Source organism: Calypte anna, chromosome 21 (genome assembly GCF_003957555.1).
Source record: "Calypte anna isolate BGI_N300 chromosome 21, bCalAnn1_v1.p, whole genome shotgun sequence".
Lineage (NCBI taxonomy): Eukaryota > Metazoa > Chordata > Aves > Apodiformes > Trochilidae > Calypte > Calypte anna.
This window is the reverse complement of record NC_044266.1, coordinates 7,434,234-7,560,803: the sequence shown is the minus strand read 5'-3', so window position 1 is coordinate 7,560,803 and position 126,570 is coordinate 7,434,234. Positions and strand designations below refer to the sequence as shown.

At 47.2% G+C, this 126,570-nt stretch overlaps 1 protein-coding gene and 1 long non-coding RNA gene across 4 annotated transcripts; one reads left to right on the top strand and one right to left on the bottom strand.

Annotated features, from left to right (window-relative positions):
• Window positions 1–6,049: 6,049 nt before the first annotated feature.
• On the bottom strand, window positions 6,050–79,284 carry KAZN (kazrin, periplakin interacting protein). 3 transcript variants are annotated; one of them, XM_030463806.1, is made up of 9 exons: window positions 79,176–79,284; window positions 78,450–78,627; window positions 17,006–17,197; window positions 10,281–10,417; window positions 9,425–9,595; window positions 8,588–8,777; window positions 7,833–7,963; window positions 7,470–7,520; window positions 6,050–6,863 (listed from the first exon to the last, which is right to left on the bottom strand). In XM_030463806.1, exons 1-9 carry the CDS (start codon window positions 79,239–79,241, stop codon window positions 6,696–6,698), a joined length of 1,284 nt encoding a protein of 427 aa, XP_030319666.1. In that variant the 5' UTR covers window positions 79,242–79,284; the 3' UTR covers window positions 6,050–6,695. The 3 variants fall into 3 exon arrangements, with proteins under 3 accessions (XP_030319666.1, XP_030319667.1, XP_030319668.1); XM_030463807.1 differs by lacking the exons at window positions 78,450–78,627; window positions 79,176–79,284 and adding an exon at window positions 22,710–22,881 and having other exon boundaries at window positions 6,485–6,863; XM_030463808.1 differs by lacking the exons at window positions 7,470–7,520; window positions 78,450–78,627; window positions 79,176–79,284 and adding an exon at window positions 22,710–22,881 and having other exon boundaries at window positions 6,485–6,863.
• Window positions 23,192–28,874, top strand: LOC115599507. Its single transcript, XR_003988479.1, has 4 exons — window positions 23,192–23,354; window positions 23,828–24,283; window positions 27,916–28,104; window positions 28,661–28,874. It is a non-coding gene; the product is annotated as an uncharacterized LOC115599507 (long non-coding RNA).
• Window positions 79,285–126,570: the final 47,286 nt, after the last annotated feature.

The window sequence follows — 126,570 nt, the reverse complement described above, 5'->3', positions numbered from 1 at the left end:
ATTCTATTCCAGGGTTTCTGTGAGGATCCATGATGTGACTGAACATTCTTTCCATGCAGTTTAAGTACAATAATGACAGAGTTTGGCACACAGGGGGAACACCTGGACAGAAGGCACCAGCACAGGCTGCAGATGGGTTTGAGAAAACCCCAGCTCAATTAATGCCATGTCTGGTGTCACCTCTCCCCATGTACCACCCCAGTAGCAACTGGGATTTGCATTTTTCCAGCCTGTCGCACACCTTAATACCAAACACCACCAAGGACCCAAATTCAGCAGGAGATGACACTCAAGGGGGGGTTTTCCCACCCAGGAGTGAAAAAGCAGCACTGCTACACTTGCTGGACCAGACACTGCAGTTTTTCCTGTCCTTTAAGTCCTGCAAGTCCTTGCAAAGGCAAAAAGCCACCATGAACACAACTTGTCCTATTCCCTGGTGTGAGTCAGTGTGCCACAGCCTTGCCTTGGGGCCAGCAGTGCTTAGGATGCTGGGTGGAAACCCCTCCCCTTTTCCTGCAGCTCTCCCCTACCAGCACAGCTTCACTCCAAGCCAATGGTTTCTTCCACTGACTCACCTGCCCTGGCTCCTCCTCCTGGTGCAAGGCACTCACCTGTGATACCTTCCTTTTCCAATCAAAGGCCAATGTGCTATAAAAAAAAAAAAAAAAAAAAATTCAAGATATTTGCTTATGGGTGTTTTGTTTCGCTTTGTCTGGTTTATTTTGCATTTCCAGGCTTGGCCACCCATGCAAGGAAAACACCCCTGCAGCACCTTTCTGTATCAAACCTGGCAGCTCAGCTAGAATTGTTTTCTCTGCAGGTCAGCTGCCAGAAAGCTGAGGGGGGGATAAAATACCACATCACACAGTGACTGTCACTGATCCTGCCCTGGGAGAGCCCAGCCAAGCAAAGCCACCCCCCCTGCCCTGGGGACCATCAGCACAGAGGGGACATTCACACAGCAGATCCTCGTGTTTCCCCTCTGCAAAACTCAGCCAGAAATGTCCTTTTCCACGTGTTTTCATCTCGGTTGAAGAGATCTCCTTCCCCTTTCCCCTTGTGGTGCTCACTCAGAGCCTTAAATGAAGGAGGGGGAGCAGAGGGGGCAGCTTCATTGCACTCCTTGAAGGGCAGAGCCTGGTGAGTGCAGCACCCATCTCCTTTGCTTTGCACTTTGCTGTAGGCTGATGCCCCAAAACAGCCCTTTTGGGGTCTCATTTCCCACCCCAGCACAGGTATTTATCAAATCCTCCCCTTGCAAACATTCACTGCCCACCCCAGGAGGGCTGGTACCTCTCCAGTGTGTTTATCCAGCCAAATATAAGACTTGAAAGTCTTACCAAGTTAGATAAAGACTTTCCTTGTACAGGAACACCAAGGAGGAAAGAGGAGCCTCACTGAGAGCCATCAGCAGGCAAGAAAAGGGCCTTTCAGCAGGACACTGGATGCTTTGGTACTTGCAGAAGTGCCAGGGACTCGGGTTACCCTGTTTTGAGGGCAGAAATTGATCCCTGGCAGTTCTCCCCTGGTTTTGTTTTTTTCTTCTTCTATTTCTGCTGAAAGGAAGGTGCTGTAAAATCCTCGCTGCAAAGCCCAGCCCAGAGCACAGCCACATCCCAAGATTCCTCCAAACCTTTCCAACAGCTCCAGGTGAGCCACAGCTCCTGGATCCCCACATCTGGATGACTTCTCCTAAAACAAAAACAAAAAGAGAAGCCAAATCTATTTGAGACAGGTCATCAAGCCATCAGGTTGCATATGAATATTAATACAAAGAGTTATTTTCCACAGTCAATTAGCAATTGAAATATAACAAATCTAGGACTGAGAAGGATGCTCAGGTTTCCAACAACAGCCCAGGAGAACAAAACTGGGGGTCCCATTTACCCATCCCTCTCTGTCTGCATTAATTAACCCACATAGCACTAATTAAGCATTGGCACACTAACGTGAAGTGAGGGTGGGTGCAGAGTCCCAGCTTTGCCCCTGGGATGAAAGTCCATCCCAGCCTGCCCTGGGATGGGCTCCCTACCCATCTGAGAGCTTCACTCTCAGATCCCAGTTCCCAGCCCACAGGCACTGGTCTGTACTGGTAGCTTGCTTCTCTGTGCCTCAATTTCCATAGTCTGATTTAGAGAGGGCTGCAGGCTGGGAACCTGCCATGCAAGTGGAAAAAAACAAGGAAAAGCAGCAACCCAGGAGGCACTTTTGCATATTCCTGCTTGGCACAACCCTGGGTGGGAGGTAGGACCTGCCAGCATCTCCTGAGTGGGGCAAGGAGTCAGCACTGCCCTTCACACCAGGGCTGGGGACTAGGTGTCACCAGGGGCTGCTGGGACAGGAGGTGGTGGAGAGGCTGGCAGCAGCTCCAGTCCAACCAGTCCAACCACCATGCCAGGTCACCGTCTGCCACACACGTCTGTGACCTGGAAAACAGAACAAGAAAACCTGCTCTATTAATAATTAGTAACAAGTGACCTGCAGCTGGGTATTAAGGAACAATTTCTTCCTGGAAAGGGTTGTCAGGCCCTGGCACAGGCTGCCCAGGGAGTGGTGGAGTCCCCATCATCCCTGGAGGGGTTTCAAAGCCCTGGAGATGTGGGAATGAGGGACAGGGGGCGGTGGTGGCCTTGGCAGTGCTGGGGGAATGGTTGGATCTGATGACCTTAAAGGTCTTTTCCAACCAAAACAACTCCACGGTTCTGCAGTTCTCTGATTCCTGATAGCACACACCAGCTCCCAGCCCCATCCAACCTGGCCTGAGACACCGCCAGGGACGGGGCAGCCACAGCTCCTCTGGGCAGCCTGGCCCAGGGGCTCAGCACCCTGACAACCAGGAGCTGTCATTTCTTTTCCTTGGTCTGAAGTTCTCACCCTCCTGACTCCATTCACAGCAGCGCTGTGGGTGCCAAGGGCACAGACACAGAGTGTCAAACCTGCAGTGAACACATCCGGGCTGGGGCTCAAAACCACCTCGTGCTAAAGTTCTGGGGCTGTTTCTGTACCCCCCAGGCACGGATCAGCTTTCATTTTCCAGCCGGGAACACTGCGGGGGCTTCGCTGACTTTGTCCATCAAAGGTCATACGAGCTTTTGGCTACACGGCTGCAGGAAGCCAGAGTGGGGACAAAGGTGACCAGGACAGCTGTGACATTGGCTGGGATGCCCGGGATTGCTGCAGCATCCCCACGGCAGCGGGTGCCGGGCTTGGCTGCGGCTCAGGGAGTGCTCACACGATGGCAGCATCGCAGAGGGGACACGGCAGCCCTGCAGCACAGCCAGCATCACCACAACTGGGGTCCTGCCCTCACTGCTGGGGAAATGCAGGTTGGGGTGGGGATAAAGCTACCTAGTAGAGACCATTCAGCCCAGGACATCACCGCCTGGGACCACTCTTCAGCCCAGGACACCAGTTCTGGAGCACAGAGAAGCAGCCTCCTCCACTCTGTCTCTGGAGCAGAGGACATCATCTAGTTGTCCCTTCCCAGGGACAGGGACATGGTCTCCATGACACAGGCATCCATGGGGACATCCCACACTGGGATGGGTGCTGCACCCACAGCCCGACCCTGTTCCACTTCAGTGCAATGTTTAACTCCCATTCATTCTGAATTACAGCTTCAGGTGACAGAGCTGGGGAACCAGCTGGCTTCTAGTGAAGTTTTCACGCTCAAATTCTCCTCATTTCAGCCTGCTTTGCCTCTTACCTTCTGCAGCTGCTCACAACCCCAGGGGGATGTTTCTGGTTAAAAAAAAAATCAAAAAGCAAAAACCAAAAACAGACACACACAAAAAACCAACCCAAGTACATCTCTTAATTTACATCCTCGTCATGGCTTAGAAGAACCACAGAATCTCAGGTCTGGTCTGAAATGTTGGGGTTTTTTGGTTGCTTTTTTTCCTGGTTGATTTGTGTGATTGTGGCAGATCTTTTCCTTGCAGGACACCAGACCCCCACGCCCCCTTCCTGGCCACACTATCAAACCATCACCCCTGGATCCTGCCAGGATCTGCAGCCCTCACCTCCAGCACCGTGTCCTCTGCTTGGCTCCAGCCTGTGACCTCAGCCACCAGCACCATCAGGCCCTGCTGGAAGTGCTGGCACAATCCTGCAAGTGACAAACACCATCTGACAATTCGGAATTATATTTTACCCATCCATAAATTATTAATATATCCACCCCTGAATTAATAAAAATATTTTTCCATCTGTAAATTAATCATAATAATCTGTCCTCCCTCAAATTCATAAGAATACATTTCCATTTGTAAATTCATAATAATTTATCCACCCATAAATTCATAATAATAATATATCCACCCATAAATTCATAATAATGTCTTCATCAGGAAGTTATTACCAGTGATCTCTCCACTAGCAAGTGGTAGCCCATGCAAACTTCTTGTTTCTCTGTCCCAACTGTTTTTTCTTGGCATTACACCTTCCATATCCGAGGGGGGCTTCTGGCTGTTGCCCCCCATTCCCAAAATTTCACTCACCTTCAATCCTTTTTTTCCCATTTTGTAGGGATGCACTGACAGCCCCAGCCTCCCACCAGCAGCACCGTGTCAGGGTGCAGGTCCTCATGGCCATGGGCAGGAGCTGGTCCAGGGATGCTGCCTCCTCCTGCATCCCCCCCCAGGGACCCCCAGTATCCCCCAAGCACATATCCAGCTTCTGCCTGGTGCCACCACTGGGCATAAGCTCTGGATCTCCATCAGGCAAGTGATTAAATAACATGGAGTTCATCCATACTTTAAAATAAGCTTTATTTAGATCTTTTATAATTTTATATTTGCATCCATGCCTTCAAGGATTCTCCCCCACCCAGACGGGGGAAAAGTTAAATCTAGTGTTACCCATCATTCATATGCTATTTATCCAAGTTCTCTTTTAAATAAATCATCCTCTTAGTAATTTTTAGAATTATTTCCTAATTTACAAAAAAGCTGAAATGCAAAGGAAACTACTGGATAACAAGGAGATTGCTCATCTGGTCTGGTGGTTTAAATTATAAAAACTCAAGAACAACAAAAAAATACCCCCCCCCCCCCCCAAAATAAAACAACAGAACATATAAAAATGCTTCTCTGCAGACAAAAATGCCACGGGGCAAACCCTGCCTGGCCATCCCAGGTCTCTGCCTGGGGTGGGGGTCCCTCTGCTTGCCCCCCCAATGGCTTCTCCCCATCATCCCGGGCATAGGGATCCCCAGCAGTGGCTCTGTCAGGTGATTTAAAACCAAAAATAAAAACAACTCCTTTTTCAAGAAGGGCGTAATTATTGGAACAGAGCTTAGAAAACAAAACAAAACACTATTAGAGCATCATTAAATAAATCTTAATACATTTTTTTGTTTAAGAGCTTAAAATTATATCATAAGCAGTAAAGCATAAGGTACTTATCTTGGCATAAGCAGAGCACAGGGTGGGTTAGTGGAGAGGGGAAGCAGCCACCATGCTGGGGGGGGGGGGTTGGATTTTGGGGCATTTCCAAGGGATTTGGAAGCACAAGCTCTGCTTGAGCTTAAAAACCACCCTGGCAGCAGAAAAACCTCCCTGGTGGGGACTCGTACCGATTGCCCCAACCTCCCCCACATGCCCCTGATGGCCATTACATTAAAAAAAAAATTAAAAAAGCAGGCAAAGCTCCCCACCCCCTGGTCTGATTTCCCAGGAATGATTCGGCTTCCAACCCCCCCGTGGAAGGAGGGCTGGAACTACATGATCTTAAAGGTCCCTTCCAACCCTGAAAATTCATTGAAAATGTTATGATTGAAGTTTTTCTTTTCCAAGATGTTAAGTGCTCCTGGGGCATCTGTGGACGAGGGAACCCAGGGCAGAGAGGGGTCCACAACTCCAGCTTCTTCCCTTCCTCCCCACCCCCCCTCACCCTCCGGGCAGCAGCTTCCCAGGATAATACAGTACAAACACATCCTTCCTCCTCCCCATCCCAACCAACTTGGAAAAATAGAAAAAAAAAAACAACAACAAACCAACCCCCCCCCCCAAAAAAAAAAAAAACCCAACCCAACAACCCCTTCTGCAATAATTTAGTTAGAATAGCTCCTCTGGGTTTGTGCAAATAAATTAAAACAACTAAAAAGGAACGTTAAAACACTTCTTTCCAGACTGGCAGGCGTTCCAGCCAGCCCGTGTTGCCTCCACAGGGCTTGGCCAGGAAGACATCACGGTGAAGGAGATATTTCTTTTTTTTTTCTTTTTTTTTTTTCTTTTTTGTGTGTGTGTGTGTGTGTGTTTTCTCTCTAAGGTCCCTCAGCTGGGCAGGTCCTTCATCCCCAGGTGAGGACATCCCCCGGAGAAGAGCGCGGTTTCGGACAAGAGACGTCACGAGCACAAAGTGCACAATATTTCTGGTATTTACATAGACACAGCAGTCCTTCAAGTTTCAAGTTTCATCAAAAAACAAAAAACAAACAAAAAAAACTAAAAAAAAAAAACACCCAACAACAACAAAAAAAGAGGATATAAGTACAAAAAGAACAACAACAAAACAACCAACCCAAACTGACCAACTGAAGCAACAACGAAGGAGTTATCAGTGTGGAACAACACAAAAAAAAAAAAAAAACCAAAAAAACTGAAGTTACAACATTGCTGCAACGCTCCCAAGACAAGAGGTGACACGTCCACGGAGGGGGGTATGTACAGGGGGGTGGTGAGGCCAGGGGGGAGTCACCAGTCCGCATCCTCCTCGATGTAGTAGTCGGGGGCCGTCCCGTCGAAGAGGCCGGGGTCGAGGGACTTACGCTGCTTCCCCCGGGCAAACACCCTGGAGATGGAGCCAAAGCCCATCTTTTCTTTCTTCTTTTTCCGTTTTTGGTCTTCCAGGTCCTCTAGAGACTGTGGGGAGAAGATACGGGGTTGGCCAATGAGCTTTTCAGTCAGCCACCACCCCTCCATCCCACCCTGATCAAGCCCAGGATCCAGGACCCAAAAAATACTCAGGTCCAGCTCCAAAGCAACATTAAAAGTCCTGGACCAGAAACCCCAAGTATTCCTGAAATAACTGGGGTGAAATTTCCCAGGAATTTGGGCCCCTTTCTCCACACTTCTGGGATTTTGGTTGCTTAATTCAACTGGTTATTTCTGAGATTTTGGCTTTTTAAGCCAGCTAGTTCAGGGTTTTTCAGCTCCAGGGATGTTATGGATGCTTGGAGCAAGGTCCTAGCTCACAGACTGACCATTTTAGGGTCAAACACAGAAAATAACATGATGGAGGACTTACAAAAATCAACACTCTGATGGGCCCTAAGCACAGGAATCCCACTACCTGGATTTTGGGGCAAACTCCAGAAACCTCAGCCAGCCCAGGCTTAGAATTCAGGGTGGCTTCTGCTCTTCCATTAAAAAACCTAAACAAATCAGTGTCTCTGAGCTCTCTAAATCAGTCTCCAGCACAGGAGTTGCTCCCCAATGAGGTTTTTTTAATGGATTTTTGTGCCCTACCTGTACAATTGGATTGTGCAAGTTCTTCTGTACTGGACCAGGACTGTCCCCCTGCAGCAAAACAAGAAGGATCCAATGGAATCAGCCCCAACACAGCCTGGGACACCCCCCAACCTCAGTAGCTAAAAAGCAGCTTATTCTGGCAGCCAGATGGCTAAGGATCAAACCCCACAGGAAAGCAGCCCCATAGCTCAGCACACCACCTGCACCCCACCTGTGAGCAGCATCATTTTGGGAAGCAGAGGATCCTAAGCATCCTCTGAGCCCATGTGTGTGTCTGTATGCGTGTGTGTGTCTGTGTGTGTGTGTCCCAGGTGAAACTCAGCTGAGAGCAGGGACCCCTCCCCATGCCTGGTGCCTTACATTGCAGAGGGAGTGTGTTCTGTGGCGGGGGGAGTTGATGTCACTCGGCGTGGAGGATCGGTCGCCCTCAGCCGCCGAAGCATCGGAGATGATGGACGGCTGCCGGGAGTGGCAAGGACTCACTCTGACCCCTGGAAGGCAGCAGAAGACACACACACACCATGGAGTTAACACCATGCCAGTAAACCCCAACCCCAAGGCAAAGCATCCAAAATGAAAAAAAAAAAAAGAAAAAAAGAAATCTCATTTTTGGGGTGTTGCTTTTTCCCGCTCTCTGAAGGATCAGAGCAGCTCCCAAAATGGGTTTGGCTGCCCGCATGGATCTGTGTTATGGAATCATAGAATAATTTGGGTTGGAGAGGACCTCTAAACATCATCAAGCCCAACCCCCCTGCAGTCAGCAGGGACACCCTCAACTAGATCAGGGTGCTCAGAACCTCCTTGAGCCTCACCTTGAATATCTCCAGGGATGAGGCTTCCACCATGCCCCTGGGCAACCTGTGCCATTGTTCCACCACCCTCATGGTACAGAGCTTTTCCCTAACATCTCTAATTTAAACCCATGGCCCCTCACCCTGTCACTCCAGGCCCTTGCTAACAGTCCCTCTCCACCCTTCCTGAAGCCTCTCTAGATAGCAGAGGGGACATCTGCTGGGGCATCTGCTCCCAGCCCAGCCCCCGGGCTCAGCATTTTGGACGCAGTCCATCCCGTAGTCCCTCCCCAGCTCCTGGCAGGATTGGTGCTGGGGGCTCACCTTGCCTGTCAGCCGCGTGCTGGGGGTGGGAGTGGTAGAGGGTCTGCTGGCTCTGCCGGATGGCGGCGGTCAGCGGGAGGTCAGCCTGCATCACCCACTCCTGGTTGCCGTTCAGCACCGTCTCGCCTGGCATGGCCAAGGAATGGCGCTTGGGGACGTCCTTGGTCAGCGTGGCAAGGGACTGCTTGGCCTGGGGAAGGGATGGTAGGATCATCCTGGTTGGAAGGGACCTTCCTCAAGGTCACTGAGTCCAACCCTCAGTCCTACACCACCTTAACCACTAACATCATCTCCTGAAGCCCCTCATCCACCCATTGTTTGAATACGCAATACCCGTTGTTTGATGGTGACTCCACCACATCCCTGGGCAGCCTGCTCCAACACTTCACCACTCTTTCAGTGAAGAAATCTTTCCTAAAACCTAATCCAAACCTCCCCTGGAGCAACCTGAACCCATCTCCTCTTGTCCTATCACAAGCGACGTCAAGGTGGTGATGGCTGGGGAGAAAAACTGTATTAACCATATCAACATCTCCTGGAGCAGCAGCACTAAACTGCACCATATTTGGTAAATAAATCCCTTTGTAAATAAATCCCCAAACTGTGCTGCTCCCTGCAATAGGGATGTTTAGCTCCTTTCTAGTGATGCATTTTGCTTCTGCCAGCACTGCAGTAGTGCAACCAATGCAGCAAACACTTCACAAGAAACATTTAAGTTCAGCAAGAAACATTTAACTTCAGAAAAAATATTTAAGTTCTGCAAAGTTGGGTTGTTTCAAGCCCTCAAGCTGCTGAGCCCAGCACCTCGAGCTGTGCCTGCTGCCTTGTGGAGCTCACCATGGCCAGCTCAGCCTCCAGCTCCTTCATGCGGTTGTCCTTCAGGTCGAGCTGGGAGCGGAGGGAGCTGGCGTGGTCGGTGGCCTCCTTGGCTTGTCGTCTCAGCTCCCACTTCTCCCTCTCCAGGAGGTCCTTCTCCTTGGCCAGGGCTTTCACCGCATCCTCGCTCTCCTGTGGGGACATGAGGTGGTCAGCAAGATGGAGAAACCTGATGTACTACTACAAATCCTTCTCCCATGACACCTTCAGGGCCACATGACTGCTGCACCTTTGGGTGTCACGAGAGCCTGTGACTGCAGGGGGAGAAGCAGGGAGCTGCAAGACACAGCCAGTCCCCCCAAAAGTTATGCTTACCATGTAGCTGGCTAAAATGACATCAAATTTCCTAAATCTCGCTTGATGGCCTGATTTCCTCTCACAGAATCCCAGACTGGTTTGGATTGAAAGGGACTTTGAAGATCATCCAGTGTCACCCCTGCCACATTCAAGGACACCTCCCACCAGCCCAGGGGGCTCCAAGCCCCATCCAACCTCCAACACTGCCAGGGATGGGGCAACCACAGCTTCTCTGGGAAACCTGGGACAGGGGCTCAGCACTCTCACCCCAAACAATTTCTTCCCAATGCCCAACCTCAATCTCCCCTCTCCCAGTTCCAAGCCATTTCCCCTCATCCCATCCCTCCAGGCCCTTCTCCAAAGCCCATTTATTCACCGCCAACCTGCTGTGCTCCAGCAGAGCAGCATCTGCCCCCTTACAAGAGGTCAGCTGGAGATGTGGGGATTTTTTTGTCCCCAATTCTTTTTGTGCCAATCCCACTCCAGGAGAGGGGGATTCCCACTGTGTTCCCACACTCACTTTCCTGTGCTGCTCGTAGTTGCGGATGAAGTCGCGGAGCTGCTCCTCGCGGCTCTCCAGTGTGGCGTAGAGCTGCTGCATCTGGCTCACCAGGTCGGTCTTCTCCACCTTCAGCCGCTTGCGGTCGGCTTTCATGGCTGTGGGAGAGAGCAGGGGCTTGAGGACAAGGGACACAGCAGCTCCTTTGCCTTCACTGCCATTGTTTCTTTCCAAGGGAAAAGGCAACAAAATGCTGAGCCCAGGGGCTGGGAGCAGATGCCCCCTCTGCTATCTAGAGAGGCTTCAGGAAGGGTGGAGAGAGACTGTTAGCAAGGGCCTGGAGTGACAGGATGAGGGGCAATGGGTTTAAATCAGAGAAGAGGAGATTTACATTGGATGTTAGGAAAAAGCTCTGTACCATGAGGGTTGCCCAGGGGCGTGGTGGAAGCCTCATCCCTGGAGATATTCAAGGTGAGGCTGAAGGAGGCTCTGAGCACTCTGATCTGGTTGAGGGTGGCCCTGCTGACTGCAGGGGGCTTGGGCTTGATGACGTTTAGAGGTCCTTTCCAATTTATTATTTCCAAGTTATTCTATGAGTCCCTCCATTCCTGCACCTAGCAGCCCCCCAGAGCACCCATCACATCCCTGCAATGGCTCCGCATCATCTCCCAGTACCATGGAGCAGCTCAAACCCTAGAAAAGGAGGTTCAGGAACAAAACCGTGGCTGCAGGCTCAGGGCCCAGGGCAGGAAAACCTGTTGCTCCCTTGCCAGGATAAATAAACCACAATTGGTATATTTTTAGCAGCCAGGCAGATTCCTGCTGCGCTCCCATGAGCCAGGACATGTCTCCCTGAGTGTTCCCTTCCAGCTCAATGATGCTCTGGGGGGACAAGACGACAAAGTGGGAGGCTGGGGGGGGACCGAGGGCACCAGGGGATGGGATGGGGAAGGTTCACAAGTCCCAAGAGAAAACCAAGAGCTTTGGGTCTTCCCTCTCCCCTGCACCATCAAGAAATGCTTGTGGACCACCAAGGGGTGCTGGCCCACCACAGACAGGGACAGCTTCCTGTAAATCCAGTAAAACCAGGGACATTTACAGGAACACCACACTGGCTAAGTGATTCCAGTAATTTCTGCACCTTAAGTGCTTTGCCCAGCCTTGACAGCGCTGCAGAAATGCCTTCCAGCTCCCTGCTCTGTATACATCCCACCAAAACAACACCCAGTTGAGGACTTAACTGTACAAATATTAGTTTCCATGACAGGAAAGACTTCAAATACTTTTCCACCCTGAGGAAATGCTGTTCCAGAAGGACTGGGATGGCCTGAAACACTCTCTGCCCTGCAGCACTCCCTGCACTTGCAGGAACCTTGCAAGTCACCCCTATATAGGCCAAAAAATCCTAACCCCCCCCAAACCAACCCAAAAAATCCACCCCGAAGCTACCAAGAGCTGTCTGTATTACCAAAGCTGCTGGAAGATGACAGCACTGTGATGAGTGGGACCCATCCCCACACACAGCTCCCACCCATTTCTATGAGATTAGAGAAATCCACAATGATTTTGGCATTTCCTGCCCCTGAGGTAAAGCAAAACCCACAAAAACATCAATCCAGCTGAGGAATGCCACAACAATTTACCTTGTCCCATGACAGGGAGCCCTTGTGACTCCTCCTTGCCCACTTCAATGAATGTGACCCCTCCTGGGACTTCTCAGCCCCTTCCACCACCATGACTTGCCTTATTTATTTTTTTTCCCCCTAGCTTGGGAAATTACTACAGAAACTCTAAAAATAATCACAGCCAGACCATGTCTTACATTTTTAAAAAGCCCTTTTCCTGTTGCCTCCCCCCTGCCCAGCCACATGAACTAAAAACTTGCTGAAAAAAGAAGCCCAAATGATGAGAGTCAACAGAGCTGGGGTTGGAGCTGGAGAGGTTGGGAACTGAAGTTACTGACTGGAGCTTGAAGACAGGAGAAGAGAGGAGAAGTTTGGGCTCTAGAGCGGGAGTTTCAGCCCTTGGAACCCTTCCCAGGCAGGCTCAATCTCAACCTTATCCCTGTAGGATAACACATTAACGTAAACCCCTCTGTGTTCAAGCCTTTGAACACTTTCTGACATATTTATATACATATAAATATATAATTTCCTTGAGAATGCTGAGAGGCTCTTCTAGAAGTTTTAGCCACATCCACACTCTCTCATGCTGGAGACAACTGAAGGTTACTAATGAATTTAATTAAATAGGAGGTCTCCTGTAGCAGCCAACCTGCTTTAATCAATGGCACCACTCGGGGTCCTCCCAGATTTAGGGAAAACATTTCATCTCTTGCCAAAAAAAAAAACCAAAAAACAAAAAAATGCTCACAAGTATTACTAGGAGAAGAGCTCTTACCATTTCCCAACACTGAATATTTCCCAATATTCATGCCAGCCAATCCTGCAAGAAGCTGAAGGACTTAGGGCACTGCAAGAGCAGGTTTTGTCCCACTGCCCCAACAATTTACCATTTGCTTCAGTTCATATTCAAGAGATTTCCTGCAATTAACACACTTGTGTCCCCCTCCTCTCCATTACCACCACTCTCCCTCTCCAAACCTGATGAGCTCCAAAGATTTATCAGTGTCTGGAGAACTTCATTCCAAACCCAATTAATTGGAAATTAATCGAAAGAGGCAGGAGAAAAAGTTATGCAAAAGTGAGCAATGGGAGCTGCCAGAGCTCCTGGAGCAGGCACTGCTGGCTGCACGGCCCAAATGAGCCCTGCTAATTACTCAGCTGGGGAATATGAGCCATTGCCATCTCTGGTGTGATGGCAGGAGGAGCCAAGGAGGGATCAAGCAAGTTTTCACTGCTCATGAGGTCAACCATTGAGGAGAAATGGCTTTTTGCTTTATTCCCATGATGCAGGGCTGGGTTTCTGTAGCCCAGCCATCCAGGAATATTGAAATAGAGTCAGTGGGCTCTGGCAAAACCCCCCACCTGGTTATAAACCCAAAACAAGAAATCCTAAGCTCATTCCACGAGTGTGAAGTGTTTCTTGTGCAGCTCCTTTGCATGATTAATTTATCCCTCCCACCCAAAACTCACAGCAAAAATAGAGGGGGAACCCATCAGCTCCCGCCCTGGGCTCTGTACCAGCCAGTGATGGGAAAGCCTGGTGGGGAACAGCAATGTGAACCCCCCTCAGCTCTCCTCATCACCTCCCACGTTCCTCTCTTTCCTGTCACTTGAGCTTCCACCTCCTGCCACCTGATCCGTGCCCTGAGCATCGCTCCTTCAGGAGAAGGATGGCAGAGGCAGAGCTGTAATGGGACCTCTGAGTCCTCTCACAGCCCAAACAATTAAAAATGTCCCCTCAGCACCTTCTGTTTCCAGCTTCACCCACCAAGCTGACATCTCATGCACCAGCCTCAGACCACTGAAGGTGTCACCACCAAGGTGCTACCAGCCCATGGCCCAGGTCTGGCCCTGATGAGCCAGGTGTGAATCAGCTGCCCCATGCTAACACCAGACACCTTCCCAGTAGGATGAGGCTGCTACAAATACCATCTCCCCCCCTCCAAAAGTCACACTAGCAAATTAAGGGAAAATAAGGCGGTGGTGGTCACACCACCTAACCCAGGTTTGCTCAGAGGGAATACAGGTAATTAGTTTGATAGCCTTGGTAATGTGATACTCGATGGAAAACAACCATGTTTGGACCACAGAAACAGCATCCCTGCTCCAGGGACAAAGCAGCAGAGCCCAAACACAAGCCAGGGAGACAGCAGTGGATGCAGCCCACCTCTGAAATGCCACTCCCTTCAATTTCCAGGACTTCTCTCAGCCTGTGCAATGTGGATTTTCATGCCATGAATACATTCCAAGCTGAGTTGATCCCTTCCCGAATCATATACTTCTTTTCTAACTTGGGGAAAGGCTTCCTCAGGGAGCAACACTCAAGCCCTGTGCAAGAGGAAGGAGGAAGGTGTGAACCCTTCCTGTCCCATCAACACTGACTTAACTTCTCCTTTTCCTCCATTGCAACCATGAAATTCAGCTGCTGTCATCATGACTAAGCCAGAAATTGGGTCAGCCCCACGCAGGGCTGCAGCACCGCTCCTCACTTTGTCATCCAGCAGGCGCGCGGGCGCTCGTCCCCATCTGCAGAGATTTTACCACTGGAGGTGTCAGGCAGAGCCTCCACTCACGCCTGGGCTTGCAGAGGTTGGGCACAGGCAGGAAATTCGGGTGCAGAGCTGAATTTCAGGAAATCATTAGAGGTATTCGCCTTGGGGAGAATTTACCTGGAAACACCCTGCAACAAGGCCATGGCCCTTCCAAATCAGCCTCCCCCATGGCCAGGACAAAGTGACCAATGCCCATGGCTGTGAGGCTAAGGTGGGTCCTCAAAGGAGCACTGAGGGGTTTCTGTACTGTTTCCTCCTGTGTCCCCTTAATGGAGAGGGCTTCCTTGGGAAGGTCCATGGCTGGGACATCCATCTGCTAGGACACCACAGAATCACAGAAAGTTAGAGATTGGAAGGGACCTCAAAAGATCACTGAGCCCAAACCCCTGCCAGAGCAGAGTCACCTGCAGCAGTCACACAGGAACAGATCCTGTGGGTTCTGAATGTCTCCAGGGAAAGAGACTCCACAACCTCCCTGGGCAGCCTGGGCCAGGGCTCTGCCACCCTCACAGTGAAAAAATTCTTCCTTATATTTATACAGAACCACTCCATATATATTTATACTCCAGCTTATAACCCTTGTCCTACTGTTAGTCAACCCTGAGAAAAGATATCCATCTGCTGGGACATCCATGCACCCATTCCCTTGTCACCTAGGCCCTTGCTGCAGCAAGGCTTCTGCCACCCCAAAAACTTCCCCAGGCTCACAGCTCTAAGCTCTGCATTTAGGAGGGAGGAGACCAAGCTCCAACCTATCTGAGGAGCAGGTATGAAGTCAGCTGATGCCTTCCTGAGCATTAGGGAAAGCCATCCTGAGATCTCCACCTTGGCACTCAGAAAGGAAACAGAAACCAGGTTTGCTCTGTGTAATTATCCCACTGGCAAGCTCCAGCCTCTTGGATTTCCTTTCCAGAAATGGAATTTCTGCCATTAGCAGCATCCAGGAGCCAGATCCAGCATGGTATGTTCTTCCAAATTACCCAAACATTTTCCAGTATTGCATTGAGGGAAGAAGCATGGATTTTAAAAGGCTTCTTGTGATGTGTCCTTCCAAGAGCAAGCTGAGATTCCCTCTTCTCAGCCATCACACCTTCAGAGGAGCCCTGGAAAACCAATCCCAGCAGCTCAGAGAGTGGCCAATAAAAGCTCAATAAAACCCAACAATGTATTCCTTAAATACTCTCAATTCTCAAGCCAAACTCACTTCTTCTCTATACTGTCCTCCATAGAATTGTGTATGACCTCACTGCAGCTTCCAAGATTACTTCTTATCCTTTTTTTTTTTTTTGCAAATAATCTTAAAATAGTTCAGCTCTTCTGTAATTTGCACTTAGCAGCACTTCTCGTCTGCAACAGAGCAAATATTCTCTAATTAAGTTTCTTTTTTTTTTCTTCTCTAATTAGGGTTTTATAAGCCCAAAGCATTTCCTGCTGCCAGAGGCTGCACTGGTGACATCGAGAGGGTAGGAGGGGTAAGATTTTGAGGATATTTTGGCTGCTACTAATTTATAGCAATGCTTAGAGAGGGCTAAAAATACAATTTTCTGAAATCCCCTCCCCAAATACAGACTCAGCCCAGTTCCCTGCCATCTCAGTATCCTGGACTGGGGGAGATGCAGTAGGGCTGGGGCTCTCATCCCCCCCACCCCTTGTCACCATGCAGCCTCTGAGCCTGAAAACTTTTGACAGCCCCTGTTAGTAATCCCCAAACACGAGCTGACAAGTGGAAGTTATCCTCGGTATGGTGGGGATTTGAGATGATATTCAGAGCCATGGCACTGCCAGGATTTGATTCACGAGAGCTTTCCCCTGCTTGGGATCATCCCCGGGCTCTGGCTACCAAACCATCCTGGACTTACTGCCAGTTTGTTTTTGGGGAGGAGAAGCTGCAATGTCTTGTTTCACAGAATCACAGAATTGTTCTAGTTGGAAAAGACCTTGGAGATCATTGAACCCAATCATTAGCCCAGCACGTCCAAGGCCACCACTGAATCATGTCCCTCAGGACCACATCTGCCACAGCTTCTCTGGGCAACCTGGGCCAGGGTATCACCACCCTCACAGCAAAGAATTTCTCCATCTCCCCTCTTGCAGCTGAAAACTCTTACAGGACCTTAAAGCCCAGTGCCACCCCTGCCACGTTCAGGGACACCTCCCACCAGCCCAGGGTGCTCCCAGTCCCATCCAACCTTCAACACTGCCAGGGATGGGGCAGCCACAGCTTCTCTGGGAAACCTGGGACAGGGGCTCAGCACCCTCACCCCAAACAATTTCTGCCCCATCTCCAACCTCAATCTCCCCTCTCTCTCCCACTTCCAAGCCATTCCCCCTCATCCCATCCCTCCAGGCCCTTGTCCCAAGTCCCTCCCCAGCTTTCCTGGAGCCCCTTCAGGCACTGGAAGGTGCTCTAAGGTCTCCCCATTGCAGCCTTCTCTTCTCCAGCCTCAACACCCCCAACTCTCTCAGCCTGGCTCCAGAGCAGAGCTGCCCCTGCCTTTCATCACTTAACTTCTTTAAAGTTTCAGGTCCTGCAGAGAGGTGGAGGTTGAGAAGAACATGCAGCCCTTACCCTGCAGAGCCTCCTTGGCCCGTGCCAGCTCCTGCTCCTTCTGTGCCAGCTGCACCTTCAGCTCGGTGGCCGAGAGGACCTCTGGTGACTTGCTGCCATGTGTCTCCTCCAGGTCTTTGGTCAGCATTTCCTTCATTTGCCGGAGCAGGTGAACCTCCTCCTGCAGCTGGGCCACCTCCTCCCTCAGCAGGGCTGGAGGAAGAGGAGACACAATGTGAGGAAGTGAGGGATGGATCCTGGCACAGCTGGGAGCTCCAACCCCTGGGCAAATGTTGCTGTAGTGACACCTTCACCATCACCATCACCACCACCCCCAGCTTGCAAAACTGTTTTGCACAGCTCAGAATCTGCAAGGGTTCTTGCAGCACCCTGGGAACAGAGGTGGAGGAGGGATGTGATGGGGAGGGCCCTCTACTAGGGATTGGGTTTGGGTCTGTTTGTATTAAAAGAATTTAAAATAAATATTAATATCCAATAAGAATGATAACCCAAGAACCAGGTCCTCATCCGGAGCACGCAGGAACAGGGTGATGGTAGGGCTGGTGTCCACCCTGCCCCATCTGAGACACCCCAGCCCTGCCTCCAGCCATCCCCACATTCAGTTCCCAACAAAACTCAACACAACCACGGCGAGAGCAGCAAGAGCAATACAACACTTCTACCAGCATCCCCAAATCTTGAATTTTTCAGATAAATGCCCAGCGACCATTTTGCCCCTCAAAGCAGCTGCATGGCAGGAGCAACCTTGCACATCCCAGCAGGTGCCCTCTGCACTGGGGGAAGCTCCAGTGACCCCTGCTTAAGGTAATAAATTGCTTTTCTTTTATTTCCGCATTATACCCATTGCTCTTGCCTCCTTTCACTATCCCCTCCCTGCAAAACACCTTCCAGGCCATGCATCACTGCTGCAATCCTCTCCATGAGCCAGACATCCCCATTTAAATGCCCCACACAAGGGTGCAAACACACTTTTACCCCTGCTTTGAGGATAGGCAGAGAAAACCTGTTCATCAGCCAAAGGGCTTCTTGATTTTCTGAGCTTGCACCATGCCCCTGGGACATGGGGAGAAAGAAAATAAAGGCCTCAGCATGCCCCTTGCAGTTACCTCCAAAATAAAACAAAATAAAAATTAAATTAACTGACCCCTCTCCAAGCTATTGTGGGTGGGTCCTTTCCCCACTGCCACCAAGCATCAGGAGCCTGCTGGGCACTGGATAAGCACGAAATGCAGGTTTTTTCCATTTATTTTTGGTATTTTCATCCCTGTGTGCAGGGCAAGGAGGGAGGTGATGCCAGCAGAGGGACGGGGAGCAGCGGCTGCACCCAGCCTGGCCAGCAGCTGCACCAGGAAGGCATTAAATCTGCTTTGCATACTTGAAATGCTTCCCATCCAAAAAAAAAAAGCTGGCAAGGCCTCCTTCTGTAAATTATTTAGCAATAAAGTCACTAACGAGGAACAGTCAAGCTCCAGGCTGGGGATTTCACTGCAGTCCAAAAAGTTTGCATGAAATTCAGGCAGAAAGCAAGAAGTGGGAAGTGGCCAAGGCCAAAGGCACCTTTCCCAGGGGCTGCAGAAATGCTGCAGAAATTCCCCTCCAGCCCCTGGGAAAGTGGGGGAAGATGTCAGGGGCTCATAGGCACCATAATATTTACTGTGCCAAATCCACCCTGGCCAAGAAAGCCCCACACAGCACCAATGGGTGCTGTTAATGACCCATTTTTTGCCCCCTGATAATTCATTTTCACCTTTCATGACAAGCTGTGATACAACAGGGCTATGCTCTGGCAAATCATTAACCTGTGGAAGAGGCAGGAGGCTGGGCAGCTTGTGTGAGAACCACTGATCCTGCTGGATTTCTGCAAACTGCAGCATTTTGGTGGGAACTCAAGAAAATCCCAGGCACACCCCTGGGGAGGAGAAATGAGCCCAAGGAAGGGCAGCCTGGGGGGAATTCCGTAGCAGAACATCCCAGAGTAGTCCTTTGGCATGGCCCAAAAATCAGATTTGCAGCTGCTTCTTCCAAAGCTCCGTTCTATAAAGTGCTGATTCCCTGAAACTGCATCATGCCCCTCCGGTCCCAGTCAGAAAGGGTGAGAAAACTCCAAAGTTTCTTGGTGCATTCCTTCCCCAAAGCATGCAGCAAAGCAACATAATCTCCATCTTAGTCCTCATCTCCCCATGCAGGGAGAAACCTGACAGATTAAAAGCCATGATCTACAGAAAGCTCCAGGTGCAATCTGGAAAGGAACACACAGCACCATGCTTCCCATGCACCAACTGCTGGCTGGATGGAGAAACTGAATTATTGAGCTCAGGACCAGCCAGATACCCAGATTCTTGCCAGATTCTTGCTTTCCTATATATAATTTAAGATACACACACACAAATTAGTGTGCTTTGCAAAAATACATTTATTTTTGCAGTATGTGTATATTTATTTTTGCACTATGTATCTATTTTGCAATCTATACGTTGCAAAACACAACCTCTTTAAAAAAAAATAAAAATAATAAAAATATATATAAATAACAAGCCACAATTGATGCAGCCAAGATTTGGGGGAAACACCCTCCACTTCTGCTAGACTCTAGAACCAGAAAACACAGATGTGCTGTGGTCCTTGCTCTCTTCCTGACTCCCTCCCAGGGCTCCCACTGATGTCTTTGCTTAAGAAACCAGAAATGGGCTTCAAGGTAAATCAAAAGCCTCCAGACTCTTCCCAGCAAGTTTTTAAAGGATTTTCTGGGAAAGAAGCTGGCATTTCAGGGAAGTGATGGAGATGACAGCATCTCCTGCTTCTGAGAAATTACTTCATGGGCAAATTCTTGTGTTGCATCAAGGTTTTCAACAGGATTTGCTATGGGAAATCACCTCCCAGATTCAACAGCACTTCCACAGCAGTTTTGTCCATTTTCATTTTTCCCTCCTCTTTTTAATTTTTTTTTTTTTCTGGGGGGTGGGCTTCTAATTCCTGACCACCCCAGGGGAAGGAGCCATTGCTCCACACGGATGAGCCTCATCACCTGCTGGTTCAAACCAGCCCCTCCCCAACCCACTGCAAGTGGGCAGCGGTGAAAGAAATATAATTTAAACATTTCCCAGACTAATCAACGCAAGCTACCATTCACACCACAATAATTGCCTCTTAATTATATTTCAGTTAATAGAATTAAGCTTCCATGACACTGCTGGATCCCGTATCCTTTATGCTTTAACTGTTGATTGGTGTTAACAGACAACGTAAAGAAGATTTTGTTGGAGTTTTTTAATAGTGTTGAACACCTCCAGACAGCATTTGGGGCTGAAGTTTGAGCTCTGGTTCCTAAAAATTCCTCGCTGGAACTCCTCTTGGGAGCAGCTCCACTGGCCAGGCTGCTTCTCCTGGCCTTGGAGCAGGCATCCACTTAAAATCCTTTTTTTTTCCCCATGTAACTCAGCTGACACCACTGCTGTACATGTGTTCCTCTCTTCAGAGGATCCACATTAAAAATAAATGCACAGCATAAACAACAAGGTTTACATTGGTGGAATTATTACCTTGGCTGAAAGATGCTTTTTGTTCCACTTTTGCAAGTTTACTGGCAAGATGGTTTGTGCTTTGTCAAGGTTTTTTTTTTTAATCCAGATTGTGAGCAGCAAAAGGGCCAGAAGATACAAGTGTGCCCAGGGTGTCAGCAGCAGCATTAGCAACAGCAGTGGCAGAAAGAAGTCTCCCTTCTGGACCAAGAACTTCAGATCCACGGTGGATCACCCTGAGGGGGGATTTCATAGGCCCTGCACAGTGATGCAAATGGGGAGGAAAAAAAGGGGGCAAAAAAAAAAGGGGGCAAAATGAGAAAATGCAAAATCTTGGTGCTGAGACCCTGGGCCATCAAGAGCATGGAGCAATGCTTCGTCCCTCCTCCTCCTCCTACCTGCACAGTTTTGGCCCAGAAAAACAAAGTAATAATAATAAAAAAAATATATATATATATAAAATCCCAGATACAAATGTACATACACAGATTCACAGAATGTGTTTGGTTGGAAGAGACCTTCCAGATCATCCAGTCCAACCTTTGACCAACACTGTCCTGGGATGGGAAACAGAAGGGTCATTAAGATAATGAACACTATTACATTATTAAAATAAAATAATGATTCAAGCCTTTAGGATGACTTGAGCCAGTATTTTATAGCACATCTCATCACCTTTCATCTTTAAGCACCTTTCCAGCTTGGCACCCAGGTCTCTCACAGAAAAGTTCACCCAAGCACTCACCCTAAGTACCTGCACCACTTGTACATGTCTGCAAGGAGTAATTTATAGGGAAAACACAAGTTCCCAGGTGACAACCTGGGTCAGAGCAGGAAGACCAACCACAGCCACCCCCACGGGTGCAAGCAGCCAGTCCCTCTGCAAAACACAGGTCACACTCAAGAAAGCATTTGGTGACCCCAAAACACACATGGGTTTGCAAAAAAACCCAGTTACTGCTGCTGCTGGGGATCTGCTGGTGCAAAGCCAACACGTCCATCCTCTCCCTTCAACACCTGGACACCCTGATGGACTCACAGCAGCTCAAAACCAAACCCCATGCAGCATCATCTCCTTGTGGGGATGAATACCAGGGTCTGTAATTTGTCCATCACACCCTCAGCCCAGTCCCAGCGCTGCACATCCCACCTGCATGCCTGGGCACAGCATCATCAGGATGCTCAGCCATGTGCTGCAGAGCCTCCGGGGCTAATAAAGTGAATTTTGGCTTCGTACATCCAACTTGGGACTTCTAAAGAAGGAAGTTCGAGATTTCATCACTTGCCACTGCCGTGATGTTGCAAGCCAGAGGACCAGCTGTCACATCTGGTTGCGAGCAGGGACACTTGGTGGCAGGTTCAGGTTACAGCTTTCAGCCCCGGAGCACAAATCCCTGCAAACACCATTTCTGAGCATTTCCCGAGTCAAGGCACCAGCTCAGCCCCAACAATTCCATAGGGTCACAGCCCCAGGATGGGATCCCCCGCTGCACACCCTGCCCGTGAACCATTACCCAGTGCCTGCAGCCCTCCTGGTCATGGCCACGGGGCAGGACACGCAGGGACCTCCCGCCTGCAGAGTTACCCCCGTGTCCTCCTAGCCCCCACCCTCCCCAAAAAACCATATTCCCAGCCAGCTGAAGTCTGCACGCTGACGGGTGTCTCACGGCAGACGTAAAGAAATAAAACCTGATAGAAACCTCCTGCGTGCCGGTGGGGGGCAGGCAGAGTGGGGGGAAGGCAGAGGGCTTCAGGAGGCTGCCCGAGGCTTTCAAAAGCTCCCAGGGTTTAAAAGCGGCCACCAGTGGGGCTGCGACCTCCGCAGCAGCCCCCGCAACCGGCTGCCGAGCTCCAACTTCTTCTCGGAGGGACAAAATGGACTACGGGGTGTAAAGAGCCGCCCGCCTTCCCTCCCTCCCCACCGCCTTGGGGGACCCGGAGCCCCTCGGCCCTGCCCTCAACTTTCCCTCCCGGTGTGGAGGGGAGAGCACAGCAACCCCCGGGCTGGGCTCGGCCAGCGCAGGGGCAGCTCGCCAGCCCTCCTTTCCTTTCTCCCAGGAGGAAGCGAGCTCCAGCGGCAGAAAGCCAGGGGAAGGAACAGACGCCGGGCTGCCTCCCACCACCTCCCACGCCGAGGGCCGCCGGGACCCCCTCCCGAGCTTAGAGTCACCCCCACCCCCGGTTACCTGCGTGGGCTAAGCAGGGGCAGAGCCGCCTGGCCCCGGCACCGTCCCCCGTCGCCCCTCGCCCTTCCTTGGGCGAGGAACAATAGGCCGGGCGCGAAGCGAAGCCCGGCGGGCAGCGGCACGGCGCCGGCTTCAGCTCCTCCTGCTCCGACTTCATGGCGGGGGTCGGGGGGCTGCGCGGTTCTGCCCCCCCCCCTCCCCAGGCTCCTCCCCGACGGGGCGCGGAAGTCCGGCGAGCGCTACCTGTGCCGGGAATGTGACCTCCGGCCGGCGGTGGGTGAGCTGCTCCTGCTCGGTGTGACGAGCAGAGGAGTGGCTGACGCTAAGACAAGGTGAACGGGCCGGGTCGGACCGGGCCGGGCCGGACTTGGGGCCCGCAACAGGCGGACGCTTCTTCGTCCCGGAGAGCAAAAGGCCGGGCAGGAACCCGCAGCGGAAATGCTTCCCGGCTCCCCGGCCACCGCTCCGGCCACCACCCGCCCACCCACCCGGGAGCGGGGAACAGCGGCCAGGACCCTGCCTGGGACCGCCGGGTCACGGTTCTGCCCGCACACCCAGCCATCGGAGGGGAAACTGAGGCACAAACGAGCTATTGCACCGCAAGGCAGCCCCGTTCCCAGCAAACGGCTGTTCTTGGCAAGAGGAGTAAGCGCCATTCACTTAATTTCCTATATATTTATTTATTTATCTACTTTTGTTATTTATTTTATCCAGGCAGGTTGCAGCATCCCAGACCCCTCCCCACAAACAGCCAGGACTGGTCCCAACAGCGAGGAAGGGCAGGGAGGTGGAGCCCAAGGATGGGGTGAGCAGGGATGCAGCCAAACCCAGCGAGAAAGTAGGGGCCACTGGCTATTTGCTAATAAAAACTGCAGAAATGTACACCACAGAACATAAGCGCTCTAAATCCCACTTTTTTGGGGTTCTTTGGGTGTTGCTTTTTTAGCTCCCCATGCTACAGGCTACACCACTACCTACCTTGGTCCACCCACTGCCACAGCAGACCCAGTTTTTAAGATTTATTTTCTCCCCTAAAGAGATGAAGATCAATCTGGGACTGAAAAAAAAAAAAAAACCTAATAAAAATATAATAATCACCAGACTCTGCTTTCCAACAGCACCAGGCATGCAAAGCCTCCACCAGCCACTGAACCCAGTTACCCACCCAACAGCAGCAGCAGCTCTGGCATGGGGAAACTGAGGCACGCCCAGCATGCTGCAGCTTTGAAGCCTTCAGGAAGCAGGTGACAGTGCGTGACTGTGAGCTGCCCCTGGCTAGGGAGAGATTCAGTCAGATGAACTGGGTCAATAAGCCAGGTCCTCCCTGCCCCACTGCTTCCTCACCAGAGCCTTGGGAATGGACTTGGGTTTGGTTTGCAGTGAGCCGTGGTTCTCATTGCTCCAAACCCCAGTGTGTGCCAGGGCTGCCAAGACCCACTCTGAAATGCTTCTTGACCATAGGGATGTCCCAGAACCACAGAGTGGTGTGGATTGTGGAGTGTTACCCTGAAGGCACAGGCAACCTGCAGGGATTGCTGAAAAACCTAAGCCCCAGGAGCAGGATCTCTGAGAAGGTCAGTGATGTCCCTCTGGACAGGAGCTGGTGGCCCTTGCAGAGCTACATTTGACTTGAAGAACACATCTGTCCATGAAAACCACACACACAACAACTGGAACAGACAAACCAGGAGACCCTGCACAAGGTCTTCAGTGCCAAAATGCCACCAACTTCCTGGAAAACTTGCTAAAACATTTCCCCACATGCCCATGGAAACCCCCTTCCCAACAAGAACAAAAAATAGAACACAAGAGAGCAGACGTTTGGAAACAGCTGATTTCTTCTTTTTTTTTTTTTTCCCTTTGTGTTTTTTTTTTTCCAGGAAATTTTTTCTCAAAAAATGACAGAGTTTTGTCAAACATTTCAGTCGTGACAAATTGGCTTTGTCACTGAAGTGAGCTGGGAATTTCGGGAAGCCTCCGTCTGCTCTCACCAAGTTAACAACTTGATGGCAAGGAGGCTGCAAAACGTTCCCTGTGAGGAGAAGGATTAATTGCCAGAGATCTGGCTCCAAAACCAGAGGTGGTAAAGAGTCATTTTCATTCAGGAACTTGGCACCTCCTCCTCCTCCTCCAGCGCTGCCGGAGTATTTTAAGCTCCCAAAAATTGCACGTGCATCACTGAGAGGTTTTTTTTGCATTGATTAACTGAAGTCTCACAGAAAAATCCTCTGGGTTTTTTTGGTTTTTTTTTTCCTGATGTCCCTACCCAGGCCATACTTTCACTTTCCCCTTTTTTAAAATAGCAACACAAAACCTGTTTGCAATGTAACGAGCCAAAAAAGGAACAAGTAAAGGGCTAACTGTGCCAGTTCCCATGCTCCTGGTTGCAGTCTTGCTTGGTACAGTCTCCCAAGCTCATCACAATTACTTCTGTTGTGTTTTTTAATTTTTTTTTAATTTTATCATCAGAATTATGGTTGTTATCACAGGCGTTTTATGCCTAACAACTTCTGGCTTCCTTGTTTTCATTCAAATGCTAAAAGGCTGTAATGAGACAAAGATAACGGCCCACAAAAAGAGATGATACAGATCAGAACAGGGGGAATTTGGTTTAAAAAAAAACAAAAGAAAACAAACAGAAATTATCCCTTGTAATTAGCATTCAGAGACAATAACTGGGGGAAACCAGGATCTACTCTGGGGAGGTTTGTTTCCCCTGGCACCCAAGCCAATACAGCCCTGCTCCATCCTGGGTGATGAGCAGTTAGAAGGGAGTGAATCCCCAAAATCTACATTTCTGAGCTTCTTGCCAATTTATAGTCACATCTCTCCTGGGCCATGCACCCAAAACCTGCCCTGCACCCTTCAGAGGGGACAGGATGAGGCTGACCACCCTGCTTAGGCATCGACTAGTGAAACGTGGGCTCTCTGAGGGCTTTCAAGCCCTCAACCCCACCAGAATCAATATTTTCCTTTTTAAAATAAAGCTTGGGGGGAAAAGCCTGTCTCATATAGATTCAGTGTTATTCTGGGTTTTATATTATTGATTGAACCTCATCCTATGTCATGCTGCAGTGAATATATTACCATATATGATGACAAAGAAATTACACAACTGCAAATACCTCAGCAAGCCCTAATTAGCAACATGTCATTAAGTTGCTATACACTGAGGTTGTGCCTGTGCCACCAGCCACATTATGGTGAAGGAGGAGAATAAGAAATCAAAGTAAGAACAAAAAGAAATCACTGAAAAAAATCAAAATAATAATAAAGCAAAATAGTAATAAAGGCAAATAATAATAATACAGCAAAGTAATAATAAAGCTAAATAATAACAAATCAAAATTATAACAAAAAATGCTAGTAAATAAAAATAAAAAGAAAGCAGAATTATAATAAATCAAACAGCAACAAAACCTGCAATGGAGCAGAGCTAGGTGTCAGGTCTCCAAGTTTTGCAGTCATGTGCTTGTTGGGTTTGGCAGCACAGCCACACAGACTGCAAGGCCACCAAGGGCCATTGTGTCCCCTGGGCCAGCCCACCCCAAACAGGAATGGACTGCATGCACAGAAATCATAAGAGGGGAAAAAGAAAAAAGAAAAATAATAAAAAAGGGATCCTACTTGGATGGATTAATCACTGCATCCTCAGTGCATGATTTTTATGGGGCTGAAGGCAGGGAACTCACCTCCAAACTGGGACACTATCTTTACCAACCAGATGTTACTGTCTTTTCTAATGATTTTTTGGAATCTGCTTTTCAGCTTCTCAAGAGTTTCAAATAAGCAATTCTAATGATTCCTCTTCATTAACCACTCCAGCAATAAACACATCTGTACACAAAGTAGGTAATCCAGCACAAAACCATCTTTCCATGACCCCTTCTGCCAGCCAGGCTGCTGCCCCCGACTCTGCTGCACTGATCAGTGTCAGCAGAACTCTTCCAGACCCCATTTCTGACCCCTTCCAGACCCCATTTCTGACCCCTTCCAGCCAGCTGCTGGCTGGGCACCAGGCATGGGACCAGTCTGTACACAGAGGGAAGGTGAGCAGAGACCTTCCCATGTCCCCACTCATGTCCCCACCTGCACCTCCAGCAGCCACAGAGCCAGATGAAACAAATATTTGACCCATGAACGTTTTGGGGGGCACCAGGAGGGGTAAGATAGAGCTTTGGGAGTGGACTTCATGCACTGATGGAGCTGGAACTTGGGCAGCACTTGGCCACTGGTGAAGCTGGCAAAGCACAAGCCCCACCTTAGTACCTCCAGCCACTCAGCTGGGACCACGAAGAGCAACAGTGTTTGTGCATGCAAATTAGAATCAAAATTATACTACTGGACCATTTTTGGTTGCTTGAAGGAATTGCAAAAAATTAAAAAAAAAAAAAATAAAAAAAGAAGGGATAAAGCCTGGCTGAAATCACTGGGCTTTGCAATGCAGGTTAGGAAAGCTCCAGAGGGCTGCATGGATCAATGACCTGATGTGCTTGGATGCATCCTGTTCCCCTCCCCATCCTCTGGATGTATCAACAGAATATTTATAAATCAATTGAAAGCAATTAATCAGCTTGAGGAAGATAAGGGATAATGAAGAAAAGAGATTAGCTAGCATTGCACAAACAGAACTCCTCCGGGGAGGAACTGCTGTGGCTGGAAGCCTCCTCTGCAAAGCCTATTAGCTCCACTTAAAAAAGAAATTTAAAAGAGGCAACCTGAATAATTAAAAGGAAGAGTTAATGGTTCATGCTAACAGCTTCTAAAAACCTGTTTGTTAACCAAGGCAGCCCCATCCACACAAGGACCTGCAGAAAAAACATCCCCTGGTGCCATGGAGGGATGGATGCTCAGCCAGGATGCCCCCATCTCCCCCAGCACATTGAACCAAAGGCCACAGCTGGAGCCAGGGCAGGCACCAAGAGCTGCACAGGGCAGGGGCTGCTGTCCTGCTGGGTTCATTTGAGTGCCCAACCCTCATGGCTGAGTTAGAAACAATAATGGAGACATGACTCCAGGGATAAACAGCCCCATCTCACCCATCCCACGTATCCCATGGTCACCTTCCAATCACTAACCTGCTCCTCATCAACACAGCCAGCACTAAATACACTGGCCTGTCACTTGCCCACTGAAAAATGAACCAGAGTCCTATCTTCTGGATGCTTTTGTAAGGATTTTTCCATCCTAACTGTTCTATATCAAGGTGTGGGGAGCCTCATGACAAGCCCAGCAGCTGTGTTGTTGCCACCAGTCACACATTTCAGACCCCCAGAAGATGCCAATGCCTCTGCAGGACCAGCAACACCACCACAGTGCTGCCAAGGATGCCTAGGAGAAGCCTTCCCAAATTTATGACTTGAAATCCCTCCTCCAGCAGAGAGATGACACCCAGGTGAGTACATTGATAAAAAGGAGCTCAGGCAGAGCCATCATTTCAGAAGACTGGAGGCAGCATTTCTGCACAATATTTGCCTTTTTCTGCTTAACAGTCAACAAAATTGCCAGGTCAGGGCTGGAGCCCATGTGTTTTGCAGAGGAGGAGAGAAAGCATCTCCCCACCTTACTTCAAGGAAAAACCCCAGATTACTTAGGAACAGCCCTTATCTGCAGGTTGGGGGGGGAATGCTGAATAATTCTACTGAGAACAATATATAATAGACAAAAATAACTGCAGTGCAGCAAGGAGATGGCTGGCACGGTGCAGGGCAGCACTGAGCAGCTTCCTCCCTGCTAAAGCAGACAATTCTGATGGGACTCAGAGCCCCACTGCCAAAAGCTTTTGTCCTTTCTAAATATATATAAAACAACCAAAACCAAACCCCAAACCTGAAGTGTCTTTCCAAGTGCCTGAGCAGCAAGGGAGACATATTTAATTTATATACCAGTTTTTGAACTTGCAAACTATGTTTTTTAAAACTTACTTTGCTTCCTTTGTCCTTCCCTATCAGGAGGTGTTGGGTGAAAAAAATCTTAACACCTGAAGGTTTTCAACCTCTCACAGGACACCAGAACTGTACCACCAGAGGAAACAGCATGGCATACCTGGTTGCAATGAAATGAAATGAATACAGCTCTGCCCCATAAAATTGACCAAACAGAACCCAAAATGGTACCAGGAGGCTGAGAATTGGGAGCCAAGCACCGACCACTACCAAAAATGTGGTTTTTTTTCTGAAATACCTGCAGTAATACTCAACAGGAGTGTTGTCAGAGGCAGAAAAAAAAGCCATTTAAAGCTTGGAGGGCTGCACTTGCTGCCTGCCTGGAATTAAATAACACACTAGGCTGCAAAGTTCATAAAAGTGACAGCCTTTTATTAATCACAGCTCACGCTGCAGCCTGTGGAGCCGGCAGGCAGCTGCTCCCACATGGGTATCAACTCCTTGAGCCAGAAGCAAGGAAAGCAAATATAGAAAAAAAATTAAAATGCACCAAAGCCCAAAAAGGAGCTGCAGAAGAAGATGTATGTCAAAGCTCAAGCCCAGGTTCTGGCAGCATCAGGTTGGAATCCAGGGCTGGATCCCCATGGGAGAAGCTCAGCATCACTTCTGGCCGAGAGAAGCTGGGTGTTCAAGGGAGCAACAGCAGCCAGCAGGGCAGAGAAAAAAAACAACTTATCTGTTTGGATTCCAACAAGATAAAGCAAGAGAGTGATGCTTTCTGGAGGAAGCCACGCTCTGAAATGTTTTATCTGGAGAGGCAGAAAACCTGGGGAGGTCAAGCATGGCAATTCCTCTGGCAACAAAGCATGAGGTGAGCACAAGCTCCAAAAAACCATGATGTGTGCACCCACTCCTGGTGGACCCAAACACAGCAGCAGGGCAGGAAAAAGGCAGCTGAAGGCTTGGTTTGGTTTTAAAATTGCACTGAATGTCTCTCAGAGCCCCCAGGGAGGCACAGAGTGCCTCAGTTCAGGTTGTGGATGGGACAAACCCTCAATGCCCTTTGCTGTTTTCAGAGGTTCTGCTGCCCTTGCATGGGATGGAGAATTGTCAACAGGGTAGACACAAATCCAGCATTTTCCTGAGCTGGATGGGATCCTGGTGATTTTTACAGCCAGTCTATGAGTAAAAAGAAAAGCTGCTTTCCAGCTTCTTGGGTTTTCTGAGCTTGCTGGATAGAAGGAGTTTATGCAGGGAATAATGAGGAAAATACAGGAGAGATTAACATGCAGCAAGGCATGCAGCAAGAAGAGCTGCCAATTTTCACCCCTTCATCACAAGTCTCCCATTAATTATTTGGTTTAGATTCTTTTTGGTTTTTCCCCCTCCCAAACTTCAGTTATTTAACTCCAATGGAACTCCTGAAAATCTTAGCTTTCAGCTGATAAATACAAGTTCCCCACCACCCTCCCCAGTACAGAAAGGACTGCTGCATTTTCCCCCGTGTTCTGCACAAGCTAAGGAGGCACAGCAAATAAAAGGAACCTTTCTCCCTTCCAAATACACTTCATAACCCCAGTCCTGATTTTCAAACAGCTAGACTCAGAAAATGAAAACAGTAATAAGTGATCCTAGGAGACAGGTACCTCAGAAGCAATTGTATTAACTCAAAACCTAAATGTGATCAAGGCGAATAATTCCTGTCTGAGTTTTCAATGCATTGCTGAGAAGATGAAGTTTCCTGCTATTTATTCAAATCAAAGCTTTGATCTCATTCACCTTTTCTATGCTGCCCTCGCAGGACCCCTCCTGAGCTGTGCCCGACATCAGGCACTGCCCCAGGAAAAATATTGTTGTACTGAAAAGATCAGGCCAATAATAACTAAAATACCCAAAGCAATTTGAGGGTTTGGAGGGGAAAAATAAGCCAGGAAGGAGCCCATGTGATGCATCTTGCTTGGTGCAAGCAACAGCACATGAGAAAAGGATACCCAGCTAGGATACTGGTTTAAGGTTTAAAATGGGAAAAATTAAAGAATTAACTGGTCAGGGATGCACCAGCTACCCACCACTCTGTGCAAAATGACTCAAAATTGTTCAAAGTCATTTTATTTTCCTTAGCAAGATGGGGAGGGTTTTAATATTTCAGCTGTTCTGTGCCTTCTGTGTGCTGGGACAGGACGCCAGCCAAGTCCCTCTCTCTGGGGGCTGCCTGAGAGACCAAAGCAAAAATACCTAAAAATCAGGCTGAGTAAAAGGGTCTCCAGCCAACAGCTCAGTATGTCTGGATATGAAAGTCTCAGGCAATGCTTCAAATCCCCAACCAAGAGGCACTAGGGGAGGCACAGCACGGCCCCAGCCTTGGCCAATTGAGCCATGTTTGTCAGCTGCTCTTTTCACCCATTTGCCCCTAGTGATGCTGCAAAAAGGATAAAAGAAAAAAAAAAAATCTAATTTTTTTTTTTTTTTTAAATTTAAATTCACCCTCACAGTCCCTGCAGGATTACAAATATTTGATGCAATTGGAAAAGAAAACAAAACTGTCCCGAAATGACAACTGAGAGGGAAACAATCTGGGAAGTTTTAACCTTCAAAATCTGTCTCTTAATTCTGGTTGTGAATTCTGCAGGCGAGGGAGGAGAAATAACACAACCCAAGTGGTGTCTGCTGCTGCCTTACAAAAGCCACTCTAGACAGGATTTTGAGAGTAACAATAACTCTGGAGTTAATTCTATTAAAATCCACAGTGCAAAGACAACTGGTAATCACAGCTGGTTCCTGGGACAGGAATCAAATCGTGCAACACACAGGTATTCAGTGCTGCTCCCTGCTATCCATTTCCTTTAATTGAAAAGAAAAGAAAAAAAAAAGCAGAGTGAACAAGGAAACTCAAACCTCTTCAGTAACCCAGCCTGCCTGCTTGCATCCAATTCGTTCAGCAAGCCAAAAGGAAACTGCTGGCAAACTCTGCACTGAGTTTGAAAAGATTTTTAAAAAAGAGAAATAAACAAAAAGAAAAATATTTGGAAAGAAAATAATTTCCTCTGGGCTGCTGACCCCGAATCTATCTGCCTGGAAGAGCAGCAGCACAGCATGTCCTGGAGCAAAGCACAGACCCAGCTCATCCCCAGGGCCGGGGAGCAGTGATGGCAGGTGAAGAACAGCCCCAGAGCATCCCTGGCAAGAAACAGCTTGTGAACACCAGAATATTTCCTTCTGTAAGTCTTGGACCTGCAGCACTGTCCCAAAAGCAAATGCTTTGGACACCTGATGCTCCAAACTTGCACCTGTTATGTACCCCCAAGCTGCTGCACCCAGAAATCAGGCTCTGCAGGTTTGGCAGGGGTGACAGGGAGGGAACCATTTAAAGGGGAAGCAGCAGAAAATGCAGCCCACTGGTATATCCAGGTTGGGTTTGTTTTTGTTTTTTTTTTTTTTGCCTAAACCAACATGGGGGTCACATACCAAAGCTTGAATTTTATACTACAGTAATCCTATAAACCCCAGAGTTTCCTGCTGTCTTTCCAAACCACTTGCCAAAAAATCCTCCTGAAAGGATCGCTGGGGGTTACACAGGGATTATATGTTTTAGTGAGCACAGTTATAATCCCTCCGATAAAGATGGAGCTGATCCAAAGCAGAGAGGGCCATTGGCTCAAACCCTAATTTGCAAATAAAAATTTAAAAAAGAGATAGCAGCAGGGTTTGCTCAGCCTCCTGCCTTAATCTCCAACCAAGCCGTGGGCACGAGAGGATACTGATTTGATCCAGGCTCTGGCCAGGGAAAGGGAAGCAGGGCTCCTGGGCAGGCAGTATATTCAGGCACTGGCAGCCTAAACACTGCAAAGGAAATTAAAATACAGCACAGAAATGCCCAGAGGACCTGCAGGCTGGACTTCTGGGAGCAGACACCTGGAATTTGGGTGTCTTGTGATGATAGCTTCTTATATTGGAGAGAAGCACTATAAGCTGTGGCAGCCCACCTGCAGTGCTAAAATGTTGGGAATTCATTTTCTTGGAAATAAACTCCCCATGGAGGAGGCTGTGGTCCCCAAGGAGGGCTGGAAACACAGTCTGCCCTCTTCAGAGATCCCTGAGAGCTGAGTTCAGCTTTTCAGCATCACCATCAGCATCTCCAGAGATAAGGAGTCCATAAGGAACTCCTCCCCCCCCTGCCTCCACAGCTATAAATAGGGCAGGATGCTATCTGTGATGCTTTTACTTATTTCAGTTAAGTTGCCCTTGGAATTGCAGCTGCAACTTATTCTGCTGCTGGAAAATGATTAGCAATTAATAAAAGGTTTTCTAAAAATATGTTTTTATTCTTAGATGAGGGGTCACAAATAAAGCTACCCTGAGCAATTTGTTTCCTTACTCCTGGTTGAGGAAGGGCCAGCACCATCCAAGCACTCCTCAGCTTTCAGAGAGATGGTGAGCAGGTGCAGGAGACCAGGGTCTGCCCCCCCAGCTCTTCCTGGAAATTGCCTCTATTTGAGAGCAGGTTCTCTCTGCTCTCCTTTGCCATCCTTGTTTGGGCTGAACCCATACCCACTAGCCCAGATCTAACTGGATTAAGCTCCCAAACCACTTTTGTGATGCCACCAAGCAGCAGGTCCTCCAGGAGCAGCAGGGGCACTCAGGGTGCAAGCACAGACCCAATTTCTACCCATGCTACAGATCCTGGGCATTTACCTGTGCTGCCACAGACCTGCTGGAGTCCAGAGCATCTCACCAAGATTCAGCAAATCAGCAAGGGTTTGGCTGGCTGCCAAAGCCCTCCTGCAGCACAGCAGCATTCATTACCACCCCCCTTTGCAGCTCCAACATTCTCACACGGAGGAGAGGACATTCCCTCCCAGGAAATTAGCGGTTAAATACATTCTTGGCAACCGTGTTGCCATTAGCAAAACACATCTGTATTTCTGCCTCGCTCATTTGTTTGCCAAGCCCGTTTGAAAGGAACATTTCATCCGCGGGGAGATAAAACCCACGCAGGCTTCGCCTCCTGACACCAAGGGAGCAGGCACTGATTGCTCCTCCAGGTAAGAGGTTTTGGGTTTTTTTCCTGCAGAAGGGACCACCTCGAGAGACCTCACCTGAATACAAACCCATCTCTGAAAGGTGGCCTGACCAGCTGAACACAAGGATAGGGGGATGAGGAGGTGGGCACCCCGGCCTCTCTCCTGACCCAGGATAAAACACCGTGGGAATAAGGAGGGGGAAAAGTGGAAGCTGCAGCATGAAAAAAAAAAAACCACCACAACTCAAGCAGTTTCATTTTTTCTAGGATATCATTTTAAATGACAAAACTCCCTTAAACACTCAACAAAAAAGGGCATTTGATAGAATTCCAAAGTAATTTTTTTTGCCCTTAGTGACCTTGCACATCAAAAGTCACTTCATTGCTGTAAAGCAGATGGAGGTAGGGCTTCTTTGCTTTCCCACTCCAGCCAGCAGAGCAATGGCTAGGACAGTGCAGACCCCTGCCCCCACTCTGCTCTGAGCTGGGTCTGTAGCAGCCAAAAATCCAAGATGTATCCTGCCCCACCAGCAAATGTTGCCTGAACGCTATGGGAAATGATTCTTCAAGGGAAGGAGTCAGCCAGAATGCAATGATAGCACCCCTCACCCAGCCTCACATGCTTAAAAAGCCTCTTTTTTTCTGTTGCTTTGGGTTGGTTTTTTGGGGTTTTTTTCCAAGGATTTGACTTTTTCCCCCACCTTCCTGGCTGTTACTCTGCTGGGACAGCCACGGGCAGTACATGCTCCCATGCAAAACCCACCCCAGGAGCAAGGAGAAACTGCAGCTCCAGGGGCTGCCGGGAGTCCCAGCAAGGGGAAAACCACCCCCAGGCCATGCACACACCCCCAACACAAGCTCTTTCACCCCCTTTTTTCCAGAGAAACCCCCTGCAGCCCCTTCCCCAGGCTGGGGGGTGGGGGGCCTGGCAGGAACCTCAGACCGCAGCTGGGAAGCTCCCCAGTCTCACCAGCAATTCCCACACCCATCCAGTCCCACCTTTCATTTCCAGCTCAACCTCTCCCTTCTTTACTCCTTTTCCAAGTTCAGTTGAAGCCCTTACCCTATCTACAATTATTTCTGGCACTGCTTGTTGCTTCGTTCCCCCTCTGCATTCAGGCAATTCTGCTTTTCCAACTTATCCCAAGAATTGCTTGGGATGAGATTATTTCCCCCCCCCCTGAAACAAAAAAAAAGAGCTCCCCTCCAGACAAAAAGCACAAGAAAGGGAAATGTTATAGGGGACTGAGAATAAATGAAAAAAAAACCCCCACACTATGCTGAGGGTGGCAAGAGGGGAAAAAACCCACACATTATTTAACACTCAGAACGTGTCTGCCCCTCTGGATGCTCTTTGAACATCACAGGGCGATGTGGGAAGGGAGCAAAGGGCTCAAAATATTCCTCACACTCATCCCGGGGCTAATCTGGGGAGCAGGGAGGATTCCCCACTGGCAGCCCTGGTGTGGGGAGGGCTGGGATCCCTCCCTTCAGGGTTCATTTTCAGCAGCTATTTAAGAGCTTAGAGGGATTTTCAAAAACACCTAAACTGGTTAGGTGCCTAAATCCCACTGGAAGTCCCTTTGAAGACCTTCCTAATTCCCAGCAGGGGCTTCCCAGTGTTCATTAGATACTTAAATACCTCCAGGCACACATCTTAATCCCATGGCTGGGAAGATCTGACCACCACACGCCACAGCTGCCAGTTCCATCATATGGGAATCCCATTTTGGGGCAGAACAAGCCAGCACCCACTTCTGCCTGCTTTTCCCTGCACAGTCAGGGAACTCAGCACAGCAAAGGGCTGGTTTTTGTTGGGTTTTTTTTGTCTTTTCCACCCTCTATCACTGTGTAGCACCCTGATGAGGGAAGATCACTATCTACAAAGTCTCTTTGAAATGGCGTGCCACAACAAGGAATGTATTGGTTATTTCCTTCTGCTTCGATCCAGGCTCGCCCACCCTGGTCCCGTGTGGGAGAAACTTTAAACAAGGGGCTGAGAAAGGGCTGCATCAGCTGCAAGGGCAGAGGTGCTGCAATCCCACCATCCTCCTGCAATTCACCATCTCCTCAATGGTGGGGTGATTTCTACCTTGCTGAGGTTGCAGGGACAGGGGAGGCAGCGCAAGGTGTGTTCTGGGGGGCCAAGACACTCCAGCTCACTTTCCCCCCACCCTTGAGCCAATTTAATGCTCCTCTCCAGTAACTCAGGGAAAGAATGTGCCCAGCCATGTTGGGTTCCTCTTGTGGCAACATGCACTTTAATTGTGTGTATGATTTCTGTTGCATGCTGCTCTATCCAGGGGAAAATAAAAGGAATGGGCTCCATCTCTGTCTCCACAGCAAATCAGGAATGAAACCAGGGCTGCAGCACTGGGAACACAAAGAATCAGCTTTTAAAGGGCAGCTCCTCTTGCAAGCATCACGGGATGTTTGAAGTTAGCAGGCAGCAAACTCCAATTTTAATAACTACGAGGATTTATAGAGGAGATTCTCCCTTTTCCTCTGCTGAAAGGAAGGAGGGATGTGTAGCATTAACACAGCACCCCAGGGGGACCCATTCCCCTTCCACTGTAGGTACAAACACAGCAAAACCAACCCCCCAGACATCTCAATGCTCAGGGAGGATGCCTTGGATCTCCTCCACCCCTGTCCAGCTATAATATTTTGATCAATAAAGTTCATTCACATCCACAGGTAGATGACAGCTCTTGCTGTTTGCTTCTCCATCCTTTCAGCTGGGGAAGTGACACAATAAACCTGGGGGGAAACTGAGCCCCATGGTAAACAACACAGACACGTGGGAATTATCTGCTGGGTGAGGAATTATTGACCTGGCTGTCAGCACCAGAGCAGGAACCTGAATGGGGTTGTGACTGATTCACACACAGACACACAAAAAAGCTAAATTCATGGGATACTTTTAGTCCCCTCATTAATTTGAGGGTGCTGAGCCCCTGGCTCAGGTTTCCCAGAGAAGCTGTGGCTGCCCCATCCCTGGCAGTGTTGAAGGTTGGATGGGGCTGGGAGCACCCTGGGCTGGTGGGAGGTGTCCCTGGATGAACTTTAAGGTCCCTTCAAACTCAAACCACCCCAGGATTCTATGAATTTAGCCACCTCTAATTCCACCATAAACCAGGGGATTTTTTTTTTCTTCAAAAAAGCAAAATCAGCACTAATCACACTGTCAGGGTGTCAGCTCCCACTTGCTGCCAACAAATTAGGCCAGTTTTGCCTCTGCAGTTGCTCATTTGGCCACTAACCTGCAGAGCAATTACAGATAATTAAAACATGGCTCTGCAGTCATTTCCATTCAAATCACTGCCGCAAGGGCTGGTTTCTGGTGTGCCCACCTCCTGCTGCTCTGAGCTCAGCTAGAAGATGAAGGGGAGAAATTTAACTGGGTGTAAATCAAAGGCATTTACACCCATCCTCTTTGGCAGAGAGGTGGTTTACTTCCAGTGGGAGAGGTGACCAATACAACCCCTCCATGTCCTGCAGGCCAATGTCTTCCGAAGAAGACACCAGAGCTCCAACTCCTCCACCACTCCTAAATGAGGCCTTTTGGCCCCATCCCTGGAGTGATGGGAAGGAATCCCCACTGGCAGTCCTGATGTCCCCAGATTTGTGTTTTGTCTGTCCCAACAAGACTGCTGTCACAGCACTACCATGCACAAGGGCCACTTGGCTTTGCACAGGTGATAAACTCACTGCTTTTGCTGTGAGAAGACCTCATGCAAGGCCACTAATTGCAAAAACACCATCAAACATCACCTGTGGAGGTGTCAGCAGAAGATGTTTGGGGATGCTCTGACTGGCTCCCCCATCCAGGGCTTTGCTGTCATCTCAGCATCCTTTGTGTTGGGAAAGGTGAAATAAATAAAGTCCCTTCCCACACTTCGGCTGCTTAGCAGGGATCCCTGGCATGTGCAAGCCTTGCCGTTTCCAAATTAAATCTAAATCATTAAATACCTGTAATATACTTTGAAGTCAAAAAAAGGGTTATTGCAGCAAAAACAGGGAGATGGAAAGTCCTTCATGGTGGTGAAGAATTAATCCAGACTCCAGGGCTGGAGGCAGGGGGGTGCTACAGCATTGTCCCCCAGTACCAAACACCAAAGCAATCCCTTCCAGGAGGGGAGATAAAGAATTTATTCCTCTGCCAGCAATAAATCAAAGGGCACTGTTCAGCTGATGGGAATTGATTTTCTCCCTTCCTTTGCACTTAGAGCAAAGCGGACCCGTGGCGAGAGCCTCCTGGTGTGACAGAGCCAGACTGATGGCGGGGAGGGGACAAGGAGGGACACAGAGGGGACATCCAGCACAAGGCACCAGCTTCTCCCCTGCATCTCTCAGGTGTGCCCCCATAGGGAGATTGAGCAGAGCTTCCCCTCAAAGCAGAGGGCACTTGGAGTGGGCACTGAATGAGATCTGATCAGAAGTAAAACAAGAGGAATAAATCTCCATTAGTACAAGGGGAGCAAATGCCACAAGGGGTGAGTTCCACGTTGGAAAGGGCTGAGGTGGGGAACAAACCCTGCTGCACCCTCCTGCCCTCAAAAAATTACAATTAACCCAGCAAAACAAGGAAGAGCCTGCTGCTGTTCCAGCTCAAGCATAGATCCAGCACTAATCCACTGTTAATTAAAGAGATTTTCACTACAGACTACCTCAAACCCAAACCCCTTTTTGCTTTTTCCATGTGCACAGAATGAAAGAAGGGGAGAGAAAAAAAAAAAAAGTTGTCTGTAAAGCTGACCATCCAGAGACCAATCTCAAACTCTTTAGTAAGAGCCACTGAAATACAACAATTTCCCCCCCCCCCTTCTGCAGTGAAGCATCATACGGGTGCAGGACAGGGGAACAACTCTGGATTGATTTTGTTTCACTCTAAACCCCACCAGCAGCCTAAGGCAGCCCTACAGTCAGGCAGAGCACTGGTTGAACAGGTTATAAACCTCCACTCTTTGCTGACTATTTACTTTCATTGCAGCACCTGAAATGTTTAATGAGAAATAAATTGATAAAATGTGCATTACCACAGAGGAACTGGGAGCTGCTCACTCCTGAGCCATAGAATTCAAACACACATTTTGGAAATTCAGAGAGAAAAATGTCCCCATGATGCACTTAGGTTGGTATTCAGCTGGGATTGGTACTTGAAGTGCCAGCTGGGTGGTGAAAGTCCCCTGCAATGTGACTGTGTGAGATAAGATACTGGTGCTGGGACCAACTTCAGGCAGCACCTGAAGTGGCTTTGCATCTGCAGACCTACAGGAAAAGCTGGGAGGAGGAAATCAGATACCCCAAACCAAGGGGTTTATCACCTTTTTCACCCCTTTTCATTCATTCTTTGGTTAAAGTAAAGGGAATTTTGCAACTAAAAAGCATCCAGGCTTCCTCTGAGCTGGAGGGGTTGTGGAAGTGCCTTTCCTCTGAATACAGCCCAGAGCTGCCAAACCCAGAGTTAAAGAGTTTGCAAATAATGGCTGGCACATTCCTCTAACGTTTGACTGGGTTTGGGGTTGGTTGTTTTTTCATTCTTGCTTTATTTTCCAAGCAAGCAAGGACCAGCTCACTCCATCTCAGCAGCTCTGGCACTTTGCAGGACACAATTTCCTCACCAGGATTTCCAAGAAACATGCTCAGCCCTTGACCTGAGACACAGAGGTCACTGCAAGATGCTTCCAACATTTTTATTCTGGAGTCCACGCTGTGTCCCACCCCCCAGCAGTGTCTGTCTGGTTCTTAGCTAATACTGTATTTTATTGTTACTGGAGAGGATGTAAGGGCTGTGGGGGAAGGTGGTATCTCAGGGCACAGAATAAACCAGATTGTCATGTCTGGAAAAGGCACACAACAGACAGAAACTGGTGGGTTTAGAGCCTTGAAAAAGTTTACTTCTCCAACTGCTGCAGCTTCTTATGAATGGAGAAATGGCTCAGCCACAGCAAGAGCCAGCAGCAGGGAAATAATAATAAAAAAAACAGACCTAAAACCTCACTCTCTCTCCCCAAAGTACCCTGCCTTAGTCTTTAATAACTCATTATGGTATTAGGAAGCAAAGGCTCACAGGATTATGGTGTTTAATGATATTATAATGGATGTGAGCCAGCCTTCCAGCACACTTTTTGTATTCCTGCCTTGTTCTGACCTGGCCTTGGACCTGGGCTTTGTGTCCCAGGGCACTCTCAAAGACAAACACCCCTTGCCCCCCAGCAGTAAACACCCATGTGGTTACTAAAATGGATGCTTGGGTAATTAGATAGACCTAGATTAAAATACATATAAATAGATCTCTCTCACTAAGACAGGTAGGAGGGAATCTCAGACCATCATGTTCTCTGGCTGCCAAGTAGATTACAAAATCCTTCAGCAGCACAATAAACAGCTTAGAGCAAACAAGAGGCTTAGTGTGCCAGTGCTTTGTATTTTGTGGCTGGGGCTGACCATCACTGAGGCCACCCAGCCCTTCTCCACAGTCCCCTCCTGCACAGCCCAGAGACCTGCTCTGGTTTCAGTCCTTTGAATTAACCAGCACTGAGCACAGCTTCTATTTTGCTTTCTTTTGCTTCAGTTCTGCTCTACTGTAAGGACCTGGGCAGAGTTTCTTCCAGTACAGGTGGAAGCAGAAAGGGGAAAGCTTCAGGATGGGATGCTCCTCTGCTGGGTGATAACACTGCAGAGCTGTCCTCAGCTTCTAAAATGAGCCTGAAGCACTCCCAGGTGTTACCCTTGTCTCTTGGTCCCCTTATTAAAAAGGAAACTAAATACTCAGCAGGAAAAAGCTGAGTACATCCACAAAGCTGTTGAGTGCACAAGAGGGCAAAACAAAAGCAAACGTGTTCTCCTGCACCTTTCCTCACAGCTGCAAGAGAGTTTTCATGCCAACAGAATTCAAACTGAGAGCAAAGGCATCATTTTCATGTGAAGATGAGCTCTGGTTTGGGTGGTTTGGTTTGTTTCAAGGAAGTAGATGCATTTTCCCAATTCCTCTTTGATTTCAGAACTTCCTTTCTCTCGGGAGCAGCCACATCCTACCTGCTGAACCCAGCATGGCCCTGGGCTGGGCTCCTCCTCCAAAGGCAGGAGGGGTGACTGCTGCCTCCTCCAGTTCTTCCCACCCCATTGCCAGCAGCTCCTTCTGATTTCATGGGATAGGAATCCTGCATGAGACTCAAAGATTAAAACTTCTCTCCCATAACGTGGTATCCCTAAGGAATGCCAGCAGCTTGGCTGCCTTTCCCAGGAGTGTGTCAGGAGCACAGTCTATCCACCATACTGCCACGTAAAACTTAATTTTGGAAATTCCAGACCACAATCCTGCATAAAAGAGAAGGGGATATTGCAGTATGAATGAGAGGAGGTAATACTTTTTTCTCCAGCATTTTCACACCATCTCTCTCCCAGCCATGTTACTGAATTAGCAGTGCCCAGCTTCATCAAGGCTGACCGTGTCTAAACAGGATTTGGGGTCTCTAAGGGCTGCTGTGGCATATCATGTTTAAAGAGAGATGTTAAAGACATCAGGACCATAAGGGATGTGTCAGTGCACTGAGAAACAAGCTCCCTTGCTGTCACCCTCTTCTTTTGAGACAAAATTACGCAGGTTTATAAAACACACAAGAACTGGATTACCCTGCTCTCTTGCCAAGTGATCAGATCAGCTTCCTAAAATCTATCAAAAAATCTTACACTTCCCTCTCGTGAACTCTTGCCACAAAACTATTTTCTAGCTGGGAACCAAGCAAAGCCTCAGTGACCAAAGCCTGAGCTTCCATGGCCAACACCAACACCTAACCAAGAGAATGGGATGGAGGAGAAGGAACCAACTCCACACAACTGTTCATGCAGATAATTTCCATGCTGCAGGACTTACATGCAAACCAGACCTTGACTGCATCAGCTTCCTCACAGACAGAAGTATTTGTCCACCAGAAAAGTTAAAAAAAAACAAACCCAAAACAAAAAACACTTTTGTGGGATACAGGCAGATTAAGAACAAGTCCAGGAGGTAGGAACTGAGAAATCTACATCACAGAAATCCCCCGTAAGAGGAGGGGTCTGGCCCTGCTTCCACATCTCATCACCTTCCCCAGACACCAGCTGCAAAGCCAACCAAACACATTGCTGAGACACATGTGCTTCTTGTGAGCCCCCTCCCCAGCCAGCAAGAAATATTTCAGGCTTAAACAAGGCTGCAAGTTGCCTGTAGACCCCCTCGGCTCCCCCGCATGGTGTTTACACACTGTAATGGTCCTCCCCTCTGCTTCAAGCCTCCTTACACAGAAAAGCCTCCAGTGAAAGCAGTGGGAGACTCTTAATTGCCTCCACTCCAATCAATACAAACAGTGCTTGGCAATGCCAACTGCCACAGCAAAGGCTGACTTCCCAACAGCAGAATTTCCACTTTTTTTCCTATCATTTCCACTGCAAAAGAAAGCTCAAAAGAAACCAGAGGCAGGAGGTACCTGAGTGATTGCTCCTAGGATAAATACACCAAACCCTTGTACATCTCTGCTACAATTTTCCTCCAACCTTGAGTATAGGTCTGCACCTATGGTCATGGGCCACCAGCAACTGCTCTTCTAAAGACCTGAGAAGGTCTCTACACATGCCCAGCTCTCCTCTTCAGCTGCCTTTTTGGCTGCAAGTGTTTTGATTCAATGCCACCTGCAAAACATCTGAAGTCAGCCTTGGTGGGAGGCAGCTGGGATTTCTAGAGATGCCAAGGGAATCTGAGGTCCCAGATCTTCTGGGTTCTTGGGATGTTTCAGAGTCAGCCTTAAGCCTGCTTAACTCAAGAGAAGAGCCTCCCTTCACATTACAAAATCCTCCTTCAAACCCTGAGAAAACACAGTGATACCAGAAACCTAACTGCAAAGGTCAGGGTTAACCAGTTCTGGGCGATGCTGCTGGTTTTTATCTGAAGTGAGTACTAACTGGTCTTTAAGAATGTGTTAATTAACAGGTTTTCACCGAGCTTATTAAACGGTTGTCCCAGCTTCTTTCATAGATGAGTCCTTAGCCCTGCAAGTTTCTGAAGGTTTCCCACTCAGTAAATTGCAGCTTCTCCTCTGCCACCAGCCAGCCTGTTATCCTCACTCAGCTCTCCCGGTGTAATTCCTGAGGTCATTTTCACAGGTAGTTTGGCACGGCTGTCATCGCTCCCTACTTCAATACACCCTCATTCCCAAGTGCCACACACATGCCTTTCTCATCTAGTCCCAAGAACAGCCCAGAGGACCATGGGTGGGGTTTTCTGAGGTATCACAGGATGATGTGCAAGGCACCAGCACTGCGTGCCCGGGCTGGGCACCAGCAAGCCCAGAGGATGGCTCCTCTCCAAACAACCCCATGCTCTTTGGGATGAGCTGCCAGATGCCAACTTCACAGGGAGAGATGGGAGAGGAGCAGGAGCAAACAAGGCGATTCTGGCCAGCACAGCAGCAGTGTATTAGAACTGCAACAGACCAATGTATGCATTTAAAAAAAAACCCAACAAATTTTATATGGGGTGGGAGGCCAACCTTCATGAGCCTGGTGGCTCCACGCCAAAATCGTCACATCAGCAAAGCCACAGGATGAACCATGAGGCTCAGAGAGCCTGGGGGAGGGAGCTGCTTCACCAGCAGTCACTGCACAGAGCCCCTGGGTGACCCCCTGTGTGTTCCAAGCAAGTGTTTTTCTCTGGGTGGTGATGCTGCAGGATAACCATGAACTTTGGCAAGCCAGAACTCTGCCTGGGACCTCATTCTCCACCACTCCTCCTACCTGTGGATTCATTAACTGCTTTGTGGTTTTCCTTCCAAACCAAGACTCAGCAAGCACTGGAGGAGGATATGGACTTCAGCCCGAGCAAAGTGCATCAAAGTCTTTCATTACTTCATGGCACTTCTTTTCCTTAGTCCTCTCCATTGGTACATGGCTGTAGTATGAAGTTTGTCAGTGTTAACCATGTGGTTCCCCTCCAGAGACCCATTGACTCAACAGGGCTGCTAATGGGACGGGTGAGAAACTGATCTAGGGTGCAGCAACACATCAAAAGGGAAATGGAAAGAAAGCAACAGCTCAGCCCTGCAGTAACAGGCACGTTGGCTGGCCAGGGCATGAACAGCAAGACCAAGGTATTAATAAAGAATGTGGGGAACTGTGCCAGGGTCATCTCTACAAACCAAATCCCAGAAGAGAAAATAAACCCACTTGTGAATAGTAATGGTTGATTTAAACTAGGACCTGAAGTTTAAAATGCTTCCTTACAATACAATTCTTCAGGTTATGAATGCATTCGTCCTCTGCTTCCCATAAATCTGGTCTTTCTTTTTAAACTCCTTATGATATTGTGGAGAAATTACTCCAATTTCATAGATTGCTTAAGGCCATAATCAATAAAACCTGTTAGATTCCCATACTTTAGAAAGAGCTGATGAAGAGAAGATGCCATAAGCTGAGAGGAGGTGGACTGCAGAAGAGCCTTGCCAACACCAAGGAGGTTACACAGCCCACTAAGCCCCAACTCACTTGAAAAGCAATTTCCAGATGAGAAAAACCACATGTCCATATTTAGCTTGGAAATTGCCTCTCTTTATGAACTTGAGAATGGAGAGAAAGGCAAAAGGAGCTGAGATCCAAACCAGCAGACCATGGGTCCTCCTGAATGTCCCTCCATTGCTAAATGGGTCCTGCCTGTTTTGGCAGGGAGAAAGTGGAGATCCCTCAGCCCTGCAGAGAAGCCCAAGACACCAAGTCAGCAAACACCTTTTTTGGCAAGAAACTGGACCAAATTCAAAGCCAAGCACAGGTGCTGTTAAAAGTCACACCCATCAGTGCCAGCCCCTGAGATACATAAACCAACCCAGCCCCTGCACAACGTGTTCATGCCTTCAGTCCTGGAATTTTTGTGAAGGAAAAAGCTCATAAACCTACCCCAGTGATCTACATCACTGCTCTTCCTTCCCCATCAAACCCACCAAGAACATCTGGAGGGTGTAGGTTGCTAAAATAAGAGTGGACCTGGAGGGGATGGGACACCAACAAAACCATCTTTATGTTTTACCCTGGGTGAGTTTTTTCAGGAGAGAAACCAAGAGCCATTCTTGGCCGTCTGTGACTCTAAATGCTGGTGAGAGGGCTGCCAGATGGGTTCAGATTTATCACTTGTGTTTCCTAACTCACACATCTGTTTTCTGTAAGTAGCTGTCCAAGTCAATGCATCTCCCCTTTCCTCACCAACCGCCCACGGAGCTTTTCAAGGACAAATCATGGTCGCTTTTGGTGTTTATCTGCTTAGTGATCTCCACTATATCATCTTAATCTCAAGTGCTATTCATAAAAAACCCAGTGCAGGCATTTTTAGACACACTCTCCATCCCCATGGTCTTCCAGAGCCTTAAGTTTGCCATTGGAGAACCCTCCCTGGGTATCTACAAAAGCAAGGTAATGTGTGGTGGTTACTGGAGGGGGGGGCATTTATTCAACATGCTGAATGAGAAGACATCAGTCTGTACCCATCAGCAGCCCAGGAAACTCCCTGTCACCTCCCCTAATTCCATTAAAGTAATCAAAATTGTTTCCATTGCCCTCTGCCAGGGCATCTTCTCCTAAATTGAAAGCTGAACACCAGAATTGGAGAGAAAAGAGGAATTCCAGTAAGGACAGAAGCATTGGGAAAACAGCGAGGAGCCAGGGGGGTCATGAGGAACTAATGAGACTTCCCAGACCCCAGCTGATCCAGACATGAGGAATGCTTGGCATGCAGGGGGCAAGAAGGGCCAATACAGCTCCAGGAGAGGTTAGGTCCTGAGGATGACCACCAGAGCAACAAAACATTATTGCTTTGAAATTTTAATCAAGAGACAAAGATTGCTCTTCCTTCCTGAAAAGATGGATAAAAGCAAGATGCTGCTTTTGGCTGGAAAAGACATCTATCTGTGGAAAGCAGTATGAGGAGAGGGCACAGGGTGCCATCTCACTCTTCAGACACTCCTGTCCAGCACTCTTTTTCCTTCAAGACAAATGCAGTTATGCAGTAAAGCTGTTTTTAAATACATTTCTAGGCTCAACTGGTAACAGTGACCTTCAGCAGAAGGCCACAGCATGGGTCGTGGCCACGCATGAGGGGAGCCCCAAGCAGCCCCTCAAGAGCTGAGGAGCAGGGAAGCACCTGAGGAAATGTGTAGCTGCAAACTGGGGAGATTACAGGTGAGTGGATAAAAAGTGATAAGAGAATAATTGGCAGCTGAAACAAAGATTGCAGAGGATATTGAAGAAGAAATGCTCCATCCACAGAAGAAATAAAAGGTCAGTGAAGGGAGATGGTGACTTCCCTAAGAAATTGCACAAGTGCTTTCCTGACACAAATCCTGACAGGAGAGACTGATATCTAAAATTAATTCAGCACAGAGAGACAAGGGCTGCCTGAGCACTGAGAAAGGAGGAATGCACAAAGCAGGAATGGGTCATTTCCCCAGCAAAAGCACAGCAAGGAAAGGGGAAAGGGCAGAGAGCAAGAGCACCCAAGCTTCAAAAGTGTCCCTAAAGTCACAAACTGTCCTGTAACATATTAAACCCTAGCAGCCCAGCACTGAGGAATTTTAAGCAGAATTAAAAGATGTTCTGGTTCTTGGAGAAAAATGAACTCAATTTCTTTTATCCTTATGTTTTACAACACCTCTAAAGAGCCTCCTCTTTAAATGATGCTCCCCAGTGCCTTTAACACCCATCCCTCTCTCCTCTCTAACATCTATAATGTGAATAACAGCAATGGGATAAGATATTGCCATTGCTAGAACTTCATTTTGGAATGCTGGCTGCTGCAATACCCACAGAAAAATTCAAGTTAGCTTTTGCACCTGAAATGTAGATTTGCAGGAACAGCCATTTATTTTCATTCCAGACTAATGATTCTCATTCCCCATCAACCCGTTTTTCTTCCTCAAAGAGCCCTGCTGCCAGAGTTATTTCACAAGTCTTCCTCCTACTTCTCTGTTAACTATTGCTGTCAGCACAGCAAAACTTGAAGCACCTCAGTCCTGAATTGCTGGGGCAGATGTCCCACTACTGCCAGGCCCAAGGAAAACCAAGATTTGGAAACCTCTGCAGACACTGGACACTTTTTGCCACAGCATAATGCTGCAGAATAGGGCAACCCCACAGCTTTTTCACTGAAAAAAATGGAAGGATGAATAAATAAAGCAGCTTGTGTTCTCCTGCCACACCTCACACACAGAGGCAAAGCAGCCTCTCTGCTTTCTGCTCTGTCTAGACACTGCTTTTTTCCAACATCCCAGCCTGACTCGCCCATCAATAGTCTTTAAATATTGAGAAGGGCTCCTGCTGTGATTGCTGCTGCTCCTCTTGACCCAAGGGTGGCTGCTGGGGATGGCCAAGGCCACCAGGCAGAGGAGGTGGCACCTGCCAGCTTGGGCACAGTTGCTTAAGTGCAGAGCAGCAGCCCCCGGGAAGCATCTCGAGCCCAGACTGAGCCCTTAATTATTGATATTATTTAAACAGAGCCATCAGGGAGCAAAAAGCTTTGCAGAAGCACAAGAAAAAGACTTTGCCCCCCACTGCACAGCACGTCCAGACTGGATTCTGAGCAGCTCCCATGCTGCAGTGCTTCTCCGCTGCTTCCATGATGTTCCTGTCCAATGCCAGGCTGGGAGAAAGGGATTCACTTTTAGGCATCAAAAGGCTGGTGGAAGCATCTCTTGTTTTGCTGGTTTATCTTGCAGGAGGTCAGACAGCTTGCTGGAAAACCTGGGGTGGCAGGGACAATGCTGCTGGGGGGAATCATGTTTTCCATTCAGAGTGGAAATCCAGGTCTCTGCCTGGGCTCTTTCCTTATGGCTGCACAGGGCATTTGCAGAGGAACTGAGCACTTCTAAAACTGCAGCCAGGCCTGGATGTGGCTCTTCCTTGGTCTTCAGACACTGCAACATGTGGCCAGGTGTTGTTTGGAAGATCAGCAGCCAGACCCAGCCATCACTTGAGGTTTTATTTACCACACTGGGAGGTTTCTCCACCCCTCTAGTCCTCCAGCTCTGCTGGCAGCTCTTGACTTTGCTTAGAGGACAGCATCTCCTTCCCACTTTTAAGCTCTTCTTTCTCCCCAGCTTCAGCCCCTTGTTGTTCCTTTGTCCAAAGGGGACAGCTTTGCTCTTGACCTAGTCCCAGGTGATGGAGCAGGGGCTGCAGGATTCAGAGGCAACCTGTGTTGAATACAGTGTGCTCCTCTGGCTGCCACATCCATCAGAGCCAGAAGACAACAGAGGGAAGACTCACTTTAAAGGCAGGAAGACTCCACTCCTCCACAGAATGAGTTAGCACAGTGGTGCTGCAGCCTTGAACTTGCTCCTCCAGCCCTCCCAGAGCAAAAGATGCTTCAAACCAGCTGAGCACCTGGTGCAGACTGAGGCACCTGCTAACACTTGTCGAAATGAGATGCTGCAACTAATATTGCACATATACACACAGGCCTGCATGCCTGGAAGGACATGCTGATGCTTCAGCATCCCTGGATGCTGGATCCCTAGCACCTCCCATCAGAGCAGAACCAGCCACATTTGGCATCACTTTGATTTTTGCAACAAAAGCAGAGAAACAGAGGAACAGCCCATGATTAACTCAGTAATAAAGCAGTAACCAACTCTAAGTCACCAAGTTATCTCAGACATCATGCTTCAACCCAGTCAACTCCAAAATCCCTCCCAAGCCCAATTTATCCCTCATCTCTCCTCATCCAGCTCTCACCCTGCCCCAGGCATGAGCTTCAAAACCATCCAAATATTTCAGACTCTTCATGCTTCATCACAACAAACAACAAAACACCATGAACAAGCACTGTGGAGGGATGGAGGGAAGACACTGCTCCAAACCCAGCCCAGTTCCTTTTCTTTCAGTGCCCAAGACATAGCAGCATGTGCACTCTGATACTGATTTCAGGCTGGTCATCATTAGGTTGTGTTCTGGAGCCCATCAGAGAAATGAGGTAGGAGTTAATACACCATCAGGTTGTGCTGCAAGGAGAAAATTCAGCTTGATTCCACTCCCCTGTCCCTCCCCAGACTCCAAAGCTGACTCCTCTCTCCCTTCTCCACCTCCACATCTCCGGGTGACCCTTCTTCCCTTTTCCATCAAGCCAAGAATGGCGCAGGAATTTAATGGCAACCACCCCACCCCCCCCAGCCCCAAAGTGACAATGACACGAGGAGGAACAAAAGAGCAAACCTGGCTGTGCCATGGCCTCGTGCTCAGCGGCGGAGGGGCGGCCGGGCAGACAATGGTCCCAGCTGCTCCCCAGGAAGCATCCAGCCACAATGAGCTCTGCTCCAGCATGGAAAAGGGTCCCGGGGGTGTGGGGGATAGGAGGTTGTCACTGGAATATGCATCTCATTGGTTACCTGTCAGCTTTCCTGGGTGGTTGGGAAGCACAGCTGGTGCCGGAGGGTGGACTGGGATGGAATAACGAGACCGCCGGCTCATTGCACGCTCAGCCCTTGGACAGAGGAGCTTTGATTAGCTGATGGGAACTGGCAGCATCTGCTGGCTTTAAAAAAAAAAAAAATAAAAAACCCCACAAAAACCCAAATGCTGAGCTAGGAAATAACGGGGTCCCCAGGAACTCGCTCATTTTTCAGGCTGGGAGGGATGGAAAATAGAAATAAATGACAACTTTAATTCCTTCCCCTAATCTCACCTCCCTTGGGAGGTCCCATCCTTGCTGTTCCTCTAGGCTTAGATATTATTTCCCAGCTCCTCAGGTAGTCTAGAAAAATGACAGGTTATAATGCCAGGGAATTACAGCCTGCAGAGAGGGAAGGAAGAAAAATCCCTTCCCCAAAAAGCAGTGCAGCCCCCTCCTGCAGAGAGCAGGGCTGGCAGCTAGAGCTGCAGCCACACATCTGCTGGGAAGGCACCCACAAACTCACCAGTGGGACTGGGTCAGGGGTGGCTCTCCTTTTCACCAGCACAATATCCCAGCTGGCCCATCTGCATCCAGCAAACTCACTGCAAGATGCTTAGACAAAAGTCTGGCTTGAATATTGCTGCTGCTTGGTATCCTCAGACCCGACTGCTGGCTCTCTTTTTCCAGCTAAATGCCATTTTTGTGCCTGGTGACATGACTGACTGTGCAGGACTCTCCACCCAACCCCAGTGCCAGCATCACCCTGCCCTGCTTTCCATAGCACAGATGTCCAAGCTGGCACTGGGATGCAGCAGAGACAAGTAGAAAGGTATTTTTCTTCCCTGCAGGCTAAGGAAAACATGTGCAAACAAGATGGACACACACACACAAAAAAAAAACCAAAACAAAGAAGCCCTGGGGCTTAGGAATGCCAACTGGAAGAAATTAAACCAACTAACAAAGCCCAGGCTGGGGAAGCTGCTGCTGAGGCCAGTGCTGACTGCAAGGATCCGTCCTGCACCCCCGGGGTCTTGCTCCCACACTGAAGCCCCTTGAGCTGGGGGCAGCTCCATCAGCCACATCTCCATCCCTACAGGAGAGCAGGGACACACTGTGGGCCCTCTGGCCCATCACACAGCTCAGGTGGGTCCAGCTGGAGCATCCTGCAATGTGCCTGGAACAGGAGGGGCTCTCATGCTCTGTGCCAGCCTGAGGCCAGCTGGGTGCTGCACACACACTGCCTTCCCTGCACGGTGAACTTGCCTCCTCCTGAGCCTTGCTTGATGAGCTACCATGCCATCAAGGCAGAGGAAAACCCATCCGTGGAAGGACTATGTTTGGCTGTGTTAAATATTTCTGTGCTCCCTCATGTCCTGCCTGTGTCACCAGATGCAGGAGGAAAGCAGAGGGCACGAGCACGCTGCCCCAGCAAGGAGCAAATCCAACCAACCCCCCTGCAAAGGAGGAGCAGCAAGGCAAGGGCCAAGAGAAAGGAGGGGAATCTGATGGTTGTGTTACCCATTTCTCAGCCCAGACAGGATGGGGAAACAGGGTTACAAACTGGTATTTCCCTGCACAAAGTTGCGACTGTTTCCAAGCAGCTGGCAGTGCTCAACCCCACAGGGTTTTGCAGGGGGCAGGAGGAGGACCTGGCCATGCACAGGGCAGGGTTTGGGGTTGGAGGATTGATGGCAGCAGTGGTGATGATGAGCTGCCTGCTCTCACAAGGGTGCTACAAAAGTAACATGGCATTTTGCAGGCTCGGCACAGCTCTTCCTTTTAGCACGAAACCATAAACAACAGCCCAACAGCTTAACAGGACTGAAATATGACAGTATTCAAAGGGGATGTCAGGAGGATGAACAGCCTGCCTCCTTCCAGCTTGCTGCTGAAGCTGTGATAGGACCAGAAAGTTAAAGCCACGCTGAGCATGCAAAGTTTTCTATTTTCTCCACGTAGCACAAGCCACCAGCAGCTCCCTCACATTACAGCTCCTGCTCAGTGATGCTGATGCCAGGAGAGGTGGGAATGGAACAGCCACCAGTGGTGTCCCTTTGGACACCCCATCACTATGGGCATTCTTCACCAGGACCAAGGGAACCAAACAGGACAAGAGCTACTTAACAGGGTAGCTCCTTACCAGGAGACATTTGAATACAGGGAAGTGACTACACAGAGTTTGACCACATCAGCACGAGGATCTAACCTGCTATGAGACACTGACATTAAAACACACAGAAAAGAAAAGAAACATTAAAAGAGCAAACAAATGCCAAATGTCATCATGTCTACCCTCTCTTTGCCATGCAGAAGTGGAGACTTCATGGCCCCTCTGGAAACTCATCAGAACTTTCCACTTACACACAGAATAATACATGTGTCTGGGCTGGAATGTCACACTTTTTCAGAACATTTATGCACTTCTTAAAAATAGAAACCATCTCAGACAACCACTCCTATTTTTCTGGGCTGGTCCCCTCACACATCTGGTCAGAACTTGAGATTTCCATACAACTTTTTGCAATTGCAATGCACGGCACCCCTGCTTTGTGCTCATTTCCATGACATAAATATTTATACAGTTACTGCTACTTCAGTGACCACAGTCACTGCATTTCAAAGGATCTATACTTGAAGAACTCAACATCTTGAAGACATCTCAACTTCCACAGCTGTGCTCCTCCTTACACACTGCACAGACACATGCCAAGACAGTGGAGATGCCCCCAGGTTTCCATTTTCTCTACAAAGCTCAATGTCCCAGCTCAGACCCCACATCCCAAACTTGGTATCTGTCACCCTACACACCTCTAGTGCCACAGTATCTGCCATCACGTCCCAGGAGGGAAGGGTTGTGACAGGATTGCTGGGCAAAACACTGGCTTGTAACAGCACTGGAGTGACCATCTCCTGGACAAAGCCAGAAGGAAAAGCAGTTTATTTTTATTTAAATACATTAAGAGCATCACTGCCTACGAGATTGGACACTGCTACCAATTGCTGCTCTCTCCAGTCCCTTGGACAAGCAGGAGTGCTGCAGAACTCCCTCTGTGAGCCCATTATTTCTAAGCACCTGACATTCCAATAGAAATTCAGTACTAGCTCTTCATTCCAGCTTTCTGAGCTACTTTACTCACCAAGTGACAATGCAAAATTAGAAAGTATAACAATAAAACAGGATTAGGAATTCATAAACTGGGATCAAAACACCTTCACAAATCATTTCATGCTCCCTATGTGTGGGTGGGTCTAATTACTAGAGAAGAAAAAAGATATAACTCATTTAGGTCAGTGCAATCCCCTTCCTTAGCAGGAGAAAACCCTTGATGAATCATTAGCTATAGAAATAAGCCAAGAGGCTTTCAGGTTAAAAGTGGATGTGCTGGCAGGGAGAAATCAGGGTGTAACACCTGTTGCTGTCCCCATCCAGCCTGCCTGGCTCCCTCAGGTCTGGTTTTTCCCTGTCTTTTTGTCTGACTTAAATAAAGAAGAAAAAAAAAAAGACAGCCAACAAATAAACCACCCATCTTCCTAGCTGTGCTTTCCAAACTCAGTCCCAACTCACCTGTAAGTTCCTCTAATGGAAGCTGCACAACCAAAACAGAGGGGGACAAGAAAGGGCCAAGTGGAAACACACATTTATCCAGGCAGGAGGAGATTTACTCACTGTCCTCCTGTGGCCATACCCCACAGCTGCTTCATTGATAAATATTTTAATGATAAGAAGTCAACCTGCCACAGCTGAATGACTGCTTTGATAAAAAATATGAAAAGGCTTCCCCATTAGTGCTTTTGATGTTCTTTGCATACAGAGTAATGAACGCACAGGATTCATCTTCTTCCCCTCCTCTGTCCTCCCTCACTTTGCTTTTTTTTGATCTGGCAGAACCATGCACAGACTCCCGAGTCCAGTGAAAAATCAGGATCAGTGCAAGGAGACAGAGCAAAGCCACTGCCCTGGTGGCATTCCCCATGGCATTTTCCTCTGATGGAAAGGACCATGAGTTACCAACCCTTGCAAAAGCATTTTGCTGCTAATGCCAGAGCCCAGGTGTTACCCAACCTCTGCCCACGCTGCACACCGAGCTCCAGACCAACTTCTTGAGATTTATTTGCCCCCACAGGGGGTGAGATCGGGTACCCACCACCCCACAGTGGTTTCTGCCATCCATCCCCAGCACTGCAATTTCAATCATCAAGCATTTTGTCCCCTAGTGATGGGGTGAAGCAACCCCCCTGCCCTGAGCAGGGCTGTCCCGAGGCCCAAAAGGACCCGGAGGAGAAAAGGGATCCCCCTCAGCCCTAGAGAGCAGCTGGCAAAGCCAAACCTGGGGAAGCAGCCAGTGACCTCCCAGCTTCTTGCTGCTCTCAGGAACTCAACAGCTCCACTTTTCTCTGAACACAGCAGAGATGTTCTGGGGGTAAAGCATCTGTCTCCAGGTGTGCCAGCCCTGGCATTTCCAAGCCGCTGCTGAGCTTTAAATTGCATCTTTTATCATCATTTTGCACTTCTACTTTAACAGGGCAACCAAAGCAATTAAATCAAACCTATTTTTTTTCCTACTTTTATTCCTTGAAGTGGAGCTTTCTTGTGTGGGACAGAGATTATGGGGTTGGGACTGGATTTTGATTCATATCAGTTTTCCATTAAGGACTCGCCTGCACTCATCTCCTCTTCCCCAGCCGAAGCTTGCTGGGAGTTCAGCAAACTACACAAACGTAAATGTGAAAGCAGTTTAAAGGAAAACAAACAAAAAAAGGGTGTCTCACCGAGTTTTTGCAATCCTGGAGACTCAGATAGCATTTGAAGTTACTTGAAAGGGAGCAAGGCCTTATCAGAGGGAGTGGGATGCTAATGTTTGCAGGAGAGTTATCGCAACTCATTATTCAGCTGCCTTTTTTTGTATTCCAAATGCTTAGGAACCCCGTCACCCACCAAGCTTCAGGGCTTCTTGGCAGCAGGAACACAGCAAAAAAACCCCTAGGCACAAGGCCCAGGGGCTCCTGCCCCTTTGGAGGCAGCAGGATTGGTGTTGGGGCTGTTTACCCCATTTTCTGCTCCATGATCCCAAGAGGGGTGAGGGGAAACTCCCTGTTTGGGGAATGCTCCAGTTGCAGATGGAGGATGTGGAGGTCTTGGTCACTTGGTGGCACCATGGTTACTGCTGGGGTCACCCCAGAAGGGTCTATGGAGTCACAGGAGATCCGGATCAAGGAGAGTTTACCTCAATTACTAGAGCAAGCTGTGCTCCTCATTTTCAGATCAGAGGGGACTGACCCCTCCCAAGCACTGAATATCAATGCATTATTTTGCTCCTGAACAGCCAGCAGACCAGATTAAAAAGTTGCCAAGGAAACCCCCACAGGGCACACACACTGCTGAGTTCCTGATGCTGGCTTTTCCCTCCCACCTTCCATGCGTGTCCTCTGAAGCTTTTTAGCCCAAATCCTCTTCTGAACTGCCACCTTCACACTAACCTGCCTCTGAACACCAACACTTCCCTGCTCAGCATCCTGACAACCCATCAGGGTTGCCATTGGAAGGAGCATCACTGCAGGAAGGTGACAACAAGGCCTTTAATGAACATTTATCCCAAAGAATCAAAAATCTCTGCCAGGATGGCAACAGGCACAGGGAAAAGCAGGGGAGGGAAGGCAGGGAATTGGCTGAATGCTTTAGATTTTTTTCAGAGGGTCTCAAGGAAAATGCAGGTAGGAAATAAAACCTGCTTCCTATCACAGAGGGAAGGACAGGAGCACCCAGGGGTGAAGGCAACCTCTGTCCCCAGAAATCCTGCATGGCAAAACAAGGCATGGAGAAATGACCAGCAGGAATTGTAACAGAGCAGCCTTTTCCAGATGTTTCCTCCCTATTCCTCCCCATCCCTTGCCCACTTTATCCCATGCCCCACGTCCCCCTGGCTGTAACAGCACCAATAGGCTGCATTTTCTCATCTTGCCTCAAAAGCCTGTGTGATGCTGAGAGTTGTGCAAGGGCACTGTGTAACCAATGGAGAAATCAGCGGAAAAATAACTCCACTACTTCCCATCCCAACTTCAAATACCCAGAGGAATTTAAGCTTTTTGAATCATGCCACCTTCTCCCAACAAACAGGTCCTTCTGGAGGGCAAGGCTGTAGGCACTGCAGGGATGTAGATTTTAAAACCATTCATTATGCAAATGGCTCATTTATTGCTGCTGAGCTGAAAGCAAGAATCCCAGGCATGCAAATTAAAAGAAGTGGGGAGAAGCAGCAAGGGGTGGGTGATGGCATCTCCTGACCTGGGAAATGCATGGCACAGACCTGGCAAGCAGCAGCTACAGATATGAGGTTGAAATGAGTCTCCAACCAGCACTGGGAACATTCTGGACTCTGCAGGACCACGCAACTGGAGCATCTCTGGCAATCAGTGACTGGAAGTCACAGGGATGCTGCAGATCCTGCTTTAACCCTATTTTCCCATCACAGGACAACCACAATTCAATAACTGGGGGTCAGCAGGCACCTGCAGATCAGCACAAGGGGCAGAGCCAAGGTGTGGAAGGGGTTACAGGAGATTTTATCAGCAGATTTGCAGCAGTGCCAGAACTGCAAAACTTTCTTCAAAAACCTTAATAAATATCCCTGTGCTGGGTGGGAAAGAATGCTAATTAGCATCTGATAAAGATTCAGGGAGGGAATGTGGCTGGGAAAGGAGACAAAACTTAAAATTAGCCATGCAGGCGGGAAATTTTAGGTAGGGCTATCCTGGGAACAGCCTTCCTCCAGGTTTCTCTTCTTACAGTGCCTGGAAGCACAAGGAGAGACGCGTGTAGGATGCTCTGTGGCCAAGGATGAGCCTTTGTCCTCCAGGAACTGAATCATGTGCAAACATTTCTGAGGCTCCACGCCTTCCAGCTACCGAATCTAATTTGGGTCCAAGTCCTGGAAATGACCTGGCACAGGGTAGCAGTGCACACTGCAGCCATGGGGAATAATAAGGAACTGAAAAAAAAGCAAAACAGAAACATGAAGTTGAGTATCAAAGAGCCTTTCAAGTTCAAACATGGGGGAAAAAAATGTGATACTGAGCCAGTCCAATGCCTGCACTCGAGGTCAGATGGAAAAAGAAATCTCTGCAGATTTGCCTTTAACAAGCTATTGTTGGGACCGTTATCTTAATATCATTAATACAGAATCATGATGGAAATTCTAGCTTTTAACTCAGTCCTAGCTATCACAAGGTATTTTTAACACAGAAACAAAACAACAGGAGGTGCCACACAGAGCCCCTGTGAGCACAATTCCCAGTCAGCTCCTCCTGCTGCACACAGGCTCTGCTCAGCTTTCTGTGCTCCTACATCCTCACACAGCACCAGCCAAGTTGTAGCTCCAAATGGGGTAAGAATGTCACTGCAATTTTTGCTGATGAATGAATGAAATGACAAGTGAGATCCCGGCAGGATCTGGTCAAGCATTCATCAACAAGTAGATTAATTGCTAAGACAGAAAGGTCCTGATACACAACCACCCCACAACAATCGGGTGATCAGTCTTTTTGTGTCTATTACCCAACAACCCAGAGCTGGCAAGACACCCACTTCTGGAGCCACATCACCCCATGCAATGCCAAATATTGCTAAACATTTCCTGCCCCCAAAACAGCCAAGCTCATCGATTTCAGACCTGGAAATTGAAAAGTATAAATTTACCTGGGCCTGTAATTTCACAGCAAGAGCTGCACGACATTAAAAAGTTTCTATGATGGAGAGACTGTTCCTTGCCTCAAACAAGAACATAGGAAATAAGGTACAACATAGGAACATAGGAAATAATGTGCAACAATCCACTGCCTGACTGGGGGTTTCAATGAGCATTATTCACACCCATGGTCCTGCACAGATGAAGGACAAGTGCTGCAGGCTGAATGGGCTCCATTTAGCAAAGCTAAAGTATAAGCATATGCAAGATCGGGACCTAAATTTGTTCTCTGCCTCCTGGGACACTGATACCTCCTTTCTCCTGGTGGTGTGCCCTGTAGACAGGTAGCATATGTCTAAAGCCAGGGGTTAGAGAGTGGCTGCCACACAGCACTTCCCTTGCAGGGATGTTAAGGTTGGGAAGTAGCAACTGAGAGAAGAGCTTTGACTGTGATCTTATCACAGGTTATTGTCTGATCTGGAAGCAGGACTTGTATCTCCCTAGCTGCTATTAAATGATAAAAATCCCCAACCATGCATAACACCACCAAAATATTTGCAGTGAAAAATCAGTGTGATTTTCAGGTAACGGATGCAATTAGCAGAAGGTGCATCCAGCAAGACCAGGCTCTAATTTCACTCATCTAAACCACAAATTACCACAACAGAAGATGGAAGTCTGTTATTAGGGGCTTGATCCTTTATTCACACTGCAGAGCTCTGGCACACCCTGCTCTCACCTGGCTGGTCCCTTCGCAGTGGCAACGAAGAAGAGGAACAGCAGCTGAGGCTACAAAAGGTGTAGTGTTAGAGGAAACTACACAGGCATCAAAACATGGGCATGATCTCCACCACACTACTCTGAAATGTGTCTTTTTTCAGAGCACAGAGGTGGACATGGAGGGATTTCAGAAGATTTTCCCCTGCCTTTCCAAAAGAACAGCTGCAGCCACCAGCCATAGAGTAAAGCAAATATCCCAAGGGAATAATAACACTTCTGGCTGCCTAATGAGAGTGCTTTAGATTAAGCTGTGTTTGCAGAGAGCTTTGGAGATCCCTGCATTCCTAAGGAAAGGAAAGGCCATCAGGGTCTTGATCCCATCCCGGCTGGAATTCCTGGCAAAGTTCCCATAGGCTGCAGGGACAAGGCTGGAAGGGTTGCAGAGCAAATAAGATAGAGGCTAAAAGGGCTTAGCAGCCACAGAAATGAGGTGTATTCCCCATCATCTCATAGACAGTCAGGTGAAATAACCCAAGGCAGAGGCCTCAGTGCTGTGGCACCCATTGAAGGCACTGCTGCTCCCCCCGCAGGGCCAAGCTCAGAGTCCATCTGAGCAAACACCACTGACCAAAAGCCCCACACCTGAGATGTTGAAAAAGATAAAAACTCAGGCCCAGCCTGGACTTTTCCTATAGGATTTGCCCCATTCCTATCTACTTTTGCTATTATTTATTAAAGTAGAGAGAAATTAAACCTAAACACATAGTAACGGAACAGAGTTCTTGCTACGTTTTTTTTTCCTTAATCTAAGCATACAGTGGTAAGATACTTGCTACAAGGAAATGAGCTGTCAAGAGATTTATGGTCTTCCTCTGCCTCCATCTCAAGAGCTCCAAGTCTTCTCCAAGACCTATTTTTAGCAAGTTGTAAATTAGAGGCAATAAAGGACAAGGTGGAATCCAAGAGTTGAGAAATGTTTAGAGCAAACACATGAGGATATGTGCCCGTTATCCCAATACCTGCAGCATCTGGGCCCCATACGGACAGCCATGGCCAGAGTTACACTGCCTCTGATGCTTCAAGTTACCTTCCAGAAGAAGTCCAGTCTGTGGAGCCACAGCCCAAAAAGGTGCAGTGACAGGGGAACTGCCACTGGTTTGAGTTGGGCTTTTCTGTTTGGTTTGTGTTGTTTTTTAAATAACGGCCAAAGCAGCTCATTGCCAATGTGTACAAAGAACCCACACAGTGCACAGATGCAAGACAAGACCAAAATCAGGTGGAGTAAGCAGAGACTTTCTTTTTTTTTTTCCCAAGTTGGCTCAAGGGGAAAACTACACCTTCCACTCATTGCTCATCCTTGCAAACATCGAGCTCCCCACCAACTATAAATTCAATAAAAGTAGTTGCCTTATTCACATCTTATTGGTCATTCCAGCCAAAATTATTCTAATAATTCCCTTCAGCAAGAACTAAGGTCCTACATTGCAGAAACTTATTTCCAGCACCTTCGCTTGCAAACGATTACAATAATTATTCTCCTTCCCATATAGCATTTTCTGTACAAGAGCTTCAGGAGCTTTAACAATGGGAAGTTATTACCAAAGCTTTAACAATGGGAAGTTATTACCAGCATCCTTATTTGTGAGAATGAGGTGCAGAAAGATCAAATGAATTGCTGAAGATCATTCAGCAACTCACTGGCAACACCAGGAACAGAACTCTAATCTCCTGACCCCGCACCCAATGCTGATTTGGAGAGGGAAAGGAAAAAGCACCCTTGAAGCACGCATGAAAAGGGAGAGATTTGTTTTTAGAAGTGCTGCAAATGAGCCTTTTCAAAAGGAGCAGTAGTGGCAAGTGTCCTTATCAGGTTATATGAAATCTGACAAAATTCTGAGAAATTAGACAATGTTATTGATTGCTGTAGAGAGGGCAGGTAGATAAAAGGGGCAGGGATGTACCTCTGGGGCTGTTCTACGTGGGGTATCCCAATGGGGACACCCCTGCGACCACACAGGACTCTACCCTGTAGTATGAGGGATGTCTTATTTAAGGATCATAGTTCTTTCCTGTCCCTCATCTCTCTTCTTCCTTTTGTTTTGGCTTGTGTACTGTCACACCTGATGTATCCAAACCCAACAGTGAACTCCATCCCGGCAAAGGGAATTTGCTCTTAAGTGCTGCACATAGGCTAAGTCTCTGTGAAGCTTTCCCCTCTCAGAAGTATTTTATGAGACAATTTATTTAGGAGAGAGAACAGACCTTAATCAGCAGCAGAACCATGGAGAAACAGAATGCTTCTACAAAGCCACATCCTGATACCAAACACGGTGAAATCCTCTGAGGCGGCTATTAAGGAGATTGCCCAGCGGAAAGGAAATTCAGCAAACCAGATTATCTCTAACAGGCTTATCCACTGGAAAAAATCATCAGAGCAGCAATGAGATAGTTTTGAGAGACAAATAATGAAAGGTAGAGGAGAGGGGAGATTGTAATAGGGTGACAAAGAGTGAGAATCCATAATATACAGATTGTCACGGCTGATCAGACGTAAGGACATTATACGACCCATTGTAGGGCTGGAAGAGGAGAGGGGTGTCAAGATGTGCACAGCTCCTCATGTCTACGGCTTTGCCAGAGGCATAACTGCTTTTATCTTTTTTAATACAGCAAGAAGAATTTCTCTGTTAGCTCAGCTGACAGCCATGAACTCGATCAAAAGGGAGTTTCCATCAGCAGCAACGTGCTCCCCCTTACAGTCCAGCTCTGCATGTCCATACCCACATCCCTCAGCAGAAGAAGCAGTCTCCTCCAAACTGTGATGCTGGACATTTAAGTCAATGGCAAGCCTCCAACAAATTTCTTATAGCTGAAGGAATAAAGTTAATGGTATTGTGTTGGACTGGAAGCCATGAGAGAATGTTAAGATCTTCCCACTGCAGCAGATTCCAAGGAGGAAACCACCGCTCCCTGAACTGGACCACAGTAGCACATGAAGCATGGAGCTATTGTTCTACACAACACAGCTATTGGGCTAAAAGGGCTTTTATCTTACAGGATTATTCTGTTATTTCCTACCCAGACTCCTCTTAAACATTTGACCTTAAATCAGAGCTCAGCAGCAGCCAAGACATGCAACCCTAAATCTTTATGTTCCCCTCCCTTGACTTGGATGTATCAGGTACCCCCATGTGCTCCTCAGCAGTGGAACCAGGCAGAAAATCAGGACAAAAATCTCAAAAGGGAAAGGATGAGGGCTCCTGGAATGGGAAGATGTCCATGTCATTAGCTCAGGCAAATCCCTTAAGCTGTCTGTCCCTGTTTGTCCCATTTGCAGCCAGAGCTAATGACATGGACATCTTCCCACTGACTTCACTAGGCTTTGGACCAAATTCCTGGACAAAGCTGCACTCAAGAGCTATCAAGGAGCTTAATTCATTATCATTTTTAGGCACTTTTAGATCCTTGAATGAAAAGGGCTATCAAAGTGCAAAGTCATTTTATTAATGATAACAGGCAAAGAACTGCAAGTTGAATCCTTCAGTCTAAAGCCTTATGGCACACACAGTTTTGTAACACAAAGAAGCCACAAAGTCCTAAGAGATATTAAAACTTCTTTTCAAAGACTTCCACTCCTTACTAGCTTTCTAAAATTCCGTTTCAGTCCACAAACTCTGATGCCAATTTTTAAATCCCTGTGGCAGCAGCATGGACCCAAACCCACTCAGGGAAAAGCAAGAGGGCGTAAAGCCTTTTGCAGCCACTGAAAGGCTCCCAGCGGCATCAGCAGACTGGATGTGCTTGGTATGCCGTGTCAAGACACTGACCACAGGGGATCCAGGCAGCCCCAGATTCCTCCTGTTGTCTTGGGATGCAAAAAATGAAGCTATCATGGGCTTTGTGCAGGTGGTCCCCCAAAATGATGCACAGGAATGGCACCCCAGCAGCGCGAGAGGACACAAGGCAAGTAACCTGGCACAGCCACAGCCTGGTCTTGCACACCATTATTTTTCTCCTTCAAAATAAAGTCTCATGCCTATAAAAACATTGGCAGCAGGCTCCGGAAGATGCACAGTGTACTCTTCTATCATTTCGCTGGTGGAATAGACTTCATCCTGTTTCCTCTGGCCCCAGATCAAGTGGACTCCTTGCAGGAATTTTCCATTATCCCGTGGCAAACATACCAGGGCAATCCGGCCACTTAACCCACTTACACTCTGACCCCCTCTTCAAGTCATCTCTCCTACAATGTGCTGATTCCAACATCACTGGCCAGACAAAGAGGGGCTGGAAGTCCTGGGCTGTCTTACAGGATTGCAGTGGGCTGATGGAGATGTCACCGGTCTTCTCTGCCCCATGTCTGCCCTAGTGGCAGACCCTCCTGTCCCTCATTCTCAGCTGCTGAGCCCGTGAATTATTTCCCCAGCCCCACAGACAGGGAAATACGGAAACCCTCAGTATTGCTCCTCTATTTCTACTTTGGTAAATCTATTTTCTTGCATTGCTTTTACACCAGTCTGCAAGTTCACCTCCAAAGTCCACCCCACCATCGCTCACAGCTGCATTGCCATGGTGAGTGCCAAATGTACCCTCCATTAACTCAAGGGAGAGCAGCCCAATGACTTCAACTCCCATCCTCAGGCAAAGGGACCCTGGAAACACCTAAAGCAAGACCTAAAGCACCTTTGTGGGCATACCTGAGACCATCAACAAACACAGAATGCCCCTGAGCCACCAAGGATCAGGAACCCCCTTTGCCTTGCAGGGCGAATCGAGGCTTTGCCCGAGGTGCAGTCGCAGCGCTGACGAACGCACTGAGCTTACCCTGGCTTCCCTCTGCCACATTTATTTGTTCAAGAAAAATGTTAGGCATCTTCTCATCCCTGCTCATTTCCGATGTGGTTTATACTTTCCCCAGGGTCACAGGCAGTGACAGGCATCCCCGAGGCTTATTTGAGCTTGGAGCCATCTGCTAAACCAAGGAGGGTTGAGAGAGTCTACAATAAAAACGTGGCACTGCAGAGCACTGTGGTTTCCTTGGTAGGGGTGACCAAGTGACAAAAAATTTAAAAATGTGTTTTACTCTCACCCTTCCCAGAGATCTGGTCTTGAATAATGCAATGGCTCAACTCCAGAGACATAATCTCTTCTAGCAGCACGGTTCATATCTTGGAGAAGGCAGAAGGCTGCAGCTCCAAAACCACATGCTTAATTACGCTGCAAAGTATCAACTGTTTCACTTGGGCTGGTGTGCAGGGGAATGCCAGGTTGTCTCACCCCACAAAGCAATCTGCCAGTGCCCACTCCCTCCCGTCGGCCACCACACCCTTTGTTAAACAGTCTGCAGATGAACTAAAAAAGCCTTAATCCCACAAACAACTTCTGCATCACGCATAGAAAAGGGCTCTGCTGTCAGCACTGCTGGGGGGAGAGAAGGAACCATCCCCAGCACAGGGACTGGCACACAAAGCCCACATTGTCCCACGCTGCAATTAACTCCAGGGTGGGGAAAAAAGGCTGAGCCTTTATAATTGTGAGGGGGCAAAGCTTTTCTAGGACATCACCAGCAAATGGGAGGTTTGAGCCTTGCAACATGCAAGATGTTGCTTGTACATCCCAAAACCTCACTGAGGGTACAGACCCCTGTGGCACCAGCTGCAGACAGACCCTGCCTGCCCGAGGAGCTGCCATCTCAATACATCAGTCACAGATTACACTCACTGGTTTTTCCTCAAGGAAATGAGATCCAGACCTTTCAAACCCTCTACAATTTATCAGCACCTTCCTCCTGCTCAAAGAGCTGAAGCTGTCAGGGCTGCTGCAGAACAAGTGCCCCATCACCTCTTTGAAACAAAAATATCAAGGGACCACATCACACCTTCAAATATTAATCTGTACTTACCAACTAATCAGCACTGACAAAAATAACTCGTCTAATTATCAGAACAGTACCAGTTAAATAATGAATTATATGCCTTATTAAAAAGTATAATAGATTAGAGGACTTGAAACAATTGCAATTAGTAAAACAAGAAATGCTAGGAAAAAAAGAAAAGAAAGAAAAAAAAAAACCCCAAGCCCTACCAGTGTCATCTGAATTGTATAAATTCATCTTCCAAAATAGGGATTGATCTCTTCAGACTCATCAAATGGCAGGAACATGTAAAGCCCATACCATGAAACCTCCTTTCCAGCCCTTGCCTTGGCTGCTCAGAGCAGTGCTCTCTCCCCCATCCCCCCCTGGCAGTCTCTCCTGCCCTCAAACCCCTTGGACACACAAAAATCTCTGGAATACAAAAAATGTTTGTCCAGCCCAGAGCGCCTCAACCCAGGGAAGGTGCAAACTCAGCCTTTGCCAGGGGGCTCTCTGTGGGCAGACAACTCCAGTTAAACCTGCAAAGGCACTGCATGAACCAGTGGGTTTCTCCCCCGTTACTGGGAAGCAGTAATTGCATGTAATTGCTTCATTAGAGGAGCCAGGGTGAGGGACAGGGATGCTGCTGCAGAGAACAGCCAGGGGAACAGGGGATGCCTTCAAGCATTCTCAATTTTCTTTTAATATCTCTGGGTCCCTCCATGCTGCACATGAAGCAGACTCAGCCCCTGCCCTAGATAACAGCAGGAGGGGACAGGGAAGGGTAGGGGAGACACAGCATCAAACCTGCCCCTTGCTGCTCTGGGTCCAGCTCTCCATCCCACAGACAATGTGATGCTTTCCCATCACACAACTAAGCCCATCACAACATCTCAAGCCCGAGATGTTGGGTGAAATAAACCTTTTTTTTTTTTTTTCCCCCAGTTTGTTTTACAGCAAAGCTGAGCCAGTTCCTTATCTGCCCAACCATCATTACTGGCACAACCTTTGCAGGGAATCTTTGCAGGGATCCAGTAACTGGGGCTTTTAACCATGTGATTTCTTCCCATCCTGATGCTGGAAACACTTTGGTCCACAACCAAAGCTGAAAGGACCCTCAGCAGAAGCAAAATGGAGTTTTTTTGAGTCTTCTCCCCCAGAAGGGGTCTGTGGGTGACTGCTCCAACAGATGTTTCTTCTCTGATCCCAAGTGGAACCTGGTCTTTCCCATCCATGGTCTGTGAGATCCTCCAAGCCCTCTATCCCCTCTCTCAGCTGTTTTCAAACATCAAGGGGTGGATAAATCTCCTAGATGCTGCTGGCTTGGTCTTTTTTTTCCAGGACTCCTGTTACATCCTCACCAATATTTACCTTCTGAGAGCTTTAATGCTTGCTGCAGTCCTGGTTCTGCTCAGATGCAGAATGGCAGCACACACTCTTAATGGTACCCCAGGGTATAGCACAAAAAAAGAAAATGTAGCACGAAGGGGAAAAAAACAGAAAAAGAAAGCAACTACAGGGAAAAAAAGAAAACTATCGATTGCAAAACGTTTTTAAAATAAATAAAAGAAGTCCAAAACACCGGGTGTCTCTGAGATGGCATAATAGGACCTGAACAATGGTACTTGATCTTTAAAATAACATCCTCCTTATGACCATGAAAAGATTGAGCTACTGAAATTTTTCATCATTTCAGAAGAGCCTTTTAATGACCTGAGCACTGTTCATGTGGACTAGGAGTTATGACAAGGACAAATTAATTAACTTAGTGCCCCAAACTGATTTTATTTAGCCCAGCCCTGAATAGCTAATGTCATTCCTTGCAAACAGGTCCTCCAATTCCTCCCTCCGATAACCTTTAATTTCATGTTTCTTTAATAAATACCACCCACCTTTAAAAAAAGAGGCTTTCCTTGCAAAAAAAAGAAATTCTTAATCTTTTGCACAAAAGTATTTTTCATCTGAGCTCACTTTGAAGGGCAAGTTTCAGCTGGAGACAGATAGGAAGGTGAGGAATATAGACCAGAAAATGAAGGGCAGGAGGTGATGCTGGGCAGGAGCTGATTTACCTTGGGACATGTGGCTGTAAGTCACTGAAGCCTGTGGATTACCAGTGTCTTGTATAGGAATACTTCTAGGTATAGATTCTTCAACAGAAACTAGTTGGCCTTGACTTCAGGATTTTGCATCATGCTAGGAAAAAAACCAACATTGCAAACCCAAACTAAAAAAGTCCATCCTCTCACATACTGCAGCTCAGTATATGCAATATATGTTCTAATGCATGGGAACAAAACTGGAAATGAAGCAAAGTGCAACCGAAGGTGAAGCCAAGTTGTTTGTTTTCATTAGTAAAACCCACAGAAAAGAAATGCAAAACACAAACCAGCCCAAAGCCCAAGGTGAAAAGTCACATCCAAGGATTTTCTGAGGGTAAATGTTTGGTTTTCTCCCAGTGCTCTCAGGTCAGCTTGAATTCATGTTAATACCATCAAGGGAGCAGTGCCAACACACTCACACTAGGCAACATGTAGGGTTGTTTCTTTAAATATTATTTTGTCTTCCTGAAAAGGAATACCTAGCACATACACACCCTTTTCATTTGCACCAGTATAAGCCTGTAACATCTACAAGACCTAATTTTGGCCATAGCTGGCAGAAGATGAAGACAGCCCTATACCCTCATGTATTCTAAGCATCATTCTCTCATCAAATCCCCGTTTTCCACATTTTTGACTGCTGCTGCAAGCAGGGATAGCATTTGTCTACTGGTTTGCCATCCCTTCCTCTACACTTCTGGCCTCGCTCTGGTCTAAATCTCTGTTCTGCCTGATCCTTGCACCAGGAAGTTAATCATGTGTCCTGAATGTAATTAATGTGTTGTTTCTCCCTTCAACCATATCATTAATAGAGCTGATAAATCAGACATGCCATTGTATTCAGTAACATCGGGTTTGTGATATTCCCCAGAGGACCAGGACATGAAAACCAAGGGATGAAATTCATTGAGACATAAATACAGCATCCTCATCTGTGACAGTCGGATATAATCATCCTCCAGTGATGTGAAAATTATGTCAGGGAACGTTGTCCTCTGCCCTGCTTGGCAGAAATGCCACAAGACCAATACAGAAAAACTTAAAAACTGGCTGGCAGTTCATTTCATCCATCGCTTCTTGTTCTTTTATTTCTGCTGCCAGATCAGTAACATTTACTTTTGTTTCATAAAAGTTCAGGCAGAAAACAATACCAATGGGGCAGTAATTGTATTTATTTTCAGTGGAGGATGGAGCATGTCACACTCAAGACTGTCAGGGGTATTTTTGCCCCTGTTTATGACAATCAAGCTGATCCCTCATGCACAGCAGTGCTTTCCCATCTCACCCCCCTGCATGCACAACCCCTGGGGTTGGTAAAACCACCAGGAGGTTGGGATGAAAACTGAAGAGCAAAGCAAAGCAACAGTTAAGGAGTTGTCAGAAAGCAGCTTTTAAACAATAAAAAAAAATTAAAAATTAAAAAATTAAACAGCACAAATAACAAACCTTGTCCTTGTGCAATCACATGGCTCAGCTTTTGTTTCTGCTCTTCTCTGGGGTTTGTGCTGAGCTGCCTGGCTAGCTGACAGAGCTTCCCAGCTCCAGGAGCCCTGGCAATGCAGAAAGCTCCTCTGGTGAGTCTGCTGAAATGCTAATGCAAGGCCAAGCATGAAGAGAGGAGGCAGGGCCTTTGGGGTTCATTCACCTGACAGCACTGGAACCTCCTTACCACCTTCACATGGAGGACCTGAAGGATATATCCAAAACAAGGAGGGTCCTAGATGCAGGTCATGACCTCAAAAGATCTCAGAGGATGCTGTGAGACACCAGGATTTGGCAGAGGAGATGCCTCCCCAAGCAGGTCATGGAAAAGCATTGGGCAATGCTGGGAACACCCTTGAGGAACCAACTCTGCTTCACAGGCCCTTCCAGACGTCACCCCACACCATCCTGATGGCCTTTACCAAACACAACCCTTCATGAAGCAGTGCCTCAGCATATGAAGGTTAAAGGCAGGTAAAGCTGCTGCCCTGGTTCATGCCAGAGCTGGCAGGGTGAGACCAGCATCTCCGAGGACCCTTCACCTCATCTTGGGAAGGGGACACCCTGGAAGAAATGCCCTCTGGAAGTACCAGTCCCTCCCCTACAACCAGCCAGGACAAGCCCTGTACCTGTTGGAGGGCTCAGCTTGGGCAGGACGAGTCTGGGCACGGGAGCCCTGCCAAGGCTCAAGTGCTTGGCAATTACCTTTCACAACAAACCAAAGCCTCAAGAGCCTTTAATCTCCAAAGAAGTAGGAGATGTGGGCCCACGCCAGGACTTTTGTGCCCTGGTTTATAGGCGAGAAGAACCTTCACACTGGTTTTTGTCTGCTCGCCAGCACATCCTGACGATGGGAGCTGGGCTTCATTTCCCTAGCAGGCTGAGGGAGGCACGGGGTGGCTCTGCAACAGGTTGAAACACAGGGAACATTTGCTTAGCAGTTCATGCAAATAAGCTTACAGGAAAGAGCAAAGGTACAGGTACCTTCAAAGGTACCTTCCGGCACAGGTACCATCCACAGTAAAAAAACCTCCTGACTCTGTTGCTGTTCTCCGCCATAAAAATAAACTAAAAAATGGATATATAGCTAAAACATATACACTCGTGTGTTCAGCAGAAAGTAGGTAATCTTCCCTGCTAGCCATCATTTGTAAGAGGTGACATAACTAGCAAAGCAAGCTGGTGCTTGCCTGAATAAACAGGCAGGAAGGGAACTCTGTGAGCAGAGCCAAGCAGGATAAGGCACAGGCTCCTCCTGGGATTCTGTCAGAAGTGTCACTTGTCACACAGACAGACACCACACTCATGTTCACCAAGTTCAGCCCCTGACCAGCACCTCATCCTGGTAACACTCCTACCAACACCCCAAACACCCCACTGCCTGTGAATGACAACTGCTCTCCTGCCAGTGTGAATGGGGATGCCTGCACAGCACCCACGCTGTCTGCTGCTTCACCCAGCAAAATTCTGGGTAAAATTCAGAAAGAATTGGCTCTATATTGTCGTTGTCCAAGACACTGATAAAATACAGTGTTTTATGTAGAACTTGGATTAGGATCGCTGGGCTCTGCTCTGGACAGAATCTTGTAACCCCCTGATGTTGGTGTGGTTGTGCCTGCGCACAGAGGCAGAGCTGGAATTTTGGGTGATGCATATGGGTTGAAAAGGGCTCTGGCCAGGTAGAGCAGGGTGCCTAAAAAGCCACGTGGCCAGGGGGTGAGTTACAGCCCAGAGAGTTGACACTTCCCTTAAGTTAGTTTTGAGTCTCAGTACCACCTGTGGCCCCATCTCGCCACCCTTGTTCCCCGACAGCCTGGAATAAAGGGAAAACCTCTAGGCTTCTATCCTGTCTTCATCCAAAGTTCTGTGCTGGTTTATTTTCCTTAACATTTTTTCTTTTAGCTCATTTTCAACATAACAAATGATAAAAACTTCTTGGCAATGTTAATTCCTAAATTAATATTGCTCTCCTAATGACATACACACAGATTTACACAGAGATGGCAGCAGCTCTGCTGATCAGGGATAAACCTACTATACTATAGAGGGTTATAGTTTTTTATTAGTCTTTCTTGTTGGTCTAATTAATGGTATTACCCTCTGAACTGTGTATACATAGTTAAAGAAACTCAGGATACACTGAAAACAGGCCCCAGAGGAACCAGAATAGGGTTGATAATTTCCTACTGATTATCTCCAGGCACTGCCTCCATCCATGCCATCCACCTGGAGCCAGCAATACCCAACTCACCCTTCTTACTCAACACACTTGGTTTGATAAGTGTCTTTGACCATTTGATATAAAAAAGCACAAACAATATTATCTTCAGAGCACCACTCCAGTTTTTCTACTTCCTCTCTCCTCACCAGATTGTCACAAAGCTATCGACACTCATTTGCTGATTCAAGCCCAGGAAAGATGCAAAAACAGTGCTGCAGAATAAGCTTGTACTTGCATCAGCAGTAATAACCAAAAACTGAATTAGCAAATGAGAGCTGCCTCACAAAAAACTGCAGTTTAACAAAATATCCCCCAATCTGGAGTCTTTATGTACAGCTGCAGCTAAAAGGAAACGACATAAATCACAGCAAAGTCTTTGAGGCTCAGATAATTTTCCTTCTCCAAGAAAACTGAAAAGCTCAGCTTCTCCCAGCTCAGAATCCAGCATTTCTGAAGGTCTCTGGGTGACTTCAAGCACGCAGGCTGAGATGATGCTGGGCACTGAGTTCCTGCAGCAGGTACCAACCCAAAGACCAAAGCCGATCATGCATGTCTAAGGAGCAGGTCCCTGCAACCACACAGATGCAAAAACACCTCACTGGACCTATGAGCCCCAAGGCTTGGCTTGATCCGTGGCAAAGCACCAGACCAGGTCACCCACACTAGGACAGAGCTAGTAACCAAGAGAAGACCCTCTGAAATCCAGGGAAATGAGCCTTAACAGTCACCACACGCCACACATCCAGAACTGAGGTACACCACCCCAGCAACAAACTAGGGTGCAGCCCTGCAGGTCTATACCTAAATACTGCTCCTGAGTGCCCCTCATGGAGGGTCTCTCACTGATGAGGATTTACTTAATTTGCCCTTGTGCAATATTCACATCCACTGGAAAATGTGACTGTGGAAAGCCAGGTTTGACTAAACCCTGTGATGAGGTCCAGGGTGTGTGTGCTGACATCCCAGCATCGACAGGCTGTCACCAGCCCGTTTGATATTTGATATTATCTGTACCATTTCATGTTGCCAACAAGCAGAGTTAATGTGTTATTTGCATAAGGGTTCTTCATCCTGAGGGATGGTCATGACCACATTATTGTTGGACTAATTAATGGGCAGAGCTCTCATGGCTCTTCTCATGCAAGCTTCCCCTACGCAGCCTCAGGTGAAAAAAGAAATATAAAATAATCACACCCATACATCCAGATTTTGCAGGAGTGACAGGCAGAGTGTGCAGCAGTCCTGCCCTGGCTGTGCAGGGAGCACTGCAGTCCACAAACCACAACAGCATCAAACAAAACCTCAGCCCAAGATAATATGGTTCCATTTAAATGAAAAAGAAAAGAATCTTAAAGGAACCTACAAGGTATTCAAAACCTATTTAGTAAAGTGCTTTCCATTAGCCTTGCCATACATGTCATGCCGAATCAAAGGCACTCTGCTGCAGAGCAAATGTGCCCATCACAGGAGTGATGCCCCGAATCAAACAGAAAGGAACCACAGAAACCACAGTGATAAAGCAGGTTGGAGAAGATGTGTTAAATTAGATCATTTACCAAAATACCCTGGAAATTACACATGTCCAGGGACATACAGCACATAAAAAGGTTCCCTGCAAAGGTGGTGAAAATGCAAAGTGCTGTCTGAAGATCTGCCCTGCCTGAAAGCTGCAAGAACTTGAACTCAGTGCTGCACTCAGAGCAATCTCAGCAGCTCCCACAGACCTGCCCAGGGGCTGCACGCCTTGCCCCGGGACAACTGCTGCTCCAGACCTTTATGGCAACCTGAAATATCCTGGGGAAGAAATTCCACTTTATGATAGGAGGGCAGAGACTGCTCAAACCAGCCCAAGTGCCAAAAGCAGTATCTTACAAAGACCTCTTTAAGCATCCCTGAAGTGTATGCAATGCTCTCGTGCACACCTCAACAAGAACACACCAAACAAAGCACTTCTGGATATTCTTCTGTTAAATGGGAGCCACGGAAGCTCTTGCTTAGGGCAGTTAGCTTGCTGCAGGTTCTTATTATCAGACATTTTTATAAGAATTAAAAGGCAAAAGAAAATAGATAATCAAGTCTCAGAAAGGCTCTTGGTTACAAACCCCAGATACTGTCAATGGCCTCGATCTGCTGGACAGGAGACACAAGCTCTGTTTCATCTTCTCTGCAAAATACTGCTACTCTACAGCAATTCCACCTCTCTGGGTTTGATTGTTGTTGCAAAAACGAGGCACAGAAAAGCCTGAAGATAGGCATCAGCACAGCACTGTGCTCACCTGCTTTCTATACATCCCACATATCACATGCAGTCACATCAAATACTGGGCTTTCTTTCCCCTCCAATGCATGCTATTTTCTGCAGAAAGAAGATTTCACTCCCTGCTGAGGGAGGACTTGTGCTCTCACAAGAGAGGAGGTAATGGAGAGGTTTGGGATTCTCCTCTGGATGCCACCCAGTGAAGTGGGACAATAGGGCAGAGATTGCATGGGTGAGGAGCAGCAAAGGCTGTGACACACCAGCTCCCTGTCAGATAACGCCGAAGGTTCAGCTCCCAGATGCAGCCTGTAAAACCTGTGAAATTTTAATTTAGAGGGAGAAGTGGCATGAAAAGATGTGAGGCAGAATGACTCCATAAGGACTGAGAAGGGTGAGAAATGGATTTATGGATGGCCTCGAAAGAGATGCTGCTTCCAAAAAGTTTGCAGAAGCAATGAGAGACAATGATTCTCCAAGACCAGAATGCGGCCCAGCCCTGGACCACACCAGAGCAAAGCATCCTCAGCCCCTCTTCCTTCTGCAGTGATGAGGTTGATCCTCTCCCAAGCCCTGGGTTTCCTGGGTGTCCACAGGAGATCCCGGGTACCCTCACCATGGCACCACACTCCCCTTCATCTTTCCAAGGGCATCTCTGCTCCCCTTCCCATCACCCAGTGGATCCGAAAGCAAACTCCAGCTCTGGTTCTGCATGGACCTAAATGTGTGGCTGACCACACATCTGAAAAGCAAACCTTGAGAGCTTTTCCTTTTCTTGGGTCTAACATGGCCCTACCTGCTGCAGCTCCCACACCTTGCAGGTGGTCAGAAGTCATGACAAAAGCCCTTATCAGGTGCTCCAGACAAAACCAGCTCACTGCTGCAGCTCATATCCTGCACTCAAAAGCAGAAGTCTTTCCAATGCAGCAATTAGCAGACACAGACACATCAATTCATCAGGCACAGCCAAAATCCAGAACCCTTCCCCCAAAGCCACCCACACAGAGTCGAGCTGGCAGCAGACAGCATCACACAGGGCCACCTCTGTCCCCATCCTGGCAACTCCTCATGGGGATCTGGAGAAGGAGAGAAGACTAACAAGATTAGAGAAGTAAGTCATTTATCAGCTTACTGAAGCCATGAAGCCAGCTGAGGGGCACTGGGATGTCACCAGGAGCCACCACCTCCGGCCAGTGTCACACTCAATCACAATCATCTGCAAAGTTGTTCTTGCCCCACGACCCATTGTCCTGCTATAAAGCCTCTGTTATCTTAGGTCCCTTTTGTTCCCAGCCTGTCACCATCAGTCAATCCCAGCCCTTCACCCCGGGGGGTGGCAGCCCCAAACCCACACCCTGGCACCCCCAAGCCTCCAGTTACCCCCTCTGGCCAAGGGCGGGCGAGGGAAACCTTGGGAAGAGCTTTTGATCTCCTGTGCAACCCCTGCAAACAAACCTGATAGGAAAAGGACTTCAGCCAATGCTTTCAAACCCGGTTGTTATTCAGTGTCTGTATTCTGGTGAGACAGCTCAGACCTGCTGCTTTTTTCCTTAAAAAAGCTAAACCCATTGCACCTCCTGCTAACACGGTGCACATCTCCAAACATCAAAATATGTATTCATCTAGCTTGAGATCTTCAGACCTGTTGCTTCCACAAAATCTATCTCAATATCTGAGAGCACAATAGCCCAAGCAAAATCATACAGCAGGAAAAAGCAGGAATAGATTGCAAGGCAGCAAGGAGCAGCTCGCTGAGCCCTCAGCATCCCATGGGTGAGGACACAGCCTGAAAAACGAGGCCTCTGGTCAATCCATTCCCCAGGGTTCTGCCCTCAGAGGTAACCACAGCCTGGCTCTGCACCCCGTGCTACCAGCACACCGGTCCTGCCAGCTGCTGCCTCAGACCAAAGGCTCTTATCTCATGCTTTGCTGTCAACAAGAAATTATGAGAATTGAATTTTAATCAGCTGGAGACGGAAGCTTTGCTATAGATCGTGCGAGCACTGAAGTTCAGTGCCTAATTTAGAGTAAGGACCAGTCGAGGATGCTGCCCTCAAGGGCTGGGCAATGAGCCCTCCTGCTGCAAAGCCTCTTTTGGCAGCTCAGAGATGTTCCTACTAAGGGTACAGATTTTTCTCCATCACTCAGCCCCGGTGAAACGCTGTGTTATTAATGTACCTGTAGTAACAAAGAAAAATTAATGGGAGGAAAGGCTTTCCTTTCAGATACCCATCCCCACCAGTGACTATCTGAGAGTCCCTGACCCCAGCTGACAAAATTGCCACTAACCTTCCCCAAGTTTAAGCCCAGGACCTGTTAATACCTCTTCCTTGCTACTTGCAAGCCTAACTCCAAACTTCTTCACGGCTATGCTACAAACTGGGGAGTCGAAAACCGTGGATTAAGTCCTCCTTCAACTTTAGAGTTTACTTGAGCTTAGTCATCCTCAGAAGCTTCACTAGAACTCCTCTGGACAAGCCCTAAAGGAAAGATAATCTAAATATTAATCTAACCATGCCAGATGAGGCTCTTGAATAGGAAAACTCCAGAAAGGATATTTTAAATTTATGTCTCCAAAGACTAAGATGTGACAGGACCTGAAGTGCTGTCCGCAGCCAGTTCATTGAGTCTAAAACAAAAATGTGAATATTGCTATAAACAAATTTATTTTCCCAGTGTGTGCAGCTGGTTTAGAGCATGAAACTAACTGCTTCCTTACTCCACGAACTATGCAGGACAGAGGTAAATGAAGTAGGAAATTATTAGAAAGAGTAATAGTACAGCAAGACCTTGATCTTGAGATAAGCTTGGTGCAAAAATGCTCCCAATATCCGACTGGGCAGCAGTATCCAACTTCCTCAGGTTGCTTTACAGTATCAGCTCTCAAGCTCTGGAAGAACAAATAGCAGGGAAGATTTCTGAAGAGATGAAAATGGTACATTTTCAACAGCCCGAGATGATTACTCACAAAATAGCAGCAGCGCAGAGGTAACTGATTGCCTCCTGGCAAAAGTCAAAGTCTTTGCATTGTAGCTATGAAAGTGTACAGAGATCAAAGAGAAAAAGAGAAAACTCCATTTTAGGCTGTCATGAGCATAAAGGTTCTCCTGGCCCTTTGGCATCACTAGCTACTAAGACATGACTGAAATCTTTCTTATGCTGCACATGCCTGAGATCACTGTGTAGCAAGGAAGGAGAAATCCTTTATTCCAGGAGCAGGGTGCAGCTCCTGCTCCCTCCCTTCCCAGATTTTGGCACTGTCCTTGCAAACACCACCATCTCCATCACCACATCCCAGCTCAGTGGAACAAAAGCTGCGACACAGTAACCATCCTGTGCTACCAACACTGAAACAGGGGGTGAGATAAGGCAAATGCTGAGAGAGGTATTATTAGGGTTAGGTTATTATTAATAACACTTAGCTATTGACTGGGCTTTACCTCTTCATGCACTTTATTAGCATTAATTAAGGTGTTTTCTGTTTAATAATGGGAAGAGACTAAGGCAAAGACATGAGGCTAAACGGACCCACTGCCTGATTCAGCACAGCAAGTCCTTGCCCCCAAGCTCCTACAGTTTTTACACAAACCACTGAAAATAGAGGCATAGATCCAGCAATGACCCAAACCCAGAGGTGCACAAGCAGGGGCCACAGCTGGGCACACAGCTGCAGCAGTGCTCTGCTCTACCTGCAGCCCCAAATAAATCCTCAGCAGCCTTCCTGCTCCCAGCCACAGGCACGCCGTTTGCTTGCAATTAATTCGAACCATCTAAATTCAAACCAGAATTCAAACAGGAGGGTGCTGACACACAGCTCCAGTGATGTTACCAAGAGCTGCCTTAATTGCTGTGCTAAGTGCTGGGGACACGCAGTATTGATTTCCACCCTGATCTGCATCCAGGTTTAGACACAGGCTGCAGCCAAAACCCTCCTTCCAGCAAACTCCTCATTTAAAAGACTGCCAGACCGAGAGGTTCCAATGATTAACACTCGTGCTAAGGACTGCAACAAGACACAAGTTTCATTCCTCCCTACCCACGCACACCCACCATCCACTCCTGCTCTCCTGCTTTGCTGAATTCTTTCAGTTTTGTTTTGAATTTTCTAAAAGGGGCCCTGGCAGTGCACCTCGCTTTTTGCAGCACCAGCATGCTGGAGTGGAGAAAAGCCCCAGTGTGCACAGAAGGGGCAGAGTTATCACCTCGAGCCACACCATATGATATAAGTAAGGTATTTCTCAGGCTCAGCATTAGTTCCTGCCTGAGCACAGCACACTTTTACCTCCTTTCACCTGAGCTGGGACTGACCTGGAGCCCCTGCCAGCAGCGATGAGACCCCGGAGCTCCTTCTCACAACAAGCAAAGGGTTCTGAAGATTCTGCCACGTGCTGCTCCACCAGGACCAAACCCAGCAAACCCAACAGCCACCCGAGCACCAGAAGCATACCCCACATTTGCATAAGCAGGTAAGTGGCTGCTCACCCAATATTTAATGTATTTGCATAAACTAAAGAGCTTGGAAACCCTCCTACTTTGTAAGACACAAGACAGCAGAGCTATTCAGAGACTTGTTTTCACCACATCCTTCTGAAACATTATCTCAGAATGCTTGAGGAAAAGCATAAGGCTCACTAACAGATACCTTGGGCCTGTCTACACAAACACAGAGTGGTGTAGGAGAGCATTTCTGGCATATAAACAGGCATAGCAAACTTGAGGAGGAAACCCAAAGCAGAGAGTGAATCTAACCAGTGGGTTTTGCAGAGACCATGTACTCTCTGCCTCCTCCTCAATAAGCACGATGAACACATTGCTCTTCAGATGCAATTTTACACTTAATTGCTTGACTGCTGTTATTACACCAGTGGTACATGGCTGGATACATCATGTTTTAAATGACTGCATCTTAAACCCGTGAGGAAGGAAAAAACACACCTATGGCTACAAGGCCATGGACTGACACCTTGTTAGGTAAGTGTTCTCTCTCCTAGCTCCCAGACACCAGCACACTGAGCCAGATCTGCCAGCTTCAGGAGTGGGAAGATGAAGTGACCACTCCAGCAGCTTCAACAGCCACTGCAGGTACCACCCACACCCAGATGGAGACAGAACAAGTCTTCCCTACTACCCACAGGGACCCTACAACCCCTGACATTTCAAGTTTCACTCCAAAGCATGTGTAATTACAATTATTAAGCAGAAGGGCACACACTGGGGAGGACACAGGGCATTTCTTTGACACTGTGACAGTATACTGATTGCTCCCCAGCAAGCTGACAGTAAAGAAAACCAAACAGGAATTTTTCCATCGCTCAACAGATTGGAAAACCTCTGAGGAAGACAAAAGAGAAACCCTGACCCTTGAAGAACCACATCCCCCCCCTCTTCCTGGGGCGTGCTGCTGTAATAAAGGCACTGTCACTCTGCAAAAACACACAGCTCTCCAAACATCTCCTGGAGAAGAAACAAAACACTGTATAACCACAGAAATAGGTGCGTGCTTGAGCAGCCAAGGGATTTTACCTCCTGTTCTAGCTGGAAGGCTGCAGTTCACACTCACATTGATGCCCTCTCCAGCTGCATTCCTGCTCCCTGCACTCCAGCGGGGGAGGATGAAGGCATCCTCCTTCTGCCTCTTCAGCAGATTTTTATAAAAGAAAGGGCCTCAGTAGCCTGGCTGCAGTATAGGGCAGGGTTCAGTCCAGATGGTACCCACAGTCAACCATACATACCAGTTATACACACATAACTTTACTCCCCATGTGCTACCGGGCAGCTCTGCTGGGTCCAGCTCCTGCTGCCCAACAAACCCACCTGATGATGGATTAACTTGAACAGGTAGAATTCACACACCACACCACAACTACCAAAACAGCAAAACACAACAAACTGGACAGAACAAACCCACAGAGAAATCCCCCTAATTCAATTTGCAATAATGGCACCAACAACACCACTGGCAGTGCAACAGCACAGCAATGCCCATCAAGAGCTACGCTACCTTGAAAAAGCTACAGCTTGACCAGAATTTGTTAAATAATGCCTAACAGCCACACCAAGAGATATGATAAACAAGTAACGAGTACGTAACAGCTACTGACATTTTTATAAGGCAGGTGTAAAGTTGGTTCACTTATCAAGAAAGGCAAGGGCTTGCACTATTTTTGCACTAACACCAAGGCTGCTCCAGGTTGAATTGTCACACAAGCATGTAATAACTTGGCAAATATACATATATTTGTATTTAAGTGTTTCTAAAGTAGCAGCAATGGTAACACTACTTTGATTAGCAGGAAACCGTGAATTTCAGCCAGGCGAGAGCCAGACCCCCATCCAGAACACTGCAGACACCATCCGGACCCCGGCTGCTAACCCTCACGCAAAGCCAAGAGCATCAACCCCTCCCCACTCCCCCCACACATCCCTTTTCCACTCTCGGCCTCTGCTGCCCCAGCCCCGAGGCCTGCTGCCAACTTTTTAGGGGTTTCAGGGCAGAGGGAGGGGGCTCCACGCGTGGCAGAGGAGCTGTGCCAGCCTCTCACCCCAGACTTCGGGAAAAAGCACACCTTGGGAAGTGGCTGCTCGGGGATCGGCCTCCTGCAGCCGTGCGGATACCGAGCACTCCTGCTGCCGGGGAGGGGGGGTCTAGGGCCGCCCCCCGGGACCGGCCGAGCCCAGCCCAGCCCCCGACCTGCCGGCGGCAAGGAGGGGAACGGTGGGGCCGGAGCGCCGGGATCGCGGCTGTAACATGGCTGCTTCCCTCCCGAATTACGAAACCGCTTGTGGGAACCCGGGGTACCGGGCGTGCAGGGCAGGGAGTTCAGCGGCGTGCTGGGGGGAGGGCGAAGTTTGGGGACGAAGGCGAAGTGGGGGAGCAGGAGGGGGGTGTGGGAATCCTCTTTGCGCTGGGGGTGTGGGAGGCGAGAGCGCCTGAAGAAGTAGCCGGGAATGAGGAGAATCCAAAGGGGAATCCGCAGCCGGCGGGTACAGCCCCCCCATCAATAATGAACAATAATCACCTTGGCAGCCGGAAGGTTCCCCCCCAACCCCTCACCACCACCACCACCATCATCACCACTCCTCCTCCCATTGCCCGGGGGTCGCGGCCGGCACCCACCTTGTGCGCTGTGCGGGCCGTGCTCCATGGCCGGGTCGCTGCCCAGCTCTGCCAGGCGGCGGCCGGTGGCTGCCAGCTCGGCCCGCAGCGCCGACACCTCCTGCCCCGCCGCCTGCAGAGCCCCGTCCATGCGCAGCGCCAGCTGCTTGTTGTCGTCCATCATGTGCAGGATTTTGGCCTGGGGGAGGGAGGAAGAGGAGGAGAGAGGTGAGAGAGCTGCATGTGCCGAGGGGCAGGCGAAGGGGGGCTGTGACGGGGAGGGAGGGAGAAGGGAGGGGGCTGCGGAGGGGCTGCCGAGAGGGAGCGGAGAGAGAGGGAGGGGGTTGGGCCTGGGGGGCGTGAGGAGGGAGCAGCCGGCGTGCAAAGGGGAGGGGGGCTCTGTAAAAGGGGTAGAAAAGGAAATGGGGGGGGGGGGCTGCAAGCGGCGTGCAAAAGGCCGGGAGTGAGAGAGGCAGGGGGGCTGTGCAAGCAGTGTGCAAATGGGAGGGGAGCTGTGCAAGAAAGGGTTTGAGGGGAGGGGGCTGGGCGTAGGGGGCTGTGCAACAGGGGTTGCAAAGAAACGGGGGGAGGAAGGGGCTGTGCAAGAGGGGAGCCGCGCAAGGAGGGCGCCAAGGAAAAGGTCTGTGCGGAGAGGGAGCAAAGGGGAGGGGGCTGCACAAAGGGGGACGCGAGGGAGGAGCAAAGGGGAAGGGGCTGTGCCAGGGGTACAGGTTTGCCCCCCCCTACCTGTTGCCCCCCCCGCCAGCCCGGGCAGGGCCGCGACGGAGGCGAACGCGGCTCGGCCGAGGGCATCCGCGGCGTTACGCGGCGTTACGCGGCGCTCCGCGTCTGCTGAGGAGGCGGGTCCCTCCTGCGCGGGGCGGGCAAGCAAAAAGGGGGGCGGGGGGGCGTGCGGGGAGCCACTTGCAGCGGCAGCACCGCATCTATGGAGACACACACACACCCCCCGATATCCCCCCGGGAAGTTCGGTGCCTCTGCGCGGGTGCGGTGAGCGCTGCAGTGCTGAAAATGCCACTTATTGAGTGATTTTCTCCGAATTGTCTCAGGTTCACGTCGGTGCGTGGTCATCCCCAAAAGCTGCGTGCAGCAGAGGTGGAGGTAAAATGGGCCCCCAAAAATTCCCTTGGAAGGATGTTAGGGAGCAGGGCGGGAGCCAGAGGGCAACCTGTGTGCTGCCGGTGCTGTAGCAATGGGTAAGGTGAGTCCTTGGGCTGGAGGTTCATGTGGCACCAACCCAGGGTGAAAAATTCGAGAATTCCTTGGTCTCCTGGCTGGTGGCTGCTAGAGGGAGCACTGAGGTCTCCCTGTCAGGGATGCACAGGGGTGCTGGCAGGGCCGGGGCTGCAGCAAGGCTGCGGAGCTGCAGCCGTGCAAGTGGGGTGAAGCCCCCATCCCAATGACACAGTGCTGCTCGGGGAAGCTTGGCCTGCAGGGCTGGACCGCTCGGAATCATCCCTGCACCCGAGAGCTGAGCCAGGAGCATCTTCAGAAGTTCTCAGAGGGGATTAGGAACCACCCCCAGGGCAGCTGTGGGGGAGCCCTGCGGAAAGGTGAGGGGGTGTGGGAAGCACGGTGGGGAGCTGGGGCTCTGGCCAAGGGAAAAGCCAAAGAATATCACAATCCCGAAGAAAAAAAAAGGAGACACAGTCCTGCCTTTGTCTGTAGAATTTGCCAAACCCTCCACTATCTGCTAAAACTCAGTCTTTTGGCTGAACAACCTGAGATTTTGGGAGCATTTCCTTGAACTTCTGGATGCTCCTTTTGCATTACTGCTGGCATTGCAGAGACCTTAGCCAAAATACAGAAAAAATGATGGAAATAAGGGGCTCTCCCTCTCAGAGAGCTGCAAGGATAAGCAGTAGAAGCCTGACATGAGATAAGCAGAAACACGTCCCTGTCCCACACAGTGACAGTCCTGGGATGTGGCCCTGCAGAGGGGTTTGGCACACAGAGTCCTCAGACAGCTTTTAGGAACAGAAATTGGGTAAATTGGTCATGTCAATCGACTGAAAACCAACACTAAGGTGGACCTGGATCCCTCAAAACCTCAGACCCCTTCTGGATAGTGTGTACAACCAGCTCTCCAAGAGTGAAATGGACCAAGTCTTCATCAAGCAGCATCTAAACCTTGTTAAAAGGATTTTGGGAACCAAAGGAAATATGGTATTCAGATGGTACAGTGGCTTTTTCAAGGGAAAAGCATTTTTGACTGAGAGTTTCCAGCAGTGTCTGCAACCCAATCACCAGTGCTGGGCCAGGGCACTTGGAGTATCAGTGGAAAGGACTCTTTTCCTTACTGAATTCCCAACAAGAGCAGGAACCACACACAAGAAAAATAAACCAAAATTTTTAAAGACTTGGTTTCAGAAATTCTTTCTTCACCTATGCAGCCCTCCCTGAATAAGATAAAATTCTTTAGGTATATATAGAAAGTGAATTCTCATCAAGATAAATGCACAGTTTTTCATGGCTAATTTACATGAGTGTTTGCTGCAAACTGCTTGCAAAGGAGGGAATTCTGTATGTCACCAGCTAACCTGTGTGCAACTGCAGCACCGTGTATGTACAATTTGGTCATTGCACTTGAATAAAATCTGAGCTGCAGCAGAAAGGGACTCTGTTTAAAGTACTGAAACATTATTTTTATCATAAAAAATCAGGTTAAAACTTCTTTGAGCCTTCCAAGAACACATTCAGCTGCTGAAGCAAAATCCAAATTATTCTGTGTACTCTATCTAACCCAGTTGAGTTCCTGCACTGGCAGTGCTGAAATCTTTTTGATTTACGGGAGCAAGAGAACTTCCACATTAGCCCATGGTGCTATTTAAAAAATATGTTTCTTAAAGTGGACTGTGGGCTCAGCTGTAAATTAATAACCTTGCTTTAAAGGATCTTCCTTATTACTTTAACTCTTTTTGAGATTCCCCTCAAGATATCTTGAAAGATTTTCTCCCCTTCCCCATACATCTTCCTGTTCTCACTAGGGAACAGCTGGGTCCATTTAATATTGATTTTGATTCTCAAAACAGGATTTGATTTCCCTGAGCTTCTGCCTGGAGAGAGTGAGCAGTGTGCCCACAATCCTGAGACACCATTTGGCAGAGTGTTCCCAACCCAAGATCTCTCACTCTGGTTCTGTGATAAGGGCAACCCACCAAGCTGCAGAAAGGTCCTGATCATTGCTCCAGCAGCAAAACTGCCACCCAGGAGGAAGGATCAAAAATATCACCAGGGTGTGCATTCCAGGTGTGATACCTGAGGATGTTTTGTCTTGTACTGATGCCCATTTGGAAGGCCAAACCTTTGCTGAAACCCTCAAAGTCTGGATGAAATGAAACATTAGGAAATGAACTGGGCCTCGTTCCCTTTCTCCTGATAGTTCTGAATGAACAAAAAAAATTATAAACTAATTAAATAGCCAAAATTAGAAATACTTCCAAAACTGCTTTACCCTTTTTATTATCATTTTTTAATGTTTTAAGTTCTAGCTTTTGACAGGAGCTTGACAGCATGTGCGTGTCCCACATGGACAGGAGTTCCTGGCCATGCAGATGAGGGGCTGGGAACATCTGAGGACTTGAGTAAACACCAACAAGTCTCAAGTTTCCATTCAGTCTTAGCTACACCAAGTATCTTTTCAGGCAATCAAGGAATAGCCTTAAAAAAAAAAAAGAAAACAACTCAATTTTGGGAAACACATCCTAGCCATAGCAGCACAACCAGGCAGGCTATTTCTCAAAAAAACTTATGGATGGTATAAATATGGATGGAGGAAGATCTGAGATTACTACCTATCATCTTTGCTCTCATTTCAACCTAAGGAGTACAGTAAAGGGAATATGAAAAGGTTTAGGAGATGAAAAAGGGATCAGTAGCACGTGAGTACTATTCAGGCCTTCCAAACACTAATTCACTGTTCAGATTACCACTTTTTGTAGTTTAATATGTACAATATGCAGAGGAACAGGTTTAACAAATGGGAAAAGCCTTTTGTGTTAAGGCTGAATGCAATCTAATATGGCCCTTTGACTTGATTCAATTAAATCCTTTTTTTTCCTAATTAAATAATCAGACAGAATTTAATAAAAATTAATTTCAATGTGTCACCCTGCAGAATGATGACCTCTGAGATGATGAAGGCTTATGTAGATTCTGCTGATCATTTTTATCTGTTTGTGCATTGCTTCCACCAAAAAACCCCTGCCTTCTGTCAGTATATTTACATTATTTTCTCAGCTGCTCCATGTATCTCTGTTTACAGTGACAAATCCCAGGTGAAAAGGCTGTGACTGTTCCCAGCTTCTTTCAGCACATCCTTTAAACCTGACCTTCTGTGGCAGGGAAAAAGATCACCAGGGCTGGGATTTTTGTTACACCCTGGCCAGCCACAGTGCAAAAACCCAGCAATTTGGCCCTTTCCAAATGTCACCAGAGGCATCTGCACGGCCATTCAGCAGCAAAGAAAAACTCACCAAGAAAATCCTCTCCCAAAGCCCAGCAAACTTGAGCAGCAATCACCAGAGAAAGTGCAGCGTGCCCCGAGTGCACTCATCTCTTGCAGCACATCTCCATTAAGTCACTTCCATCCAAGTTAACAACACTTGCTCACGTTTACACTTTTTTTTTCCCTCCCTTCGATAAAGGTCATAGTTTTATTGGTGTATTTATAGGTGCATTTGACCCCCCCTTCTCGCTCATAAAACACTGGGGCAGAGCATGCAGCATCTTAATGCAAACCTGGTGGACGCGTTGCTGCCGTGCTGTACCTGCAACGCTTTAGTGCTTCCCTTAATGATTTCTGAAAACAGGATTAAAGGATGGGCAGGTTAAACATCTGAGTGGATATTCTGCTTTTCTCCACAATGCTGCAGTGATAGATTTCCCCACCTCCTTCCATGGGGACGAGATGGTCCCGGTGACCTTCCCTGTGCTGCACATCTCTTGGGACAGGGGAAACAAACCCATTAATGTTTATAAAGTGTCTGAGACTGGGGGAATTACATCATTATGCAAGATACAAGCTTAATGGATCAAAACAAACTCACACCCTCCCTCCCCCCTGCCCCCCCCCCTCCCAGCTTAAAGACATCTCAGCTACCCAGAGCAAACCTGGAGGAATCCCACTGCGAAGGGATAATGGAGAGAAAAACGTGTTCCAGGAGATTTTTCTCCAGTAAACCCATTTTCTGTTAATAGGAAGCAGATTTCTAGACCCCTTGCAAACAAATGACTTTCACAGCATATTTCACAGCTGAGTGCATCCATGGCACCAGCCTTTATAGGCAGCTTGATTAAACACAACGTTTGTTTAATGAATTACAGCAATCCCATGAATCTGGGAAGGTTCAGCCTCTATTGAACCATTTGTGGGGACGATGTCAGCTGCCAGCTTTTCACAAGCAGGTATCAGGGTCAGGGATGAGCTGCCTCAGCAAAGTCCCCAAAACTGGTAGGGTTTTGGGTGTTCTGCTTTCTTAACTATTGTTTATTCTATAGAACTGGGATTTGCCCAGCAGTTTCAGGGTCTCTGCTTAAAGTAAAACTATTTGGATTCAGTACAGATTTCAGTTTTTTTCTGCCCATTGATGGAGCATATTGGTCATCTGGACTACCTAACCTTTAAGGGTCACTCCAACCCAAACTATTTGATTGGTTCAATCTGCTAGACAGAACCTGTTGCTCATCTCCCACCTGGCTGAGGTTGGTCCCTGAAACTGCAAGGTGAATGAAGCCATTAAAGCTCACCCAACCAAAAATGGTTGACAAGCTGCAGCTGTTCTCAAAATGACCTCATCTACATCTCAATATGTAAACCTTCACAAAAACCTAATTCTGCTCCACCCTCCTGTTTTAATGTCTCCTTTGCTGCAGGCTGTGTGTGAAGTGCTGCTTTCACAGCACAGTGAGGATGGTGCTGGGATAAATCACACCTCGGAGTTGTGGTGGTCTCCAGCCCAGCTCTCTCTCCCCCCCAGGGAGCAGGTTTGCTGGCTTGTTCCTACTGGAGGTGCTGTAGATCTTGGTAAGAGAAGGGGTGAGCCCCAGAGGTGCATCCACATGAGCAGAGCTGCCTGGTTATATCTTGCTGCAAAAAACTTATTTGTTATGGTTTGGGGTGGGAATATCCCTAAGGAGCTGTTTTTTCAATCACAGAATCATTAAGATTGGAAAAGACCTCTATGATCATCAAGTGCAAGATGATCTTAGGTCCCACTTAACCAGAACCAGGCCAAGCTGTTGCCCTGGACCAGCCACTCCTCAGGAGAAGGATGCAGAAGGATTCCCTGAGCTCTGGTGTTGGCCCCTCTGGGGTTTCAGAGCTGAGCTGCCTGGCAGGGGCTGTGGTTTGGCTGTTGCTCAGCAAACCCCCCTGCATGCTGGGTCTGTACAACTGGTTGGATTCTCTCAATATCCATAAAGGAAGAGAGAAATGGGGAGCAAAGAAAGAGAACTCCAAGCAAAGTCTGTGTGAAATGCTGTTTCCCTGTCACAAATTAGAGGGAGGGAAAAAAAATTGTGCTTAGGTTTTGGTAAAGCTGCAGAGGTGATTTTGGAGATCAGATCCTACAGGCTTACTCAGACTACATCCCTTGGGAAGGGAAGAATGGGAAGTACACAGAGGCATTTGCTTTGCAGGCCTGACTTACAAGCTGTTCAGACACTATTATAAGGGTCACCTAAAAACTTAAATGAATAGGGAGATTCTGAAGCATTAACCAGGATAATAGATGCCATGAATAAAATCCTGTGATCAATCAGCAGACAAATGTATACCTAATAAATTAGGTGTTAGTGAGACAGAGGCAGGAAAGGTGCTTTTGGGTTGCCTCCCTGTTTCTTACAGAGACACTGATGACACACTGGGGTGGGTCAGTGTCCCCTGTCACTGAATCAGCATCAGCATCCACCTGACAGATGCTTTGTCCCGTGAAGTCAATTCCTGTGATGGTTTGACTTTAGCAAGAGGCACAGTGAAATTCAGACAACTTTGAATTTTCATGACCCTCTTGTTGCCTTAGCCTGGCAGGTCACAGGCAAAACCACTGCCCCCAGTCAGGCAGGAGGCAGAAATAAATATTTGTGCCCATCCATTTCAGCTGTGGCAATAAATACCATGAGCTAAACCAGTGGTAGATCAGCCCTTTCACCCTCCCCAAATCGCCCTCCCCAGCAAAGCAAGCTAGAAATGGGCTCTACAGGGCAGAGTGCAATGGAAGAGTCAGCTAAAGCATCCTGAAAAAAGAGGATTTTAGAGAGAAATGAAATTTTTGACGATGATATTTGTGCACTAAGTAAAAGATCAGATCTGGAGTGTGGTTCAGGCCTCTAAAATAATCCTAAGATTAATGCAGACATGGAGAGCTCCACAGTCAGTGGGAGGGGATTTAACATGCTCAGTACACCTTCCCTGCTGCCACCCAGGCTGCACATTACCATCCCCAGAATCCCCACAGGACCTGTTCACTGAAACAAGAGTGAAGCAGAATTTATTCTTACAAGGCTCGCCGGGGCAGAGCCTCCTTGCTTTTCATTTCAGGTAAGGGAAAGTGTGCTCTGGTGTAAGTGTTGGCATCCTCCTGCGTTTTGTTAGCAGCATGGGCAGCAGGGCACACCCAGACTGAGGACTGCCCTGCTAAAAAACAGCTACTTTCCTAACAAGACTGTGCCTGGGGAGTGTGGAACAATAAAAATAGTTGATTTTTGCTTTTTCTCAAGATGCTACCAGCAGCGTAGACTAATCCTGTATTGCATAAGATTACAAACATACAATTACATTCCCCACTAAACTAGGAAAGCTCTAAAAATACACACAGATAAAGTTGCACCACTGGAATTCACCGAGTTTACTTTTTTAAATGAAATCTGCTGAAGGTTGATTCACCCCAATGTAACACACAGGCATGGAAGGACAGGGGATGTGCTGCTTCTAATAAAGTCCATTTAGCTTTTGACATAGATTACTTTTTAAAAAAAAATAAAACTACTTTTAAAACCACCAGCAACCCCCCCTGCACCAAACACGTAAGTGTGATAAAGTATCTGAGTATAAAATCAATACCAAGGCGATTAACAGCCTTTGAAAAACTCAGGCTCTAAGTCAGTTCCTGTCAGAGATCAAGTGGAGATGCCGTCAGGACACTTGGGGATTTTCCTTTGCTTCTATATATGGCACTTAAAATCACTGAAATTATTCCCATTATTCCTGCATTTCTCCTTTTTCACAGGGGAGCACCAGGCAGCCAGGACCCATCCCACCCAGCTCCTGTCTCTGCAGCATAACCTCCGAGGATTCCTTATCAGTTCCTTCTCTTTTAGGGAAAACAAGATAAGGCTGTCCAGCTGTGAGCTGCTGCATCCAGACCCAGATCCCTCCGTTCGATTCCCAGCTGCCATGGGGAACAATCTGTGGAGCTGATGGATACCCCTTGGCCATCAGCTGGCACAGCACAAGGAGTTCAAGAGTTCAATTCTCTGCTAGAGAGGAGGACTGGAGCACTAATACCTTCTGCTAATTCAGGTGAGAGTTGTTAATACTAATATTATTGATATTAATAGCTTTTCATGAAAGGGGGGGAATTTTCCCCAGGCCTGGTACACTGAAGAAGAGGGAGATGACTTCAGATGAAGGCTTGGTGGAGTAAGAGGGATCCAAGGGAAAGCTGATGTACTTCTCATCAAAGAGGGTGAAACCACTATGAGTGGTCTCAAAGAAAGGCAGGGCACACATGTAAGACTGTAAAAAAAATGCAAAATGCTAAATAAATACTTTTTTATAGCATAGCCAGATAGATTCCTTAGAAAAATCTAAATGTTGTTAAGCTCCAGTGCATGGGAGGGGTTCTGTGGGTACCAGAACTATCGTCACCCCAGAGGTCTTCAGGACAAGACTCAGAACTCTAAGGTGGCAGGACTGGTGGCCAAGAGATTTTTAGAAGATGAGAAATAGAAAACCCATTGATGGCAATTAAACAGAGCAGGACAACTGCCAAGCTCTTGTGTTTGCTCACTGTCAGCAGGTTTTATCTGAGATATTTATCTACAAAGCTATTCTAGTGCATTTAATTTTACCAATACCCACATCCTGTAGCTTGTCTGAGGGTAAGATGTTCATTCTATAGAGGCAGTGACTTCATAACCCAGCACTTGGCCCCTGGGCAGTTCCTGTGTTATAAACTTCCTTTCAATACTTGCAGAAAAATAAAACCTTGCCCCATTAAAAACCCTGGGATGAAGTTTTGTCAGGTGCTGAGTGCAGTTTGGACAATTAGCCTGGAAAAACCTGGGCCTTCCAACCTGAGAGAGAAGATGTGAGCTGAGGCTTTGTCACAGTGCAAGACAAAGGGTGAAGGAAAAAACCTGTGGCACCTTTTGTAAGACCCTCACTGATGTGCCCAGGCTGAATGTTGGGCCAGACCTGCATGGGGAGGGGGTGATGCTCCATCCTACATGCCTCTCACTATCCAAAAGCTCTGGACAAGCACCAGAAATGACTTAACTGTTTGGCTGATTTCCTTGCTTTCTGATGACATCCCATTAAAACTAATGGCTCATAATCTGCACTGGACCAACTCTCCTGGGGAGAAAGATCTGCCTCATTTGCAGTTACATAATTAGCAATTACTCTAATTTCAGTTACATTAAAATACATTTTTAAAAAATAAACGTTATCTTTTCTGATGAGAAAAATAAAGTGGCCCAGGTCTACTTCAGACCATTTTAGAGAAAGTGTCAGCATCATTATCCTGTTCTCAGATATAAAATCTAGACACTTTTAATGAAAATATTCATTATTGCTAATTTGCATCTCTTCCAGTTCTAGGCTGGAAATCAAATGAAGATGTCAAAACAGAGCTACCTCTGCCTCAGGCAGAAAGGAGGCAGTGTCACCCCCAAGTCCTTCCAAAAATGAGCTTAGCTTGTGTGAAGTGAAAGCATCCTCAGGACTGAGGGCAGTGTTAAATGAAAGCCGAGCAAAGAAAATCAGAAGAAAATAATGGTATCAGGATCTGAAATCTAAGAATCCAGACCTGAAATCTACAGCTTTGAAGAGAGAAAAAAACAGGGAGCATGGCAGCAATCCACCAGAACAGCAGAGAAACCTGCTGGGATGGGTTCAGTGTTGGGAGGACACTGAGACAAACCAAGTTATAAAGGGGGTTGTAACAGAAATGGGGATCTGCTTCAGACTCCTCCCATTCCAGAGGGAGCAGAGGCTCTTGCATCCCTTGGGATTGCTGAAAAAATCCCAGCCTTAAAATACAGATGTTAATCAATATGGTGATAACTCCCGTGAGTTTAGTAGAGACTCTGTAAATAAAGTACATGTTACATGTAGTCCTTCCTGGCTGGTAACAAAACTTTCCATGAGTAGAAAGCAATCTATATCATACCTTCAGGAAGCATGCTTCACTGAGCCTGGAGAATAAAGCTAAAATAATCTTTTTATAGAAAATAGGGATGAATACTTAGTAATAATTAAAAAGTTGGTAAATATTCATTTGAACTCCTAAGCAAATTTGCCCTTGTCATATTTGCATCTTTCTTGTATTCCCTTTCTGTGCAATGAAGTTTTATTAGCCCAAACATTCGTAGAAAGTGAACCTGAAGCCTGAATACCCATGGGAAATGAATTTTAAATTCACTTGCTGCATGCAGTCACCCAAGAAACTTGATCATAATTGTTTATTATACTTAAATATTTATATTGTGGAAGCACGTGCTGAGTAAAAAGGCTGAGATGCTGCACAGACACTGTCTCAGGCTTACAGAAACCACCTCCATCCCCAGCAAACACCAACAGGGATGTGTCACAAGTTCAACCAGGCTCAGTCCTGGAAGAGCTGAGATGGCAGGTGGCAAATTTTCAAGGTCAAGAACAAGCACTGGGTTGAGTGGTGCAAGATCAAAACGTTCCTGCAGCTTCCTAAGAAATACTGAGAAAGTTGCAGTGTGGCCACTGAAGGGCGAGACCTTGCACAGGGTGTGTTCACATGGGGAACTGGAAATTGAGGATTTTAGGTTCATCAGAAGCATTCTCACCCAAGCTTTTTCACTGCCTGAAGTCCATTGCTGTGAACTCCAGATTTCCCTCAGGTTTTACAGTGGCTTCTTACACTTTGCATTCCCCTCCCCTGCTCCCCAGCTGCACCTAGAAATGCTCCAGCAAGAGGCACCCACTGCTGCCCAGGGATTCCTGCTGGAGAGAGGCAGCCTGGCAGCAGGAATCACATCCCTGGTCCAGTTAATCCTTTCCCATTCACAAAGCAGTGGCTGGGCAGCTTTGCAAACTCCCTGAGAGCAAACTCTCTGTTCCAAAGACACCCCTCAGGTTTTTGGACAGGGATGGGTGGTGCTTTCTGCAGTAGGGAACCCAGGTTTTACCCTACAAATTATCTGGACCCCTCAGACCTGATAGCAAAGCCTTAAGCTGCACATTGGACTTTGGAGAGGATTTTGTTGCAAGATGCCAAATGAACCCTGGTTTCTGGTGCTTGGAGGGAGGCTGAGGATGGTTTCCAGGCTGTTCTCCCAGCCTTGGGAGCACAGCAGGGCTGCAGTCACCTCCTGGCTACCTTTCCCCTGAGCAAGCAAGCCTGGTGATGCAGGAGTCAAGCACTGGGACCACTTCCCTGGGCTGGGAAGAGCCTGAGGAGTTGTCCCCTGACAACAGTCACATCCCAGCACCCAGGAGCAGCTCCCTGCAAAACTCTGCAGACAGCACTGCTGCACTCCTGGTCTGCAGAGGAGGGGAGGAGGCACACCAAGAACATGCTTTAGACCAATATTTGCTAAATTGCTTTTCTCTATTGCCTGCCTCAGTCTAGAATGAAACGAGGGAAAAAAAATTTTACAATTATGGAGAAATAACTGCAAGGTCAAATCCCTGCTGGAAGTGGGGCAGGGATGGAGCACGAGCATATTACCATTAAGGGTTGATGAAAAAAAAAAACCCACACCAAAAAAACAAACCCTGAAATTGAAGCTCGAGTGTCAGCAATAAAGATACACAAGAAAATATTGCATTAAGACACACCCTGATCTTCTGCATTCCCTTAAAACTGGATTCACTGCTGGGAGGAGGGGATTCAGAGCTGCCCTTGGGAGCAGTGTCAGGTCTCCATCAGCTTCCCTGGCCCTAACTATGACTGTGGCTTTTAATTATCACCCACCAGAGTGAGGTTAGGGTTGCCTGTGTCAATTTGCATTTGCAGCACACAACAGTGCAACAGTCCCTTGCCCCTCTACAGAAATAGCTGGTGTTATTGGCAACGTAATTACACGCCATCAATAATTATCAAAAATTTAAATTGCCCTAAAGGTGCTCAAATGCAAATTGGATACTGTATTTCATGGCCTTTCCTTCTGACACAGGCCAGGGAGGGGATGCTGGTGTTGAAGTGGAAAGCTGTAATTAGGTGAATGTGAGAAGAAGAGGAAGCTGATGAGGCAGAGAAACCAGGGCTGGGGACACTTGCTGAAACCACCACACGAAGGTTCAGTGCCTTGGAGCACCCGTACAAACAAAACTCTTTCCAAGTAAGGTCAAACTGGTTCTGTGCAACATCTGAGATTCAGAGAGTGGGAAAGGAGGAGAGGAAGAAATTATTTAGATTGGAAGTTAGGAAGAAGTTCACCAGGAGGGTGGTGAGACACTGGCACAGGTTGCCCAGAGAGGTGGTGGAAGCCCCATCCATCCCTGGAAGTTTTTAAGGCCAGGCTGGATGGGACTCTGAGCAACCTGAGCTGGTGGGAGGTGTCCCTGCCCATGGCAGGGGGGTTGGAAACTGGATGATTTTAAAGGTCCCTTCCAACCCTGCAAATTCTATGATTCTATGGCCTGCAAGAGGGAATAACATCCTCAAAGCAGGAGCAAAACCAGGGACCCCCTGTGCCCAGAGAGCTCCAGGGCTGGGGGGCACATGCAGCCCTGCACTTTAGATCTTCTTTTATCAAACAAATAGATAAATAATATAAACTAAATGCTGTGAGCAGTGTGTCTCTGCCACCTGAGCCAGACAGCATGGCAAGGTCCTCTTGGCTTTCCAGCACCACCATGTCAGAAAATGCCACATGCCATGTGGATGAGACAAGGAAGGATGAAGGTCATCAGCTCAGGGCATGGTGAAACTCCACAGTGGCTGCTCTCAGCATATTTAGGTGACAAACAGGCTCAAAACACCCTCCCCAGGACAGTATATTCTTGGTTGCAGAGGCAGTCAAAGCTTGCTTTTATGGCTTGAACTACAAGGCTTCTTTAAACCAGAGAATTAATGACACTGAACTTCACAACAACAACAACAATTAAAGGCACCCCAAAGAATGTTCTTTTAATTGTAGCAGCCTGGTACATTAAAGCTGCTATAGGAAAATTCATTTACAATTCAGTTATTAAATTGCAAACCATTACCACTGCTTTTATGGCTTTATATCCCTCTAACAAATTTATTATGTAATTACTCTGCACAACAACATCGTTTCTAGCAAGTGAAGTTGAAATAAAGCACCTATCTCAAAATCCTAACAATTCTGCATTTTCCAGATGTAATTTACACCAAAGAGGAGAAACATCACAGTGCAGTTTTCTGCCTGGGATTCTGAGACGTTTGAGCATGGAACTGGAGTCTTGACTCTCACCTGGCTATAGTCATGGTCAGCAAATACCCAGATTTTGGGCTTTGAAGATCCATAGCTCAGATCCCAAGCAGGATGAGCATCAGAGGCTCTTGGATGTGTAGTTGTGAGCTGGAACAGGCAAAAGTGAGTGATAAAGGTGGGATAGAAGTGCTCGACTCTGACAACTGCCATTGATTTCCAGATTTCCAACTGCTTTGCAGGCTGAGGGACTTGCTCCAAAGGCTCTCTGGCAGCAGCATTTTCCCACCTGCTGGCAAGATCAGCCAGCCCCCAGCTTACAAAATAAAACATATAAAATAAAATAAAGTGGAAAGGTTTGGGGGTTTTTTTGCCTCTCATTTTCCACCCCTGCAAAAGAAATCTGTAAATAAATAAATAAATTCTTGGGTGTCAAAAAAACAAAAAAACAAAAAAACAAAAAAACACCAAAGCAAAAAAACCACCCAAACCAAAAAACACCCCAAAAAACCTGCATAAAGGGGCATTAAAGCACTTCCTGGGCAGAATGACTGGTTTATTGTTGGAAGATGCAAATAAATTCACATCATGTGCCTGTTTTGTTTTGGGTTTTTTTTCCCTCTTTTTTCTTTTTGTACCACCCTCATCAAAAGGAGGAGATAGCATCTCAGGAATCTCTTGAGCAGATTAAAGAGGCAATTATGCTGGATCTGGGGAAGCTGCCTACTGCCCAGCCTGAATCTATCATTCTTTCTAAAGCCCCAGTTTAACACTCAGTAGCTCTCAGCCCCTGCAGCTTTGCTCCCCCCAGCAAGGTCACCATATCACACTGGTCACCAGCACCCCCATGGCCATGCTTTGACCACAGATCCATCTACTTGGAAGCAATTCTCCGATCTCATGGGGTTCTCCTCTACCTTCATCTATCAGCAGATATTTCCAAACCCCTTCTCATTACTTGTGATCATACCTCAAAGCTTACCATAGGCATGTGCCCTTGGGGATGCTCTGAAATAGGCACTGTAATGCTTTTGCTGAGCTGGCCCTGGGGGATTCCATGTAAATTCAAAAAAAAAGAAGGAAAAAAAAAAAAAAAGGAGGTAAATTAACAAGATCCCAATTATTTTCTGATTATCATTATCTTTGGAGTTGGTAAATGCCAAGGGAAGGCAAAGCAGGAGCTACAAAGTGAGCAGGATTCACAGCTCATCTCACCCCACTGCTGCTGCAAGTTGGAGGGGAGATGGAGAGGGTGTCCTGGTGACTTCCCGCAGCCTCCTGAATCCTAATGGCACAGGAAAGCCATTTAGTTATGCAGGAGGCATCTCCCTGGGCTCACACACCCTGAATGGCTCCTTAGAAGGGCTGAATGGCACCGACCTCCCCCTCCCATGCCCTCAATTCACAGCCTCAGAGCCGCTTGCCTTCTGCTGCCAGGGCTAACAAGGTCTAACTTTGTAAGATTATTTAATATTTATTCAAAACGTTTGCTGTGGGTATAATGACACAGCCACCGTGGTTACACAAGCACAACACCCACCCCCTTCTCCCCAGTAATCATGAAACCCCTGCAAAAAGAGTGGGGAAGGAGCTGACAAGCTGGGATAATTTATTCTGCTGAGCTCGGTGCCTGCCAACAGGGCTTAGGCTGGGCTGGGACAGAATGACTGGAAGCAACCAGACTGGGATTTGCAAAGAGGAGGAGGAGTCCAAAGGAATTAGATACCCAAATCTTGCTGGATTCAGCAGGAACTAGCTATTGAGACAGACCAGGATTAGCTTCCTTCTTGCATTCGTCTGTTAGCTCAAGTGCCACTAACTGGTGGGTGAGCAATAGATGCAGTGTTGTCCTCAATTTTCCCTAACTACGGTTAATTTTCTTGACCTGTGACACTGAACCTGGGCAGAAAGTCTCTCAAAGATTCAGCATCCACCCATGCTGGTCAGGTTGGCAAGACCTTGGGCACCCAGGGCTGCCTGGGAAGCCAGAAGTCAGCCCATCACCATTTTCAAAACGACCTCACATTCCCACAGAGATGGGAGCAGCCAGACCCCAAAGGGAGCCTTGGTTTCTGCTCTTTGCTTTTTCTTCTCTGGTCCTTTAAAATGGACCTGTACTATAACTAGGAACAAGATTTCTATGGAAAGAAGCCTTTAAATAATATATATTGGATTTCACTTGCTCTTTGACAAACTTAGGTGCCTGGTGACTGGATTACATGCCACTGGTGTCTGAAGTAGGGCAGTAGGATTTTTCAAAAGGAAAACCCCCACCCCCAAACAGCACTCTGACAGAAGCTGTCAGTCACTGGAGAGATGAGTCCTTCACAAGTGTCTGACCTGTTTCTCTGCTTTGATGTGCTCCCAGCTCTACTGGGAATCATCAGGAGGAATTCAGCAAAAGTTTGCAAGATGCTCATCAACAGAAACTGTGCAAAACCCCACAACAAACCTGCTTGGTTTGCTCAGTGATGCTGCCAGGCTGCAAAACACCTCTGGGGAGCCTGTAGAAAAAGCCCTTTGCAGTGGCCTGTGGGCTGGCTGGCTGCAAAAGAAGCACAGTAAAGAGGAAAGTGGCCTTTTGGTGGCCTCCATAACAAGATCAGGATGCACAGGCATCTACCAGAGCAGATGCTAAAACAATTAATAATGATTTCCCCACCTCAATCTAGACAGCCAAACAGGGAAGGATGGCAAGAGCACAAGGATGGGGTTTTGGTGCATAAAGCACATTAACAACTTGCATCTCAGCTCCCTAGGGGCACCCAAACCTCTGCCACACAGTGCTCCAGCTGTTATTGGGGTGCTGAGCCCCACATCCCTGTGTGAAGGCACCCAGTCCCCACGTGTGGCCTGAGAAGCCACATGTGCAACAGAGCTGCTGGTTGCTATGGTGACTGTGGGTTTTCTTAAAACTCCTGCAAAAAGAAGACTGAAGGTCCAAGGAAGCCCAGGAGAAGCAGCTCCTTTGCAGGGAGATTTTGGGGCCGTGTACGGATGCTGAGACACTCTGAGCTGTGACACCACCTCTGGCTGAGCAAGTTGTTCCCTTCAAACAGAGCCACCTTTGTCCTGTGGTGGTGATTTCTGTCCCCTGGCCAACATCACTGACAAGGTCTTTGCTCGCTCGTGTCTGCAAGATGCTGGTACTAGTCAAGGAATTAGATTTATTTCAGCAGTCTCCAATGGTTATCTAAAGACACGGCTCCTCTGTCAGCAAAGGAACTGTTTTTTTAAACTGCAGCCCTTCTGGCAGGGAATGAACCTTCTTCATGCACCAATGAATTTTTTTCAAATCCCAGAGAAGTCACACAGCTGGAAGATGGAGGAGCAAAGCTTCTGATTATCCAGATTACAGCTCAGCATGTGAGCAGAGCAGCCCAGCCCCTCCACACCCAGCTCACAGCAATGCAGAGTCAGATGCATCCCAGTCTTGAACTGGGCTAAACTGGCAGGTGCTCTCCTCTACAACTATCTAAATTCAGCTTTGCCTTTGGATATTTTGAAATGGTGTTTTGTCCCTCCCCAGCCCCTGGGAGTTGGGATAAAGCAGTAATCCCATGGATTCTGCCAGTGGAGTTCTGTGGTACCCAAATCCAGAGTTGCTGCCCTGGAGTCATTTGTATACATGCAAGAACATTTCCTAGGCAGTTTTAAGTGAAGTGGCTGGCAAAATCCCATGGGAATATCTAGTTAGGACAAGAAACATATAGAAACACAGCTTTTGGAGCAATCTCTCAGTAACTTTTGTTTCCATAGTGACAGATATTTGTGTTTATATCTAGTCCCAGTGTTTCTATCAGATTTTGCTTCATGGAACAGCTGTTCCAAGTCATTTCACCAAGACAGATGATCCTGATAAGGAGCAAAGCTTCCATTCTACACAAATGCACATTTATTTAATAAAATCCAAGTAATTCAAACTCAGAAAAGATCTGTGCTTCAGAAAATTGATTATCAATGCTGACACCCGATGGTAAGAGATCGAGAGCAGCTACAGAATAGCTGCTGCCTAATAAGAGGGTGATAAAAGATGTAATAGAAAATAAACAATTCTGGAAAAGACAGTAGCTTTGTGAAATTTGCCCATGATCTTTCTATCCTCAGGCTTTATGCACAAGTTTTATGCCTAAAAATCACCTCCTGCTGATGTTGATGGAGCCATCAATAGAGGGTGGAGGAGGGCTTCTGGCTCCCCAACCCTCTCCAACCTTTCATCCTTTTGCATCATCTCATCCCTCCAAAAAGCTGAGAGCAGCCAGAGGCACCAAGCACACACTGGGCTTTTGGGTCTAATCACCCACACTCCTCAAACATGCTATCATTGTAGCTTTTATATGATTGTCCCAATTCCATTTCAATTTAAACGCTGATTTTGATTTTTTTTTCGTTAATAGGATGTCTCATGCTTAGCTTCTTAAAACAATATTTGAGGCATATTTTAGCCTCTTTATTAATGCAGTTGCAGGCCAAAAAAACCTCACATTGTGAGTTCCCTGGTTGGGTCTAGGCTTGGATCAAGTCTCTATCAAGGCTCTTTGGGATCAGCAGCTTTCCCTGGGCTGAGCTTGTACTAAGGAAAGAAAGTTGGTGCTGTGGTCACCTCTGACATTTTATACCTTTGTTTTTTCCCTGGAAAGAGCAAAGTGTCTGAGATGCCTAGGTGAGGTCAGGAGGTTCTGGAGGTGCTGCCACATTTGGATGGCATCTCCTCACAGCACCCGAGCAGGCACTGGGCTGTTGGCTGCCTCCCTCCTGAGGCCAGGTCAGTCCTTAGGTCCAGTGGTTCAATAAACATTTTAAAAATCTGATTTTAGATACACATCTGGAAGTAAGTACCCTGCCTCTCTCACAGGGGACCTTGAGTTGAACTGTGCCACCCACTTCTGCCACTGTGTTAGGAAAGCTGTAAGGGAACTGGGATAACCAAAAGCAAATCATCAGGAATGATGAGAGGTCTAAAAGAATGAGCAGGTACTACAGCAAAACCAAAAAATAACCTCAGATTATCCTGTACCCACATTTCTCACACTTGCCTCCCCACGGCTCCATCCCCACCACTGCCCAAGCACCCCAGGGTCACTCTGTGCAGAGAAACAGGGTTGCAGAAGGTCAGACCCATTTTCACAGCCTCGTGCTGCACTTCTGTACAATTTCTCTCTGCTTGCAGAAGCCCTGGCTGAAATCCTAGCAGGGACCAGCAACTCATTCACACAACACAAGGCACCAAACCAGTAGCACAGGGAATCCTGTCTCCCTGTGCTTGCTGCCATAAATCACTGGAGTGCATGGGCCCTGGCAGGGACTGGGGAGCTGCTCATCACTTTTAATCACCTCTAAATCCTGGCTCATCACATTGCAGAACTTGAAGCCTAGAGAAATTATTTTCATTGTTGGCTTCTTTCTTAATTTGAAAACTTCCTGGAAGCAACTGAAAGTCCTGCTCTGCCAAGGGACCAGCTTGGTTCAGTCAAAGTCGGAGCAATGGACTTGACTCTAGTTTAGATTTGCTGAATGTTTTTCACTGCTTTCAGAAACTTTTATTACATTTTGCATCGCACAAACAGCTGCAACCTCCTGCCAGCTGCAGAAACACATTGAAGTATTTTAATCAGGAACCAGAATTGTGTTGAAAGTATAAGATGGCACAACAGGAACCCTGGCCTTGCAGATTCCTTTGGAACAATGACTCAAGCTTTAATTCTTTGTGACTATCAACCAAGCCTTAAAAATAAAGTTAGATACACAAAATTATCCTGCCATCAGGGCCTGGAAATCTCGCAGTTAAGCATCTGTCAGTGCTTCCATTATGTGTCTCCATTTCCCAGGTTCTCTATCTCCACTTTTCAGATTGCACCAGGCTGAAACTTGGCACACACCCTGAAGATGACACTGTAACAGTTTGTTTAACAGCAGCCTTTTAATATTCCTGGAAGGCAGGCTGTGCAGGCTGTGTCAGACATGGTGATCCACACACCTGCTGCTCCCATGGATTCTGGTTGAAGCCAGAGATACCTTCAGCACTTCCCAAAAATCAGGTCGTGTGCTCTGCCAGCTTTGTTCCAGCATCAATCCTCCCTCAAAGCACCAGAGGTGCCAAGGCTGCTTTCTGCTGGAGCCAGCAAAGCTTCCCCTGATTCACGAGAGGGTAAGGGAGGGCAAGACAGGGCAGCCCCTTTCTCCCCTCTGCAAGGCTTCAGTACAGCCTGGGCTGCTTTTTCCACCTCCTTCTGCTGTCAGCCTGAGACCCAGAGAGGTCAGTCCCTGCTCCTTGTCTCCCACACCACCCACATGCTGACTGCTCTCTTCCCCATATGAGTCCTGGCTCAGCACTGTTAGAAAACCTTCCTTTATTCCCCATTTTGGATAAAGTATTGGGTGAAAGGAGCAGAAATGTCCTGCATTTCCCAGAGATCCACCTCCCTTTCTTCCCTAGGGCTGTGAGGACAGCACTGCTGTGTCCTCTGCCAGTGCTGGGGTTCATCACTGCAAGCCCTATGCCAACTCTTTAATCTCAGCCATCACCTCCAGCAGCACAGCCAACAGTAAGCACAATCCCCCCAGCAGCTGCTGCAGCCCCAGGGAAGAACACTTCATTTATTTATTTCTTCCCCTTGGAAAACAGAAATATTTAAAAGCTAATCTAGCAAGGACTAGGCATGGGCATGCATAATCTCTTTGATTATGGTCCTATTCTGCACAGCTCAGCAATGGACGTACAGTTGGTGTGTATGACCCACAAGGTGTCTCTTTGCTTGTAAAGCAGCAGACAAGGCAATGAGATTCAAGACAGTTTTGCTTTGCAGACTATATTTTTTTTTAATACTGGAGAAAGTGGGAACATATGTGAGGGGGGATGGGCAGTGGCAGCATTTGTAAAGCTTAATTTACTCAAACCACCCATTGCAGAGATCTCCTGTCTGGCTTCATTCAAAGAAACCAGCCTTTCATTACCCTGCCCAGCCTGGGCAGAGATGGGGGCTTCAAAAGTCCCACTGGTTTAGGAGACCCTTTCCAAGAGATGTTTGAGAGCATCACCACCTGGCCTGGGAGAAACAGTCACTTGCTGCCCCCTTCCCCACTAAAACATCAGTTTTTTGATGAAGCTGAGCCACTCACTTCTCATATACATGGACCCAATTGGAAACCATGCAAGATGCCTGGATTTTAATGTTATTTCAGAAATCACATCTCTCTCCCAGGCTTAAACCCGAAGTGAGACTGAAACAGGTACAAAACGAGGACAAGAGAAGGATTGGGTCCTGTGTTTGAAAACTATTAAATTTAGAACCTCCTCAGTAGACAAATTATTAAGAAAGAAAAATACCTCTTGCCTCCCAAATGTCACCATATCCACCCGACATCCTCTAATCTTTGAATGGATTTTACCATTGCCAGGGGCAATCTCATTTTCTAGAAAACCTGCTTTACTGCCTAATATTCCAACCAAGTCTCTGGCTGATCACTTCAAGAGGCTTTCACCCAGGCTGTACGTCTCATTTCCCCCAGACACCCTGCAGCAGGCTCCGTGCGTGGGTGAGGAGAGGAGAAGATCGCTGGCTGTCAAATTAAGATGGTGATTAATTCCAAATCAGGGCTGTTTGCTGAGATAGTTGCAAGTTGTTTCATTTCAGTAATTGCAGCCTACCCGAGATTGGATGGAATGATGGAACCATTGCAGCCTGGGTGCTGCTGGGAGCTGAAGGGATGAGACATTTTAGAAGAAGGATAAAAGCCCAGGGTCCTGCGGTGCTGAGATGGGAAGGAAGGGAAGGAAATGCTCTGGAAGGCCCCTGTGGTCCCAGTGCATTTCCAAAGGACTTAAGAAGCTGAAGAGCTGATAACCAAAAGCTGTCCTGAACATTTCCCTGTCTAATCGATCATTTGCAATGTTTACTGATGAAAAGAGTGATAAAACCTCTGCTTTATCCCTGCAGTCCTGGGATCCCTCCAGCAACTCGGGAGGAATTGAGTACATTGATTTATTGTAACACACCTAATCTGTATGTACAAGCACACAAAGGAAGAGCTTGATCCTTGGACATGTGTACAGTACATTGATTCTTTAATTTTAATGTGCCAGCCTGTTAACCCACCCAGAATATTGCCTGCACACGTTGCCCTAAGAAGGATATGTGGGAAAGAAAGTGGCAGGACATCTGGGACCTGATCCTGCAAATCTTACTCAAGAATCACTCAGGCATAAATAATTCAATCTGTTCAATTTATGCCAGGAAGACCAAGAAGTGACTGGAATACAGTTCACAAGGAATTTCACAAAAATACTGAAACCCAATGGCCAGATGCTGAAGCCACACCGGCTTTAAGGAACAAGGTATCACTCTTGGGTGACTGCAAGAAAGACATCCACCACAGGGCAGATCACATTTAATATCATTTATTAACATTCCTGGATATTTAAGCAGCAACTAAGTTTATTACTGCATAATGAAAAGAATTTTCTTGGGAAATTGACATTCTGGGAGTCAACAGCTTGCAGGCAAGAAAACCAGTGCTGTTTGGGTTACTTAGTTTTGCCTGTAGCTCTGTGCTCTCAGAAAATATTTAATTTATTGAAGGCTTGCTTTAGATCTCACCAAAGGTTAGATATGACATCCTGTAAATCATCTCTTATTACTCAGAAAGTCGTGCTCCATGAAACAAAGAGATGCTGAAAGTTTGCCTCCAAACCAAGAAGAAATCGCCAGCTCCTCCTGGCAACCAGGGATTATCCTGCTACACCCAAACAACTTGGAGGCAGAGCACTAATTGTCTGCTGTCTTTCATGGCATTTTAACAGTTTCTGAAAGAGTGGGATTTTCATGATACAAACCCTTCCTCAGTCGTGAGTCTGCTGCAAGCAGCAACCTGCACACGTGCTTTCTGTGAAAGTGCAACGTGTAGCTAGAAAGATGGAATGGGCCACTTGGGAGGACAGTAACAACTCCAGAGTGAGATCTAACACACATACATTTAGGGACATTTTTTGAGCTTGGTTTTGCCCCATTAGATGAAATCTCCTGTGGACCTCAGTACTTAGTATAAGTACTAAGAGGCAATTAAGTCATAGTAGTTACAGAGCATAGGAAGGAGTTTGGGCTTTTTAAAAAAAGACCATTGTGAACTAAAGGTCTAAAAGGCTTCACTTAAAAGCTGTCTTCAACTACAGGGTCAATTAAAAGAGGAATACTCAGAAGAGATTTAGAAGTCATTTTCTGGTGAGCAAGGAGGTTGGTCGTAGTGAGAAAAAAGGCAACAACTTCTCAGGCATTGCCTGCTATAAGGACAGCCAGAATCACAACCACACACCATGAGAACACAGTTCTGCTGGAGAACAATGCTGAGAAACAACCTGCTTGCTTCAAGGGTTGGGTAAAGGCTGCACTTTGCTGAGCTGCATCATACCTTGAGCTGATGAGCTCTGGTGGTGTTGGCCTCATCTGATGTAGGCTAAAGAATGATTACCAAAACCAAACACCACAAACTAGACTTTGAAAACTCCTTTTCTCAGGAAAACTGTATTCAAGCCCCTTATTTGTTATTTACCCACAAGGTGATCTAAGGAGCAGTGTACCTTGCTTCTGCCCTCCACTCCAAACCCTGGGGCTCATAAAGAGAAATTTGGAACTGCTCATACCTCACTTGGCTCCCAGATACCACTGCCTTTAGTGTAGCAACACAGTCCTGGGGTCTATTCCCACAAAATACTTCCCTGCAGAAGGGAACCCTCAGGAACACCCACACAGGCTCCATTGCTGAGATACCCAACCATGCCCAAACTCCAGCTTCCCAGTGCAAACTGCATTGCACTGGAAACCAAAAGCAACATCAAACAGCAGCCCCACATTTCATTCTGTCTGCTGATGGCTTCTCCACAGTTCAAACTACAGCTTCAGCCCAGGGTGATCTGCTCAGAGGAGGGGGAAGCTCTGGCAGTGCTCAGTGTTGTTCTCCTTGTTCCAGCTACCTATTTGCCTAAGCTGGTAGCTTGTGTTCGCCAAGTTGATACAGAGCAAGGGCAAACAAAAGATTAGGCAGAACACACCAAGCCTGCAGTAGGCATATTATTAAAAGCCATCTCTCCCCACCTCCCCCAGACTGCCTCTGTGTCTCCTTCAGCAGCAGATTTCAACAAGGGAAGGGGAGAGCAGGAGGAGGTGGAGATAAAGGGAAAACAAAATCACTTTCCAGGTTCCTCCTCAGCTGTGCAGCAGCGTGGCACAAGCAGACAGGCACTGCAGTGACATCTCCCTCTCAGCTGCCTGGGGCCACAGGGGTGCACCCCCAAAATAGGGGGGAAAAATGAGAACTGAGGGATTTCACTAGTGGACACCAAAGCCCAGAAAGATGAGGTGGTCCCAGAGTGAGCTGACCTCCTAGCTACCCAGAAGCAGACTTACTCCTGCTGCTTCCAGGGGCTGAACTGGAGGGGTGAGGAAGCACAAGTAGGATTTTTCAGGGCCAGCTCTTCAGCTATGGATTGTTGTTGCTGCCTTAGTAACTCCACTTGGTGAATCTACCAGGCCATCTTCTGCAGCACAGACTGGAGCCATGAGAGTCCGTGAGATCCAGGGTCCACTCCACAAAGCTACTGTTAAATGTACCAGACATTACATTTCTTTGTCCAGAATACCTAACTTTCATGCTCATTTTCCAAGCAGAAAGAAGTGTGAAACCTCCTTCTCCACTTATTTTTAATTTTGTTCCTCTGCTGCTGTTTCTTTGCTTTTTGAATCCAGGTGAGCACAGGAGCTCCCAGTGGCCCCTGTGGGTCCCTCTGTCCATGCAGCTTGACTCAATCACCAATGATGCATTTACCTCCTCTCCCTTTTACATCAGCAGTATTGTCCAATAATGGTGAATAACAGCAAGATCTTTTATAGCTTCCTTCCTCACCTACTTTAAATTCCATCCACACTTCCAACCCAAGGAAAAAACTCCATCTTTCTGCTTGTGGGTCTCCCAAGTCAAATCTCAAACTAATAAAAATGATGTATCAGAGGGATCAGCTAGCTTGGAAAGCAGAGCTCAGCTTTTGGGCAGTTGCTAATGGACTGCAGCCATCTGACTTCAACACCAAGTTGCTGCAAGGCTTCTTGTCAGCTACATGCAGGATGCTGTGAGCCATTTAGGTCAGGGAAGGCTGAAGCAGAGTGGAGTGGAGCACTCAGATGCTGTGACTGCTCTTCTGTAGATCAGAGGGCACCCAGCACAGTGTTTTACAAGTGATTAAGGTGTCACAGCTGCATATTAGAAAACAGGTGAAATTGGCCTGGGAGAAAATTAGGTATTTAGAGAAAATTGCACTTAGAGTCTCCTGAGGTGTAGTGAGGTAATTTTTAGAGGTAGTAGGATCCAGAGAAACCAAAGGATGGGAATGTCAATGTGAGCTGTGGGCTGCAGCCACCAGCACTGAAGGAATTGGTGTTGCAGAGCAGAGAGCACCCTGGCCTGCAGGCTTGTCATGAAGTTATGTGGTATTTGAATCACTCCTTCCTCACCACCTCAGTCACCCCAAATGGAATAGAAGTCACCTTACACCCTCACATATTAATCACATTTATTAGGGATATGCTTAAGAAGCACCACCAAGATCCAGTCCCTGCAGTCTGGACACAAAAGGAATGACAGCCAGTCCCAAACATTTTATAAACTAACATTGTGTGAAGAGTCCAACAGATACCAGGAATTAGTCACATCCCAGTGGCAGACTCAATATGCCCACAAGAGACAGAAGCACTCCCAGCATATTGGGTTTCAAGATGAGAGCTCCCAAGAACAGCAAGTTCACATCTCAGCAAGGTCACCCTGACCACACAAACCCTCGGGGCTAAACAGATTTCCATTTATTAAAAATCCCTCTGATATCCAGGGCCTTTTGGAGAAGGGCTTTTTCCCAGAAGCTTTTTCAACTCTTTGACAATAAGTGGATGAACTTGTATTTTGCACAGCCACATTTGCTGTCATCTGCCTCAGTCCTCAAGGTCCTCAGCTCCAGCATGCCTTCAATTTCAAGCATGAGTTTCATCCACCAGCTTTGCCATGATGATTCCCAAAAAGCTCAGCCCAAAGCTCACTAAAGGAGGAGACCTTCTGCTTGTGCACAGTTGGTGGATGGAGAAGGACACTGCTCTTTGCTGTGCTCAGAAGGAGTGCAGGGCTGGTGAGCAGCTGAATGCTGCTGCTGTGAACAGATTTATCTGGGTAAATAACAATGTAATGTCAGTAGCTTTATGAAAAATATTGAAGGGGATGAGTCATTCTGAGGATTAGAGCCTGGAACTGAGGAACACAAGAATATCTGTGTGGCAATAACATCTTGCTGTATCTCAGTTTTCAGCTAATTCTATAATCACCCTTAATCAGTGCACTGGAGAACAGGGCAGCCCGGGCAGCCTTAGGAGCACTTAAGAAAAAAGATCCAAAGCCTTCACTATGTCTCAGCCACAAACCAGCCCATTTCCACTTCAAATGGGCTGGATGATATCCAATTTCAAATCAATCCACCTCATGCCTCTACCTCAAGATGCTTCATAATAATTTGTTATTTAATAGAAGAACTTTGACCCAGGAAGATGGATTAATAGCCAGAATTTAATTAGGAAGCATATGAAGAAGCAAGAGCTACTTTGGCTGCTCGCCAAATTATCCTGCAGCCCAGAACTGCCCCAAGGAGCTGCTGCTTTCAGCAACAGAGCCCAGCCTGGAGTGGTGACATTTCTTGTTACCTCTTCACCATGAGCCAACTTTGCTCTTCTCATGCCTTGTGCTTGAGCTTAGTGTTTCCAGTAAAGAAGCTTTTCAGACCTGTAAAGCAGATCATTCTTCAGCAAGTTATGGAATCAGAGAATGATGGGGTTGGAAGGGGCTTTTAAAGGTCACCTAGTCCACCACCCTTGCTGTGAGCAGGAACATCTTCAACCAGATCAGGCTGCTCAGAGCCCTGTCCAACCTGACCTTGAATGTTTCCAGGGATGGGGCATCTGCCACAAGTTTATGTGTGCTTTTCTTTGCCTGGGCATCCATCCTTCCCCATAAAACAGACAGACTGCTTTGCTTAAAAAGTGCAAACCATGATGATAATTGAACTCAACTGGAATAATCAGATTTCCCTTCAGAAGATGACAGTAGCTTGAGACACACTGCTGAAGTTGTCAGGATGGGGAGCAAGAAGGGGTCCCTGCCCCCTTGGCTGGTTGCAGCAGTAATTAATTCTCAGCTAGCAGGGTAATAAGTCAAAAAGACACAACTTTCCAACATGCTCCACAAATACACCAAACCTGGTATGGCTGGAGAGATGCTCAGGACCTCACGTAAGGGAATTTGAGGGCATTTTTTACAAATAATTATTGTCTGGAAGATGCTGCTTTTGGTCCTGCAGAGAAGTAGGAAAGTGGCATAGGATCAGAAGGTGAATAGAGACTTTTCATCCTGACTGCTGAACTTCACCCAAAAAAACCCAAAAAACCAAAAAAACACCAAAGGAACAAAGTATGTGATTTTCTGTGTATCACCCCCCAGAATCCTTCTTCTGATTAAATCTACATGCTTGACAATTCTCACAAGATCTCTGAGGAATCAGTATTATTACCCAAAGAGCCACAGCCTCTCTAAATTTAGTGTTCAAGGAAGTAGCAAGTTTCTTCCTGTACAACACAACTCAGTAGTTGTTAGTTCTGTGAGGGCCTTTACAAACCATTAATGGCTCCCAGGAGAGCACTAATAATTTTATTCATATCCTTATCCACTTAATCCCATTATAAAGATTTGTAGCATGAAGGCTGACCCCTCGTAATCCCAAACTCAGATGGAATAACAGGCAAATGACATTTGGGGAGAGACAGAGGTACGTTCTGCTTGCAATGCCTGGACACTTGCTGCTGCCTTTGCAGAAGGGATATAAATGAAGGAATAAGGCTGAGGATCTCCAGAAATACAGAAAGAGCATTTTTAAAGAAGTTACATAGAGATGTTACCCTAAAAAAGTTTATCCACAAGGTCACCTCCCTTCACATCCCAACCAGTTAACCTGGAAGCATGTCCCAGCTCGCAGGGACAGAACACTTGTCCTCAATAATCACATCACTGCATCCAATAAAATGTTTTGTTGACTTTTGGGGAATCTTTATACCCCTCTTGAGCTCGAGTGTGGAGGTCAGGGTACCCCCATCCTGCAGACACAGTGAAGACAGACCAGTGACACCACTGGAGACCAAACGTGAGTCCCAGCTCCCAGGGCTCCTCTCTAACAATATAAATTGAGTTACAAGGTGCTCTGCTAACAGCTTATTCAATGGAAATCTCATTACCCACAGCTCTGCCAAGAATTTATCTGAAAGAGAGCCTTCACAAGGAGCTTTGCCAGTAGCTCATTGAAAGGGAATCTGTTATGGGGTCAGATACTATTTTATTCCAGTGGAAACCTAACAAAGATGGACTTAGCTAATAATAGGGTCAGTCCTGCCATGATGAAATGAGACCTCCTCTAACAGGCACATTAAAAGCTGTCTCGCTCTCAGAGAACCACCAGCCTGCTGCCCACCTCATGGAAAAGCTGCCTTAATTTGCCAACAAAGCAGTTCAATAAATAAATAGCCTAGGAAAAGAAAAAATATAAATATTTATAGCTAGTCTAAAACAAAAGCTTGCAAACACCTTGCAGCTATGAACCTTGACAATTTTCCATCCCATCCTTCTTATTCAAGCCCTAAGGACCTGACAAAGGAGCTCCAAGGCTCCCAGGGCTCTGCAGTCACCACCTCAACCAAGCTCTTGAGGTCTCCTCAGCTCTGCTACGTGCTCAGCCCAAGCACAGCAGAAGCCTTCATGGCACAGCCCAGAGTGATGCAGCCAGGATGCTCAGGAAGGTGTAAGCATTAGGACAAGGGCTAAGAGAGGATTTGGCTTTTTGGTTTTTGGGTTTGGGGGTTTTTTTGGATTTTGGTAATTTTAAATTACTTGAGTTTAACAAAAATGCAGGGGACCTGACCAGGCTGTGCAGAAACTGGGAGGAAGTTTTGAATTTGGTTTATCACTAAAAATATGTGAGCTGGTTCTGAATTTGGTAGAGAGCAATAAAAGTCAAGGTTTAGCTTTGCCAAAGCAAAGCTCTATCTGGTTTACCTTAAAGATGATTTTCCTTAGGGCAGCAAAACCCAAACGCTCTGGGGCAATTTAGGATTTAATTTACCTCAGACAGAGGTTCAAAAAGATTCAGGTTTATTTTCTCAGTAAAACACCTTTGAAAGGCTTGAAAACGCCAAATCTTCTTTCTCTGCCAGCTTAAAGAGCAACCAGAAGCAGTCACACAGATTGGGATCTTGGTTTACTGCAAGTATATAAACACTTGCTTTTATCTAGACACAAGGCTGTAAACACTAACAGCACAAAGGTGGCAGAGCTGCCAGCCAGGGGTCTGGGTGACATGAGGAGCAGGTAACCACAGATGCTGGAGCACAGAGGTCTCAAGAGTCCACCCATTCCCACCCCCTGCCCCAGAGCCAAGGGATGAAACCCCCCCCAAACCAGCCTTGGAAAACCTAAGGAGACCCTCCAGCAGCCACAGGTGTCACACCCCTGTGTCCCACTGTCCTACAAGCACCAGATTCCTCCCAAAGCTCCCTCCATGTATCCCCGGATGAACCAAACAGGGAACTGACTTTCCATACATCACTCCTCTCCTCCTCCAGAAGGTGCATTTGGTTTTTTCCCCTCATAGCAACCACATTGTATTGCTCAGCCCTGTTTTTACAGTGATCTGTGATGGACCCCAAATACTCTCAGCACACCCTTCTGCCAAGGTCACTATTCCCCATTTTGCAGAGGTGATTTTGCCCGACTAAGAGAAAGGCTTTGCTCCCCTTCATCCTCAATTTCATCTTGTGCAGAGCAGCAATTGGAATGAGCCAAGGTCAACCTGAGTCACAATCCTGCCTTCCAGACTGCTCACAGCCTCCTCCACCCCTGTCATTCCTGAGTTCTGTAACTGCATCATCTGCTACAGTTTCCAGACCATTAATGAAAATAAACAGTGAATAGAAGCTGATCCTGGAGAGACCCATCAAAACTCAGGCTGAACACAAGTAATAATAACCCGCATGTATTTCTGGTAATAGCATCTCCTGTGAATACAGTGATAGCCAGCACACTGCCAAATAGCCTGGGATCAGAGAAACAGGACTTCATTTTTTGTTTTATTGAAAGAAATCAAACTTTTCAGCTGCAGGGGAAAAAAAAAAACCAAACAAAAAAACCCCAGTAGTTTTGCTTAGCATAGCAACTCCAAAAGGAAAAATTAGGGCTGGTCCTCAAAGATGTAAACATTATTCCAACATACTTTAGACAGAGTACAAGCTGTTTAAATACCAGCATTGGGGCTGAGCCTTCAGTAGGTGTTGCCTGGATTACAACACTGTCCCAAATGCATGCTGCCTCCTTTACTTTACAGAAAAGTGCTTTTTTTTTAAACTCATTTCCCAGGGAACAGCTGCAGTGCATTCCAATAGTTTCCAGATGAAAAAGATCTCACCTGCTGGCTGAGCTGACCTGAGGAAAATTATCATTTAGGGCTTGCTGGAAACTGCCTCAGAACCCTTCCTACAAGCAACCCATGTGGGTCCAGGGTTTTACAACCTCCAGAGAATGTGTTACCTGGGACTGATGGTCACTGATGCCAGTATTTTCCAAGTTGGGGATTGGAAGGAGACCCCAGTTTGGGGTCCAGATCTGGCTTTTTAGTGGAGCTGTGCACCACTGCTCTGATGGCAAGGCAGGAAAGAAATACCCCAGTAACACCAGGGACACTGTTCTGGCTTGCTTCAGACTCCCATTTTGCTAGGGGATCTTCCAGGAGCAGGGGGAATTGGATGCCAAACTGGCTCATATTTTCCCATTAGGAGCCCCTTTGCATATCTGTTGTTCTCCCCATTGAGGAGAGCTCAAGCCTGCCAGATGATTAAGGGGTTGTTATCACAATAATAATAAAATGCCTGTCAAGTGAAAACAAAATGCATTCACCAGTGTGGTGGTTCTGCCAGCAGCAGCTCCACAGGCAGTGGGGATTCGGGGACACAGAGATCAGCCCCTCATTTTCCGTAGAAGCCCCATCCCTGGAAGTTTTGAAGGCTGGATAAGGCTCTGATCAACCTGATCTGGTGGGAGGTGTCCCATGGCAGGGGGTTGGAATTGGATGATTTTAAAGGTCCCTTCCAAGCCTGAAAATTCTGTGCTTCCAAGAAGCAGGAGAGCAAATTGCACCATTGAGTTTGCAGCAGGAGTTAGGCCACCAGCAAGTAAGTCTTTTAAGCAGCTGATTAAAATTGTGATGCTGCCAAAAATTACTGACAGACAAATCCATACCTGTCTCCTCCAACCTCAGTGTGAGGGGCTGGCTGATAGAAACCTGCAAGTGAGTGGTGAGAGCCCCCTGAGCTGCCACCTCCTGCCTGCAGCTCACCCAGCTTCATGCAGACCAAAGAATTTGCTATTAGCAACTCAGCTACACCCATGACAGCCTGAGAGCTTAGAAATAGGGTTGTTTTCTCCTTGGCTGGCTGGAAATACTCACAAAAGAATAAGAAGGTGAACAAATTATTTGAATTGCATAAACCCAAGATCTATCAGCACTGCCAGAGATAGTCCTCAGAGCTCAGATAGCTGCAGAGTCTTCTGCTGTTGCACATGACATCAGGACTTTCACAGCTCATCCAGGATCTGCTAGCAAAGAGATGGCACTCTGTATTTCATGTAAAATGACAAAAATGGGGGGGGGGGGAGGGGAAAGCACCATTTTTAGACAACTTAGCATGACAATAGAGCCCTACAGGCCAAAAATATTCCATTCTGCAAAGTGGGGGAGTTAAAAATTCCCATCACGACTCCCCGTGAAGTGGCTCTTTGCAAACTTCTGACGCTGCTGGAAAAGGATTAGGAAAAACTGTGTCCTCTTCAGCCAACACAACCCCACATGTTTGCTGGGGAGCACACAGCAAGGAGTTCAAAGAGCAGGTACTGCACAAAAGCAGCTTAGCTGCAGCAGCACCAAGCATCTGGAAGAGCTGAGGTTTTGGGCATGGCTTTTGATGCAGCTGGGATTATCCATGGCTGTTTCATCCATGGAAAAGCCAGTCTGTGATCCCAGTGGATGGCTCTCCACATCACTCCATTTCAAGGGAAAACCTGAAGGACTCAAAGGGTTCTGGGCCAGCTGCTTCCTCTCTCCTTGGCAGGTTGCCTGTCCAAACACTGTAGTTGATTGGCACAAGGAAATGCACAATTCTGCTGTCTCTGATTAAAAAAAATACAACATCAAAAAACCCCAACATCAGTTTCAATAGCTGCTAACCTGGACTCTTCCACAAACTTTTAAGGAAGCTCTAGAGAGGTGGGCTGATTACACAGAAAAGGGTAAAATGCTGGAAAAGAGACTATTAACACAGAGCTAGATAAAGAAAACCTGCTTTGGGCTCCTTCACTGCTGGAAAGGGCTGCAGCACACCAGGCTGCACTTCAAGCTGTGATCAAACACATCCCGGGCAGTAAATCAAGTGCAAATTCTGTTTTGAGGACAAAGCAACAAAGTTCAGATACATTCCTGGAAGATAGCAGGAAATAGCTTTTTTTTCAAGCCCTATTTCTTGAACTCCTGCTGCCCATACAGGATAATCAGGTGAGGTGTGAGCCCCTCCAAACTATCCCCCAGTGTCCTTGCTGCAGCAGCCATAGCAGTAATTTGTCCTAAACAGCAAATTATTATTAAACAAGAATTGTTTATTCCAGAATTATTATTAAATAAGACAAGGCAAATGTTAAGAAGTCCCATTCCTAGGGTGCAAATCAAGTGTGGAGTGTTGCAGGGGAAGCAAAGGGCTGGCTGCAGGTCCTCCAGCACTGTGGCAGCCCTGGAGCCTGAGCCTTAGCCAACTGGCCAGGGCCACCAGAGCATCCCAGTGCCTTCCAGCAAAGAAACTCTGAAAGCAGCTCTGAGCAAGACAGCCAAAGCAGAGAGAGTTATCTGAAGCAAGCAGAAATCTCTGCAGCTTTGGAGATTGCACCTGTCACTAGAAATAATTGGGAGCTGAGACTTGCTTCTGTGGGGTTTTTTTCCATTTTCCTTTTTCTTTTTTATTTTCTTTTTTTTTCATCCAACAGCTGTTTCTATAGGTGATCCAGGCAGGAGATATCTGAAAATAACTGCAGGCTTCTGATGTGCCCTTCCTGCTTGGCCCAGCACTCCACAGAGCACGAGCAAATGTGATCAGCACATTTTTTTCCAAAGGGTGAAACACTCATTTCAAGGGCTCTTAGATCTCGAGAATATTTACACTGCTCAGAACAAATCTTGCCTGTGTTGACATACTGAGAATATTCACTTTATTTATGATTATGCTTTTATAAAAATCCAAATTGCTAGATTTCACCCAGGCAAACTGACAAAAGTGCTGATGTAACAGGAAAAGCATAAATGAGGGAGTGGAAAGAGGATGGCCAGGGACAGAAAAAAGGAAATTGAGATTAGAAATAAAAAGGAAAAGAAAAAGGCCCTGTCTAAAGCTCAGGAAATGAGTTGGCTTCTCAGCTATATCAGTACAAGGAAAGAGCAAGGACAGATACAGATGACTAAGGAAATCACAAAACCTATCAACGAAAATAAGAAGGTTTCTGACATCTGAGGCATCATAAAACATGAAGAGTAACAAAGGGGCATGAATCAAGCATGAAAGGTCAGAGAAAACAATTTCAGCTCACGTGGAGAATGTGATTTTCTATCATCTGAATAAAAAATATAAAATATTGAAGCAGAGGCAGTGCCTGAGAACTGGGCTGTCCCTTCAGCCTCCTTCCCCAGTCACCTCCATGGCTGGTGCACTGCAGCCTGTACATCAGAGAAATGTACAAAAACTGGGACAACCTAGGAAAAAGGGGATTCATCCACTTCTAGGAGAAGGGCTGCTCAGAAGAACAAAACAACCACACAGACCTTGTGTGTTATGCTTTCTCCTCCTTGGTTATCGGAGTTCATTGGGTGAAGATCTTCTGGGGTTTTTTGGATCCTGAGTGCCCAGCACCCGATGTTTCAGTGCAGGTTATTTCCCATCCTGTAAAAGCCATCCCTGGCAGTTCTCTGCTCCATCATTACCTCTTGGTTAACCAAGCCAGAGGGGAGCAAGCTGGATGCAGCTTCGAGCATCCTTGTGTGAAATCCTGCTGTGCTCCAGCGTCGGTTTTCCACACCAGAAACTCTTCCCAAAACCAGTCCTTCAGCACTGCAGAAATGATCCCCAACCCCCCCCCTTGCTTCACTCACCCTCCTCTCCCTTTGTGCTCTGCTCACCTCACCACTTGCAGAGGGAGCTGAGAGGTGGGAAGAGCAGAGCGATTACCCAGCTCCTGGTGCTTGCTAGAGACCTGCAAGGGTCAAAAGAGAAAGTGCCAGAAAATCCATTCCCTGAGGTGCTGTTTGCACTGCTGAGATGGCCCAAACACCTCAGAGAGGAGAAGAGGTGGGGATCAAACCCCAGGATACCCCCTGGCAATGGAGACTTCTCCTGGAGGACCAGGGGACAGAGCCACACATGTGCTGAACCACAGTAAAAATGTTCTTTTTCCCCAGAAAAAGAGGGGAGCACCATGCAAGGCTGCAGCAGCAGGGCAGAAGGAGCATGGAGGAGATGTGGGGATCACCTGGAAAGGGTCTCTGCATGGGTCTGGCTGTGATGAGATGCAGCCTGAGCCCAGCCAGCTCCACGGTACGGGCACCATGGGCCAGCACCATGGGTAATGAAGTGGTTTTATAAAAATCCAACATGACTCCTTCCTTGGAAAATGGAAGCATCATCCTCCAGCAGTAAAACCTATCTGCAGCTAACCCAGCAAACTCAATTAAACTCCTCGAAGGGAGTAAGCAACTGTTTTGAAATGGACACCAAACACCCCAATTTCCGCTGTTTTTATCAAAGGGTCAGAAGTTCATTATTTTATCTGTGGTAAAGCAATTTGCTCCAGAGATCACAGAGCTTCCCCAGCAGTGCCACCAGTCTTAGAAGCTTCACAGAAATAGCTAGGTAGGCAACCCCATAAACACATGTAATTCTTGGTTTAGATGCTTTCATAAATCATATTCTTTATCCCTTGGGCATCCTACCAACTTCCATTATCATGTTCTTATTCCAATAGACACAATCTCAGTACAGCAAATCCCCCTTTTCCACAGCTTTCAATCACAACTAAAGAGTAAAGATGAAAAATCTGCATTTCAAATCATTGTTTGTTGTTATGACAACATAGCACGAATTTGGTCCTTGCTGCAGCTCTGGCAGTCTCAGGCTTCAGAGCATTTCCAAAGCTTTTATGAGGAAAGCACATTTGTAAGACACATATGCCACAAAGCCAAAGAGGTTACCTTCTTGTGTTGTAAAATATCAGGAGAAGCCTCTTGGAAGAGAATTCCAGAGAAAATTATGTCAGCAGCTGAGTAGAAACATTTCTTCCTTGCAGATTTCCCCATAATATGTTAAACTACCCCCTGGTACCAAAAAAAAAATAAAAGACCCAAGAAGGGTTTCCTGAGAGGTTCTGGTCTAGAGTAGGCAAACGAGTCTCCTTTTTTGCACAATAAATACATGAAAAAGAATTAAAATCTGAGCATACATTTGGGATCTTTGGATCCAGTAAACTGCAACACAGGAACAGACATGATCAGCAGCTTCACAGCTTTTAGGGCCAATACTGTTTGTTAGGGATACCTGAGCCAGGGCACAGCCCAGAGACTTCACCTGGTGCCTGCTGAGAATCCAGCCCTGTGCATAACCAGACCAGCTCAGCAACTATTTCTGTCAAGTCCAGAATGAAAGATTCTCCTCCATGTCAACATGAAGCATGGTGAGGGTCACCATCCTGCCCTGCCACCCTCCCTGTCTGTAACACACAGAGCCAAGTCCCACGTGAGTGGTGCTGATGTCTTTCTCTGCCAGCTTCATGTTCAAGCACTTTACAACAATGTTGAGACTGAGCAGCAATCCTTGTTGCAATTAATAATTAACTAAAAATACACACAAAGTGAAAGGAGATCCACCTCAAATTAAGACACTTAGAGAGACTGCCAGGATATCCCTTAGGTTATTTTAGGAAATTAAAGGTTTGTTTTCTCACTTTTTAGTAACAGCATGTTTAATCCCTGTTATTATGTGTGTGTCCCTTAAAGACAGGGAAGAAAGGATCAAAGTTCTTTTCAGAAAGCACCAATTTTGATCAAAATCACTATAAAATATCTGAAAGGCAGATGCTTTGTAGAAAGCATCCTCAGCTTCTCTGCCTGGGTGAGATTAGAAAAGAAATCCAGTCTGCCAGGATTTTATAGACATTGGAAAAATTCAGGGTCCATGAGCCTGGCAAGAACACACATTGTTTGGCAGAGATTTGCAAAAGGACATCACGGGGCTGGAGGCACCAGCAGGACATGAAAGAAAACTCCACAGCCTCTGCATGGACATCCAAAGAGAGACCAACGTCCTCATGTGGAGCCAGGACCTGGATGCAGAGACACAGTACACTTGTAAGTGAATGCATCTTGGCAACTAAAGAACATAAATAAAGAGAGTTTCTCACCTTTCTCCTAGTGAATGAAGGGAGTATTTGTTTGGAACCACTCAGTGCAGTCTGGCTCTGCACTTTCTCTGCACTCTTCTATTGAGTGCACTTGCTGCAGTGACTTGCCCAGAGGTAAGATGAGCTCAATTATTTTTCATCACGTTTCCCTTAAATGCAGAGCACAGGTCTGGCTCCATCCCATTCGACAGCCACCACAGGCAAACCAGGAGAAAGGCAAATCCTTTGCCTAGAAATCCAAACACCTGAATTCTGGGCCTTTATTTTGAAGATTTGTTTTTTTAAAAATTATTTTATTAAGAAAGACAGAGCCTCCAGTGCCAGAAGAGGGAGGCCTGAGATGCAGTGGCCACATCCCAGCCCTGCCACCAAGCAGTCAAACAGAACCAGACCAAAACCAAGTGCAGGTGCTCCAGTGCAGAGGGTTATCACAAGATTTTGGAAGGGCAGGAAGATCTCTGAGCTTTCCCAGAAGCAGAACCACTTCCTCACACTGTGTGCCAAATGGCTCAACTAAACCTAAGCTGCTGGTGAACTTCACTGGACTCAACTCAGGACAGCAATATCATGATGCCCTTTCTCCTCAATCACAGTGGAAGTAAAGGAACCAACAGGTTTTGGGTAAGTATTGCCTGGATGCTGTAGCATCTAACTGGACTACAAACAATGACAAAGTCCATAATGGTTTTACTGCATTAAAGGAAAAAAAAAAAGTGTTGGAACTAAACTACTGCCATCTGTCTTTAGCTGAATGTGAAGCCACACTTCTGATGGCAATTTATAAATAGATTGAGAGCCTTATTAAAGGTCAGTAAAATTGTCCCAACTCCTTTCTCTCTCTCTTTTCATTGACATGAATAGCTGCCATTCATTCTGGGGAGAGAATTTTGCTTGTACTGAATACAAAAAAAAAAAAAAAAAAAAAAAAAGTGCCAGCAGACAATCTGCACTTCTTATTATGTGTCCACTGCATTAATGCAGTTATTCAGCTCCAGATGTTTATTTCAGCCTGAGCCCAGACTGGGACTGTACTCAGCCCGTGGAGTGAATAGAAGTCACCAAAAGCACAGTGAAGGGGTCATGAAGGGAAACTCTTCCCTTGTTTTTTATTTCACACTCCTCTTCACACAAGGAACCCGTGGTAGTCCTGTGAGTCAAGGTTTGCTGCCTCCCAAGAGCCTGACCACTTGCCACCTCGTGATAGTTTGGCGAGGAGCTGAGCAGAGATAACCTTTTCACTGCCTAATTGCCAGAAAACACCCCCAAATACAGCTGCAGGGACTGCTGGAAACTCTGCTAAGTGGTAGCTCAGGCAGCAAATGGTACCTCCCTGTGCCACCCCAGTAAAGCTGTGCTGGCATTCCCAGTGTGTCCCAGCCAGAGAGAAAGCAAGGACATGGTGTGCTTTAGAATATGGCCAGGAATATGGCTGGTTTCCAAAAGTTGTTTTCAAATCCTTTGTACACTTTGTCTTGTAGAGCAGCAGGCTGTTCAGTCCCTGTCCTGCCTTGCTGACCTGGTGGGGAGGCATTAGCTGGCTGTAGGCAGGAGGTGGAACATCCTGAGAGTCTGCACACTCAGCTGGATAATCGAGATTAACGCTCCCTAAAATGCATAAAATGTCAAGCAGCAACAGCTTGATAAGATTTCACAAACGTTCATCTCATCTATTTCACACGAGAGTCCATCAAAAACAGAGTAAGGAGCTCCAATTTCATGGAAAGCTAAGTGTATATATATATATTTAGAAGATGTATATTTAGAAGAAAGCCCTCACAATGATATTTCAATCAGTCTGGCAATGGGATTATCTCAGAAACAGCCACACGCTGAGTTTTCATTAGCATGGAGCATGAGAAAGATTTCATCCCCCTAATAATTTTTCAAGCTTCCCTAATATTGGTGATTGCCCATTGGTTCCACTGCCTCAAAGTGACCCCTTGTGTTTTTTGTTACAAGCCAAAAAGACAGAAAACAAAATGAGATGCAACCTGCCTCATGCAAACTCTGGACATCTGGGGGAAAATAATTGGAAACAGAGATGTGAGGGGGGAGAGATGCCTTGGAGCCACAGTAAATGTGACTTTATTTAAATGCTGGACAATAAATAAGATATGAGTTTGCAGCATGAGATATGTGCACGAACTGCCAGTGGGTTTTGAAACAGGTTTCCATTGCAAATCAGGAAGGATATCCCCCTCTTCTTAAATGGCCTTAGAATCATCTCACCTTCTCCTCCAGGTAGAGAAAAACAGCCCAAACCACCTCTTCCTGCAGCACTCAAGTACCACAAAGGCTAAAGAGAACCCCTAAGAGGTGCAGCAGAGGGAGATGCCACATCAGGAAGAAGGTGCTGGAAACATGCCAGTGACAAAGACCTGGAGGAAATGAACAGCTTGAAGAAGAAAGGCAGGGCTAGAAACAAAGGAAAGTAAATGAAAATAAAGTAAAGCAAGATCCAGGTTGGGGACAGGTAAATAAAAGTGACACATACATTTACTATATATACATATGTATATACACCTCTAGACTTACACCCATATATTAAGTATGTATGCAAATTTTAGCTACATGAAGAACAAATGAAAGAAAGGAGTGAAAATCCCCCTGTTTGTGCAGATCCACAGTGCTCAGCTTTTTTCCAGTGGTGGTACAAAGAGATCTGCAGGAAATTTTTCTGGATTATCAGGCAGATACTTTGATTTTTTTTGTGCCCTCTTGTTCCAAATGCACCAAGAGCTCATTCCCAGGCTGAGCCCTCTGATCTCCACCCAATGACCCCAACACCATGACCACCAAGGTTCTCAGCAGGAGCACAGTTTAGGCCCCAAGATGACAAACACCACTTGTATCCTACTTTTGAGTAACTTCCCAGTTTTTGCTTGTGGCTTAGAGAGAAAAAACAACCAAACAATGCCAAATGGATTTAAATATTTTCCTTTTCTTCTTGCAAGAGAAAGTCAGCATCAAAACCAAACCAAACCACACCAAAACCAAACCAAACCACTGATGTATCAGACACCAGATTATGTGTTGGATTTCTGTTAATCGGGGAGTACAGTGGGAAAGGAAACCACCCCAGGGAGGACACAGGAATTCAGGAGCACACCCTGAGCCTCAAAGCATCTTCTGGAGAACAGCAAGGACTACAGCCACCAAAAGAATAAGATCTAAGCCTTCCTTTCTGAAGCACTGGAAAAGCTTCTCTTATTCAGGAAAAGCCAGACTGAGGCCACAGTCAAATAAAGATGTGAAGAGAGAAGTTCAGAGATGCCAAATTCTTTCCTCATTATGTTTCCTTATCCATGCTACACTAATGTAAACTGTTTAGGGCTCTGGAAACTCTGTATGCATTAGCTGCACCTCATTTTCCACTGAATTACAGCCAACTTTTTTCCAGTGTATTTTATATAAGCTTCTTCCAGACCATAGGGCAACATTCAGAAACTTGGGTGGGGTAGGTAATACACACGGAAAAAATACAAAATAGGTACAAAAGGAAAGGGAGAAAAAAGCCAAAACCCCCCCCAATCCATCCTTCTGAAAGCCACTGTTACACCTTTACTGTATAACAAACTTGCAGCTTGAAATGCAAATTGCCATAAATTAACAAGTTTTGGCAAACAAAAGCAAGATAATAGGTTTGAGGGTTTTTTCTGACACACATCTGTTCATTAGAGCTGTCTCCCAGGCCACTACAGCTGCTCACATTTCAAAAAACAACAAACAGTTCACACAATATTTACAAGAGGAATTAGTGATAGAATAAAACACAAATAAACTTTGCTTATGAATGTTTTGGCAATAAAGTGTATTTAGTAAATTTTTATGTATCCTCTCACGCAACCAAGAAAGCAGGCAAGGACAAAGTGGCCTGAAATGGGGAAAAAATGGAATATTAGATTATAAATTCTGCCTACTTTCTTGTTTCTCTGTCTCATATTTGGTTTAGAGTTAGGAAACACAGGGACTCTTTTTGCATGACGTGGAAAAATCTGCCTGATTTTATTAAATTGCCTGGTTTGCACCATTTTGTCCATGTTATCTTCTGATTATGCAGGTTATAGGTGCTGATGTTTAGAAGAGCCTTAAGAATTTAAAATATTAAAATATTTTAATACCTTTGGGGTCATACTGCAGTATTTAATCAATTTGCAATGGCCTTTATAAACATGTTTTGATTTCACAGGACACAGACTGACCAAGAGAGTTTGTACAATCCCCATTGCCAATCTTGCCACTTGTCTTGCATATTTTAATGATTTTTTTTTCCCCTTCAGCCAGAATATTCACTCCTGAGTGAAACCACTGAACTTGTCAGGTGGGTTTTGAGAAATAAGATTTTGAAATGATGTTAAATATCCCTGTATCTTCTCCCCTCCCTGGGGCCTGTGCCATTGCCTTGAAGTACATGTTCCTCCTCCTCTGCTCTTCTCTCTCTGAATTTTACACAGTCCTCCAGCCTCCTCCTTTTAATTTCTTCTATGATACTGAGACACTGTGAAGTCCTTGCTAGAAAAAACAAACAAACAAAAACCAGTGGCATGAGAATGCACAGAGCCCCCTAAAGTCCATGTGATTTGTCCATTAGGATTAACCAGCCCTGGGCTTCTATCAGGATACACACCTTTAAATGCCCCCAGAATTTACACAGTATTTTATGAGAAAAAAAGGAAATTATAACTTAGTAAACATTCTATCTGAAATCAAGCACAGAAGATCCAGAATCGATACCACTGAGGAAAAATAAGCTCTTGAAACCCCAAATTTACTTTTCAAAATGACTCATTAGAACAATTCCCACACGATTTGAAGTGCACAAAAGCAGAAGGATTAAGAAAAAGGGATCTGAATGTCAGGCAGAGAATGAAAACATCCAGAAATGAGGTAGATAAACAAGTCATTTAAAACCTTTCACGGTTCAGGGACTAAGCACAACATTAAGTGCCTATAGGTAGGAAGACACTTCTTATTAAGCAAATTATTCCTGCAACCTGTTTATATCTCCCTGTCATCCTTCCCTGACCTCTACTTATTTGTACTTCCCCACCAGAGCAGAGCTTTCCTTAAGAGAAAATTGTCAAGGTAAGCTGTTCCTCACACCAACATGCCTGGAGCTCACGGGTGGAGCGTGAGCCCAGGGACATCATCAGCATCAAAAGTAGATGAAAAGCTTAAAAAAAAACCACCAAAAAACCCCAAACTCCTTCCATGCTACCACCATCAGCAATGACAGCAAATAAAGGACAAGAAATAAACAGCTACATAAAGTTTAAGAGAACTGTTTCTGAACTGAACACTTTGCTAAGTTCTCCCTGTGCCACAAGTGAGTGCTGAGAGCAGCAGGGGAATGGCCAAGGTCCAAACAGGGCATGGAGATGGCTTCCTGCTGGAGAGCTTCATAGCCAAGTGCTGGAAATGGAACTGCCAAGCCCCAAGTGCTGGCACAAAGTGTACATTAATAAGAAATCTGTTGCTTTTAATGATTTATCATCCCTGATTTTGGAATACACGATTTAAAAAGGAGGAAAACAGAGTCCTGGCACCTGCCACTAGACTCCTGTATCAAAGACTGGATAAAACCTGCAATGTGAAGCAAAAGCAGTGTTTGTACTTCACCATGGTCATTTCCTGACGAGGCAGAAACACCTCTTGCAGCCCAGCTAAGAGAGGCTGCAGATGGAGGCAAAAAAACCACATCAGAGTGTCTGGGAGGTAGAACATCACTGCTGCCAAAGTCTTCTCTGGGGTGAAGCAGTATGGCTCTGATTTGCCCTGGCCACAGCCCTTCAATCCCAAATTAACGAGTGGAGCTGGACCAGCAGTCACAACTAACAGGCAATACTCAGCCCTCCTCACCACACTCGTGTTCATGCACTGTGGGAATGTGTGTGGACACAGGGGAGGGAAAAAGAGACAAATGCATCATTCTGCTCAAAAATTTCTTTGTCTTTTATTTTAAAAGTGCAGCAGAAATTTTGGTTTTCAAAATCGGCTTTGAAGAAAGAACTGTCTGAGCAATTAAACCAGTTAATTAAATACAGGCTGATAAAAGCCAGTCCACACTGCAAGCTACACTAAAAAAATACTGAGGTGGAGAAGTTCATAACCAAATACGGGATGAGAATACCCCACCACATCCTCAAACATACCCCTGCTTCTGGTTCCTGGCCTCTGCTTGGAATCCAGGGCTCTACATCACCAGTCTGGGCCTGGGTGAGGAGGTGCTGGAGTGCCAAATCCTCCAAAGGGTACTCATGGAGCCCACCATAACACAGGCAGCAATTCTAAGGTTCAGCCAGTCCGAATGGAAACCTTGCAGAACCAGAACATGGGGTTTGGTCTTGCTCAGCCATACCTGCTTTAGTGGGAAATGAAAATTTGCCCTTTATTTCTGCTGCTGTGATGTTCCTGATGTCATCCTGAGGAGCAGCTGCACACTGGGGAGCTGGGCAAAAGCAACAGCAATAAAAAGGTTTTTATTGCACTTAGTCTACCCCTTACAGGCTTGTACAGGACATTTTCCCTCATGCTGTCTGGGTGCCCCCTTGTCAGACAGCATGGATACCACATACCGTGCTTTTTCTCCCAGAAGTGTTGTGATGCAAGATATTTCATTCAGTATTCTCTGCAAGAAAAGGGGAGAATACAATGGAGGAGAAAGGATGACTCCACAGGGCACCTGTGGCTGGCAAAAGATATCCTAAGGCAGGCTGGAATTAGAGAATGATTTAGTGACATAAGAATTATGAAGCTGAGGAGAGAAACAAACACATAAAAACACAAAACCAAAATGAGCTGTTCTTTTGTCCTCATATTTCTTCCCTTGGCTTAAGGGTCTGAGATAACAATGAGTGCTCCTCCCCAGGTGTGTGAAAGGATCTGTGGAGCCTGGGGAACACCAGGGAGGAGAGTGAGGGAAGAAGAAAGATTCCCAGCTCTTCACTCTGGTGCTGGAAGGCCAAAGCTGGTGTTCCTCCAAGGAACAGCCTGAAGTGTCCCTGGTTAGGACGGCCAAGTCCAGCACTGCAATTACACATCTGTAATTAGAACCGTCTGCATGAAGCAGCAGTCATGGCTGGGGATGAAAGGGCAGCTGGCCACGCAGGAAACCTCCCAGATTCTCCAAGTTTGAAAGGAATTTTTCCCCCCACACACAGCTGAATGCAGAGCATTAACACACAGGCACCCAGTGTGGGCTGCAGCCCCAGGCAAGGGATCAGGGATCCGGGAGCAAAATGCTGCCTCTCCCCTTCCATCTACCTGGGGATGTGAAAAACTGTGCTGGGTGTGCAGAGAGAGAAAGAAAAATAATTTTAAAATGGGAAAGGCAGCTACGGTCAAATATTTATCACCCTTCTGGTTCTCACAAACAAGAGCTGGGGGAGCTGCAGCTCCAGCAGCCTCAAGAGCTTCATGGAAGACAAATGCCTCAGGGACACCTTGGCCAAAGCCCACGTTTCAGTTCCACAGCTGGGGCTGCTGAACGATGCTCTGCTCCAGCAGCAGCTGACAGGGATGTGCCTGGGGTGCCACGAGGAGCCTGAGAGCAGCCCTGGCAAACAGCTCAGAGACCCTCGCTCAGTTTTCCCCTCCCAAGATAGGAAACAGCTCCACCTGAGCACCTCCAGCTCCCATCCAACCTGTCCTGTTCAGCTGCACTGTGTTGCTCATCCCAGAGTGGCTGCTCTATGCTTGAAATGAAAAACGATTAAGCTCATTCAGATGCTCAGTACTGCTTCATTTTAAAGGTTTTTGTTGAAAAGCCTTGCCAAAGGAGCAACACACACCAGGCACGTGGAGGAAGCATCACCTGGCTTGTGACAGGGATCACTCTCCTGTTTTCTCCCTGCTTTGCTAAGACATCACTTACCTTTTATAATCCCAATGTTCTTAGCATTTACCTGGAAAAAAAATAGGCAGCTAGGCAGCCTGCCCTTCCAAATCACATGGAAGCATCCAGAAACCCCTGCACTACCCCAGCATTACCAAACCCAGACACCCCAAATGCCTCTGTGTATTGGCCAGGGAACCCTTGCAGGATGGCTGCAGAAGAAAGTTCTGGTTTTTTGTCATTTGTCTTCCATTTTTCTTACAGCTTCTGTGTTCTCCCAACTGTTACTCAACATTTCAGGGGAAAGGGGCTTTTATTTTTAGCTCAGTGATTCAGTTCTGTTGTGATCCATTGACAAGCAAAGCTGGGATGTTGAGAAAAATAAAACACACCAAATACCACTGACTTTCTGATAAAATCACAGACATAGGCGAGACTGGATGAAATAAGACACTTCCCAGAGTTTGCCCTAGATACCAGATGCAAATCAAAGCTAACTGGGCTCTAAAACTTGAAGTGCACTCAGCTCCCCACTGATTTCATCAGCAGCAGTGGGTGCTCAAAAATCTGATGTAAGGTATTTAGCTCCTTCAGTACAAAGGAGGGCCCAAGGGTCTCTCAGCAAACAGAAACCCTGGGCAACAAATCCTCCAGCTCTCACAGCAGATGCACAGCCACATGGAGAAAAAACAGCAAAGCAGGAAAATTCTTGAAATTGGGTTCACGAGCAGAGGTGGCCAAGGAGAAGGCAGCCAGGCGTGGGTCCCAGCAGGCCGGGCAGAGGGGCCCCTCCAGCAGATGCTCTGTACAGCTAATGCTGCTCAGCACCCTCACCACTCACATGGGTCTTTAAATGACAAACAATAGGACACGTTGGGTGTTTTTTTCCCCGCCAAAGCCGGGTCTTTTTGTCCCTTTGCAGGACTCGCTTTTGCTCTGACACCGGGCTGGTTTGTACACGCAGCACAATGAGCAAGAATGGGTTATGGATAGCATTAAACACCAGAAAAAGGGGCTGCCTAACCCTAATCTTACTATTAGGAGCTAACTGTCCACCAGGCAAAAGCAAGCAGTTAACACACTCATAGAGGCCACACTCAAAATACTTGGTGTGTAATTAACGGCATGGATTTGATTACCTGAAGACCAAAAATTTAAAAAAGGTCCATTGTAGAACATAAGGGAGATGGTATCTGCCTCCCACATTAATGTGGCTCTCTAATCTAACCAGCCAACTCGTGTAAGTTTTCTTTAGCAGTGGTATTGTTTCTTTCTCACAGGTGATTTTCTGGTAGGAGAGGTAATTAGAAGAGCTGATAACACGAAATAAAACCTGTTCTCGAAATTGTTATAGTTCATGAGTGCCACACAGGAGTGTTGGAGTCTATCTACAAAGCCTCTGTATCTGACATGTCTTAGAGAGTAGTATCACTAAAGGTCTCCTCTCGTGCTCTTATCTCCAGGTGGGACTGGGCAGGGCTGCCCTGCCTGCATCTCCTGCAGCCAGTGCAGAGCAAGCATGTGCAGGCACAGCTCAGCTCTCCTGGGCAGGGGCTGTGTTATTTAAAAGCACATGAAGAGCAGCTTCTTGGCATGCTGCAACCCACTAAGTCCCAGTACCCGAAGGTGCTGACATGCAAAGACTCAGTTTCCCAGATGGAAGCTGCTCTGAGCATCTAACATAAATTTTCACCGATTTCTTTGCTTTTCTTTTCCACCTCCAGGAGATGCCTGTGGTGTAACCCCAGAGCCTCCAGCAGTGTGGGCTTTGCAATCAGCTGCTCATTTCCCAGCAAACAAAGAGTGACTTGAGGGTTGTTTTATCTCCCTGCCCTACTCAAGGCAATGGACTGCAGATACATCAGAGGCACCTAGCCTGAGGCACCCGCCACTAAGATAATAGTGGTGCACCAATTATACATAATAATATTCAGGCTTACAAAAGCAAACCATCCACTGTGGGAATTAGCTGTCTTTGACATTGTTTAAAGAGATGAAGGATATAAAAAACCCAGCAGCTTCCTCCATTACCTAGGAAATAACCAGCAAGAAGCAATAATCAAACGCAAACCACAAAGGAACCAGAGCTTACTCTTGCAGAAGGACCTGGTGCCAAAGAAGAGGTCTCTGTCTTGCTTTAGCTTCCTTCCCTAGCATCCCCTTGCCCTCTCCTCAGCCACACTCCCATCACCCAGCTGAAAACACAGACCTCCAAGTTCCCAACACTCTTTTCCGTGGGTTCCCAAGCACCAGGGATCAACCCAGGCTGACTGAGGTGCAGCAGCTGAGGGTGAGCATCAGCTCCTGCTCGTAAAGCTGCCCAGGGTGGGTCCAGTGAGGTGCTGAGCAGTGCCAAACAAGCTCCTGCCTTGGTTCTCAGTCCTATAGAGACTGCACTCACTGCTCACTGCCCTCAGAGCCCTTTACACATTACCGTGTTTATCATGTTTCTCTAAGAAAAACTATGGGATGCAGTTCTTAAAAATGAAGGTAGCAAAATTCCATTGATAAATTAAACCAGGCTGTTACTCTCCAAACATTGAACTGCACCACCAGCCTTAATTAGATCTTGCAGACTGTGAAAATGAAGGCCTTTAATTTGTGACTTATGGCAACTTGCTGTTGTGTATTAACCTAGCATGTTCAAATTCTAGGCTTTGCAGTGCTGCAAAACATCATCCAATTTCTACTGAAGAGCTTCACCAAAGCACTGGTTTCCAAAATTTTCAGCATCCTCATGGAGAAACCTGAAACAGCCGATGATATCTGCCTGTTGAAAATGCCTCTTGTCAGTGGTACTCACCATCATCTGACACTGAGTCCCTAACAAGAGAGCTCCTGATTCATTGAGCACAAAGTCTTTGTTAACCCCAGATGTCCTCATGCTCTGAAAGCCACCCCCCAGCCATGGGCTTTCCCGGGAAGGACTCTAACACATGCCCTTGGCTGTAGGGGCAAAGGACAGGCTTGGTTTTCAGCCTGTGGTTTATATTTGCATTTACACTTCACATTACAATGACCTGAGCACTGTGATGCTGGCAAAGGCTGCAAAGAAAGGGAAGTGATGTAGGGTGAAGGAGCTCTGCTCCAAACACAGAAGACATTTGCCAGTGGCGATGCCTTCTTTTGTAAGTAAGCATGCAGGGGACAAGGGAGGCAGCAAGGACAGATGGATTTCCATCCCTCTGGTGCCTCAGCTGCAGGCAGGCAGCCCCAGCTCTGCCTGAGGAGGTTCACCACCCCCTCCTGCATCTTTCAGTGGCTTTGCAGAGTTTCTGTCAATGGCTCTGGCTGTGTTTCTGGAGCAGCAGGTTGCCTCCGTGGCCATTAACTGAACAGAATGGGTCACAGCAGAGAAAAAGCCACTTTCGAGCACACCTTAAAATCCCACAAGTTTTCTATTTGTATGCTTTTCCCCCTGAACTCAGTAATCATCTAAGAGCTTCCCATACATGAGACAGGAAAGAATAGTGCAGTAACTTCCTAAAATGCTCAATCTTGATGGAATTCAGGCTCGTACTCATAGATCCTCCTTCTCCTCCTTGGCTGTTCCTACATGATGCTTAAATTGCAAACCCACCACAGTGCTACACACCATTGTTTGATTAACACAGAATACCATGGCTATGGGAAAGAACTCTCTTCTACCTACAGCTAGAACATAAAAATAGTATATTTCTGTTACTCCCTTAAAAAGGATGCAAGACAACCTTACTTCTGATGCTGCAAATGAGGTCTGAGAACCATCAATAACCAAGGTCCCCTCTGTGCCTTGGCAGACTTTGTGGTCTATGCAGATCTAGGTAATGGTCTCCAGACATAAGAAACAAAGCCTGAATTAATATCTTTCATTAGGCCTGCTGGTATAAGTGGAAAAAAAGTGGAAAAGCTTTTGGGTTCACAACCCCTTCATCAAACCTGACAGAGAGTAGGAGTTAAACATGCGCTTGAGTGCTTTGCAGAATTAGGACCCTACATCAGTTCAAGTCCATTGCTCTTCAATTTCTCCCTTATTTTTTTGCTATTTGCTCCCTTCTCCAGACACTGAATGTACTAAAGGAGGGTTGTGCTGGATGCAATATATGGTT

What these genes read in the sequence shown, in the direction of transcription:
- KAZN (XM_030463806.1), bottom strand. Translation starts at nt 79,241, where the DNA reads ATGCCCTCGGCCGAGCCGCGTTCGCCTCCGTCGCGGCCCTGCCCGGGC. An exon ending in CGGCCCGCACAGCGCACAAG is followed by an intron (nt 17,198 to 78,449) that starts GTGGGTGCCGGC and finishes CTCTTCCTCCAG; the next exon opens with CCCTGCTGAGGGAGGAGGTG. An exon ending in GAACACACTCCCTCTGCAAT is followed by an intron (nt 7,521 to 7,832) that starts GTAAGGCACCAG and finishes GTTTTGCTGCAG; the next exon opens with GGGGACAGTCCTGGTCCAGT.